The 144,179-nt window shown below is 46.1% G+C and overlaps 3 protein-coding genes across 4 annotated transcripts in view; 1 reads left to right on the forward strand and 2 right to left on the reverse strand.

Annotated features, from left to right (window-relative positions):
• Positions 1-42,460: 42,460 nt before the first annotated feature.
• LOC119388339 (transmembrane ascorbate-dependent reductase CYB561) lies at positions 42,461-76,289 on the reverse strand. 2 transcript variants are annotated; one of them, XM_037656046.2, is made up of 5 exons: positions 76,171-76,289; positions 74,494-74,717; positions 65,497-65,705; positions 58,172-58,326; positions 42,461-48,751 (listed from the first exon to the last, which is right to left on the reverse strand). In XM_037656046.2, the coding sequence occupies exons 2-5, from the start codon at positions 74,711-74,713 to the stop codon at positions 48,577-48,579; spliced, it is 759 nt and encodes a 252-aa protein (XP_037511974.1). In that variant the 5' UTR covers positions 74,714-74,717; positions 76,171-76,289; the 3' UTR covers positions 42,461-48,576. The 2 variants fall into 2 exon arrangements, with proteins under 2 accessions (XP_037511974.1, XP_037511972.1); XM_037656044.2 differs by lacking the exon at positions 76,171-76,289 and adding an exon at positions 75,769-76,135.
• Positions 76,290-77,759: 1,470 nt separating this feature from the next.
• Positions 77,760-97,999, forward strand: LOC119388338 (beta-glucuronidase). The gene is made up of 9 exons (XM_037656042.2): positions 77,760-77,991; positions 90,705-90,959; positions 91,527-91,642; positions 92,016-92,161; positions 93,196-93,386; positions 95,286-95,426; positions 95,880-96,052; positions 96,906-97,134; positions 97,524-97,999. The coding sequence occupies exons 1-9, from the start codon at positions 77,791-77,793 to the stop codon at positions 97,992-97,994; spliced, it is 1,923 nt and encodes a 640-aa protein (XP_037511970.1). The 5' UTR covers positions 77,760-77,790; the 3' UTR covers positions 97,995-97,999.
• Positions 98,000-119,460: 21,461 nt separating this feature from the next.
• The window catches only part of LOC119386321 (polypeptide N-acetylgalactosaminyltransferase 1), a 110,982-nt gene continuing 86,263 nt past the window's right edge, over positions 119,461-144,179 (reverse strand). Inside the window, exons 3-8 of the mRNA XM_049414309.1 lie at positions 137,558-137,738; positions 127,277-127,604; positions 125,742-125,927; positions 124,225-124,359; positions 121,733-121,863; positions 119,461-119,749 (exon numbers count right to left, since the gene is read on the reverse strand). Of these exons, the coding sequence (XP_049270266.1) occupies positions 119,461-119,749; positions 121,733-121,863; positions 124,225-124,359; positions 125,742-125,927; positions 127,277-127,604; positions 137,558-137,738 (1,250 nt within the window). The remainder of the gene's footprint in view (positions 119,750-121,732; positions 121,864-124,224; positions 124,360-125,741; positions 125,928-127,276; positions 127,605-137,557; positions 137,739-144,179) is intronic.

A 144,179-nucleotide genomic window follows, 5' to 3' on the forward strand; every position in this document is an offset into this window, starting at 1 on the left:
CAATATTGGGAAGGAACGAGGAACGAGCTTTCGTTCCTGTTTTAGAGGAACGTGTACAACACTGGCTCTAACCCACTCTGGGGGATTGGCCAAGAATTTATCTTGTGCTTTATCCTTGTCTTCATCTTCTTCTTCTTCGAAAGGCAGATGGAGTCGTGTTAGGACAAGACATAATCAGAAACTATGTCGACGCAGGCGAGACATCTGATGAGTAAATCGGGGGAAATGTGATCTCGTATTGCAAATATTCTTACCAGATAGATCACATCACAATATACATGCTCTATGCGAAACTATACAGCCACACTGTAAGGATGTTCACAATTACGTTGACCGACAAATAATTAAACCTGGTTTGAACGAACAACCACAATGATGCCACTACAATAATAAAAAAAAAACCTTGGCTCAGTGGTCCCACAACATGGCACTCGTCAATTGCACTGCGAACATCAAGACAATAAGACATTGTAATCGGCAAATCCATGCTCCTTCCTCGAAGACAACGTCCGACAGCGTATGACGCCAAAACACGTTGTCTTTATCACCGTAAGCGTAACAACGCAGTCTTAACAATACGGTTGTACACATACGGCAGTGCACAGTAACTTGTTGTCTCCTCGAGCTTTGGTGTGTTCCTTTAATTGCTCGCCTCGCAACAACGTGCAGCTCGAATCACTGTAGAGGGCGCCCAAGCTCGGAAGACCCCGAAAACAGATCGACTCCCTCACACCGCTTCATCGGCGCGCTGGGGAGAAAGCAGGTCTGGGACACGACTGCAGCCAAATTTCCCGTCCTTGCGTGTATGCTACGGTCATAGGAAGGCGGGGACTTTATCCCATCTTCGACACCGATGTCCACAGGGCTACTTCCGATGGACCCTCTGAGCAACACCCCAGGGAGCCGTCACATTCAAGCGGCGAGACGGCGCCCGTGAAGTGCGTTCATCTCCCGTTCAGTTCTCAATCTCTGACCGAAAAGAGAGGACGCTGTGCTGCACTGGATGGGAAGGGCGGCCGCGAGTCTTTTTTTTTTTTTTTTTTTTTGAGCAGACTTTGACGTTCAGCCTATACACCGAGAGCTGGAGGAACGATCGACAACGGGCCTTGGGAGCGGAATGCTAGAAATAAACAATGACGTCGCGCGAGAAGTCGTAAAAAATATAATAAAGGGAGGGGACGGGGTAGAGAAGAGAGGTGTTCCGAGAGGGCAGGAGGAATCACTTGCTTTCAGACGGGAGCGTCGTTACCGGGTCCCCCAATTTGTCGCCAAGACGCGATGGAACGAGAACCAATCAAGCTTAACTGCTTTGTTCGAGCGGTGGCGCAGTTCACTGAAGAACAGCCGAGTAAAATAACATAAAAAGTGAACACGCGCACTATTTTTTCACACCAAGCGCAAAACACGTTAGAGAGCAGATACAACGAAAAACTGTTTAAAAAAGAGGAGGATCGCATCTCGTCTGCGCCCATACCGTTTTTTTTTTTTTTTTTTGCTAGAATGGGTATTGCGACAATCGTCGTCTCTAAACTAGGACAAACTCGTTTGTACAAGTAGGGAAGCGACAGCTAAGCGTGTAACACAGACTCTACACTGGCGTGATACATGTATACATGCCTAATGAAAACCTCGTAACAACGCGTGGACGAAGTGTCCTTGGCAAAATGTCCCGTTATGAAAAGAGCAGCGGCGTCTCGCTCTTTTGTGCATGCGAGTTATGCGACCTTGGAAGTCTTTGGAGACTGAGCGAGCGAGAAAGGAGACGGCGAGTCGCTTTTTTTTTCCTTAGACGAACTAATACTATCTCGAGTTTCGTAACTCCGGTCTTGGTCCTAACAAAAACTTTCATTCTCTTCTTAACGGAACAAAAAAAAAGCAAAGTTTTAGATGTATTAATACCCGAAGAGCGGGGGTAGCGAAAGTAAAATTTCTATAACTTCTAGACAATACGAAGGAGGAAGAAGAGGAGAGTGCAGTAAAAATGTTGCAAAGGTCAGCCGCAGAATGAAAAGGGGGGAGACTTGTCGTTTACGAACCGCTTCATGGTTGGCTGACTTTTCTCCGTATACGCTAGACTCCCCATTCCCCGCTGCGACCGCGGGCCACAGACGGCAGCGCCCCCCTCGGTCGTTTCGCGAAACAATCTGTCAGCCGACGTTGCAGTTCGGTATTAATCAAGGTTTGCCAGACGAAAGAATGGGTTGGGCAGTCTTCCAGGCCAGGAAGATGGAGGCAAAGGCTATAGGGGAAAAAAAAAGGGGGGGGGGAATCCCACGCAGGCACATCCAGGGAGGAGCGTGTTCTTGAAGGCCGCGGCTCAAGGAGGACTCGCAGAGGTCACGTATATCGCTTCAGCGGAGCGGGATAAATAAAGGATCCGACGCTGAAACACAGGCGGGCCCATCATTAACGTGAGGCCAACCGATCGGCAGCCGCCCGTCGACGTACAGAATAAACCAACGACGCACCAGCAGTAATGTGTCTTTCATTTATTTTCTGCGCCAACGAAATTCTCTCTCTCAGAGTGAACGTGCCGTGCGAGAAAAGTGGAATTCGTCAAGGCACGTCGTCGAGTTGCCCGGTGACCTCGATGTAACTAGACGACCTAACTGGTAATACTATTTTTCATGAGTGATCTTTGGGTCGTATGGGCAGGTCAGTGTTTCCAGAGGGAGAGTAAGGTGAAGACAGGGGGATTAGCCAGAGAATAGCTTCAGTTGGCTACCCTGTGTTTAGGAAGGGGAAAATGACATGAAGGAGTCCATAACGTCATGCAAAGTCATTATGACTGACAGGCAACGTGATCAGTCAGCTGGTCACGTTGCCTGAGAGCTTTAGCATTCCAGCTGGAATGCTAAAGCTCTCTAATATCCGTTTCTTCTTGTTGGTATTCGCATGCCTCGAGGCGCACTGCTCAGTATCGAAGCAGGCCTGGCTGCCTATGTTTTCCGAGTATACCCCTCAAGGCTGAGTGTCTCAGCAAATGAAAGGTGGCGAAGCGAGCGCTGGAAATTTTTTCGAAGAATTGGAATATTCCCGCTTCCAGTAAAAGTAGGAAGATTCTTTCTTCCCATTGAAATGCGTTATAGTATTGTGCCTCTTCAGATAGCCGCAGATTAGCCTCCATCACGAATGAATGCCACCGCTGGGCGATCAATGCGTCTCACACGCTCGCCACCTATAGTCTGTATCCTTTCAAAACATTTTCCACGTTTCATTACTTTCGTTGTTCCTCGTGCTATTTGATTTACATTCTTCTCTGAATGCGCCGAAAAACACGGCGGCGATATCAGTCGTCGCAATCGTAAGATCAAACACTAGGTTTGCTGTAACATAATAGAACTCACAGAAATAAGAAATTACGAAGGTAGAAAGAAAGAAACATTTTCTGAAATTAGCCTCGTGTATCTTCTTTCTCCTTCCTTCTTTTCCCCGACTGCTATTGGGCGCACTAGCGTTTAGGTAAAAGAACTCCTATACGCTGGGATAAATATATTGTGCCCGCACGCTTGTATCAGTCAACTGCCAAGGGGCATGGAGCGCACACGACAGCGCTTCGCGGTTTTAGAGCAATTCGTCGATTTGTTAAAGCAAACGATGTTTCCCCGTAATGAAGTACCCTCGTCGACAAGCCCTCACGCCCTGTACTCGTTCGCTGGCGCATACTATAGCAAGCATTGGCGTTAAGAAGAAGCAAACAGTAAAGGAAAGAGGCTCAGAGGGAGGAGATCGCCGGGGTATACGTGTATAACTCCCGAAACGGCTCGCTCGCTCCCGTGCAGCCCTCGGTATTCGCGTCGTACTCCATCTCGTCGTCGATTCGACCGGTCGTTAAAGAGAAGGAGAGAGAGAGATAGCGAGAGAGAAATTGTCGTGCCGACAAGATTGAAACGACGGCAGCAGCTACACGGGACTTTGGGGCAGAGTGTATAAACGATACAAACTTTCTCACGGCCACTATCGCTCTCCATCGGCGCGCCCCCATAGTCGCATTAAAAGGGACGCGGGATCGTGAAGGTTCTTTTGCTCCTGCTTCGCCGGCGAGCTTCACAACCGCCGGTCGTGGTCGATGGTGATGAGAGAGCTCGCGCGCGAGCTCGGAGTAATCGCCATTGTAATCGTCCCCGCGACCGCCCCCGTTCATTCATCGGCAGCAAAGAAATCGCCAGTACGTCGAGCAAGCGAGCGCGTCTTTAACGAGTTCGAGGCCTGTCCTTTTTTTCCTTTTCTTCCTGCGCTTGTACGGAGCGCTGATGCTCCGCAGGTTAAGTGCGAGCCTTGGAGCGCTCCTCAGTCTAGTCGTATAGATCGCCACGGACCTCTCACGACAGCAGAGAACCTCATAGGGTTAGTGCCGCGTCGATTATTTCATTGGGCCATTTGCATGCGCACCAGTTTGTGTGAGTCCGTATTAAGGGGAAGCGGGCGGAAGAGTATTATCGGCGTTATGAAGGGGGGTATACCCTGGACGTTTTATGCACGCTTACACGAGGTCGTCGGTGAGAGAAATGTTCGTGGATGAGACGGCCAAGTGCTGACCGCCATTCTGACGCGTATAATCGTGTCTGTATTGCGCTGCCATCAATTAACGTTATGCTCATCCAATCTTCTAGTTTGGGATTGTTCGACTTTGCTTGTCCGGCCCGTTCGTGCACGTACGTTCGATGACGCACGCTTTTCGCAGAGTAGGTCCCGGCACTCCATTGTCCCCGTGCGCAGCATGTGGAGGTTATACGACCCAGAAGCAAAGGACAACCATAAATAGCGCTCGCTATCGAATGCTACTGTCAAGCACGAGAAAGATAAGAAGTGCTGCAGCATGGAGACAGACGCTATAGTCGGGACTGACGTGAAGAATGGCAAGCAGTGTATTCGTGTATTTGAACATTCTTCAAACAGCGCAACGACGACAAAGACGAAGAGAAAAGAACCACAAACCACAGCGCTCACTCGCAACTGAATGTTTATTACAAACATGTGTCAGGGAAATAAATGGAGGAAAGAATACAAATTTAAGATTTAAAGCAAACTGTATTAAAACAAAGGTTACATGTCGTTCTTCTGGCTGCCCCGCGGTCCGTCCCAGTTCGTGCCTCGAAGCTCACTGCCTTGCCAGGAGGCTCCGGCCTGGCTCCTCCGTCGAGATGGGCCTTTTGTCCCCACGGGGACCACACCCCCTGCAGCCAGCGCGTACACAGAATTCGCGGAATACGCTCGTAAAAAGCCGTGAGTTCGAACGTCTCAAGTTTCGGTGGCGCGTCGCACAGGAAACAAACACTGCCCCACGCAGGGCACAAAAACGAAAGGAGGTACACACACACGGAGCGGCGGTGCTCCGACACTGACACACACGGAGCGGCAGTGCTCCGACACTGACACGATCTCCGTTTTAGTTGGAGCTGTCCTCAGCTCCACGCCCCAACTGAATGCCGATGCCGGTGTCCGCAAGTTCAGCGGCGTCGTCACCTCGTTCATGGTACACACGCAGCTGTTCGATGTTGACGGCCCTGTCGGCGTCGCTTCCCGACGTCGCAGCTCGCCGAATGAGGGCGATGTTCTTTCCTCGGAAACCGACGATCACATACGGTCCCTCGAAGCGGGGGTCCAAAGTCCAACGGCGAGCCCCGATGGCGCACAGCACCTTGTCGCCAACGTTGAACTTGGGAACTTTTCGCCTCGCATCGTAGCGGAGAGTCGAGTATTGCTGGCTCGCCTTCAACTTTTCTCTGGCTTCCTTGCGCGCTACTGCTAGTCCACGCAATCGTTCGGACTCTTCGATATCGTTTTGGATCGCTCCAATGTTGAGTTCACCCGGCAGCTTGGGTTGGTAGCCGTGCATTAGCCAGAATGCGCTGTATCCGGTTTGCTCAGACTTTGCGACGTTGATGGCGAAGACGGCGTCAGCAAGCATGCGCTCCCATCTTTGTGCCTGGCTGAGAAGCTTTCTCAGAACTTGCTTCAATGTGGCGACCATGCGCTCCACGAGGCCATTTGCCTGAGGCCAATACGGAGGCGTTTTCAAGTGTTCGATTCCAAGTCTTCTGTGAAGAGAAGCCGTCTTTTTGTTCAGGAAGCCTCTCGCCTGATCCGTAATGATCACTTCAGGAACGCCAAATCGTGGTATCCATCGGTTCAAGAGGTAGTCGATATAGTGCGTCGATGCCGTACTTGGTACGATGACAGCATCCATATATCGTGTGGCATGGTCAATGCAGACCAACACGTAGCCTTCGTCCTCCGTTTCGTTGAGTGGGCCGATGTGATCCAATGATATGACGGTGTTGGGCTCGCTCGGCACATCTCGTGGACTCAAACAGCCTTCGCTCCGTTTCGTCCGAGCGTTGATTGCTTGACAACTATGACACGACTGCACGTATGATTTAATATCCCCAGACAACGATGGCCACCAATACCTTCGTGCGATGAGTTCCTTCGTTTTGGTTGCGCAAAGGTGTCCATTGCTGTCGTGGAATATTTTCATGACAGTGCTTCGTAGCGCTCCCGGGACGACAATTTTCTTAACTGTGCGGCCTTTCTCAGTCGTCTGTCTGGTGAGAACGCCGTCGTCTGTCGAGTAGACGCTGTCGTCTTTCGCTCCTTCGTTCATCATCTTCGCACATTCTGTGTCCATGGCTTGAAACTGCTTCAGCGTCTCGTGATTCCGAACAATCAATGTCTGCAGAAGCACATGCCTCTCCGCATCCTCTCTTTTGAGGACGTCTCCTGACGTTCTTTTCTCTTCCAGTCGTGAAAGAGCGTCTGCTGCTCCGTTGAGCCGACCGGGACGATGCAGTACGTCGAACGTGTACTCAGCGAGGTCGAGCGTCCAGCGAGCAAATCGGCGGTTGGTCGCTCCCTTCTGCACGAGATATGTTAGGCTGAAGTTGTCTGTGAATACGGTGAATCGCGGTCCTCCTCGTAGGTACAGAGCAAATTTTTCCGTTACTGCCCAGTGCAGTGCCATGCATTCGAGGACGTTGGAGTGAAGCTTGGAGTCATGCTCGTTGAGCGATCGGCTTGCATATTCAATCACTTTCTCCTTGCCGTCTTGTGTTTGCGTAAGCACGGCTCCTAGTCCTGTTTGACAAGCGTCGACGTAGACTTGTGTCGGGCATTCGGGACGAAATGTCGCCAAAACAGGGGGATACTTGAGCGTACTTTTGAGATTATCAGCGATAGCTTGGTGTTCCGATGTCCACTCAAACTTCGTCTTTTTAGACACTTGGTCTCTCAATGGACGTGTTATTTTGGAGAAGTTCGGGACGAACTTGCGATAGTGATTCACAAATTGCAAGAACGAGTACAACTTTTTCGGGTTGGCGTGTGGCTCGAACTTATCGATGGCTGCAATGCGTGAGCCGTCTGGGGTGCGACCTTCATTTGTGATCACGTATCCGAGGAAAGCCACCTTGTCACGGATGAACTGGCACTTTCGAATGTCCATCTTTAAGCCGTTAAGCTTGACTCTGTGTAAAGCTTCTTCCAAGATCTTCAGGGATTCAGAAACTGTAGATGCTCCTTGGCCAACATCGTCCATGTACGTAGCGGTTCGTGGCAAGCCATCGAATGTGTGGCGCATCACTTTCTGCATTGTTTGTGGCGCTTTGCAGAAACCGAAGGCCATTCTCAGATATTCGTATTTGCCGTCCGGTGTGACAAATGCAGTTTTATGAATGTCGTCTTCCTTCACTCGAATCGTTAGGAAAGCGGCCTTAACGTCCATGACGGTGAAGTACTTCGATTCGTCTCTTGTGATGTCTGATATCACGTCTTCGATAATTGGCATCGGGTAAGATGGGTTCACCGTTTTTGCGTTGAGTTTTCTGTAGTCGTGCACCATTCGTCTAGGCGTTGTCGGGTGGTTCGGCTGGTCAACCACAATCGTTGGTGCGGCGTACTCACTGTCACTCGGTCGGACGATGCCCTTCACGAGGTAGTCATCAACTTGACGTTTGATGAACTCGCGGTCTGCGGGAGAGCATCTGTAAGGTCTTGATGTGACAGGTATGCTATCTCGGAGCTCAATCGAATGCTCAACGTGCGGGCACAGTCCTAGCGCGTCAGACTTCGTTGCGAATATTGAGCAGTTCTTGAGCAATATCGTGCGTAGCATGTTTTGTTCTTCCGGGCTCGCGTCTGATGTCATTGAAGAAACTGATTTTTCGATTTCTTGGCACAGCATTGCATCAGGTTCGGGTTCTGTAGGTTCAATTCGCACAAACTCGGTTGTGTCGTTTTGTTGCTGACGGCAGAACGATGCAATAAGAATATCTGCGGTCTTCCCATTGACATTTGTGCTTGACGTCTGATCACGTACGGTGAGATTTGGGAATTGAGTAGTGTCCTCTTTGGTTATGTTCACCAAGGTTACATCGTTTGTCGGATGGAATATGACTTGAACGTTTACTTTTCGTCGCCAGTCTGATCCAAGAATGACGTCAATAGGTTTCGGTAGCGGACATACCACAACATTGGACAGTGTGGTCCGTGTTGTTCCGATAATTATGTCAATTTCGGCGGACATTTGCGGATTTATCGTTTTGTCCAAAATTTCGATGTGGTTGCCTGATGTCCATGCAGTAAGTGCAGCTTTCGGAGGAAGAGCTTGCGGAGAGATTAGCGAGACGTTGGCGCCTGTGTCAATGCAGACCTTGACAGGGGAGCTTGCGTTAAGGAGGCCGTTGACAACAGGTAACGTTCCACCACTAGACTCCAGAAAACAGTTCACCTGTTTGACGGAAGTCTCGATCGTGTTGTCACTCCTCGGCTGCGCTCGGCGCTTCTCCTCTGCTCGTTGCGTTGCTCTAGTCTTTGGCTTCGGGCACTCACGCGATATGTGTCCCGTCTCGTTACAGTTAAAGCATCGAGACACAGATGGCCTTTTGAATGGGAAAGACGTGGCAGCACCTGACATTTTGCGTTCAGGTTTCCCTTCTTGGAAGTCTGTGTGCTCTGACCGCGTCTCGTCCGTCGTTGCCATTGATCGTCGGCAGTCAAGCATAGTAGCTCTGTCAATGAGCTCCAGAACGGAGTTGCAACACTGCGCTGCTAGCGGATTGGCCCATTTGTCGTCCTTGATGCCTGCCAATATGAGGGAGATGCGTTCTTCGGTCCCCATGTAATAGGGTGCTTTTTCCAGGATCGCGTTTTTCGAGTAAATGTACTCAGTAATTGATTCTTGTCGTTGCAGCGTGCGTTTGGCTTGAAAGTCCAGAAATTCTTGCATGGTCATTTTTCGTTTGAATCGTTTAGAAATTTCTTGCTTCCACAGTTCCCAATTTGTAATTAGCTTTCCGTAGCTTGTATGCCAGTCGCGTGCAGGACCTCGTAAGCGGGTGATAGCGTTCACTAGTGTCAGCGACGGTGACCAGTGAGCGAGTGAAGCGATTCTTTCGGTCTCCATTATCCAAGTCTGTACGTCAGATTGAACTGAACCGTCGTAAAGTGGTATCGCTGCTGACGTGTCATTGGTCGAATGTACTTGAATAGGTTCTCGGGTTTGGACAATGCATTCTGTCAATTTCGCTTGAGATTCGGCCATCATTGACAGTAATCGAGAGATGTCGCTGGATTCTAATTGTCGTGAATTACCAGCTTCACTGCGTGCATATTCGGATGAGTTGAATCGGCACTCACTCGTTTCGGCGTCTTCGTGACGGTTGTCGTGGCGTTGGCTGACTCGCTGCTCTCGTCGTTCGTTGGGCGTAGACAGAAGTTGAAGTTGGCTCTTGAGGACTTCGATTTCGGCATGCAGCTTTGCGTTGGCAGCAGACAGACTCCGGATGCTTGCCAGCTCTACGTCGCTGGTAGCTCGTTGCGTCGTTGGAGGCTCCTGCGTGCCGCTGATTCGTTGACGTTCATTGTCCTCGATGAGCCTCGTGATAAGCTCGTCTTTCCTGCCCGTGTGAGGAATGCGGCGAAGCTTGAGTTCATCGGCAAGCTCTGTCTTCTTGAGTGCGCTGAGGGCTCGTCTGTCTTCGGACAAAAGCAAGTCCTCCGTCGTGGTCGTTGAGTAAGCTCGGGCTGGGTTTTCGGTGGCTTTTGCCATGGTGATAGCAGCAGCAAATGACGTAGTTGCAGAATGCCGTGAATTTAACTGGTTTTAGAATGTCGACTGCGCCATGTCAGGGAAATAAATGGAGGAAAGAATACAAATTTAAGATTTAAAGCAAACTGTATTAAAACAAAGGTTACATGTCGTTCTTCTGGCTGCCCCGCGGTCCGTCCCAGTTCGTGCCTCGAAGCTCACTGCCTTGCCAGGAGGCTCCGGCCTGGCTCCTCCGTCGAGATGGGCCTTTTGTCCCCACGGGGACCACACCCCCTGCAGCCAGCGCGTACACAGAATTCGCGGAATACGCTCGTAAAAAGCCGTGAGTTCGAACGTCTCAAGTTTCGGTGGCGCGTCGCACAGGAAACAAACACTGCCCCACGCAGGGCACAAAAACGAAAGGAGGTACACACACACGGAGCGGCGGTGCTCCGACACTGACACACACGGAGCGGCAGTGCTCCGACACTGACACATGTGAAAGAAGAAAAGGAAAGAAAAAGACTACACACCCCTCACACCCATGTGACCTCATCTGAGCAAACAAAAACCGCAAAAGAAACAGCAAGCCAGCATTACATCTTGAAACGGAAAAAAACGGAAAACGACCACGTGTACTCTCCAAGACAAGGAATATTAAGATATATACTGTACTATCTAGGAAAATAAACTCGCTATCATGTAGAGCAATAGAAGGCACGCTAATGTATTGCTCACCCCTTTTCCTGATATTGTAAGCCTCAATTATTTCTCTTGTGATCTGGTCGCGATGTGTTGATAGCACCTCAGCTTCATGAAACATGGGTGCGCAATGACACAGCGCAACATGTTGGGAAACATGTGAGTGTGGATTCCCTTGTAACGAGCGCTTGTGTTCCAATAGCCTGATGTTGATGCATCTACTCGTTTGGCCTATGTATACTCGACCACATGAAAACGGCAAGAGGTACGTAAGAGGTAGGCAAGAGGTACGCAACGCCTTTTTTACACTGCACAAAGGGAGTCACGTTTTCACTGCACTGAGGGAGCCACGTTTCAGGGTGTGTAGTCTTTTTCTTTCCTTTTCTTCTTTCATATGTTTGTAATAAACATTCAGTTGCGAGTGAGCGCTGTGGTTTGTGGTTCTTTTCTCTTCGTCTTCGTCGTCGTTGCGCTGTTTGAAGAATGTTCAAGTACGGTCACCAACTAGCCCAGCTTTTAATCCTTCTACAGTATTCGTGTATTTTTAAAACATAATGCAAAACCCAGTCCTGCCTGCGCATCAGATCAAAATCAATAAATAGAGAATATTTTGTTTTAAATTGCACATGAATATCAGGCATGAGTGATGAGTTACATCAAAAAGAAAATAACGCTGCAGGAAAGAAAAGAAACATGGTCAAACAAACAGCGTATGAAAAACTGAATATTATTTCCTAGCACAATTTTCGACTTAAGAATGAAGAGATGCGCGCGGCTGTGGGGCGCACCTTTTATTATAAGGTATAACTCGATTGGGGCTTTGAATATTGACTCAATCTACCAATATTTACACATAATTTCAAAGTCTGCAAGCAGATTAGCGCGTATGACTCGTCACTATTAGCTTGACTATTGTCTATGTACAGATAAAATCTTGAATGTACACTAATGGGCGCGATTCCCACCATTGGAGACGCGGACGCTGCGATCGTTGTGACGTGCAGGGTTGAATGACGTGCTTCACGCTGTTTCGGCGAAGGGAAGCGGACGGCTAAAAGCGTTGCTTTTAACCGCGATTTCTGGGGTTTTCCCCTTTAAAACAGCGTTGTTTTGCTCTCACCTAATGTGTGCGGACAGCTAGAGACTACACAATCTGGGAAAGTACAGTCAAAGTTATCGGAGGCATGGTACTTTATACTGCTCCGTGCCACAGTGCAAGCCTAGCGTGAGGTTTCACGTTCACCATTACCCTGCTTTGCAAGAGCGTGAAACCACTGTTCCATAACATTCCTTTATTGTTACTTGCAGCTCATGGGGTGCCTTGCTTATAGAGAATGTCTGTAGAATGAGCCCATCCAGAATGACTTCTTTGTGTTGCAGTACAGGCGACAAGGTGGCCAGCTTCAAACTCTGATTCACCTTCTATAATTTTGGGGGGTTTTACGTCCCAAAACCACAAAATGATTATGAAGGACGCCTTAGTGAAGGGCTCCGGAAATTTGGACCACCTCCATAGGGTTATTTAAACGTGCACATAAATTTAAGTACATAGACCTCAAGCATTGATTCACCTTCTAACAGCAGCCGCGAAGTGTCATACTGCTTACCAATGAAGTTGTAAATGTTAGACACTGGTATTTTCAATGAAACAAAAACTTGCCAACACAGCTATCTGACCTAGTTGGAATCGGTTCATGCTTATGAATCGCGAAAAAAAAAAGCAGAGATGCACACAGAACAAGCGCTTGTCCTGTGTGTATCTCTGCTTCGTCCCTGTGTTTTTCGCGCTTCATAAACGTAAGATTGCCATCTAGACCACAGTGAGCCACCCCTTGCAGCGTTCTGGTGCATTCAAATGCGCAAAGTAATACGGCCGGCTGGCACACGGTGCATTTACTATCGTAATCAAGCCCTATCGGGACAGTATTTTTCGATCGAGATTGGTCCCTTTGTGCAAACTGCAGTACGGAGTAAATTGTCGAAACTTTTCATCCCGATGTGGCTCGATGGCGATCGAAATTGCATCGCGTGACAACCAAAATTCGCGCATTAAGGAGCAACAGATAAATATTAAAATCGTGCCACAGACCTGTGCTCATGTAAAATGTTATAGCTACAACTCTGCGCGTGAGCTACTTGGGCGTATGCCTCCAATAATTTGAGAAAGGTTGCGGCTGCACCCAGCTTTAAGCATCTTGGGTTGCTTCCCAGAGAGCGGATAAACCGCTTTCATCGTGCTTTATAAGGCTATACGTACTAAAGAGGAATGCAACTTTGATCATGTCATTTCTTTCTCGTGTCAACCACAACCAGTCTTTAGATGCGAACGTACAATGAATGAAGTTACACGGTGGTCACGTTGCACGCATCTCTTGCAGCAAAAATGTTGTATTTTTTTTCTCAAGCACACGCTAAATCCCATCAGATGCTTAGTTTAAATTCGACATAAAATGTTTCTTTACCTTTTACAAGCTCGCCCCCGTGGCTTTCATACTGGTGGCCGCAGCAGACGACGCCGGCCGTCAAAGGTGTTGTCTAAGTCAGTTTGAGGAACGTATTATTTTTTCGGAGCATTTATTTCGCATTTCGTACCGTCAGCGACGAAGACACAGCATTATTTTACTGATTTCGTCCAAAGCGAAGTCCAACAATAATAATAAAAAAAGACGATACGAAAGCGGCTGCGGGCTGAGCGGAAGAGGGCTGGCGAAGTAATCCAACCTTGCACGTCACACGGCGGCCGCCGCATAGCGGCGAAATGGTATGTCTTCGCGCCCAAAAGAGAAAAACGATTTTTCTCGTATTAGTAAATGACTCTTTCACGATACCAAAAACACTACACTTGCTGTGAGGAGAGGCTTGGTAAGCGAGAAAACGCACAAAAAGAAAATGCGGGTGGTGGCGCCACCTTGGAAGCTCCTGCGCCATGACATCATAGATTTTTACTGCGTCTACTGGATCCTACGTAGTTCCTAATCAGTACAAATCAAGTAAATTGTATTCTGAACAAGCCAGAGACTTAACTTACCAAGTTTCAGGAAATTTCGTCGAGTCAATGTGGCCGAAATACGAAAAATAAACACACTTTGCAATCCGTGACGTCGCCATCGGAGATTCCGGCGGGAAATTTAAAAGTGCAACTTTTGGTACAGATTTTCTCATCCATTACTAAACATATGGTGGTGAGATTAACGATACTACAGTTTCCAGCGAATAATTTATCAGTCTAAACTCATTTATTGTTTCACTTTCGTGTCCTTTCCCTGAAGCACAGCGACGGTGCGGTGAGCATGTCATAACACGTTTGTGCGAGATAAATACAGAATATGCCGTAAAAACAAATATTTTAGTAATTTTAGATTATGTGATATCTCTGTTACATCGTCTAAACACGATGACATAGAAGAATTAGCTCTGCATTACAACTTACCACATTATTAGCATGATTCTTCTATAGGCGCCTGCCTGTGACCTTTCGAAACCGACTGACATTTCGCACTGCGAATTCCGCGAATCACGTCGCTCGTGTACAGATCGGTCGTGATGTCGTTACGCCTCTACACGTACGCAGCACAAAGCGACTCGCGGCGAGGAAAATTTACTCGTCAGAAAAGTGCTGCCGCGTCCGCAGAGTGGTAACACGCCAGGAAGAATAGGAGAAAGAAAGCAGGAAAAAAGAAAAAGAAAGAAAGAAGAGACCGAGAGACACCGAGTGCTAAGCGAGGTTGAAAAGGTGAATAGGGGACTCGTGCGCGACACGTATATACGATGTACAGGTCGGTCCCGTTTCCAAAAGCAGCTCGAAATAGACGTTCCAAAGCGAGCGCGGGAAGCGCTAGACCCTTTCGCCCCCTCTTGTTCTCGCACGCGTGAGCAGCTGTGCGAAACAAAGGAACAATACCCGGTGGAACGCGCGGGCTCAGCACGGGAGGCGTCGGCAACGGTACGTCCCGTTCCCGCAGCCTCCGCTCAAAACCACTCTTTCCCGTCCGTTTCCCACGGGTGTATGTGCGCGTCTTTCGCTCCCGGATTCCCGATTACGAGGGCTCTAATTTAATTAGAGACGACTCTCTGGGTCGCAGCGGCTGAGGCACCCCTGCGCACCCCGGGCCGCTCGTGTATATACCACGATGCAGGCAGAAACGAGATTAAAACCAGCGCCGGCGCAACAAGCGGACCACGGACTGTCTGACTGACGCGTATCATGCACTGCGCTGCTGAAAGCTCGAAGCATGAAAAGGTGTGTGCAGGTTTAATGTCAAATGAACAATGGTGCCACGTGCGCCTCCGGCTCGCAATATAAGCCAGCTAAAGGTTACGCCCACCCTAGGTTTAAAGCACGTTTCTCCCGCTTCCTCACCACCCAAATGTTCTTTGTCGTCGGCACCGTATACAAATTATGCGTCTTTCTATGCTATCTATCTATATTACACAGTCAAGATGTCATAAACACTAGCATTGGGATATCAGTTGTTACAAGTGCAAGTTTTTCGAAAGCTCTCCAAACCAGAGAAAACTGATTTTGGTTGTTATTCTTTGTTAGGTTCTTTGTTTGCGCACCTATCTGACAGATGGACCTCCCTCATGTTCATCGGCTTCTGCTGCACAAGTGTACCGGAATGGCTTATTGGAAGTAACTGTATTGTATATATATACTCGACTTGTGGGGCGTGAATTTTGCGCTCCCCGGAAAACGGAAAGAAAGGTTACAATGGCTACATGGTTTAGCAAATATGAGTGCTTGGTTGGTACTCGAAGTCTACTCAGATGGCGCAGTTTCTAGAAAAACCACTGTTTCGGGCGCCTAACGGCATCACCAGACGTCCGTGCTCGCTGAAGTAATCGTGTTCCTATAGTTGGTTGAAAAAATCCGTAAACAGGAGGTGGGTGCTCGAGCCGACGTTTCGACAAGTGGACTTGTCTTCTTCAAGGCTGGAACTCGCAAGCTTCCATCTTTCCCTTCCTGCTGTTCTTCGGATATACTTGGCTGAGGAATTTTCTGCTCCAAACGATACACCGATACGCAGCCGTCGTGCTACGTCGTTTCACGTTAAAGGAGTCATCAACCGCCCCTTTTGCTTGCAGTCGTACGCGCGAAGGAGAGTTTACAAGCTCAGCGCGAAATTACCGCTTTTTCAAGCGCGCTCTCTTCACACAGAGACGCGTCCTCAGGGCGGCGGCGTCAAGCAATGGGGTCCCGGAATAAAGACTCCATCTTGTCTGTAGGAACCACTCAAGAGGTCCCACACCTCTCTTTGTTAATAAATGCTTTTCACCACCACCACCACCCTCATTCTCTTCACTCTCTGCTGTTTGACGTCGAACAACAGTGAGCAAGCTATTGGCCAATAGCTGACATAAATCAATAGCGGCGTTTGGATCAGATGCGCTTCTTGCTACGGGGTGCCGCCACTTGCCGGCGCCGCGCTCCATAGTGTGCTAACATTACACAGTGAGCCACACCCACGCACACGAATCACAGCGGGAGGACGCGATCGCGGTTCATCAAGCACACTTAAGGTCACGACGTGCGCTGACGTAACTTATTTCCCTCGTGCCATTCCTCCCTGTCTAGCTTCCAGTGCGCTCGTCGGGACGGGAGAAGAGAAAGCGCTAAAATCCCTGTAACTCCGCTTGTTCTTGACGGATTCGAGAAATTTTTGCGGCAATCGATTCGTGAGACAATGAACTCCGATACTGAGGTCATTCGATGATTACTTGAAATAATGGTTCAGGATCACTTCAAGAATATTGTGGGCAGAGCCAGGAGGTACGGGAAGCCAACGAAAATGCGGTTCTGTGTACCAGCCACGCGAAGCATAAGAATTATAAGAATTCCCACTACGAGCAGTAAAGAGCAAGGTAAGGGACGTAACGAAAAGTAAGTCATATATGTAACTAATAAGTGGAATGCATCGTTATTACTCTTCAAACCACTATACGTACATATGGTCTTGGCATCTGCATCATGCCTCAACATTCCAGCAGTGGCATTGGCAGCCCTACTAGCTATATATAGCAACGCTCGATGGTGAAGGAGCATGTTCGTTCTCCGATGTAAGAGAATATTGACGAATGGTTCACAGTATAGTTACAGTCTGTTTCCCGACGACAGATAGCATGTTTCCCCACACGGACACCCATCTAGTCACATGCGTTTTTTTTTTTTTCAATGTGAACTTTGTTTTGCTTTGTTTTGTTTGCTTGTTTGCTCGTTGCTTGCTTGTTTGTTTGTTTGTTTGTTTGTTTGTTTGTTTGTTTGTTTGTTTGTTTGTTTGTTTGTTTGTTTGTTTGTTTGTTTGTTTGTTTGTTTGTTTGTTTGTTCTTAAACTCGTCACCGCATACAATAGTATAGTTAGTGGAAAGGCATATTGCCTCTAGCAGTGTGCTAACTTTGTTGCTTGATTTACACGGCCTGTTGTGGCAATGGCTCTATAGCAACGGCCTCAATCGGACAACGAACATCACGTAAAAGGCAAGTAAGAAATAAAAAAAATAAAAATTGAACTTCGCCATCGTTACCGTACCAGAACTTCCGAGCGGAACACCTTCTTGAGAACCTCGGCACGCCAAGAACCGATTCCACGACGCCGGCGTCTTGCAATTACAAACTCGGCAAAGAGTCAGCGTCAAAGCAAAGTGGCGGCCAAGAAAGAAACGAAACCAGGACACTGCGAAGGCTGCTCGTTGGTCGACCTCATGCCTAGAGAAGCGTTTCGCCACGCCGGTCGTATGTATTGACTGCACGTTGCGATAAATAAATAAGTGTCGATCAACTTTTTTTTTCTTTCTTCTTTTCTTTACGAGTTATCAATGCAATCAACGAGCAGGTGGTTTCTTCCTCTCATACACTTATTCATGTTTACTCCGATTACACCTATACAAGCGTGTATTGAAAGTCCACGCTTTTGAAATATTCCTCACAGTATGGATCGAGCTCAAGAGACTCGCCTCGAAAGTTCGTTGCGTGTACAGCCCACTACGCTGATGACATAAGAGAAAAGATGGGGTACGAAACTTGTAGCATACATATGACAATGCACGGCTGTGCATTAACAAGACATCTTGTCTACCCTCACCCTGCTCATCGCCTATAGTAAAGCTCAACAACGCAGAACAAAGAAGAGGGTTAGGCAGAGACGAGGCGGTGTCGTAGAAAAAAAAACGCCGAACGTTCGCTACATACTGTAGTCACTGACGAGTGCTGCGCTCTCAAGAGGTATACAAGAACGTTTGATGTTCATCCATCATAAAGCGACCACACGGCAGTGGCGACTGGGCTGCGGCAACGAAGTGCTCGCTCTTAAATATCCTCGAGGGCAAGCAGCCGCGTTGCTGGCAGGAAAGTACGTTTACCGTCGCACTGTCACATAGTCGGATGGCTCTCATGTGGGCACGCTGCAGCGCCTCGGCGTCTTTTCTCGCTCGCCCCTTGCTCGAAGGGGCGTGCGAGAAGCTTCAGGGCCACAGGCTTCAAGGCCACAGGCCACCGAAGAAACTTGGGAGGCAATTTTGACGGCACAGAGCATGGAATACCAGCGAAGTCTGGTGAGCTATAGGCATGGGTCGCGGCATTCGCCAATGGCTTTCTGTACTGAGAAAGCCGACCACCTCGGGAGAAGAAAGAAAACTTTGCCTCTATTTCTTAAAATAAACGTTTATTCTTCCTCTTCTCACCGATAAACTCTGCTGGAAATTGTTCAGCATGAAGGTTCCTCTGCCGTCAGCGATCAAGCGCATTCGCGAACGCGAACGCTATCCACTTCAAACTCTTCCTGTCCACCTCTCACTGCAAGCAACTAATCCGTAAACTGAAGCAAGACTTAGTAAGTTACTCAATAATCTATCAAAAATAATCTTTATGCGTATACCAGTCAAAACTTAGTGGAATTAAAGTTAAAATGTAAACAGACTCACTTCGTGTTTGCAAGCTAACGGAGCGCTCGCCTGGGATTTTACCTGTCGCATTACGCAAACCTTAACGATCTTGCACGACCTTGGTTGGTGTTGCGCAATACGTAAGTTACGAAAGCTGCAAGTTTCTGTAATGAACTTGCTAGCTTCGATGTATCCCGTTTCTTAATCCGCTTTTCGTGCGCGCGAAATGTTTATGTGTGGCCCAATGCTCCGGGGGAGGGAGATTAACTTATAACGACTAATATCATACTCACGGCTCTTACTCTCGCTGTCCGCCGTACTCGATCACGTTTCCTTCCCCGACGCTGTGCGTGCAGGTCGCAGCCGTCAACTTTGACTGAGTGCTTCCAACGCCAGAACAATGTAGAGGCAGTTGGCACTGTAGAGAATTGTATAGATGTGCCTGGCTGATGAACTACGTTGAACTTGACTTTCGGGACATCTGTAGTATGCAATGTCATGGTAAAATAACTGCAACAAAAACTTTCGAAGCTTTCACGGTATACCCTGTGGGGTTCGTGGTCGTCCACCCCAAAGAACGCCGTCGGAGACTGCTGGGCAACTAGAACAACATTTATTAGTTAAACCAAATTTCAGCGGTTAGGCAAAACAACAGCAAAACTTCCGGCCCCTAACCTTGGCCCCGGCGGGGCGCACGGCGCGTGCACAAGCGTTCTCCGCGACAGTCCGTCGGCCACTCCCCCATGGCTGTCCACGGTCGCTCTTATATGTTCCTCCTGACGCGTGGAGCATGCGCTCTGCTGTTGGATCATGGCTCCTGTCGTAGTCATTGGGGGCGAGGGGGTTTATCGGCGGTGATTCCCACAACCCCACCTGCAATCCCCGCTTCGCGCTTCAGATTTCTCGTCATTTAATGCACATGACACTCGTAAATAACTGCATTTTTGCGCGAAACAGATTACCACAAAATAAACGTTCGTTTGTTTCGGGCTCGACTATCTCTGTTATGTACTGTTTTCCTAATAAAGAGGAAGTAACTGAATCACTCATGATAGCATCCTTTCATAAATATTCATTTTTTATGCAAACACGCAAAGTGAAGGCATTGGGATAATTTTGTTGACGTCTGCGTCGCGCACAAAAAAAATTGTACTAATAATTAACTTCCATGTACCATATCCCGGCAAAATTTCCTTCTTCGGCCAGAGGGGGGGGGGGATATCGATCATTAACCAAGTTAATGATCGATATTCTTTACATACATATACCAAAAATATGGTATAATCCGCCGCTGTGAATCATGCAGTAATAAATACATGTGTAAGTTAGTGCCTCATGTCGTTCTCCTGACAATCTCGTTAGCCACGCATGGTTTAAACCTTGGTTTCAGCCCAATGTGTCGCCATCGGCACATCCTTAATTACGGGTATGCGACATGCTTGTTGCTCATCATCGTACATTTCACGCACAATTTCAACGTTTCCGTGAACCATGTTTGAAACTTGAAATTTGTTATCATCATTGTAATGCACGCTTCCTTTGAGCCACTGACGCCATTTCCACGAGAGTGTCAACAAATCATTGCGTGCGAGCCCGCCGACATCTCGCGGAGCAGAATTTTCATGCAATGAACACAACTTAATAATCGTTCAGTACAGTACTGCGCCATGTACCCGTATCATTAGTCTCAGTCTGAGTGCTGCACAACACCTTTCAGCAATTCTTCAGACGTTCTTTACCGAAACAATCGAACATTTGTTGTTGTTGGACATCGAACATCTTTTTTATTTTGTAAGCTGCAGTGATTCTACTTTATTTTGAAATATGCTCCAATAAACTCTTTAAAGAAATTTTATGTAAATCCCTATTCTATCCCATTTCCGGTGTCATCTAGTGATAGCGACGTTCTCTTTGACACGTCTATATTCATTGTAATGCATAATCAGTGGAAGGCCTCCATGTTGCTACGAAATTTCCAAGTCAATAATTTCCTCCGCAACTTATTTCATTCAAATGGTCAACCAACTGAAAGATAAATATGAAGAAATGAAAATTCAGCTACACTGGTATTTTGACTTGGTAAGGTGTTTACCCGTACCACTATTTTAGGGATTATTCTGAAAATACCGTTGACTAACTTTCACCCTTCAAGATCGCGTGTGAAACCTATAGTGCTTTGTGTATGTGACTGCGTCGCCATGCAAGTACAAGAGACTGATTAGCTCTGTGTGTGTACTCCCATTTTCTACAAGTGTCATTTCTTTTTCAAATAAATACCACGAAAGAAAAGAAAAAGAGAGAGATAGCTCAGTGGTTAGTGTACCTGCCTCCCAACGGCGCATTGCCTAACTGGCACGAGTTCAAATCCTAGCGGAGCTCTTTTGAAAATGTGTGTTTGTTTCCTCATGCAGTGACGAAGCTGGATGAGACGATGTACCCTGACGGTGGCAAAAATCGTTGCTGTACGGCATCGATAGCGGGCGTCGTCAGCCTCGTGGAACGGACAAACACAAAGCAAACCGAATATGTAAAATAAGAGAAATAAGATAATGAGTTTAGGTGAATCATGACAGCATTTGTTCAAGATTATAGATACAGTCAACAGAGCGATAAGGAACACACACACGTAAACTGATTGCCCGCAAATCGGTGCCATGGTAAAGGCGCTACGATGTTACGCGAAACCTGAAAAGATCGTTACATGCGTGCACTCAACAGGGCTCGCACTAACTGAGAGTGTTTCACCGACGCCAGCAACATCCATCCATCCGCATCCTGTTTCTCGGCTTTTTCATTTATAGCAGATTCTTTCATTTGTGACAGGGGCGGGATCAAGCGAAACTCTTGCGAGGTCGTGGACCACATTCCGTAGCACCAGACTTCGCATTCACTGCGTGAAGTTCTTTTCCATTGACAGAGGCCGAACAGGCAACTTCGCTACTGCTGCTGTCACGCACACTGGAAGTGGACACTCGTGAAGAGAATGGCCCTCTTTAGTCGAGGCCGACAACGGAGAAACGCGAAGCGAACAAGTTCCAGTGGTCATCTAACGCTCAAAACTTCTTCATCGCGGTACGCACACTCCGTATCTGCGGCCAACAATCCTCCTCGTCCCTCGCTGTCTTGCAAAGAGGGGGCCGGCCACGCACGAACGCCGTTTCAATCCTTTCGCGTTGCCTTCGAGACTCGGCGCCCCGGCGGCGAGCAAGAAGTCTTTTTCGCTAATTAAGAAGGTGGCTGCGAAAGTCTCGGCCCCCATGGCGGGCCACCACTCCGCTTAAGTGTCTTGTCCTCGGGGGGAAAGAAAGTTGAGAAGCTAGTGCCTCCTTCCTGGGGCGCCTGTTAGTGGTCAATGCTCGAAAAGGGCATAGAGTGCCAGCTCTTCCCCGCCCTCTAAACCCGTTCGTTCGGGGTTCAAACTTCCCGAATTCCCCAAGTGCTTGGCCGAGTCTGATTGACCGCACGCTCGATCAGTGAGTCTGAACTATGCCCCGAGTGAAACCAAGGCGCCTATTTCGCTCTTACCCCTCCTGATCACTGTCTAGGTCAGAAAGCACGCATGTACGCACCTGGCGATGGAAGCGGTACGACAGGATAATGTGCTACCCATAGTGTGGTGATAAAGGCTTCATTACTGTCCTCGAATCCTCGAATGAAGCGCTGGTTTTCTTCGAGGGGCCTAAACGTGCGATCACGGTATTGAAGGTCACACTAAACCTTATAAAAGCGCTATCGTTTTCACTGAAGTGTCCGCCAGGGACGGCACCTCAGATAATTGTAAGAGCGCAAAATTAGCGCACTCGCAACCACACACGCACGCACATACAGACGCACTAGATACGTGAACCACACACGTCTACTTACAAGCCTGTCACCGCTCGGGTACATAATCTAAAGAAGTCGTAAAATTAGTTAAAAGGGTTACTTAATTTTCAGTCACTCATTTTACGTGATTCTAGCGGCCTCTCAGTGAAAATAAACAATACTAATGATAACATTATCACAAGCAATTATTTTATCACAGTTAGACTTATTTGCAGTACGCCATTGCGATGAGCAGTGCTAGGAAAGAGAAATATTCTCCAACGGTATTATTTTTCAGATGTATTGTAAACGTCGCTCACAAGTTTCCAAACTTCCTTCGTTTCCTGTTCTACGCCTAACTGAGCTAGACTCGTTCGCTTAGAGCCCACAGGAACGGGCAAATGTTGCACATGTTTATTTACGAACAGCTCGTTTCCGCGCCCATGCTCGTCCAGCTGCGTGTAGGAACAATTGAATGAAAGCTTTCCGATCACACGGGTGGTTCTGTTTAGGTTAACGCGTTGTCCGTATTAGCTTTTGCTCCGAGCGAAATCGCAAAGAAGAAAGCCTAATCAGTTCACCTTTTCATACATTGCAACTTTCATGAAGGCTTGGTTGGCGCAGTTGTTCAGTGTAGCACTAATGAGACAAACAACGCCGCTCGCCCCGTCCTGATTCATCAGCGAAACGCTCGCGTATAAGTACACTACTTCTGCAAGAAGTGCAGCGTAGTGCAAATGAAAGAGAAAAACGCGATCAAACACGTACGGCTCCTCACACGCGACCGAAGCTTCTCATCAAGCTCACGCCAGCGAATCATCATCGTCTGCAGCGGGGCAAAAAAAGCGAGGCCGTTTCATTGTCTATAACGAGGTAAACAAGCGAACTTCCTCCCTCGTCGGCCGTTATGACGTCCGCTTATTGTCGGCATGCTCACCGGGCGCCTCACAAGGGCTGCAGACCGACGCGCGAGCGATCGTGAGGCGCTATATGAGCGGAATCATCCTCGTCGGACTGGGCAACAAGGAACGCAAACAGCCCGGCTCCGCCGGCGTTTCAGCTGTCGTCCCTCCTCACTTCGGCGTTCTTCGTGTTCCTAGTCTTACTTTTGTTCCAGTTCCGTCCAAGAACAAAAAAAAAAAGAAAGGAAGAAGAGCAAACTGATCGGAAAGACTGCCTAGGATGCTAACAGGAAGCAGCAGCCGGCAGGATGGAAGCAGGTGCGGCGACGGCGAGCGGAATCACGCCGCGCACAGGCCGGGCGCGGAACGGCCGTCCAATTAGCAAAAGCCGCTCTTGTTTGCCGACCGGCTCATTGGGTCCCGGTGCGCCCCCGAGCCACCACGCATGGCGGCGTCGGAGGCGAGGGAAGGCACGCCGTGGCGCTTCCCCAAGTGCGCGTCGTCCTCTCGCAAGGGTTGTGAAGTGCCGCTCTTGCCGCCGTAGGGAAAGAAAATCCCCTCGCGGCCGTTCCCTTGTTTCCTGGACACGATTGTTGCTTTAATTGTTGCATGCAGTGCGCTGAAGCCGCGACCCGCTTGACGTCGCCAAGTGGGGACGACATAGACGTGCAACACTACCGCAACAACTCGTCCAGTACTCTTCATTTTATTTCTGAAAAGCGATGGAAATGTTCGACGATTTCCACATTTTCGGCTAAATCAACCCTCCACGTTGCCCAATCTCTCGAAAGAAATTATAGTCGTTGCTCTATGCTGCTGATTTTTGCTGGTCAAGCGCACATTCGGGAAACATGAAAAGCGTTACACAGACGTAGTGGAGTGAAGGTATCAATCGGCACCGTCATAAACGAAAGTAAGAAGCAACGAAGAACCGTCCTCCAACATCTGCCGCGAGTTTTAGTCAGTTAGCTTGGTGTGCTCGCATTCTACTTAACTGGATCGAGCGCCTGCTTCCTCACCAGGCAATTCATTTCGATCTGGAAACGAATGGAACGGAATGGAATGGAACTTCGAAGTTTGTGTACTTTGAGAGGTTTCTTTTGTACGTATATCTGTCTTCTGTAGATGTCATCATGTCTTGGGCTAAAATTTAGCCATCCCTATATATATCCCGTTGTTGGGTTTGTCTCTTCGATTAACTAAAAATAAAGAAAGCAGTTTGCAGTCGTCAGAGAGCAAGTTAGAGCACACCACCTAAATAAATGAAAAAAAAAAGTTAACAGTGTGAACCACAGCCAAGACCAAATTGCCTTGTACCGTTTTAACTTCTCCTGAATTTTCCCGTCAAAGAAACGGCTCATGACCGAGCGCGAGAGCTCACCCGCCGCGACGATCAATCAGCCACCGAAGAGCTGGGCCCAGACATACAGTTTAACGACCCCTTACTTACATAACCTTCCACGAAATCACCTCTCACTACCGCAACAACAGAGGCCAATACCCATTACCACACACAAGCTCGAACGTGCGCAAGCGGTAGCCTTTCGCATGCTACAAACGAGATCGTACCTATCACGGGGCCGACTGAGCCATTACAACACAGACATCACTCCCCAATGCCCAGATTGCAGAGAACTCTATTGTTCACTCTCGCACATCCTATGGCAATGTCCCGCGTTACCTCAGGGACCTCTCGCCAGTGAGTCCGACTGGGAAGAGGCACTCAGGAGCTCCGCGAGCTCCACCAACCACTCAAGGCAGTACAGAGGGCCCAAGAACTGGCGGAACGCCATCACGTTCCCGCCCCGACTCGGGCGTCGCCTACGGTAGCGGCTGCTAGGGTGTCCCCCCTGGATCCCCAGGCGGCTTAAACTCCTCAGGACCGATGAATAAAGTTCTTGACTGACTGACTGTTTATTCGTTATTCTTGCAATAACTTTTACAGTTACCTCAACCCGTAGTGTGATGGACCTTGTAATACCAACACATAGCATGCAGTAAAAGGTGCGGAATAACAGTTTCCTTAAACGATACCTGTCGCGCGGCCACTTCCTCGAGCGGCTGTTTTATTTTTATCTAGCTGTAACAAAATCTTCGTAAATTATCCTTATCACGTGGGCTCAAGCAACTCAAAATAGATCAGGTGCGAGATTCGCTTTGAAAAAAGAAAGAAATAAGAGCCACAAGTACAGTGGCTCGATTCTTTGGTCGGTGCTTTGTTCTTGCTGGAGCATTATTCTTTGTATCGCACATTGCAGCAAAGGTGTCATATCTTATCAAAACTCGGACAGTGAACATGCCGGGCATAACCACCAAGGACACCTACACTAAAACTAATCGTTCTTTGCTAACAGTCTATGCGGAAAATACCACAGTGATGGCTATAGAGATCAAGAAGCATAATAATAATATTCGCGGTTTTACGCGCCAGAACTACGATATCATTATGATGCACGCCGTAGTGGAGGGCTCCGGAAATTTCGACCATCTCCGGGTGTTCTTTAACGTGTACTGACAACGCACAGTACACGGGCCTCTAGCATTTCGCCTCCATCGAAATGCGACCGCCGCGGCCGGGATCGAACCCGCGACTTTCGGGTCAGCAGCCGAGCACCGTAAACACTGTACCACCGTGGCGGACATCAAGAAGCAAGAGGCCGCTACAAGTAAACGCTCTTCGAAGCTTTTCCGCATCGTGTCAAACGTGGCGTGAAAAGTAACGACCCTGTAACTGCGTTTCTCATGCACGCAACTAGCCGAACAATCTTCCGGGGAAAAAAAGGAACGAGAATAGGAAGAGTGGCTCCCAGATAAGGAAGGCGGTCAGTCGGCTTTCTCGCGTCCGGACGTCGGCTCAGCCGAAGGCCCAAACTTCGGCGTTGTTATTCCTTTCGCGCCCTTCATTACGCGCGGATGTACGCAGTGTATTGGCATCGAGTCGACATACCGCGGCGCCTCCTCCGGGAATCGTCGACACTGCGTCGAAAAGTAGGGTACCGGTACAGTACCGGTATAACGATAGGTATAGGTAGACGTTCATAATGATTTTTAAGGCGCAAAGCAGGACAAACACAAGAAAGGACACGGGACGGAGCGCCTACGTGAAATCCATTCGTTGATGGAACACTGGGACGACACACACACAGCAGGGCCCACTGGACTAGAAATATGGTTTAGGAGAACTTTCTCCGTTCCGTGTCCTTTCTTGTGTTTGTCCTGCTTTGCGCCTTAAAAATCATTATGAACGTTCACCAACTTGCCCAACAAAAAGTTCTCCTAAAGGTATAGGTAGAAAGGCATGCTGGGGCCGCGTGCATTCTTTTTCACCACACGTAGACGTTGTTTCTGAGGTATTACAGTGAAGCCGTATGTGGTAGGTGGGAAAATGTGGCGGTCTGTGAGCGCGCAGAAACTATAAGGAAGAAGCAACAAGCAAAGCTAGCATGCGCTACCTCGAAGGCTCTCCGCGCTTGCGCTAGTTTTTCTTCAGATTTTGTCACTGTTATAGCGTAGCAGAAGGATTAAAACGCTGGCCAGCGTCTGCTAGTGATCGGCACTTCGTGACGTCACTGTTGCTGGGGCATATAAGCTCGAACGGATTCACGCGGCAATAAACGCTCTGGTGTTCTGGACCTGTGTGCTGCGTCCAAGTTACTACATTGGCTGACGAGGATGGGATGCGTCTGCTCGGGCCTGCCGAGCGTCGACTAGCCACCGGGAGCCGGCACGTATGGGATGCGTTCCTGCGACGTGAAAGCTGTTGGAGATCATGTCTGGACATTGCACCGGCCGTCTACCCAACGCAGCAGGCGTCTGCAGGTGACGCGTAAGGCGTTTTCGCAAGTGGCAAATGGTGCGGGCCTGACAACGCAGCAACGGACGCTGAAACGTGCCTTTTGACTCTCATTTAGCTACAGCCATGTCGAGGTTGGGCAAGATAGAGGAGTTTGACGCCAAGGTTCAGACGTTCGATTCGTACTTGGAGCGTTTCGAGCACTTTGTCAGTGCGAATGACATAGCTCAAGAGAAGAAACTCTCAGTATTTTTGACAGTGATCGGGGCGGAAGCGTATGAAGTACTTAAGAATTTGGTTGTACCATCACTTCCTGGGGAGAAGACTTTTGATGAAGTCAAGGTTCTATTGAAAAACCATTACAGCCCCCCGATATCAATTATAGCTGAGAGGTGCAGGTTTAACCGCAGGGTTCAGCTTGAGCACGAAAGTGTAGAAGACTTTATCATTGAGATAAAGCATTTGGCTCGGAAATGTGATTTTGGGTCCTTTCTTAAAGACGCTATGCGTGACAGGCTTGTGGCAGGAATCCGCAGCGAAGACATTCAAAGGGCTCTATTCACAGAAGAAAACCTGGGCTTTGAAAGTGCTTGCAAAAGCTTAAGCTTCGCCTTTAAGAGCTGAACGCGATAGCGATATTCTGTTCCTACTGCGCAGTTCGAACACTACGAGGGTTTAACAGAATGCGCCAACTAAGGCGTGCGCCTTATGAATGGGTAGCATGCTTTAAACCAGAAGCAATTATGCGCGAGAAACTTCTTCGAAGTTGCGATGCACCCACTACGTGGTCTTAAGGGAATACGCGCACTAATGTGTGCGCCTTTTGTAATGGGTGGCTGTCTTTAAACCACGAAGTCGTTATGATATTGGCATGGTGTGACGCCCTATGGCAATGTACACTTGTACCACGCAATACTACTGCGATATTACATCTCGTACTGTGACACCTGTATACAGGACGCGTATTTTTGGGAAGCATGAAAGTTACTTTCAGTGCAGCTCCAAGCAGAGGCGTGGCTGTGTGGTACAACACCTGCTTGCCACGCAGACGGCCTGGGTTCGATTCTCATTCTGACCCAACATTTTTATTATTTATTTTATTTGCAGCTTTTTCGATTTTTCGGTCACGGACATGATGATGATTTTTCGCTCACAACCAACGGCCCCGACGCCGACAGCGCAATTTCTGCGATACGAGCTCTTTAACGCTATCGCGTTAAAATTGCTCTTGCGCGAGAGCTAGCAGCCAAGCAAACAGCAATACTGCAAGCAGGAGGGACAAACTCGGCTGTAAATGCCCTCAAATATGAAGTGAACCCGGCTACTCAAAAGAAAAGATCAATGCAGCAGAATGAGAACAAAAAGACCAAGTGTTGTTGTTGTGGTAAGGCGCATGACTTCAACAACTGCTGGTACAAGAACTATAGATGCAACCGGTGCTCTCAAGTAGGTCATCTGCAGAAAATGTGCCCAAGAAAGGCTCTACACAAAAGAACGCATATCGTGTCGGAATCATCCAGTGAAGATGAGCACACGATGTACGCGTGCCACGATTCATCTGGCAAGAAGAAGGGCTACATAGTTACCATGACCATAGAAGGAAACAGCGTTCCTATGCAAGTCGACACTGGTGCCGCGGTGTCTGTAGTCCCTGAACAGGTGTATCGGTCGACTTTTCCGCACGTTAAATGTGAACCTACCACGGTTGTGCTGAAAACTTATACTGGTGAAAAGATTAATGTTTTGGGGGAGTGTCATGTAAAGGTGCAGTATGATGACCAGCAAGCTGTTTTACCGGCTGTTATTGTGCGTGAAGCTGAGCGAAAGTTACCAGCTCTTCTAGGTAGGACATGGCTCGAGAAATTTCAGCTTGATTGGCAGTCGTTGTTCTCTTTGAGTATAGATGATAGAGTTGCTTCGCTACGAGAGAAGTACGCGGGGGTCTTTTCACCAACATTAGGCGCTATCAAAAACTATGAAGCGCAGATTGTCCTAAAACAAGGAGCTTCTCCTGTGTTTTGTAGAGCCCGGCCTGTGCCTTTTGCACTGCGTGAAGCAGTTGAAAAGCAGCTGGATGAACTGGAGAAAGACGGCGTGGTTACACGAGTGAGTCACAGTGACTGGGCTACTCCTTTGGTGGTAGTTCCAAAGAAAGAAGGTGATAAGCTACGGCTTTGTGGTGATTTTGAAGTCACTGTTAACCCTGTTCTTAAGATGGACCATTATCCATTGCCGCAACCAGAGGAGTTGTTCACGTCAGTTTGTGAGGGAAAGGTATTTTGCGTGCTTGACTTGTCGTCAGCTTACCAACAAGTCGTGTTAAGCGAGGATTCAAGGCGAATCCTCACAGTTAACACTCACAAGGGGCTTTATCAATTTAATCGGCTTCCGTATGGTATTGCCAGTGCTCCAGCGCTGTTTCAGGCACTCATAGATAAAGTGCTTATGGGAATAAAAACGTTGGCTGCTACATCGACGATGTTATCATTGCAGGCAAAGACGTGAATGAGTGCTATAAAACATTAGACATAGTCTTGAAACGCCTAAGCAAGCACAATATTACTCTCAAGACGGAGAAATGCAAATTCTTTCAAAGCTCAGTGCGCTATCTGGGCCACCAGCTCAGCTCAGAAGGCATTTATCCTACTGAGGGGAAGGTTAAGGCCATAAAAGATGCTCCCCCGCCAAAAAACGTGACAGAACTCAAAGCATATTTAGGCTTGCTGAACTTTTACGGGAAGTTTATGAAAAACTTAGCAATGGTGGCAGAACCGTTGCACAAGTTGCTAAGAAAAGAGCAAAAGTGGATCTGGTCTAAAGAGTGTGATAACGCTTTTGAAGCCACTAAACTACTGCTTATCAATAGTCGAGCGCTTACATACTTTGACGTTCGGAAACCACTGGCGCTACAGTGTGATGCTTCCGCGTACGGTGTTGGAGCCGTTATTTTTCATGTAATGCCAGACGGGCAAGAACGGCCAATTGCTTTTGCCTCACGAACTCTGACACCAGCGGAGCGAAATTATGCTCAGTGTGAAAGGGAAGCGCTCGCGCTGATTTTTGGGCTTAAGAAATTTCACAAGTTTCTTTTTGGTCGCCAGTTTGTACTCTACACCGGCCATCAGCCACTTCTTGGTATTCTTGGCCAAGACAAACCGACCCCCTCCCTAGCTGCGGCTAGACTACAAAGGTGGTCGTTAACAGGGTTGCCACTGACTTTCGAGTAAATGTCGCCAAACGACGAGCAGAAAGTCACCAAAAGTCGCCATTTTTTTACGAATTTCGCCAAAAAAGTCGCCATTCTAGATATGTGCGGCATATCCTAGTAATAGGAATTTTCACTGATGTATAGCCCCGCAGAATACAGTGCCATTCAAAGCCCTTAAAGTATCCTGACATTTCTCGATGCCAGGCGCATCGCCCCTTCACCATGGGAATACTTGGTGCACCTGCTTCTCCGACTAGCCGCAAGATGTGCGCGGAGGCGCAAGTATGAAAGGATAAAACGCTCATGATATCCTTCCATCCCTGTCCGCTCGTTTCAAAGGTAAAAGTGTGGTAAACCTTAGGCGAAAGCCGCGAAGGCGTTGTTTGTAGACAGCTTTACATCCCCTCATATGAAAAAAAGGATTAACAGGTTTATTGCAAGTAGTAAGATAGAATTCTTACAGGTATCGTTCATTAGTGAGTCTTATGCCTTTCAGTGTGAACTAATATGATACCGGACGCCACTGTAACTTTCATATATAATCACTTATATCTACCCGCGTCAATCCAGTGCGTTATAATTGAACAGGTAGACATTGTAAAATGTTATATAGCAATTGTTTTCATTACACACGCCCACCGAGAACAGTAGAAAATGCCTGAATAAATAATTTTTTATTGCACGAACACCCGCGTATCCGCCCATCTTCGATATACGAGCTCGACTAGGAGATACTGCAGCGGTGAATAGGTCGCCAAGCTATTCAGAATAGCTGTAGCTTTGGCGGAACAAATGGCCGGAACACACGACCAACCCGTCATCTAGCCCCTTCAAAAGCGAAGCTTTAGCGAAGCTCTGAAGCATCTAGATGAATCTAGATGAATCTAGATGAATTGAGGAGATACACACGAGTTACAGGACGGACATACAGAACGGCGCGCAATGTGCACCTCAAAACCCACAAAAATACAGAGAATAGTGCCGCTCATTCGTTGGGAAGGCACTGAGCTCAGGATGCATAACTCAGTGGAGACCTAAGCTGAAAATCGCCAAAAATTCGCCATGTCGCCATTCATGATTTTAGGTCGCCACGGGCCTCTCAAATTCGCCAATTTGGCGAAAAGTAGCCACCATTGGCAACCCTGGTCGTTAATACTGGCAGCTCATCAGTACACCTTAAAGTATCGGAAGGGCAGCGAAACCGAAGTAGCTGATGCGCTGTCAAGACTTCCTTTGAGCTGCGACTCAAAAGGAGATGAAGCCGAGTGTTTATCTGTTTTTGAGTGTACGCCACTTACGGCGCAGGATGTGGCTAGAGCGACAGCCAGAGATGCTATACTGTGCACTGTTCGAGGGTACACCCTCTCGGGATGGCCTGCGGACGTACCAGAACATCTGCAACCGTATTACATACGGCGTTTTGAGCTCTCGATTGAGCAAGAATGTGTGACCTGGGGGTCACGAGTAATTGTACCGGAGCAGTTGAGAATGTCGGTACTAGCCTTATTGCATGAGGATCATCCTGGCACCAGCAGAATGAAAATGCTGGCACGCAGTTTCGTCTGGTGGCCGGGACTAGACAAGTGTATTGAAGAGTATGTCCGACAGTGCAGGGTGTGCCAGCGTGCACGCACAGCGGTTGAATTGGCTCCCCTACAGCCCTGGCCATATCCTGCGAAGTGTTGGCAAAGACTTCATGTAGACTTTGCATCAAAGGGCCAACACAACTTTCTGGTTTTGGTCGATGCCTATTCTAAGTGGATTGAAGTTTGGGTGATGTCTTCAATGACGGTATCGCAAACAATACGCAGGCTGCGCAGTGTTTTTTTCGGCGTACGGCTTCCCGGAAGAAATTGTTAGTGATAATGGGCCACAGTTTACTTCACAAGAGTTTGCCGACTTTATGGCAAAGAATAATATAAAACACACAAGGACACCGCCCTACCACGCAAGTTCTAATGGGGCTGCCGAACGCCTAGTACAAACGACTAAACAAGTGTTACTGAAACAGGTGCTTGCTCAATCTGAAACCAGGGAAAAAGAATCGCTGCAGGAGGGAATAGATAGTTTTCTTATGTCATACCGCAATACACCGCATACGCTTACAGGTAAGACGCCAGCCGAGCTCTTCCTGAAGCGGCAGCCTAGAGTGAAGTTAACCTTCCTGAAACCGGACTTTGTGAGTGATATGGTGAGCAAACAAGTCCGCGTTAAAGTAAGATCGGACACCAAAAGAGGTGGTGAACGTGTGTTTGTAGTGGGAGAGAGAGTGTGGGTGAAGTGTGTGCGCGGCGAGATTTCTTCCTGGGAAGAGGGCATAGTGACGCAAGTGGTTAGCCCCGTGACCTATCTTGTGCGTGTGGCTGAACAAGTGCGATTCGTTCACGTTGACCATTTGCGCCCATCATTCGCTGGCCCAGAAGCAGGTATGCGGTTGCCTGCTCCTGCTACTGATCCACCGCCAATTGACCCTTTGATCGAGACACCCTTTATGCCTACAACACCACCACCGCCAGAGATGGCGACAAAGCCGTTTGTTGAGCCACAGATGCCTCGACCAGTTGGTTCACCACCATCACTGTCTTCGAGCACCGCTGCAACAACTTCGAGGGTTCCCAGCCCGACTCTCCAGCCCCTTTTGCCACATCACTCGCCGCCAAGTGGTCCTCATCTGGATACCACAGCTGCAGATGCATCTCCCGTGCCTTTGAGGCGAAGTGCTCGGGAGCGTCGTCAGCCGAACTGGTTTAAGCATTCTGACTATGAGTGATGTGTATTTTCTTATTTCTTTTGGATTAAGTGGGGAGGATTGTTATAGCGTAGCAGAAGGATTAAAACGCTGGCCAGCGTCTGCTAGTGATCGGCACTTCGTGACGTCACTGTTGCTGGGGCATATAAGCTCGAACGGATTCACGCGGCAATAAACGCTCTGGTGTTCTGGACCTGTGTGCTGCGTCCAAGTTACTACAGTCACCATATATAGCTAGGGATGATACCCGTTGCAGCATGAATCGCTACCCATAAAGTTATCTAGGTGTTCTTCATATCCTTTAAGCTAAGATCACCAAACGCAAAGTTTGAAGCAGGCCTCGCTTAACTGTTGCAATAGAGAAATCGAAAGCTACAACAGAAGACACCTCGATGCATCCCATTTCGTGATAAACGCCAGGGCCGTACGTTTCGGCTTCGCTGGTTAAGCATCTGCACGGAGTGCTTGGGCAGTGATTTTTGGCGAAGAGAGAGTGAATGGTGCTACTCCGGGCCAGCCTATGCAATAAAGCTTACATCCGATTTTTTTTTTTTTTTTTGCCTGTAAAAGATGCACCGCCACATATACATCCACATTGCGGTGAAGTCACTAAATACCCTAACAAGAGTAATCGGGGAATGCCAAAAAACAATGAGAAGAACCAAACATCCATTTCACTAAATAATTTATGATCTGAAAAGACGTTCTAGTTCTCGATCCTCGAAATAAGTTCATACAACAACACTGAAGTTCGTGTTTTCTTTTTTTTTTTACATGTACTGACCAGGTCACAGTGCACAAAAAGGCCGCGTGCTCAATTTTGTGCCTGTAAAGGGTGCACAACCACACGTACGTCCATCGTGGTGAAGTCACTGTCTTACCAGACTGACCGGGAATAGATGAAAAACAAGCAGATCATATCAATTTGACTAAACAGTTTCTTCAAATACAACGATATCACAGATTCTAGCATTATTTATTATTTGTATACACTGACTTTACCTCCTTATTTTCAAAAAAAAAAAATACTGTCTGTGTTCAAAAACTCACAGGGTCCCTTATGCATTAGTGGAAACAGGCAGACAGACATCGATGCTGGGATGGATGAATAAACGTTATTTCGGTCCCTCGGAACGCGCCCTAGCACGTCGCGGGCCGCTCCCACGTCGGAACAGAAAGACCAAGTATCTCTGCTGCGTCGCGGGTCCGTTGGACTGCCCATAGTTGTGCTTCGAGTCCGGAGCTTGTAATAGCATCTTCCCATTTTGACGGCATGATGACTTCGCCGCCGTGTAACGCGGGGCACCGCCAGAGCATATGGTCGAGATTGTCGATATCTGTGCATAATGAACATGCATTAGTTGGCTGTATTTCAGGATAGATTTTGTGCAATAGCGCGGGGTTAGGGTACGCCCCGACCTGAAGTAGCCTGAGTGTCAGAGCCTGTGGTCCGCTTAATTTTCTGTGTGGTGGAGGGTACTGCCTCCGCCCCAGGTAAAAATGCTTGGTGATTTCGTTATACGAGGTGGGAGGGTCCCGATTCTCCAAAACCTCAGCGCGCCCTCCGGTGGCTACGCGGTCTACTAGTCCTCGCACAGCTATGTGGGCCGACTCATTGAGATTGGGCGGGGCTCCCTCGATCTGTCCCATGTGAGCTGGGAACCAGACGAGTGTGTGTGGCTCGATGTTCTTGTCCCGCAGAATCCGCAAAGCCGGTTCCGAGATGGTGCCCTTGGCAAATGCTCTAATCGCTGATCTTGAGTCGTTGTAAATCGTGGACCTCTTGTTGTCCAGCAAGGCCAACGCAATCGCAGCTTGCTCCACTATTTCGGCTGCCGTCGTCCGGACCGTCGTCGAGTTTGTGATTATCCCCTCGTGGTTGATGCTCACTGCCACGTACGCCTTCCCCTCGGGATACCGGGCCGCGTCGACGAAGCAACAGTCCCCGGCCTGATCGTGAGCCCTTTCTAAGGGAGCCTTTGCCCTGGCTCGTCTCCTACCCTCGTTATGCTCGGGGTGCACGTTTCGCGGGATGGGGACAACGGTGATTCGTCCTCGCTGTTCACGAGGAATGCTGCAGAAGCGAGACTCGATTTCCGTCGTGGAGTCTCCAACTCCCGCAGAATGTTCCGACCGGAACGCGTGGTGGACAGCCTGGCGAATTGCGCCCTCTCCTGAGCCTCCGCAATTTCTTCCAGCGTGTTGTGCATTCCGAGACGAAACAGCCTTTCCGAGCTTGTGTACATAGGGAGCCCGAGAGCTCTCTTGATGGCCTTCCTGATTAACGTGTTAAGCTTGTCACGCTCCGCTCTCTACCAGTTGTGCATGGTTGCAACGTAGGTAAAGTGGCACATCACAAAGGAGTGCACCAACCTTACGAGATTGTCTTCCGCAAGTCCCTGTTGCCGGTTGGCAACCCTCCTTACAAGTCTGACGGCAAACTGTCCATTTTTCTGGCGAGTCACGTTACCGTCAGGTTATTGGAGCCGTTCGATTCTATAGTCATACCCAGAACCCAGAGGGAGTCCACCCTGGGGATGAAGCAGCCTTCACCTGTCCTAAGAGTGATGCTGACGTCCTCTACTGGCTTCCAACCTTTCGGTTTGGGGCCCCTGCGCTTGGGCCTGTACAGTAGGAGTTTTGATTTCCGCGACGAGCACCGAAGACCAGTCGGTTTTGGGTAGTTTTCCGTGACTTCAATAGCTTCCTGTAGCACCGCCTCTATTCGTCCATCGCTGCCTCCAGTACACCATATGGTAATGTCGTCGGCATAGATCGTGTGGTTAATTCCGTCGACTTCGGACAGTCTTTTAGACAGACCGATCATGGCGAGATTAAAGAGGGTCGGGGATAAGACTGACCCTTGTGGCGTCCCTCTGAAGCCAAGCCTGACAGGGTCCGAAGCGAGGTCGCCCATTTTGAGAATAGCCTCTCTGTCTGTCAGGAATGATTTCGTGTAGTCGTGGAAGCGCTTGCCAAGCCCGAGACACGAGATCTGACTCAGCACGAAGTGGTGGAGAACGTTGTCAAATGCCCTCTCCAAGTCCAGTCCCAGTATTGCTCTTACGTCCCTTGTGTTGCGATCGATGACTTGTTCTTTGATGAGCTTCATGCCGTCTTGCGTCGAGAGGCCCGGCCTGAAGCCTATCATATTATGGGGGTAAATGTCGCGGTCCTCCAGTGATCGGGAAACCCTGTTCAGGATGGCATGTTTGGCCACCTTACCCACGCACGACGTGAGCGAGATGGGACGGAGGTTGTCGAGGCTGGGAGGTTTGCCCGGTTTGGGGATGAGGATAGTGGTGGCCGTCTTCCACATCTCCGGGACTCTACCACTCCTCCACGCCTGGTTGATGGCATCCGTCAGTCATCCGTCAGTGGCATCCGTCTCCACCGACCTGTCATCCAAGTTTCTCAAGGCCTTGCTCGTGATCTTATCTGGACCCGGGGCCGACCTGCCGTTTAGGTCGTGCATGGCCTGTCGGATCTCCTCGATTCCAAATTCCGCGTCCAGTTCCGGGTTAGCGCCCCCCGCATAGTCGAGGGCGGGAGGTGGCGGGCCGGAGGCGATTGGTAGGTACTTCCCAACCAGTTCTGCCAGTACATGATTGTCCGAGGATCCTTGCCTAGCTGCGTGAAGTATGCGAGTCAGTGTACATCTCTGGTTCGATTTGGTGTTGTTCTCGTTCAGCAGGTGCTTTAGGAGGTTCCAAGGGCCTCCCCTCCGCATCTGTCCGTCTACCGAATTGCAAACCTCGTCCCATTGTTGCTTAGAAAGGACGTTACAGTGTTCCTCAATGCCTCTGTTGACCTCGGATATCTTCTTGCGAAGCCTGCGATTGAGGCGCTGCCCCTTCTACCGGGCCAGGACGGACTGTTTGGCCTCGAGAAGATGAGCTAGTCTGCTGTCCATCTTTTCTACGGGGAGGTCCGTGGTGATTTCCTTAGTGGCAGCCTGGATTTCCTCGCCGATCTGCGCCATCCAGCGTTCAAGGTCGAGCTGCTGGACGAAGTACCACATCTGGTGGGAAACGCAGGGTCCGTTACTAGCATCAGGTCTTGGTTCATCGTTTCCCGCCAGAGGTCCTCCCCCTTGCGAGTGTCGTACGAGTAACCCCAATTGTGGTGAGGAGCATTAAAGTCACCCGCTATAATAAGGGGGGATCCTCTGCAGAGCTGCACGGCCTTGGATAGGAGAGCCTTGAAGCGCTGTCTCAAGTCCTTAGGACTACTGTATACGTTCAGAAGAAAGATGCTCTCTCTGTTAGTGGGTCCTGGGATGATTTTTATCATGGCATGCTCGATTTTGCTCGAAGCCATGTTAAGGTCGTGGACGACGTGGGTCAGCTTGTTGCTTATTAGCGCGCCAACACATCTTCCTTCTTTGTTCACGACAGAGCGGTAACAGGGAAGCGTGACGTTATCGGTTAGTGTTTCTTGTAAGATTATGACGTCCGGTTCCTCCGAATGTGAGCGAATAAATTGCTGCAGAGGGGCCCTCTTGTGAAGGAACCGCCTGCAGTTCCATTGCCACATTGTGAATGCACTAGTTTGTGCGGCCATCGTGTTGCTGTTGCGACTGCGTCGTTGAATTATTCGTCGCCGGAAGTGGCAGTGCTCTGGGACCCATGACCCATGACCCATGGTTTTGCAAGATGGGACCCATCTTGCAAAACCTCTGATTGTATCCTTCCTCCGTGGCTAGCATGCTAGCCTGGATGCGCGAGACCGTCTCGCTTAGCTGTTTTATGCTCTCGCTGAGTGAAGACAGCATTTCGCGAATCTCCTACCTAGCTCTACCCGAGGCCTTATCCTGCTTTTTGGCAGGCCTCTCGCATTCCTCGACTACGGCCATCTCCGTTGACTGAGTCGAATGCCTGACGATCTCAACCGGCTGTTGGCCTCCTCCACCCCTAATCTCAGATATCTCAGCCATAAGTCTTGCTATCGTGTCTCTCATCTCTTTATTTTCGCGTTCGAGTTGCGCTAGCCTCTCATTATCCCTATCACACTCTGGCGGTGAACCCCGCGTTACCTTTTCCGCTGCACCTTGACGGACTCGGTCGGCCCATGATGGCTGGCCCCCGTGTTGGCGATCCCTGGAGCGCGACCTCCTCGTCTCGAACCGTACCTCTCCTTCTCGGCGCCGGGAACCGGAGCGCCCCCTAGACCGGGATCTGGATCCGGCTGTGTTGCAGGAGCTCCCTCTGGAACGAGAGCGTCCCCTGGACCAGGATCTGTATCCGGCTCTGGTGCGGGAACGTCCCCTAGAGTGGGAGCGTCCCTTAGAGCGAGAGCGCCCTTTAGAGCGCCCCTTGCATTCTTGTGTGAGTGGGCGCCAGGCCATGTCATCACCGTCCTTGCTTCCAGAAGCTTCTGCCGCCTTCTCCCATCTTCTTCTTCTCACGACGTAGGGAATCTGGTACCGTTGCCTACAGATCTTGTCTGCCGTTATGTGCGGACCTCCGCACAACTTGTATTTTGGCATGCATTGATGGTGATCGTCCGTGTTAGAAGATCCCCAACCCCTGCACACCACGTCGTTGGGGCTCGGGCAAACGTCAGCTCAATGACCAAGCTTGCCACACGCATAGCAATTGTCCACCTGCTTGCGATACAGAAAGCACCGCACTAACACTGGGCCGTAACGCACAAAGTTCGGCACTTTGAAACCGTCGAAAAGCACAATGACCGTCCCTGTATTGTTGATTCTCTTCGCCCCTAACGCCAAGGGGTTCCTTGCGTTTACGATGTCTCTTTCCAGGTCCACCGGGCCGTCGCTCAGCGTAATGCCTCTGATTACCCCTTTGCACGTAGAATGCGGGGCAGCCTCATAGGCGCTGACTTCGTGGATTTTACTCGCCACCTCGATCGTCTTGATCCTAGTACGCCTCGATGCGTTCTGCCTGTCTGGTGTGATAACCACCACAATATTCTGCTGCAAATTCGGACAGATGACGTCGCTGTTAGCCTTGGCTTCGTCGATCCCCGACACCTTCCTTATTGCTCTACCCATGGCCGTGCACCCCGACCCTGGAAACATCGAGCCCACCCCTGGGACGAAGTATGACCTTCGCATTTTCCTTAGGAAGCGGGGGCATCCGAGCTACCTTGATCACTTTCCTCTTAACTTCGTCTCCATTCTGCCGTTCTCCAGCAGACCCTTCGGCCTTAGGCGCAAAACTTTCCATCTTGGTCTCAAAACTCCTGGCGACGGTGGCCTTGTAGGACGAGCATCTAGCAACGGCCGCTTGCCAGCCCAAATCTTCTGAAAACATCTCTGGGGGTAAATCCTCCCCTTCCACGATCACTTCCATTACGCTCAGATAATTCTGGAACCACTTCCTCTAGCAAGAGATAGCCACGTAGAACGCCGTCACGCCGGTGTTCGCCCTAGCCCCGTTAGGCCTAGCCCCACCACGGCGGCGTGGTCCGGACTGAAATCCGAAAACCCGAAAAGTCCACCCACCGGCCAAAAGTTGGTGTCGGCATTGGCGTTCGCAGGGTTCACCATCAGGGGGGGAGGGGCTAAGGCTCATCTCAGCCCCCCTCCCCTTGTAAGTCAATGTACGAGGCAGATTTTGCGCCCCCCCCCCCTCTTAGGTGACTAGGGGGTTCATGTACGGGGCAGATTTTGCGCCCCCCTCTTAGGTTATTAGGGGGGGCGGGCGCCCCCCTGCCCCCCTTTTGCGCACGCCTATGTGTGTCGGCGTAGTCCTGTCGTCTTATGCGTTCGCTGGTAACAGAATCCACTCGAAAAAACTCCGAAAACAGGCCGAAAACATTTCAAAAATCGAGAGCTGCAGTTTGCACGACCATCCTACTTCAGCTCTTCTTCTTCCTCCACAAAGTCCGCAAATTATAGTATATTTCATCAGAAGCCATTTAAACAGACACTAATAATGATGATGATCTCCTCGTCTTGATGGCGCTCACCCACAAAGGGGGATGGGCCATGAACCGGGCGGCAGGATGCTTAAGGTACACAGGAGGTGGGTGGTTCGAAACCTACCGCCGGACACCCACCGGTTAAAAGGGAAGGCGTCCCCCCAACCCGGCGCCCGGTTGTGTACGGGGTGCGTGAACGCCTGGGGAGAAAATCCGGCTGAGCCCCCAGTTTGGACAGACACTAACAGGAACAGGCGCAGCCATCTCGTGCTTGGTGTCGTCGTCGTCTTCTGTTCGGATTTTTGTGGCACGTACTAGCGCGCTACAGAACCCCCCCTTCTAGCGAGGAAGTCGTGAGCATGCTCCAAGTGGCCATCAGCACACTGATGAGCCGCGAAATACACGCGGCGAGTATCGCAGTTGATCGTAAGAGCAGAAGTTGATGAAGCGTCGGCATCCAGTACGCTGGTTTGAGACGGTCAACTGAAACCGTGTTTTCCCGGCTGTTGATGAGCAGGAGGAAGTATTTAGGTGTGCGGTTGAGGACTTCAAGACTTCAAGACTTTATTGAGGTTGTTTACGATACAGTACGATACAGGACCTTAAACTGGCCATCATATGGGGGCTGTAATGGAGCCCGCGCGGCGTCGTGTCGCAGAAAAACGTGCTTGCAGTTTTGTAGGTCAAGACTGACGTACAAGGGCGGGATGTTCGTCGTTGTCGGGGAGGAACTACGGTATGCATAGCAGACAGACGTCGATGCTGAGAGTCCACAAATTATATAATTCATCAGAGGCCATTCAGACAGGCCCGAACAGGAACAGGCGCAGCCATCTCGTGCTTGGCGTGTCGTCGTCGTCTTCTTCTGTGCGGATTCTTGTGGCACGTACTAGCGCGCTACACATTCACCTCAGACGACTCGAAAACAAAAGCCATCTTCTTTTTCTTCTCGGTTGGTGTACTGATCCTGCCTCGCCACCATCCGAAAGTTTTCAGCACCTGACGTGGTTTTGCACTCCCTCCTGGATCGGAGGCACCCCACCTGGTTTTGCTCTGCCTCCGTGATCGGCCCACCTTTGACCAATCTACAATGTCATGTGATGACGTCATCACATGACGTTACGTCACAGTGACGCCACATCATAGTGACGCCACGAATGTTGATTTGTGACGTCATACGGTGACGTTATCACGATTTTTTTGCATCGCTCGTGTTGTCCACGACGCCGCAGGACACCGACGCCGACGGCGAATTTTCGCGTTTGATGAGGCACCTAAGGCTTTCGCCTCATAACCTTTGTAAAGCCACTTAGAAAAAACCGCTGCAACACCCAATTCAAACGATCAGTGGAAAATTACCACTAGATCAGATAGCTGGTTTCAAGCCCCATGCGAGCCGTATTCAGCTGAGGAAGTTGTCATACTTGTAACAAATAAGCGAACCATACGTACGTGACATGCCGTAAGCAGGGTTTCCGCAAGCCTCATAGTCCGACAGCAGAACGACCAGGCATAGAGCTCTCCATTATTGAAACGTATGCCTGATACGCTGTGGGGACAGAAAATTGGCGCGTGTTCCCGTAGTCCGTTTCTCGCCAGCTTGAAGCGGGAGCCCATATTCTTGAACACGAGTCCCGCCACGTGACTAGTGTATCATACGCTAGTGTCAAGCCGAGCAGCCTACCTGCGTTAGACCAATCCACGATGACCCAACCTCTGACCAATCCACGATGTCAATGGATGACGTCATCGAGTTACGTCACAAATTTTGATCTACGACGTTTTGATGACGTCACATGATAACGTCATCGCTTGATCGGAGGAGCAGGTTTTTCTGTTCGTGTACGAATGCCGCAAAATCAAGAATGTGCACCATTTACAGCTCCGCTGTCAAAGAATGCCACGCGAGGTCGAATAGGAAGGCGGGAACATATATGCACATGTGGCTGCGGCGTAGATGGGGAGTGTGTGTTACCTGCACACAGCGAACTGGTGATGCACCGTAAAGCGTCCATGCTATCAAGAGTGATTTGAGATGCAGATGTCCCGAAGATTTGTGTAAGGGGAGGCCAAACGTAAAAGGGGTTGCAGGTAAATCATGCACAATAAAATAGAATAAAGGTTTCTTACGTGACCAACATTTGCCGAAGTACATGTGGCAAAACAATCGCTGCCGTGGTTTCAATAGCGCCATAGCTACCCTAAGTGCTACAGTTTACAGAGCTCTATATATGTTAGCTTCTAGTGTAGAGTTGCGAGTTTACAAGTTCTGTGCTCCAAGCACTCTAAACACTCCCTAGGGTGCCCTGTGTTAAAAACATGCTTCCGTTGGTAAAATTTCACTTTGTTCTTTTCCCTGGTCTTAAATACAATAAACTTCATTCAGGCTGGTACAGTGAGTGTCTAATTAGAACATTTCTGTACTTCTCATGTGTGTGAGCAGACAAATCAAGCTTGGGCCCAAGTTAAAGGACTTTCCCACTACAATAAGACTAATACACACAAACAATGCTTTGCCCATTTGTTTTTATTTTACATTACATAGACATCAATTTCACAAAAAGACACACCTGGAAAGACAATGGTGCTGTAGATCCAGCCTTGCGTCAACAGTTTACTCACCAAAAGCAGCAAAAGAAGCAACGCTAGTCACGAGAGTGACGCCTGGTTAATATGCCATGCAATCTTACAACAGTAACAGACTACAATGTGTATTAAGACAATAAGCAGTGGGTACATGCTAGCGCACACAAAAACAACCACACAGCAACAGACTGCAACACACTTTCAATTCACGTCAGCAAGCCAAAGTTGCAATATAACATAAATTCAAATACAAACTAGAAAATGCACTAGACATGTCTTTCCAATAATATGACATACTGATATGTTTTGGCTATGTAGCTACAGATTTTAAACACAGGGATTTACCTTAGGTACGTAATGCAAAATTTAGCATACCAATTGGCATAAGTTGTTGAGTCTATCCACGGGTTCATACATCTAATTTCTTTTAGCTCATACATATGAAGGTCCAAGCAAAAGCATGCTTTCACATTAATGTTTTGGCGAAGACACCGACAGCATTTATCTGCAGGATTATTATGGTAAAGTCGATAACAAATGTCATGAATTGGGACGGATAAAAAAGGTATAAGAGGAATGTTGTACATAAGAGAAATTAGGTGGTAGGAGACACTCAACTACACTGTATATGCGAGACTTTAAATAACTGGGTACCTTTCTCTTGCATGAACAATGAGCACTTCTAAATCCCTCGCATACTTTTTTAAATTCAGAAGCAGAGATCTCCCCATTTTCTTGTCATTACTCAGCCTGTCCTCTATGCATTTTTAGTCCAAAATGGCAAGTGGCTTCAACATGTACAATGGATGTCTACCAATGCATCCACATATAAAGCAGACAGAAAATTAACACCAGCACAATCACTTATTCATAAAGCCTCAAGAGCTTCACCTTCTGCGCAACATGACGTGGATTTTTCTTTCCAAGCATTACCATGCATGGAACAGGTTTAACAATATATCTACACCACCTACCTCTATGTATATATATAAGTGCGTGTATACAAACAAAAGTGATGAAAGCTCTAATGGGCTCCCCCTATTCAGTTTCACCATGCCTTATCAAACATTGGAAAAAGTTCCACTTAATTCAACTTGGTCGGCTTTCTGATGAAAGCTACACGAAAATTCTTTATAAAAGCTAAGCTAATTAGCATTAAAGAGGCTCAGACAGGCTTAAACTCCACCTGATAATCTTAACAAGTCCATTGTGATATACAAGAATGATCGTAAGTAGATGTTTTGAACAGTGCAGGTGAGAAGAAAACAAAAAAGACCCAGCATTCTGTCTTTATTTTCTTGTTACTTACTTGCAATATTCAATACATTTACTTACAATGGCACATCAATAAGCTCAAACTGTCATGATAGTGAACAAGAGTCATGCTTTCTGTCAATGAGCTTCAGCACTACTTTCACCTTCACTTTGCATACCATCCAGCGCAATGCTTCTTTTTCAGTGACAGGCATTTGTTGATGTCACATTTCCCATAGGAACATCTTGTTAGAATCGGTGGTTCTTGGTTACGACCTGTCATGTCAATGTGTGAAAGAAACAATCAGTACTTTCTACTGCTTCGATCGGCTAGGTCAAGGAGCCAGCATCCACAGCAACATTAAAGGGCCTACATAGAGCATTTGCACATTCATCTAACATTGGTGACAAGTGTCTCCAAGTTGGCCACTCAAGCAGGATGTGGCTTCAATCTAGGAAAATATTACTTCCATGTATCTTATGTGCCGCACATTTCTTCCCGTTTGCACAGCGATTCCCTGCTGCAGCGCCCCTAAATGTTGTTGCCATCAACTTCTCATTGGACCAGACTCAACTGCTTTAATGCTTTAACGCTATAAGAATGATTAACACAGAATACAGCTCCCAAAAAACCAAAGCAACAGACCACATAAGAACACAAGGTAGGCACTGGTAACAAAGAAGGTGCACTCTAAATATGTTTTACTAGACTGTGTTACAAACATATTTCACTCTTGCTTCAAGATAAGCACTCTGCAATGCTGTATAACATCTATGAACGAGACATGAACCTGCACAAACTCAAAGCACTTTGCAGGCACATCAGTATTCAGAAACTGATCTCACAATCAGTAGTTGATCCTCAGAAAAAAAATAAGCCAAATTTACATTCATGGGCAGTGTAAGAATTACTCCCACAACCACATTCTAGGTTTGCTATAACCATACACAATGCTAACGATATGTATGGATAATGTGCAGTATAACAAATAAAATCTAAAATAATATGAAAATGGTTTTATCCCTGAAAATATAAACATAAGGCAATACCAGTACAAAAAGGTCACATTATGAGAATCAAGACAAAACAAAGGACTGAAATAACATAATGGCATGGCGAAGTGGAAACCTCACCGGTCCTTAAAAGCAGCTTGTATGCAATACAGCCTAGTCCAAGCACAGTGTATGAAAATTCAAAGTTCGCTGAATAATAAGGAAGGGCACGAAGAAAAAAAGATTAATGGAAAAATCTTTGGGCAGTCTACAAATAAAAAGAAGACAAATACAGTCACAAGTGCTACTGTTGAAGTTGATAATCGCATCTATTCAATAAACACAAGCTCATCTAATGTATGTACAAATTCATCATTAAGAGTCGCCTTCCAGTCAAATAGATGACAGTGTTTATATATATATATTTTTCCCACTATCATATTGTCATTACAACAGTGGCTACATACCCTTCTCATAGTAGTACAACACCATATAGAAATATTTATAAAAAAAGACTCTGAATACAGCAGTAGCAGTAACAGATACACGACATTCATTACTACAAGACTAGGCTCCGCATACACGACAAGGTATACACTTTAACTATGGTGGCACATCACAGCATGTTAGTACATACATTAGGCTTCATCTGCAAGACAGATAACACTGACACATAGGCAAACATATATCACCCAGACCTGCAACATGTTTGCAGCACATTAATACAACATTTCCATGGCATCCCTCATGCATCAACAACAAGATCACATTGGGCCTAATGAAGAAATGAAACGGCATTTTCTTTTCACCAAGCAAAGAACAAACAACTTCATTAAGAAAATCCTGACATGCATTAGGTGAGGCCATAAATGTATCATTCAAGCTTGGCAAAGCACAAGACAAGTACCACGAAAGACTATTGTGAGAGCACAGCCCTCTAAAAATTGCAACACAAAAGGCATGTTTTTTTCTTTTGTATACAAATAGTTAAAAGATAAAATACACAAATACACATCTAATGTGCTATATGACAAATTTATGAGGACAGAAAATAAGAGAACATAAGTTTGCTAATAACACTATTATGGGATTATTCTGATTAGCAAAAATGACATGTAATATACAAACGGGATAGGAATGTAAAATTTGGGCTGACTAAATCAGCAAAGCAATTTCACGCGATCGCTACTCTGACTAAACTGTTTCCAAGACGTACTCTCTTAAAAAAGAGACTCTTCTTGCTTCACATACCCACATTAAAATTTAAAACACACATAATTAACTAAATCTTCAGGCATAAAATAATTATGATTCGAAACATCATTTTACTAGACAAGATGGCATCTGCATGAGATACATCAACAAGCGAGCCAATATTTACCTCACCAAAAAAAGAAATGACAAGTATGAATATAGACAGATTGACAGTAAAAAAATGTACCACATGAACACAATGGTGATTCCAATCAAGTAGCCAATGTCTCAAAACCACGAAACCGATGCGACAGACCACGAAAATACGATGACCGACAGCTACACCCAAATATGCAAAAATAATTTTGAAGAGCTACAATTAATAAAATATGGTTTTACAGCACAGAAAAAGGTACAGAAAACTCAACATAATGAGGACAGACATAGTGAAGAATTTGACAAAAATGAAGTAAAAAATACTGTCTCACCTCTATTACTGAATTAAAAAAGTACATTTATAACATACATCATATATAACCAAGCTATTTTCGTGGCAGATGCAAAATCGTTTTAACAAGTGCATCTCAAACATAAAAGATGTGCGATAAGTGCCTGAAACAGGTTAAGATAAAACCAAATACCACTTCAAACTGATAAGACTGATTTCCCTTGTAATATATAAACAAAGAAGTTAACATATGTTAAGTCCCAGAGAATAAATACCGAACCCTATCTACAGCACAGTGTATGTTACAGTGACTTACTTCTATAAAAATTTTTAAGGAGATATAAACAAAGGAAGATAAACACCCAATTAACATATGATTTTGACCTAAGAAAAAAAAAGGAGAGAAGAGTGAAATGAGCAATGCGTTTTTGACACATTGCCAGGTATGCACAACGTAAAAAGAACATCCCATTTGGGGGCAACCATTGTGGAGCTATTTAGAAGGGGGTACTTGCGCCAGCTGAGGAAAAGTAAGATTGCAAGCAATCTTTATCACCTATTTTACTTATTTCTAATCGATCCTTTGTTTTATAAAAAGCCAGTTCACCAGAAAAAAGAAAAGGTCCAAGAAACACTTAACAATAATGAAATCCTCAATGCATGATAGCACTGGGAACAATCCTTTTCTGTGACATTCACAAGCATAAGCATAATGCGCACATGCCTACCGCAATACTATTGTCAGCAAAATGAAACTTAATGACTAATGTACAACATAACAAAGAAAGGGCGACAAATTATCCATAGTTCCACAGCTGGCAACGGCCTTTTTGAATCAGGAAAAAAGCAGGAGAGATTCTCAAGATTCTCAAGAAGTAATGCTTCAGAAGCTACAACGTACGTTGAATGACAAGCTCCCTAAAGCGTTCTCCAATCGTCCCAAATCAAAGAGAAACTAGCAAAACCAACTTGAAAACATCACAGTGGTTAAAGTCAAACTGTAAACCAACAACCAACACCAAGAACCAGTGTTATGTTGTGCTATGCGGATGAAGTACTTATTAACACAGTGTTTATCTTAAAAAAACAATGCGCAGGTTTTCACAAGTGAAACAACTTTCTAAGTCAGACAAGCTGCCCGACTTTGAACAAACGCAAGCTGCCTCGTGACAGAAAAAACATAATATGAAGACTCTCTCAGAACTGCTAGGATGTCTTCCACACTTTTAAAAATTACTGTGGCAGTTTTTTTTTTTTCATTTACTACACGAAGATATGTCAATTCTAACTGACCTGCGCTCAGTTCTTAGATTCGCAAGTGAAATAAGCACAATGTAAAAATAGTTGAAATATGGCTTAAAAAAAAAAGAAAGGAAACTCACAAAACCCCCATATTTTAGTACGATGTAGGTCTCTTCAATATTTTTATTTTCATATATCCGTTCTATATGCAGTTTTATCATTCAGCATTATGAAAGCAACTTATTACTTTCTTTCAGCTAATTTTTTAAAGAGATTATAGTCTTGTAGAAAAACTTAAAAGCAAAAATATTTTTGTGGCAACAAGGGGTAAGCGTCAAAGGCCCTTACAGCTAAATAATGTTTTCATTAACCCTTTCCCCTGCAGTTTGGACAGCCAGTTGAAATTGTTCATTTCTGTCCGTTTTATTCCTAAACATGAAGAGAGCCACAGCACAGGAAAAACCGTTAAAGTCTGTGGCAAAATGCACGTATAAGCGCAATGTTTTCAAAAGAACAAACGAAAACAAGGAATCTTTCACAACAGAGTTGGCTTTTGACAGAACCCCTATCACAATCTTGAATTCAAAGACTCCTCAGGAGACAATCGAGGGCAGAGTCTTTCTAAAATATATCACCTGATTCAGCAAAACCAAAAACATTATATCCTTGTTTTTTCGATATATAGCACAGAGATCAGCAATCAATAAACAAAAAATTATAAAGAGTGAAAGCAATAAAGGAGAATGAACGAAAGCCAGTAAAGGCCAGTGAGCGAGCCAATTAGAGCCCAAGACATTTTGCTACTGTTCAGAGATCATTACTGTCAGTTTGAAAGATACATGTACACGAAATCAGATCAAAAGGGCAGTTTTCAAAGCCATAGCTGGGTCATAGTTTTAGTTCTGTTATCAGTCAGTGGGTGTGTGCGCTTGCAAAGGCAGGGTGGCTTCCTCTGGCAAAGGCGTTCGACGGTATGAAGTTCGGGTGGTCAGGTACACCACCATGGCTGCAAAGCACACCATGCACAATGCTATCATGTGGCCCAGCACAGCCTCTCCGGGCAGCGTTTGGTAGTCTGCTTTCCTGCACACATGAAAGAGTAGCACCACTGTAGAGGGTGCATTTGCAGAAACAGACATGGTAATGGACTGCTTCCTGCTCAAGAATAATTTCCAAGCAAGACTTAGCACTAACGTGCTCATGCATTCACAATCAACAATTAATGACAGGTTCATTGATGCTTTGTAAATATTTCTTAATCATCAGTGGTGCAATGATACATGAAAGAAGAGCAAATTGTCGGACTGTCAAAATGCTATCGGAGCACTAAAACAAGCTTTGTACAGGTGCAGTCATCTGGAACATTTAGTGACAGTAGTATATGTGATTTGCTGATAAGACAAAACGTTTCATCTGTAGCGGCTATGCTTAAACTACCAATCTACAGAGATTACTGACAGTCATAGGGGTAAGAGGTATGTTCATTGACCAAGCTTGAGGAGTTGCTTTTGCAGATACAATAGGTTCTGAAGACTAAATCTTTGAACAACACTACCCCCTGTAGAAGCATATGCGGGGACACGTCACATTGCAACAGACTGAGCAATTAGCTGCTTGCTGACTTGGTGTTTTACAACAAGGTGATAAGAATGCCCAGTACGGCTACGGTGTTTACAATGTGCGCATGCTGAAGATAGGCGTTCCCTGAGATCACCTGCGTTACAATGACCATTGAAAATCAAAACTGAATGCCTATATTTGAGTTAGCATAATACACTTGGTGCTGCTTGCACTGCAACACCTTTTGAAATAATCATTGAATGATGACATAGTTGGGGTTTTTCGCCTCATGCATCTCTTGTAACAAACATTTTAAATGCGGAGCATTTCTTAGTCGCACCTGCGGCGTCAGCGGCGCCGTCCGCACCCCCAATGCGCATGCTCGGCTCATCTCGTGCTGGCAGCAAGCCTCTCCTCTCACTCCCTCCCTCCTCTCCCTCGAACGCGGGCGGTATGTAAATAAACGGCGGAGCGCGCGTTCAGAATTCAGTCAAGGGTGTCTTTACTTGGCTTTCGCTTGACTTCATGCTTTGCTTGACTCGAGTAGATGTGATGGAAGCAACAGTACCTTCAATCAGCGTCCCACGGCCACCACTCATTGAAGGCAACATTACCCCACCCTCACCGTTGTCGGCGTCAACAACAGCAAGCAATGCAGAAGACAAGGCTGCGAAGAGACGAGCATACGACGTTGAACGCAAGCGTTTGAAGCGAGCTGCGGACCCGGAACTTCGTGCCAATTACGCAACATTCACGCGATACCCCCACCACTCTGCGACGCATTTACTCGAGTTCCCCCCGTGGGAAGATGCGGGCTACTTTTTTTCATATATGTCCAATGCAAGCAGAGTTATAGAGATTTGTCACAGGCTAAGAGCGCCTTTTCTCTTCTTTCGCCCCAAGGATTGTGGAAGCTACATCAGCGCACATCTGGCTTAGACAGTTTCAGGTTGCCAGCTCACGGCAGCATCTCGTGGCAGCCTCAGTAACTATGCAGTAAAAGAAGCTCAACTGTGGTGCAGAAGTCTGGCAGAGCTCTATGAGAACCTTGGGAGCACCAGCTTTGTCCTGTTTAAGCATGATTGATAGATAGTGGCTAAGTACTTATAACGCACTTCGAAGAGGTTTCAATTGGCTAAGCAAGAAGTGATATCTGCCAAGGTAACTTGCCAGTTGCATTGGAGAGAGCAAGCATGCACTGGCAAATATGCTGGTAGTTTTGGAAACGATGATGAGTACTAGTGAGTACTGTCATAGTGGGTCCAGTGCCAGTGTGACACAAGTGACTGAATCGAGCGCAAAGTCTTTGAAATAGCCTGGGTATACAGTTGAACCCACATATATGGAACAATCATATAGCAAATTATTGTGTATATTGAACAGTTGTAAAATCCCATTGAAATATTTTCAATACATAAAATATTTTATACCGTCAAACCCAGCTATATCGAACTCGGGTAAGTTGAATTATCCTTTATATTGAACTATTTTTGCACACAGCAGTGCTTTAACATCAATGCATAGAAAAATCTACAGCTACATCGAACAAAAATAGCCGGAACACTTCATATATTGAGCATCGGGCACTGCAAAGCACTCCAAAAGTTGATTTTCCTAGCAATAGTACTGAAAGTTGGGCTAGTTGGTAACGTAGCATCTTTAGGTACAGCGTGAAAATGATGAAGAGGGAGTAAAGCAGAAGGGACGTGGACAAGTGCTGACTCGCAACTGAAAACTTTTATTTCAAGAACACATGAAGGTAAAAGCAAGAAAAAATGTATCAACATTGCACAGAGCTAAAAATGGTTGGGAAAGAAGCACTGCATATCACCTAACGGCGCACGTGTTGAGCAGATACGCAAACTCCTTGCCCATAAGAGACAATGCTTGAATTACGCATGCGTCAGCAAATCGGTGAACTCTTTCGTTACCACGCCTATTCAAATCAATCACCACTGATCGATGCTTTGAATCGTCGATTTTGGCATGTTGAATTTGTTTCTCGTGCACCTAGCACCTCCTACGAGTAAGTCCAGCCACTGCACTTTCAGAATCAGTTTGAATTTGCCCGTTTTGACAAGTTAGTGATTTTCGACAGACCTTTGCGCGAACCAATGTGCGTATGTTGTTGGGAAAATGCACTTGGCTGATGAACTTGAGAGAAATGCATGCCACTTGTGGTTATGCTTCAGTAACATCAAAGTTCTGTAAACAAAATAACTTTTGCAAGTCAAATACCAAATTATAGTGTCAGCTTCACAATCTCACAGTGTTGAGCGGTAATAATTACCTGAAATTTATGCCAGCTATTCACTGGAGAGCTGTTGTTGGGAGGTGAGGAAGATTTATTTTACCAAAAATTGTTTCAGAAGGTCCACCGCACGTATAAAGTGTGGAGGTGGCCTTTTCAGCCAGTTTCCAGCAGCTTTGGTTTCACTTCTATTGTTATATCCAACACAGCACCGCATCCCGTGTCGGTGGTAGCTCCCATGGTGTCGTTGTCATGCGCGCATTGGTGCGCGCCTGCGCCACGAGAAACGCGCGCTGCCAGAAACTATCTTGCAACCGCACCTGAATTTAGTGATGACGAGCTTTGAGTCCGAACATGACAGCACCTTAGCTTCAAGCTCAGATGGCAACGATGTTTCGCGTCAGCCTCGGACATCCGCAGCCGTTCAAAGGGTTGGTTTCGTTTATGGCCTCAAGTGTTCTCCTCCGCCGCGCGTGCGTAGCTGTTGACCTTTGTGCACATTATTAGAGCTACTCTGGTTATGTGTGAGGTCCACATGTCTCTGGGGCGCAATGTGCTGGTGTCGGCTCCAAAGCTTCTCCTCACGCCAAGAAGGCCGCTGGAGCACATCTCGGCCCTGCACTCCAGAGCGGTGCGAGACGTTTCAGGACTGCGCAATTTCGTTCTTTTTTTTTCAATACTATCTGCAAAAATACAAATAAATATGCTTGGATGCATATTTTGGAACACCAACCGATGCAGAGATGGATCGCTCATGGAAAGAGGCAACGCCAGACGAACTGGTGAAGTTGATTGCCCATTTGATTTACATTGGTGTTGTTCACATTGTGGCCATCTATCTATATTGGAACACCAGCAGGCTATTCTCTTAAAAAAACAAAAATTTTACATGCATGAAAAGTGCACGAGTGCACCTGCATCTCATGAAAACCAGGAAATGCTTCCCCGCATTGCGAGAGCAATGAAGCAGTACCTCGGTTCAGATTTTATTGTCTATGTTAATGGAAACCATTGTGTAGAACATTTATTATTTTTTATACTATTCCTGGGTCATTTATCTTTAAAATGCACATTCTGAATTTTCTTTGTTTTGAGTGTTCTTGCATACATAGTGTTTTCTATTGCTCTGTTTATCAGCTGGCAACAAAAAGTTACACACTTTCAACTTTTTATACATTCCACAATATTTTTGTTGCTTTACAACTTATATTTTTTTGGAAAGACCATTCCATTATGCATAATTTGGTATGCTGCAGTGCGTGCTGGAGTACTTTTCAAACTGGCAAAAGCTTTCTTCCCCGAGACATATGAAAAATTACCATTTTCTCGCGGTAGCGAAAGAGGTAATGTGCAGTTACTCTATCACCTCTCTAGTTGTCTGGTAACTAGAGTTAGCGCTCATCCGTATCCCTTCTGTTTTACTCCGTCTTCATCGTTTTCGCGCTGTATGTAAACATGTTGCCTTTCCTTCACAAGAAGTTGGCTTTTCCTCATAGAAGGAGACTTTCCCGCTTGCATTTAGGAGAGTGAGCAGTGTGATTAATTACAGAGTTGCCACACAGAGCGAGTAGAAACTACTGCTTGTCATCGCATGCCTTCTTCCATGATCCCTCGTCGTCGTGCCCATTGGCCCGTCATGCGAGGTTGCTGTTCGCTTCTCCGTTCACTTTGTTAATTCAATGGCCGTAAAACGGAAGAACCTGGCTGTTCATCGCAAGACTGGTGATAATCAACAAAGTCGAACGTAGAGAAAAGAAGTCTGACGTTGCCGCATCATATAGCGCCCCAAAAAGCATGCTCAGTATGAGTGAAGAAAACAGCCGACATAAGGGCCAAGGCAGACTAGAGGCTTGTGGTGCCGGTGAGTACGCACAGCTGAGTATCAAGATTTTGAGGTGCTGTTTATATCGATACCGCATTTTCCTGCGTACAACCCACCCCTGCATATAATCTGCACACCCAACTACAAACCACCGAGAAAAAATATATATATATATAACCCGCGTATTGCCGTGAAGCCGTGTTTCTTGCATCGCCGTGAAGAAGTGCCGGGAAGCAAACTTGCGCACCGAAATTCGCACCGAAAATAAGGCAAATTCTTTAAAAGCTTTATATCGAATTACACGATATATCGAACTAATTCGAGTTTTTTTTTTTGTGAGTTCGATATATGCAGGTTCGACTGAATATCAAGTTATCTATATGTATATAGAACTTTTTGTGATTTCCTTCAGATTCGACATGTCCGGGTTCTAGGGTAGTATGCAAGTGCCGTCCACTGCCGCCTCTTATGAACGCAGGAAAAAACAAAAAAATAGGCAGATGACCACTTATCTAGACTGGAAGTTCTAAGATAGTTACTCTGTCAGTGTTTCTGAAGAGAGGAACATATATATTTATTATTTATTGAACTCGAAACAAATATAACTATTACCAAGAATGTTATCATGATCATGAAATCAGCCAACGGCCTTGCCCTTGCCTCGATTTATGTATTCAGTCCCATCGATAATGTAGTTAGCCAAAAGATGGCACGGCATGCTTGCCACTTGATCAAGTTCTTCTACTGCACTCCTTTCGTTCAGCTTACGTTCTCCCATGAATAGTTCCAACTTTCTTTATTACTGAGACAAAAGTCAAGACATTTCTTCAATGCACGTCATAGAAAACTGCAGATAATGCAACTAAACAGATAGCTCACTCAGAGGCATTGCGTGGTGCATTCACTATAAAGTAGAGCTGTGCGAATAGCAAAATTTTGGGTGCGAAGCGAATTCGAATATTGAAGTGTGAGTGCGAATCGAATCGAATATTTTCGAATATTTCTCGAATATTTCTAGAATATTTTTCGAATACTTCGAAGCGAAATTGCAGAAAAAAAAGTTGAAAAGCATATTCTTATGAGATAGCAACATGAAAGTGTTTCTTTTCGCTAGGTTGAAGCGCAATATTGAGGCCGAATTGTATTTATGTACATGATTATGTGCAACCAAAGTGTTGCCGACAACACTTTACACGTGATAGGCAAAGATGCCACTTCCTCAGCCTCGCCTTCTCTTTCAACTTCCGTGGAAGCCCAACTGACGTGGCGGACAAGGGTGTGCTCTCTTCAAGTCCGGAGTTCCAAATCTGCCTCGTAGACGTAGATATACAAGAACATCTCAAATTTTGGATGCTAAAAAGCTTCGGCTTCCGATTTTTCAGACTTCCTGCCCAAATTTCAGGTCCAAAACAGCATTAATTGAGCTCCCACCTCTGGCACATCTTTCATCTCCATGTTGGAACCAGCGTTTTCTTGAGTTAATACATTTGCGATCATAGCGGAGCTTGAAAGGCAGCTTTGCCGCATTACGGGGGTGTGATGAGCTGAAGCATATTGAAAATCTAGGGACCACTTCCAATCGGACGTTGACTGTGTCTTGGCAAAGTTCGACCGTAACGGAGCTTGAAAGGCAGCTTTGCCGCAATACCGGGGTGTGATAAGGTGAGGCATATTAAAAATCTGAAGGGGCCACTTCCAATCGGACGTTGACTGTATTTGTTTTTGGGAAGTTCGAATAGTAAAATTCCAGTGCGAATCGAATCGAATAGCAAACAGTATTCGAAAAATATTCGAAATTTCGAATATTCGCACACACCTACTATAAAGTGGTGGACCCAATTCCAAAATGGCCACAGCCAATGCCACTCCCACATTCATGATGCACGTCATTTGGGCTAGTGAGAGCTCTCAAAAAAGGCATCAACAAGTATTTTTTTCAATTTTGCTATAACTTTTCTAGTGAAGCTCCAAGCAATTGCTCCTACCAGTGCAAGTGGCCCGCTTCAATTTTTCATGTGTTTGAAATTAGTGCCAGTTACCGAGCAAGCACCCCTTCCTTTTTTTTCTTCATAAATGTGTGCTGTATCTTCATCAGGCCACTTCCACAATATAACTTCTGTTTATAGTCGGCAACTATTGCCATGTCTGTGACACTGCACCACATCATACTGGGTCAGAATGAAACTTGCTGCTCGCTGCAACTGTTGCAGGCAAAACAGTAGTGAGCCTCCTCAATTATCCATGCCTGACAGCCCAGGACTGCATGAAGCACTGTGTGTAGGTACCAACTTAAGCAGTCCAGGGCTGTCACGGATAGTAACCAAACAGGCACGGTGTTCACTATCATCACGATCAACAGTGACCACATTGTTCTGAATGCCTGCAGCCACTGCACACCAATCAAAAAAAAAATTGCTGTTTTCCCTGCCCCTGTGAACAAAAGCATGGTTATGACACAGTCATGGTCAGCAACCAGACAATTCACACAGTGTCAAATACAGTGTCAAAACAAGTGACCGGCACGCTTGTTTATTTCTAACGGTGGCCGCATTTCCCCAGCTGAAACTGCTGTATGTGTGGCTTACATTACCAGTGGATTGCATGCGCAACACAAACAGTGGTGTACTATTGTGAGCAATATGAAAGGGAACACACAAGCCCGTGGCAAATAGCCTCAAACCCGAAGCATGGCAATTCGCTGCGGCCGCTCTAGGAAATAAAATGGAAAGGACACCGCGGTCACTTTAAGTGTCAGCATGCCCACTTCACTGTTGCTGATAAAGCACGGCAGCTGATTGCGTGTCACGGGCCGCTCATGGGTATAAGGCAGGTATGCCAGGCAGAGCACAGCGATGTGCTGGCTACAGCTCCGCGCAAAATACTGCTTTTCCATTCACTTGTGTGTGTGCACGGAACACATAAAATCACGATACAGCAAAATACGATTTAAAAAATATGGCGCTGATGTTCCCTGCGCATGAGCGCTTCAACAGGCGCCGCAATATCAACCTGCTATTTGTGCCGTATGTTTAGAGCGTCGTTTAAAAGATACACGTGCTGGAAGTGACAACAGTTCACGGAAAAGCATCACCCTTTCCACTTCATTTTTGACAGCACCAGGCGAGTAACGATGGAATTGGGGTTTTAGGCTACCGACCACGTGCTCGCGTGTTCCCTTTCATATTGCTCATGACAGTACATTCTAGATCTTATACGAGCACCAGTGATTACAGTGAAATGTTTGACGATGCACGTATAAAGAGCAGACGCATCTGACCTACAGATAATATTTTGCCAACTGATGAATGAGCTCACTGCTATCGTTGTGCTGCAAGTGCTCGGCACAAGGTTCCCGACAAAGGGTTCGATCTTGGCCGGTTTGGCCGTTGCATTCCTCAGCATCACAACTACGTGAAAGACAATTACTGTTTTCTCCAAATGTTGTGGACAAAACCACGTTTGCTACAGATGTGATTTACTATAAATTGCGCACATAGTTTTGAAGGCAGGTGACCATCATGGTGTGATATGTAACAGTAAGCCCAAGAATAACAGCTACAAAGGTAAGAATAAGCCCGAACCGTACTGCCATTTCTGTCGTTCGATCCCGTACAGTTTCCACTGGTGACTACAGCCACATTTGCTCTTTTCATTCAACACTTGGGACACCACTCTTGGCACGCTTAAAGGGGCCTTGCGATACTTTTTGAACATGGTCGGAAAATGCTGCCAATCGGTAGCTGAGGCTCTTGAGAACATGTGAGCCAAACATGATAGTGCAGCATGCGGCCTGGAATTTACAACCAATTCTCAAAGTCAGCTAGAAATCACTAGCTCTTCTCTCGACAAATGATGCTATAAACCCAAATGACTGCGCCATAAACCCAAAGTCTACAGTCATTAGATGACGTGAGCACTGTGAGCTTACATACTTACCAGGGGCGCCGCGGGATGCCACGACATGCCCGCGCGCTCGCTTGCGATCACGCTGAAAGTAAGACCCGCCTTAGAAGGAAAAAAAGAAAAGAAATACTCAAAGTCATGACGCACGCTGACGAACAAACTTGCCCCCTTGTCATTCCCTGCTGCGTAGCTTTAAGCGCACTCGCTGGTACGAAAGGAGAGAGAAAGCGCTTAAAGTGTCCGACAAATCCCTGTAACTCCGCTCGTGCTCGACGGGTTAAAAATATTTTTACAGCATCCGATTTGTTAGGCAATCAACTCACTTAATCAAGCCATTCGATGATTACTTGAAAAAGTGTTGCAGGGCCCCTTTAAAGGTTCACTTGAACCAACTACAGCATGGCCAAATAGGTCAAAATTAACAAGAGTTTCATACCATTAATGCATCCTGGGAGCAGAGGATTAGTGATTCATCCAGTTTTCCTAATTAATGATGGTCGAATTTACAAGGTTTTACAGTAAAGATATGTTAAATAAGGTTGCTTAGTCAAAGAAAAGCTGTGTTATTCTTGTTTTAGTCATGATTGTTCGGCTACTGCCTTCATTATGACCCACAGCTAGCCACGAGCACCTCTAAACTATCATGCCTTGTCCTTGACTCAAGAGAGGGTGCTTGCTAGTGATTCTACAGCATACCTTTGTCTTCGGAAATCTACAGTGCTGTCCTGTGAAATGACACAATTACTTCCACAAGTGATTACCTGGCTAGTCTAAAAATGCACATGTTCAGAGTTAGAGGTCACACTTCTATTTGATAAGGACAAGTAATCACTTATGACGTGTTTGTCTGTCCTTTTTTTATCCCAATCTTCCTGTGTCTTTGATGAAGTAAGAATACATCCGTATCTACAGCAGTGATAAATATATGACCCAAAAACATTAAAAACAATCTGCCAGAAAGACTCACAGTGCAAAGATGAGCTTCTCCAGGATCCCCATTAAAGCAGTGGCCACAGCAAGCACAAAAATGGCCAGGCCAAAATAGACGTGCAGTGGCAGGTACTGAGCTCGCAACCATTGGCGCACTCCAGGAAACAGGAAAGCCACGAATCCACACAGCAGCTGCAATTGCACAAAATGGTGCCGCTTTTAAGTGTACTCTGTTGACATGATGAGAGTGATAAGCCCCAAGCCGTCATGTCTAGCTGCACCAAAGAGCTTTGATTTGCTTATTTTGTTACACATTAAAAGCGAATGTTTGTCACAATAGTACATACACTCTAACCTCAATATAACGAACATGGATATAACGATTTATTGGTTATAAGGAAGTAAATGAAGAATAGTCTTGTCATAGATACAGTATTAAAAATAAATGTTTATAACGAATTTTCGGATATAACGAACTTATTTTCGTGGCAGGTGTGACTTTGTTATAACGAGGTTTGAGTGTACCTGTTTTGCTGGCCAAACTGAACTGCCAGTATTTAAGCCGAGTGTCGATCAGTAATACAGACTTGCATTTACGAATTTCACAGCAATCCCAGGGGGTTAAAATGCTCTCTACTGCTGCAATGGTTGGTCTGTCCATAAAAAGTTCTGAAACTATGGACTCCATGATATTTACTGTAACCATATGTCAAACAACGCAAGCATGACTACCTCTCAAGCCCAGGTTTATGCTCGTGCCACCATAAAGAATTTTCCATCCATCTACTACATGCACTCATTAGCTAGCCAAGAAAAATACTAACTAGATTTTATAAGGTGGGAGATGCATTCTCATACCCAAGATGCATAAGAACTTGATGCCATGAGTGGTTTCCATCTGCCTCTTCAAGATTAAATGTCTCAAAGCATTAGGTTTAACATCCCAAATCAACACAAATGCTATGAGAGTTGCCACAAAATAGAATTCCTGATTAAGATTGGCCACTTCAAGCTGTTCAAACAAAGTGTGTCCTTAGGATATTGTAGTGGTCATGATTTGCAGACACTGACAAATCACAATCAGATGGAATGGTCACGATCGCCAACAGCATTGCCTGAAACTGGTTTACAGCTGCAGTCTCTGTTGAGAGTAAGGAGGAATGTTGAGGGTCCCCAATGGGAAACAACAAGGAAAATATACATTGGTTGTGTATTCAAGACTGGCACCAAGAAGTCATTTTTTTCTCCTTCTTCATGTCCTCAGATCCCACAGCGGGACCCTAACATACTCGAGCATAGCAACAACTACACTGATGACATGGATATTCAACCCAACACACAAGCAATCTTCGCAGTCAATGTGATGTCAATTTGATGTTGGCATCGATGTAATGTTCAGCATTACTACCAAACAAGCAAGATATCATTACATGGTCAGCAGCCTTCCTATCTACTGGTCTCTCCACCTCTACCCAAGCCGAAGCGATTGAAACAGCTACTGCATGGTATTGAACTCTGATACTGAACCCTCAGTAAGTTGCTGCGCCACATGCAACAGCTGCTCAGAACCTATGTCATCAAAATTCTGTGTCGTGAACTATTTCTCCAATGAATCCTGACAACCATGCAGGTGGTCCTCACCTCAGCTTCCAACAAACAACTCTCTATTTCTGACATAGTCATGACAGCAGCTCTACTGTCCATCACGACGGTGTTTGCAGATACGGGACTTCACTCAACCACCAAGGAGCTCCAGAACATACGCGAACAAATATCAAGCCTTGTCCACACTGTAAGAGCTATACAAGAATGTAGCATTCACGTGCAGAACCACCAAGACGGCACACAACACCAATGATCTGTACAGAAAATCTTCTGGGGCCACAGCAAGCACAGCAACGAAGCCTAAAAATGTCTTCCACACGCAGATGACAGACCAGCACCAAGGGCGACCACTGTTCTGGACTCATAAGAGCATCACCTATAGGCACTCTTCCTCCCCGACCATCATAGTGGCCTGCGATTCTTCATAGACACCAGCAGGGAAATGAGTGCGGTACCTGAATCATCGACTAAGCGCCATTTGCCCAGTGCACCTTGAGTTCAGGTGGTAAACAATACCACCACTGGCACCTACTGATACCACTCACTTCCACTGGATATAGAGATAAACAAGATGTTCCGGTGAATTTTTATTGTGGCTGATGTGACATACTCTGTGCAGGCTTCCTTTGGCACTTTGGTCTTCACGTTGATATGGGCAACAAACGAAAAATGACACAGTTCCAGTGAAACACGGTACGGCTGCATGGAGCCGATCGTCTCCTTGCTAGTTGCGTGCAGCACGTTGCTAAGACACTGCAACGCAAACAATAAAGGGCAACTCTGACGTTTCTTTACCTATGTCAAATTGTCACCATTTCCAAATACAGTGGAATTTTGTCTATACGTGCTTGACGGGAACCGGGAAATAAAATGTGTTATTCAAAAATCGTCTTAACCAGAGAGGTTAAAAAAAGGCAGAAAATATACCTACTCTGTCAGCACCACACTTTTATTGAGCAGCTTCTTCCTCGATTATGATTATATTTCGCTGGAAGCGCAGTGCATTGCCTGATGCCTCATCATCATCACTGAGAGCAGCGGCCGTGCCTGGCAGCAATCTTTTCGCCGCAAAACCAACGTTGCTGTGACCTCAGTGGCTGTGCAATGTGCAGATCGTGGCTTGCTGGAACATGGTTTGAGCTAGTGTACCGGATAATAAACGTAGGATTCCTAGATATATCGGTCAAGACTCATTTCAGCGGTCATATTATCCAATTCTGGGTAAAAATGTGATCGTATTAAACGCGTGAAAATGCATTATTTAAAAGGGTCATTGCCTGGGAATAAAAAGGCAAATTAATTAGGGCAAAAAATGTATTATGCAGAATCGTATGAATGAGATTCCATGGTAGTATTGATGGCGCTGTAAACGAGAGGGTGATTTGTTCAGAAACTGATCAGTAACTGAAAAATTGCCAGGCCCGCCCAGGACACACAGTACTGTCACAGAGGAAGCTGGAGGAGCGGCCCTTCTAGAGCCCGTTTTAAACTCTCTTGGGGCGACCACTGCAAGTGCAGTCGCAAGGTAGCCACTATGCCATAAATGATCATTCTGAAGTAGGGAAGAACCAGCTATGCCATAATTCATCATTTTTAAAATGTAGCGAAGTGCCCACCACGTGTCTGTAAGGCATTATGCACACCCATGTAGCTGCATACTTTGTTGATGCTGTGGCTGACAATGATAAAGAATTATAACTGATTACTTTGTAGTTGGTGGGAAGCTTTAAACCACCTACTTGTTATGCAGTTCACCATGTGCGGTGCCTGGTGCTGTTTTGCTCTACTGCCACGCAATACGTATTACATCTGTCAACGTGATTCCTCTCCCGACATGACACCTGTATAGGGTGTTTTTGAAAGAAGTTTCATGCACCAGTGTGGCACTGTGGTAGAATACTTGACTGCCATGCAGAGTGCCTAGGTTTGAGTCCCATTCAAGTCCTGATTTTTTTTTTCCTCATCGTGCGCGATAGCTGTGACGGACACCGGCGGCAGCAGACAACTATGCCAACAAAGTTCGCTGTTGCTGTGAGCTAATAACAGCTTAAGTTGTAAAATGGTGAGTCAATTTCCAAACCAAAAGTTGCAGAGTATTCATAAGCATATCCTTATGAGATGAGAATACGAAAGCATTTCTTTTGGCTAGGTTGTTGTTAGAGAAGGGTGCTGCAGAGTGGTGTTGCCAAGTTGTGACATAAGGAATCAGGCAAGGTGAGAGACCGAAATGTGTTATAGAATGGAACATGGGTCAGACTTTCTGGGAATTCATGTGTATCATGAGTAGAGACCGGATTTTAGGCAAATGCCTATTTTGTTCCTTGCGCTCCTATCACATCCGCCATTTTGATATAGTATGAGCATGAATTAGAGGTTAAGAAGAGCTTTTACAGTGTTTTTATAGTGCCTATAAATGCCTATTTTTGGCGTTCGTGCCTAAATGCTTACAAATGCCTATAAATGCCTATTTTCAAATTTGGCGCTTATATGAACGCTATTTCGCCTGAAGCTTCGCTCCCAGGTGCTGTTTAAGACCATTAGTATTCATGTTACCGCGCGTAAGATTGACTGTTGGGAACTATGGTGCTCAACCTAGTCCTCTAGTTCAACCAACTCTAGCCATATAGTTCAACCAACCAACAACCGCTAGCAGCAGTGAAGCGGGACACGCCGGCGAGCATTCACCGCCGCGCTGACATGGCCCGAGCGGTTGGCGAATGCAAAACCGCGGAGAGCCGTCAGCGGAAAGGAGAGTGAAGAGCAAAAAAAGAAAGAAAAATGTGATGTGCATGCAGCTTTTGTTTTGTTTGTAATTTACTTTTTAAGGTGTTCACTGCAGTAGCGTAGCCAGAAATCTTTATCGGGGGGGAGGAGGGACAACCATACTTTATATATGTTCGTGCATGCGTTTGTATGTGTGCGTGTATATACACACACGCAAAACTGAAAAGTTTCGGGGGAGGGGGGGTTGAACACCCCCCCCCCCCACCTGTGGTTCACTGCCAGGGAAGAAATTGGCTCTACGCAATTCGACCCGGCCAATAGGAGGAATCCCTCCCTTCTGGTCCTTTAGCAATCTGGCTGTCTGTTCCTGCTCTGCACTTCTCAGTCATGCCGGAAAGACACTCAGGAGTGCGTTGATTCGACAGTGGACACTTGACCCACTCTGCAGAACACGAGAGTGCTAACCGTGCGGGACAAAGCACGCTATGTTCAAACGTTAGCGCCTTGGTACCATCTTAAGCATTTTTGCTTTCCTGTCGTAGATAGAGGTCACGCACATCTTCGTTTGAAATTATTTGCACTTATGTGAAAATTTATTGTGCCTACATTTACGATTTTGGAAGCCTGAAAAATTGTTTTGCCTGCCTATTTTTGGCCCCTAAAACGAGCTTTTTTAGTGCCTAAAAATCCGGCCTCTAATAATGAGATTCAACAGTGCATCTCACATACACACAACAGCGTACCACCCCATGAGAAATGGTATGGCAGGGCACTTCTTTCTCAGTCAGCTCATGGTGGCTCTGACAGCAACTGGAGAGCAAATCTGGGTGGAGGCACTCCTGTTCGTCCTTTCAGGCAAACAATCTGCTTAAAAGCAGACACTGGATACAGCATTGCTGAATTGCCCTATGGCACAACACTCAAGGTGCCAGAAGAAGCAGCGGTCTGCACATGGCTTAGATGAGGGATCCATGGCTTGTGGTGATTACACACTTTGGCTACTTGATATGATGACCAACCTACTGGTCACAACCCCATGAAGCCCAGGGGTACAGGCCGCACACGTCGACCTAACACTCACGTTGTGCTCACACAAGTGACACTGTTCAGAAGCCTCTTTAACCACCATATCATAGGCCATTTAAGGTCATCCGCTGTGGAGACAAGCATGTCGCCCTCAACAGATCTAGTCATGTCACTTGACCGTGTGAAGCCAACTAGCAATATGAATCATTCCGACACAACCTGTCCTTCGACCGAGGCCCCACTTTCCTCAGTGCCTCTAACTTCGCTGACAGCCGAAGTTCTAGAGAAGCCCACACGACGTAAGCACAGTGGACCACACTCGAGTGCTCCAACTCGTCTCAATCTGCAACATTGCACTTGCAGAAGTGTGTAAGGCATCGTACAGCAACTCTCAAGGAGGAAAGTACCATAGTGGCCACATATGACCACAATGCCAAAGCGTGTGTAAGATGGGGTTGATCTCACGGTAGATAACGAAGAAATTTCTCAAATTGCATCTACTGTTCATTTCTGTGGTGCCCCTGTGCTACAGCCCAGCAAAAGCTGAGCTTGGGGCTGCATTTACAGAAGAGTGAACTTACATGCGTCTCTAAGCGAGCTGGTATTGTTAGACATTTGAAATAAGGTTTGCTAACCAATTTTCTTTTCTTCAGCTTTAAAGACTGTTAAATAGATGTGTTTTATTTCCTTTTGCAGAGCTGGAAGTTGCTTCTTAACGTCCTAGTAGCAACCATTACAAAACACAGTGCTCCCGTGCCACAACACTCTACATGAGGCCCAAGGACATTTCTGAGGACCTCCAGAACCTCCTGTAAGATGTTTCTCATGCTGTAAAGTCTTTTACATGCATCATGCATAATACAAAATGAGGAGAATTTAAGTGCTCGTTTTCTTTGTTAGACACATCATTAAGGACAACTAACAGACAATTAGGGCAAGGAAAGTATAGGGGCCATTATTTGTAGTAATTATGATATAAATGTGAAGGAATTAAAGTGGATGAAAAGACAACTTGCTGCCAGCAGGAACCAAACCTGCAACATTTGAACAACGCATCTGATGCTCTACCAACTGAGCTATGGAGGCAGTCGTCCTCCCACTATTGTCGGGTTTATCTGTGCAATTAAACCTGGGAGTGTTAGTCAGCGCCACTTGTATCCATGAGCTCTCATATAAGCCACCTCTATTCCCTCCGTATGACTTAAGCATGCTTGTTAGCTTTAAACTTGATGCTAGCACAGTGTGACACTCTAGAAGACAGACCCCGGTGTGCTGAACACCACATCGTACATATCCTTATTCACTGCTTGCTTTTGTACTAGGAGCAAAAGGAAGCAAGATGTTTATGCATATAACAGACAATCGATAAGGGCTGATAATCCTAGAGAAGTTTGATTGAAGTAAGAGATGACTGTATGTTTCAGTGAGCGTGCAACACTTTTGAATATTCGACTTTCTGCAACCTTTCAAAGACTGCCAGCATAACTGCAAATCCTGCTATATAAAAAAAAACTAAATACATTTTTTCTGTGCATTTAGCATGCAGCAAGCTATGCACAGAAAAGCTTCTAAAGAAACAAGTTACTAGTTACAAGACACAAAAATAAATTGACTGAAAATGCTAATATCTTAGTCTGTTCTTCAAATGACACACTTGACAGTTTTTGTTCTCAAAGTGAGCTTGCACAGACAAATGACTATTTTATTTTTATTAACAAAGTTATTTACCACAAGTATAGTAATCATAAAGTCATAGAAAAAGTTGTTAACTTTTTATAAAATCTCTCAAACTCAGAACATCTAACTGCGTAAGACACATTTGCCCCTTGTCACATTTCGGATTTTTTTGGCACTGAAAGAATAGGTTTGTTTTCAATGTGCAGAAGGAGTTCGCAGTTCCATATAAAAATTTCATTGAAATAAAAGAAATAGCCAGGAACTCTTTCTCATTGTCTTTATCTGAACACACTGAGTTCTAGAACAAAGCAAGAAGGATTCATCCATCACCTGTGCGGAAAAGAGGATCACAGTGAGCAGCCCCATCCAGCTGTGCAGCGAGTAGAGGTTGGGAATGGGTGGACTGGCCAGGTTGTGTGAGTCAAACACAGTCTTGAGGGCCACCACAGAAGACAGGAAGGCCAGGCCATGCAGGGCACCATGCAGTAGCTTGAGGCGTGACTTGCGCTCACTCCTAAGTGCACGATACACCAGGATACCTGCACCCATGTCAAAAACAGAAATTCATCACTTTCCTGAGACATATATTCTCCTCAGACTCAACAATATCCTAGTGACACAACACTTTCTAAGGTAAGTTCTTGCTATCAACCAATCTGTTACAATCCTAAAGTAGTAATTGCATCGTCAGACTGCACAGACACGAGTTCACATTAGCACTTCTAGCTCTATGCTCGAGCACATTTCTCCAGCTCGTCAAGGTAAAAAGCATATTTCCTCATCCCAAACACGTAGATTCGGCTTTAACACCCCGTCACAGCTGCCCACTTTTCGTTCTCAAATTTCCACATGTTCTGTTGGTAATTGAAATGTATAACATCCGATCACTTGGTTCTGACAACCTCATACTATTCATTGCTCTTCAAATGGAAGTGCCTTGAGTGACTAGCCAGTGGGACGTTGGCTGGCCAATCAAGAGCTTCCATGACATCATCACCCGTGTACTGCAGTGAGGCATAATCATTTCTTGGCTGAACACTGACTGGTGGCTCTCATCATACACTAACAAAGCTTTATCCATTCAATCGCCATAGTTTTGCACACTAATCGCTCCTGCATGTTGACTATAAATATGGACAAATACAACTGCCACTTGCCTAGGTCATGCGGACAGTTGGAAAGGAACAAAACCTTTAAATTCCATGCTAAAGGAAGCACACATATATCAAGCAGTGGTGTAATCCAGAAAAATCACAAGGAGGGACAAACATCAGACCATGGCAGCCATTTTGTTTTATAGATAAGGGTTGTATTTTTATTTACATAAGAATTAAACCATGCTTTTAGATAAAATTTTAAAAATGAGCATGGGGTCCCAGTTCGAGCAATTGCATATTTCTATTCAGACTTCTCTGAACCGGTCGAGCGGCTTTTCCGATTTTTACACTCTGACACAGCTGAGGGGTATTGAGCACAGGTACACACTAAAAAATTGGTGAAGCTCGCACTAACCGCACAAGGCTTGAAACAGTGAAACAGAACGATTATGAAGACTAATCTGGTTGCTTCTAGGTTGTTCCTAGGCCTTAGCTAGGTGATGCAGGTTGTTTCTAGGTTGCTTCTAGGTCATTGCTAGGCTTTAGCTAGGTGATGCTAGGTTGTTTCTATGTCTATTCTCAGTGCAGAGAGGTTCGTGTTAAACCACAGACAGTCACAAACACGACACAGATGCCCAAACTGCAGAGACAGAACCTTGCGCTGAAACCAAGCGTTCACATCTCTCATAGATCTACAGGCACGTCGTTGGCGTAGGCGTTCCATCGCATCGGGGTCTTCTCGCAGCCACTAGGTGATGCAGGTTGCTTCTAGGTCGTTGCTGGGCTTTAGCTAGGTGTTTTCTATGTTGATTCTCAGTGCAGTGTGGTTCGAGTTAAACCACACACAGTCACAGACACGTAACGGATGCCCAAAGTGCAGATACAGAGCCTAGTGCTGAAACCAGGCGTTCACACCTCTCATATATCTACAGGCACGTCATCGTTGGCATAGGCCTTCTATCGCTTCGGGGTCTTCTCGCAGCCGCCATTGCCTTCCCCGTTCCCTAGTATGCTCTTGTCGTACGTACTCGGGGTCCTCGGCTCACCGCCATCGCTTCGCAGCAATTTGTTGGGCTAACTGTTGCCTTCTTCATTTTTAGTAGACCAATTGTGAGTAGTGCGATTTACCCAGTTTGTGTGACACACCCATTTACGATGATGATAGTTTTTGGTTCGCCAGACAAGGAACGATTTGCTAAACAGCCTCGCTGTTAAAATGATCAGCCTTTAAAAAAAGTTGAATGCACTATACTTAACTGTCAAGCAATTCAAACATATGATGTTCTAAAGCTAAATCTCAAGGCGGAAACACTCCCCCCAGCCTGAACACAAGGGGGGTCAGGACCCACCAGACCCCCCATGATTTACGCCAATGATATCAAGGTATCACGGTGTTTTATCTGTACAAGACGCAATGTTCCAGCAGTGATGTTCAAGCCACTCAATCCCCCAAAACACACCTTTTGGGCATAAAATAAATGTCATGACACAGGCTGCAGGCAGCAGCTTTACGCACTCACAGACAAATTGTAATATATCGATTACAGGCCTGTCATAACAGCGGTGTTCACTATTTATGTAACGACTCCATGTGGTCAGCTGCACAAGGTGCAGTGTTGTGACTCTTATCTTCAAAATCACATCTCACATGTAAAGAGGTCGTGGCACTACTGTAGGCAGTATTTCTATGCACTCACATGTAGACTGTGGTACAGTGCAGACCACTTATAACGTAACCGCATATAGTGCAGGACCGGTTATAGTGCGGTCTTTTTCGACTCCCGTTTACCCTCCCATAGAACCGCATGTATACGCATACCGCTTATTGTGCAGTCCCCCAAGATGAAATACCGTTTATAATGCGGTGGCGGGAAAATATTTCTGAGAAACGCGGTAACGAGTGCGGTTCTCAAAGGAGGTACGCCGCTGGGGAGGGAGCGACGAGGTCGTTGCGAAGGGCGACGGCACGCACAGTGAACGAACGAGGGGCGGAGGAAGGAAAAAGACCGCGGCAGCGCTGTGCGGGCTCGCCAAGTGGGGAAGGGTGGTGGTTGCCTAGGCGACGGAGTAGCCTTTGCACCGGCGGCGGCAAGGCTCCGCGGCCGCTTGCCGGCAGCGCGGTCCGCGTGGAACGTACGATCGCGTCCTCATCAAGTGCGCTTTAAAGTAAGTTTCCTGTCGGGAAAAGCGTCGTCGTTATCACACCTACTAAAGATATCGCGTTTGCTACCTCGTCCGCAAATTGAAAAGTTTTGCGGCTTCATGACGCGAGCTTTCGCCTTTTCTGCCAGTGCGCGGACTTAAACGAGCTTGGCGGGCTTTTGTCGCCGTTGATCTCCCGGCCGCGAACACAAACTTCGTATCACGCGCGCTGTTCTTGGGTTAGTGTTTGAGTGCGATCTTTTCGACGTCCGATCTTCATGTTGTCTTAGACAAACTTCCCGCGACAACATGCTGAACCGCAGGCTAGGCCTAATCAGCGTTGGTTGCTTTTCGGTAGCGGTCGCGGGCGATAAAAGTTGCGGTTTGGTGCGGAATCAACGAAACTTTTTGCGATGGCTGCACTTGAAGGGAAGGGAATCATATCGTTAATGCAAACGAGGGCATGGTTGGCACATGCAACTCTCGAATGGTGGTTCCGGATTCGATTGCAATGTCTTGGACATCGCGTGCGCGCCCGTGAAATCGAACGATCGGTACCGCTCAGCACGTGAAATTTCGGTCGCGATTCTGGTTTCTGTGTAATGCGCATACCTTGAGGTGGCCTGAAACGTAGTCGGCGAATTTCCGCGATGGCACTTTGTTTTGTTTGCTTTTTTCCCCCGTGTTCATAGTGCGGGTCTTGGCGGTTAATTTTTGAACATTCGGAGATTTAAGTGGTTGTAAGCGCCCCATATCGCATATGTCGATTATCGGACACGCGAGGCTACATGCTCAACACGTTTTGCGCAAGTGCAGCCTTTGAAGAAGTTTGTTTTAGTTATAATGCGGTACCGCTTATAGTGCGGATATTCGCGACTCCGGCGACTTACGTTATAAGCGGTCTATACTGTATAGAGTGCGAGTCTGTTAACAGCGATGTTTATTAGCTGAAGCAGACGAGTCTAGTGTGCTGCCGCCTTATCACATCAGCTGCAATCATCGCTCACTCATGGTTTCATTGGCGACATATTTGGGCCACAGCGATCTTCGTTGTGCTGCTTGTGTTGTGCTAAATCGGTTGCATTGGGGTTATATTTTAAAGGGGGAATAGAAATTGCTGTTTCCCACTGCCTTCCACTTCCGGACATTGTAACAGAATGTGGAGAAGCATAAATGGCTCGCCACATCCATCACAGCTGGCTGGATCCCCGCCGGACAAAAGGTGTGCATGTGTATGTCCCATACGGAGCCGACAGAGTGTTGCATCAATACGGTGTGTTTTTGATGTGGGTGGCCAGTCACCGAGGTAAGGCTTCACTACGTGCAATTTATTGTGTACTTGTCGGTCCCATATACGCTGCCAGTACTCCCTCGTCTTCTTTCTCAGGAAGGACTTCAAGTACATTACGGGGACAGCTACATATGATTTGGGAGCACCTGCATAAACAGATGTGGCAAACTGGTCAGCGAGTATGTTTCCCTCTATATCACGGTGCCCTTGCACCCAGCATATTACTACGTACTGTTTGGATGTATAAATGGTGCACAGGAGTGAGTATAGCGAGACAATGACAACATTTTTGTACTTTCTGATAGTTTTTAAAGTTTCTACGAGGCTTAACAAATCCATGTATATGATTGCATTTCTTATTCTTAATTCTTTGATGTGTTTTCCTGCCACCAGTATGGCATAGCTTCTGCTGTGAAAATGCTTGAGTTTGGGTGGAGAACACCTGCATCCCAAAAAGATGGGCTGACCACTGTGTAAGAGACACCAGCATGAGACTTCAATGCATCTCTGTGAAAAATTCGGGACAAGCATATTTGTGCTGCAGCTCACGGAAATATATCGAAATGTGTAGAGGTTGGGCATGCTTTGTAATATCTATCGAAGATCTTAACTAAAAGCCTATCACAGAACTCCGGCGTAAATGTATACACATTGCTTAAGTTTAGCAAACATCCCCAACTTTTCTAACCTCGAACAATGATAATGATCGCTGAGTAGTCACAGTGAAGCTACTTATAATCTCCAACCTGTAGCAATAATCTTTTTCAAACAATGCCCTGTTTATCATAGCAGCCCTTGCCACTTTCATAGCGCCTGCCTCTAGTGCTGCTGCTCACACTAAACCTTGATATTCAACCAGTCTGGTTGACTATGTTTCAAGGCAATGGCTCAGTTCTTTTTATGTTTCAGTGTTTGCTTCCCCTGGGACTGTTCGTATTCACTGCTGACATTTTTTAGCCAGAAATGATACACCATGAGGTCTGGAGAAATCCCAACGGCACTACGTGCTCTTGATGAGACAAGTGTAGGGTACTGAAAAAGGTGCACAGAAGGATTAAAAATTTTAAAGGACCCCTGACACCTAAATTGAAACCTCGAGATATTTGAGTTATTTGACTTTCCTGTATACGTGAGCACTTCTAACCAATAATTAGTGGCGAACATTGCCTTTAAGATATTTTAATTTGGTTTTAAAGTAAGCGTGAGTGCTCATCTGAGTTGGCAGCACCTCGCAACATCACCACTGGTATGACATAGATCGAGGCCCCATGTGACGTTCCACGAGTAAAGCAAGTATTGTGGACATCACAGAAGATTCGGGGAGCACACATATACCATGACTGGCACCCGGCGAGGGCAATTGTTCCTCACCCCTCTTGCTCTGTTGTCGGCCTGCTCTCGGGGTAAATTTCCTGGGGGGACATGCACTTAACAGGTTTAACTCATACCGAGGTACCTACATTGTTTCAATCTCTACTGCGAGTGGGGGCCCGATTTGAAAACTGCACTTTCAACGCCACCACATCATGAGTGCACGTGATCTTGGGTGTTCCCCCACATGGGGCACTAGTTTTGTATGATTTTTAGGCGGGCGTTTCGAAAGTGACACCAAATGGTCACAATTAACGATGCTAGCATTAATTATACAATACGTTAGAGCATTTACGATTCAATTTCGGGATTACCAGACACAAAGCTACAAATTACAGTAAAAAAGTCACACACAAAGATTTCGCTGTCAGGGGTCCTTTAAGAATGATATTCACAGTCTGTCACTTTGTTTAGCTTGCCCAGAATCGTACTAGTGCACACAGAATTCCGACTTGCCACGAAAGCGCACTGCAGTAATAACCTTTTAACAAACAGTTCAACCAGCAGCACGCTAAGTTCACACTGCAGTGAACTATAGCATTGCACATAACTGCTGGTGTAAAACTGCGGTAGCAGCATAGTAGTTACTGTACAGTTCTTTTCTTGATTTTCCTTCATGAAAAAGAGTCGTACAACATAGAAACTTTTCAAGAAATTGTACTTGCACAAAGAACCACAAGTTATTGCTACCAGCTCTGCCAGTACTGTCCATGGCTTCAGTAGCCCGGTAATGCATAAACAATATGAAGTTTACATTGTAAAAAACAGTGGCACCCTTTGGGGCGTACTTTCATCACATAACAATAATCGTTATATCACTTGCATTTCTCATCTTGAAAACTTTGTGCTTAACTGCTACTTTCCTATTTGGAATTACATAGACCTTTTTCAAGCAATCCCAGAGCGGCCCGCGGGCGCATGGAGCACTATGGGAAAAGTGTGTACGCCGAGCGAGCTGGCTGTTTGCTCGCCTGCTGCTCATTGGCGCCGTGATATCGGTGGGACCACAAACGAAAAGAACACGTTGCCGCTTCTTGACTATTCTTACGGCGTAAATACTGCACACGTTCGGATGCATCTGCATGTATCTCTGCACAAGAAATGCAAAAAGATTAATGCAGTGCAGTGTCGGTATTACCAAGCGGATATGCATCAGATGTAGCAGTTAAGCAGCATGCGTATTATCGCGTGACGATATCATCAAGATATATTAAATATGAGCTAGAACAACGAATTCATTCTAAAAGACAGGGCGTGCAAACACGGACACAAGGAAGAAGTCGAGAGGTCGAGACACCACAGACGCCGACTAACAACTGCAAAGGCGCACAACGGCTAAAAGAAAAAAGAAACGAGCACTTATCTGCGCTTGCCCGTGCAATAGGCGAACCTATCAATCCGGAACGTGTGGGGGTCTACATGACAGATAACTGTTAAGGCATTTGATCCCTTTTTCTCCACCAAATAAACTCACGCATGCGCTATCACTGCTGTCAATATGCCATGCCCCAATCACTGAATGTGTTTCTTCATTCCTGTGCCGGTACAAACCTGCGCATTCATCGAACTTCGACATGCACTTACATTCTCGGCAACGTAAAGAAAGATAAGGAGGTGAGCCCCCGGTTAGCGATCTCTTGTGTTCCAATAATCTCTAACACAGCGGCCCATCTGTCCTATGTGGAAGCGGCCGCAGCTAAAAGGAACCTTATATGTACACCACACCTGTACGGCAATCAGTTTAATTTGTTGGTGTGTTTTACGACACAAATGTCGGTCCGCATCTTGTCTATTACTTGCTCATTCTTTCTCTGCACAGCGGCACAAATCTTACCTAGCCTGTGAGATACGCAATGAAAGTAAGGAACACTTATTCGACATGTTTCTTCCTATCGAATTTCTACAACCATACTCGGACTTAACAAACCCGACTTCTTTAAACGTTCAGCAACAGTGGCCACTGCAACGCGACGATAACCTACATTTAAAAGACGTAGATGTAGGTTAAGGATGTAGATTTTGGCCATCTAACCGAATTCACGTTTATTCAATGATTACTTGTAATGTACTGATATCAGCGAGACGCATCGTATTGCCAGAGACAGTTTTTCGCTTGAGCATTTACGAACACTCTTGTGCTTGCCGACTGCACTTAGTCGCTATGGCCTTAAAAAGGCAATTTCGTATTGGTACCGAGCCCAACTATACATATCCACAGTGTCGTTACATGTGAGGCAACACGCGAAAACACAACCGGCGTTTGCAAAATATAGCATTTGCCGTATATAAGTGTCAACGAATGGTGATAAAAGCGTATCTTTTGTTGCCTGCGGTACGAGCGACGCGCACGCTGTCTAATCAGTGTATCTTACTTTGCTAAGTACATACTGTCTCGCGCAATTTTTAAATATTAGAGCCTGACCACCAACTTGATCTGGGGGCCTCCGGCTCCCCAGATTCGAGTTCCTCAGGTCTCCAATAAAGTTCTTGTCATGTCATGTCATGACCTTGTGCTTGTCAACATTATCGGTGAGCGTTGATTTCAAATCTATCCACGATTTACGAATTGTAATGACCGTTTGTAGAATTCATATAGGAAACTGAGTTGTACCTTTTGTTTAATTTGTGCCGAAGGCATGCTGGCGCTAAAATAATAATAATAATAATAATAATAATAACAACAATGACGCTTTGGAACTGCTCAGGTGGTCCGACAGTGGCCCGCGGGAACACTAGACAGATGGAAATCGTGGAGAGGCCGTCGTATAGTTAAACACAGAAGTAATTCACGACAGATTTACGCAGTAATATGTTACACCTTGTCGCATTCACTTGATCTGACTAGTGCTGGCACAGCGTAAGCGGAAAGCTAAAAGCGCGAGGCCAGCGCGCTGGGTGCGGCGACTGCTGCGTACACACTTTTCCCATGAGCGCTTGCGCGCCCGTTGGTGGCGCTCGTGTGCTTGAAAAAGGTCTATTACAGTCGTCGAATCCATATATATCAAACCCATATATAACGAATCATTGCGTATATCGAACAGTTGTAAAATCCCCTCGAATACATTTTTGATATATCAAACGTTTTATACATCTAATTACCTACATACAGAAATTTTCTGTGATTCCCTTCAAATTCTATATATCCAAGTTCGACTGTATATGTCACCGTTTGTGGCACAAAAGTGCTGGACGCACAGCGCTAAAGCAAGGGAAGGCATGCAAGATGGATAATGATTATTTTTGTGCGACAGAAAGACGTCTGAAATGGTGCAGCTGTTTTTTTAGAGTGTACGAACAAGCTAGGGGTCTCTGTTATTGCAATAATATGAAATTCCTCAAGCCAGACAAAAACTAGAGCCTGCCACAAAGTGACGATAGTCAGGACAAATGTTCCCATGCTACCCTGCAATGCAGCAAAGCACTCACCATTCCCATAAAGAAAAACCATGCCCAAAACCATAAAGACCGGGTGGTAGTTGAACTCTGTTTTGGGATTGCTGGGGCCAGAGAATCCACCGAAGTAGTGGCTCGTCCAAACCACCACCATGAGGACGCAGCCCAGACCAAACAGCTGGGCCACTCCATAGCCGAGGGTAAACCCTCGTAGGTCCTGGTTGACATTCAGATCATGATCATATGGCTCCATCTTCCTGCAAACACAATGCGATTGAATAACACAAAAAGCAGATTTCCTTATGAAACATCAACACACACAGCTAGTGCAAGGCAAAGCATGTGCAATAAGTAGACAAAATTAATGGACTTCAGCCCCCTAGCTTGGTCACATATAATAAATTACAAGTGCATAGCTGTAACTCATTGCCCTATACAAATACCTGCAGGTGCTATAAGCTTTAGTCAAATCGAAACCTTTTGATATACATGAAGAAGTCTGAACTACTCTCTGCTGCGCATACTTCTGTACATACAGTTGCAATTTACAACCCAAACAGTGAATTGATCTGCTATTATCTGCTGTTCACAAGCCAGTGCTAGCAAAACTGATAGGTCACACGCGTTGACAGGAATACGTTACTCAAGAATACATATGGTGTGATTAAGATAACACTACTCAGCTGAATTATATGCGACTACTACGATGCTGAAGGCCTCGGTGTGTGCGAGACTGGATGGCATATGCTCCTGGCAAATATAGACTGTTTTTATCAAATGCCACGACAGTGCAAGCTGCTAATGCCAGGCTTACAGCTGCAAAAGCCGGCGATATGCAAGGTCAGACTTTGGAAAAGAGAGAGAGAATATTACAGCTGTAAATGGTACTGAGCTACGTTTTGATTTTGCTTTGACGCTTGAATCGGGCTCATAACTCGCTTCAAATGTTGTATTTATGCACAATATGTGTACAGCTAGCACATATATGTTTTAGATATTCTTTCCGTGAAATACAGATACGCTGACGCGCGCTCATATATTATAATGCCGCGTAGTGGCTCAAGTCGTTTCACGAGGAACGTATAATTTTTTTTTATATTGTCTTATAATGGCACAAATTGCATTCCGTAACCCTGCATCGGTCCACAGGAGCGTTAATAGTAACATCGCCTCACCTAAAATAGCGCTAGTTACTCGTGCAAGTGCAATAAACGAAGGCACTAAATTACGTTATAACAAAACGTGCCGCGTCCATTCAGCATATCACAGCGATATGTCAAACGATTAGCAATCAAAACAAGAGCCCACATTGTTGCGTCTTGAAGCAGTACATATTCACAGTCACCAGCACCGCAAGAGTTTGTAATCACTCTCCTATTTGACATCGGCGGAGATGTCAGCTGTCACGGGGTTTCGCCTGTCCACACTGCCGCACTGCAAGCCGAAACCTTTGACATTCAGCAATACTGTGGTACGACGGCCGCACAACGTTCAGCTTAACGCAAGCCAGCGTTCCAAGATCGATATGAAAGGTTGCGTGAGGTTTGTACGAGAGACCGGTGGGAAGGAACAGGTGGGACGGCCAGCGTGAAGCGTCGCGGGAGCGACCATATGCTTCGAAACCTGTAGCGCGCTAGAACGAGAGAGGGCGAAAATGATGTTGCTCGCGCTCGCACAGACTGCTCGCGATTGTTTGGTTTGACATCATACCGGACGTAGGCTGCTGCTCCCAGCGGCGACGATAGGACAAACAAGTGTGCTCGAAAGAGATAGCTTAGATCTCGGTATAAAAACTAAACTGCACACAGTGCTCTGTTGAGCGTCTTCTCCATCTTCTCCACTGCGACGGGCGGGATCACAGTTGGCCTTTTTGTTTTGGCTTTGCACCAGTGAATCTTAGCCGCCAAACTTGGCCGGAGAAAAGATCGGTTGCTTTAACTAGCGTCAGATGGCGCCACGAGGCTAGACGGCGTTGTTTGCGCGCGCTTGCAGGTCCATTTCAAAAACGGTGTATTTGTTTGCGATTCAAGCAGCCTCTCGTGCATTTCCACGCGCTTTTGCAAAGTACTGTTATCAGGCTAAAGAACAGAATACTACTGAATCTATCATGAAAAATACTGCTGCAATACTACAAATCGTTTATTCGCGGTCCACACTACTGTTCAGGGCAGGGGCGGCGCCAGGATTTTTTTACTGGGGGGGGGGGGGCACCCAAGACAAGTGGGTTCCTTCAGGGGGGGCAGAGAGGCTGGGAACATATGCATTGTATTTTGACTATGCTTGCTCTTGGGGGGGCAAAGGGGGGGCAGGCGGAAATTTTGGGAGGGCTGCAGCCCCCCCAACCCCCCACTGGCGCCGCCCCTGGTTCAGGGCCCTAACACAAAGCTTGGTATCGGCGAACTTTCCTTGCTTCTTACCGCCCGTAGCACTCGTGTGTGTTGATCACGAGCGGATCCAGAAGGGGGGTCCGCATATCCTGACCCTCCTCCCTTAATTTTTGAGGGAGGAGGGTAATCAGGTAGGCCCAAGAATAGAATAACAGAGAGCTGAGCTAGTTGGTAAGTATTCATTCTAAAAAGACAGGGCGTGCAAACACGGACACAAGAAAGAAGTCAGGACACCACAAACGCCGACTAACAACTGAAGAGACGCACAACGGCTGAAAAGAAAGAAGGCACGAAAACTTATCTGCGCATGCCCATGCGCAGATAAGTTTTCTTCGTCCGTGTTTTTTTCGCGCAGCCCCGCTATAAATGCAAAAATTGTTATTGTGAATGGCACGTTATTATGAATGACAAAATGGGAAAAAAATATACTTAAAAAGAAGTACGCGCTTGTGTTTGTGGGTTTGTTGCCGACAAACTATTGTAACAACAACGAAAACACGTGCTCTGCTCGAGAAGTCTGTACACAAGAAAACATATAGGCTTTTGCGCTGACCCTGGAGCCGCTTGAAACGATATTTGTACACGCGCGGTGCTCCAACTTTAATTGGAAACCAGAAACTCCTTGCTACAGCCTGTCACCAGAGACGCAAACGTATACGAGAGGAGCGAGATCTTGTTCAAATAGATGCCGCCAAAGAAATACTCGGAAGGAGGAGGAACAGCTGACCCAGCAATTTTCCAATGAGCCTTCCCGGAGCAACGATATGGGCTATCTGAACATCTGAAGCGAAAGACAGGAAAAAAAAAAAGAAAATAAACTTCCACGCGCTTGCGATAAGCTAAGGCTTTCGAGACTGGATACGGGCTCTCGAGTTTCAACTGATGCTTCAGTTGCTCGCAAAGAGTCGGTTCGCCTGCGCTGTCAGCGGATGAGAGGATAGCTATGTTTCCGGACAACATCCAACGTGTTTTGGCGCTGCTCGCGGCCCTGGCTGCATGCAGCGCTGTTTCGGCGCTGTATCCACGCGAGTCGGAGACAAGGGAGGTGAAGCTCCTCGACGGGGTGTGGAACTTCCGAGCATCCAGCGATTGTGATCCCGAGGAGGGCTTCGTCAAGAAATGGTTCCAGCAGCCACTTTCACTGGTTCGTATAGGCGCGTGGCTCCGCCCATTTCATCGCTGCCTTTTGCTTTCTTCGCTTTTTTGTTTAATGCGCGAGTTCACACGCTCCTCAGTAACAGCAGCCATCTAAAACACACACATGGGTACAATGGAGAGCACCTTTAACACTGCGCTAAGTGGCTGTGAACATAGGTATCAGGATCGATATTCCAGCAACATCACGGTTGTTTTCCATTTCATTTATTTAATTGCCATGATATTTAATTGAAAGGCCGTTCAGTCGTTAAAGAAGTGCGTAAAATCGACAAAAATCAAATTCCTCATACAGTGACAACAGCTAGTAAGAGGTTATAAACAACAAATTTGCGATAGCGTGATACAAGAACATGCAGAACTAACCTATCCTGATATCTGCTTAATTTAAGTAAATGTGATTATATATAGTGCGGTCAAAGTACGTGGTGGCATGCATTCTGAATGGAGACGACGGAGGCGGGCAGTATAACTGCATTTTTTGCTGGATTTCGGAACAGATATTTAGAGTACGTGTTAATTTAACAAGAAGAGGCACGAGTTTTTGTCTAGTCAACGCATCTTTATAAACTGTTCAAGGTTCTCGAATGCACATAAAAGCGGCAAACACATCCCGTTATTGTGTCAATTGATTTACTTTGCCGAGTTTAAAAATCAGTATAGTTGTTGAGTCAAAGCATCGAAGCTTTTTGTGAAGTCGACATAAGTCAACAAAATGTGAGTCATTCAGGTTAATCATTTAATAAACACTCGAAGCAGAGCTTCGCAAGGGTGATTCGGGCTTCTTAAGTTATAAGTGTAAAATCATCCTGGAATCTAGACATCTCACACCGGAAAGAAAACAGCATATCCACGGAGTGAATGATGATGAGTGGGCGAAGCTGCGGAGGTTCATCGGTAAACCGTGAATCTTCCGTGAATTCTGCCCAGTACATCATCACCGACGTGAGATCGGGCGCGTTTATACTAAAGGTTCGATGAGTTATGACGACTTGCAGCTCACTTTAATTTTACATGTACGCTGTGAATTTTTATTGTTTAGAAATCCATTGCTTTAGAAAACATCTGGCGTCTTTCGTTAAGCAGCTGGCGTCTTTTTGTTTTGCTTTAGAAACATCTGGCGTTCTTTCGTTTTGCTTTTACAAAACATCTGGCGTCTTTCGTTGGTTTATTTCATCAATCAATGGTGTTTTGAACAAAATTTTTATTGTTTAATCACGCACAGGAGAAATCTCACCAGGCACTACCTTGGAGGTAAACAATGGCTGCTAATGGGAATGAGAGACAGAAGAAGTCGGCTTTTAGCTAACACTTACACTTCTACTTCTACTAACGTTTCCTATTGGAACATGCCAATGGCTGCTAATGGGGAATGAGAGACAGAAGAATTCGGCTTTTAGTTAACGCGCACGCTGCGAATTTTTTATTGTTCAACAACGCACAGGAAAAATCTCCCACCGGCACCACCTTGGAGGTCAAGATCTGGTATTAGCGTTACGACTGGTTACGCACTACGACTACGACTACTACGACTACGAGGGACGAACGGGTGCCGCCTTAAGGAGCTTCCCCCTAAAAAAAGTCTCATCTGATGAATTAACCCCGCTTGCACGGGAACAAATTGAAAACAATGTATACAGTAAATGAGCGCCTTTTCTGGACAGTTTGCTCGGTCGATTTGATGAAGCACAGTGGCCTCCGTGGATGCAACATCGCAGCTGTCCTCTGGCACATCTAGGCGTCCATGGACAGGCTTGTGTTAATGGGCATCCGGTGAATGTATACGTATTTATAGAGGCACATCTAGTAGATGATGTTTCCACGCGTGGAGGCGTTGTACGGCTCACAAGTTCAATTGATGACCAGATGGAGCGTTGGTAGTGCAAAGATTCGTTCGCTTGTATGACGAGTTGATATGGCCAGGTCACTTGGAGTATAGGCTGCAATGGAACTGCGTAACGCGGTCATTGATTTATATTTTTCAATTTGTTGTTCTACCCATATGAATGCCAAATCGCCTGAATGACATATTGAAAGATCCTAAGTACAACAGAAAAAAGTTTAATCTCTGGACATCTATAGGTTAGAATTTCCACTGCGGAGAATGTGGTTGCGCACGTTGGTGCATCTAGTGTCGCTATTGCCTCTTTTAAGCTAAGGTTTGGTGCCTCTTCATGGGGACGTATATGATAAATGAAAGTACATTATGTAGGCTTGCTTTTCTTATTTGTTCATTTGCTGGTGTGTACGTTTGGTCGATTGCTTGCAAACAAGCATGTGTACTGCGCGATCACAAAAAAAAAAAAAGAAAACTTTCAAATGCGATCTTCGCCTCGCGATCGCTCCTTACTATGATTGTCCATTGTGTGCTCTGATGCCGTTCCACGAGGCAGTCAACTAAGCCAACAATACATTTTACCATCAGTAACTATAATTTGCGCGAGTTACATGAATAACTACACTTTGCATCTGCAAGAAAACACCACAAGTTTCCGGACAGAATATGATTTGCATGCAATATATCCGAAATCATGACATACTTTGTCGCGCATTGGATAGATTGTCTGGCTTCCATATAAGTTCCTGTGTTCGAGCCAACCTCTATGCGCTTCTCCGTCAACCTATTGACGACCGAAATAAATGTTTCCTTCGATTAGGCGCACTACGTGCTTACAAATGCAGTGCTTCTGCCTAAAAAAAGTGTGTGTGTGTGTGTGTGTGTGTGTGTGTGTGTGTGTGTGTGTGTGTGTGTGTGTGTGTGTGTGTGTGTGTGTGTGTGTGTGTGTGTGTGTGTGTGTGTGTGTGTGTGTGTGTGTGTGGTGGTACCAAAAAGGTTTTCTTTGGTGGCAACCTGATTTACATATATCACATATACGCTGCAAGCAAAGCAGCGCGTTGTTGTCGGTCACTTGATAGGGCAAGTGTCGACATACATCTATTGGACCGTGACTGTCTTTTTCTTTTTGCAAAATCTGGCGAAAAAAAAAGTTGGATAAATATCCTGCATGCAATGCACCTTCTCCATTATAGTCGCAAATGCAATCATCTGTTGCACATTAAAAGATATACAGCTCGGATGACTCCGAGAGTTCACGGAACTGCGCTTGAAGTGGCGCCCCTCGTACACGACGCACAAAAGAAAAACTTCAATTTTTTTTTCTGGCAGCTGCATTCGAACCGCTGATGGCAGTCGGTGCTAAACCGGTAGTATGCCAGCTGCATGCTTCTTTTCTTTTTGACTTTCTTTTTCGATCTTTCTTTTTTGTTAGTCGCCGCCGTAATAAGAAACAGATAATACAGTCGTATAAAAGCATGCGGTAAATTAAATTACATGTGACGCGGAAATAATACAGAAGAGGACATGGACGAAAAGATAAGTTGTTGCGTGTAGGAAGCAAATTCACATGGTCCGCACTACAGGCGCGCGGCATTTCATGACGTAAAAGGGGGAATGAAATGCAGTTTATACATCAGGAAGAAAATATCATTTTCCGAGCGCAAACTGGGTACAAGGTCTCTACTGATGAAAATTAAGACTTCATATAGCTATCATGTCAAACTATAATAAGGACTGAATATACACTACATCACCAATTAATATTGAAAAAGGTCGTAAGGCCTGTGCAAAGGCTACCGCATTTGCTCGCACGATATGAGCCCAGGCTATTGTTGACTAGCATTGGTTACTGCTGTACTTATCCGTACTTATACAACAAATTAACACTCGGAGCGTCGGCATCGACCACCCCAATAAAAGCTTCGAGTACTCTGACAGTTCTCCTTAGGAAGATTTGTCGCAATATTTTTTTGTCTCTGTCGGTTTGCTTTGCAAACACGCATATAATAGAGTAAGACAGCTCGCAAGAGAATTCGCGCACAGGCATGCTTGCGACGCGTGGAAATTACCGGAATATTATGTCCTGTATGTATGTGCAGGCAGGAACTCATTGCAGCTTCCGGATCGAGGTCACGCGGCCTTAACTCATCAAGCACTGAGGTCGGGCTTGTTGGTGCTGATCCACAGCTTCTGAAAACGCAAAAAAAAATATAGAACAAGATACCACGAAAAGGGAATACAGAGCTTGTTCTGTGTTCTTCTTTCGTGGTATCGTGTTGTTTTTGCGCTTTCAAAAGCTTGACTTATCGACAGCTGGCTGTAAACGAACAGATAAAACAAAGTTCACGATTCACCTTGATGGGGTGGACATACAGGGACCTTCTTGAAAGACGGAGGTCTACAACAGGCACGTAGCCAGGATTTTTTTCGGGGGGGGGGGGGGGGGGGGGGGGGGGGCAAGGCCTAATTATTTGAAAGAAAGTCTTTTCATGGCAAAAAGAAAAAAAATTGCCCGGGAACATAAAAGGCTGGACGAATTTCGGGGGGGGGGGGGGGCGACCCCCCCCCCCCTTGCCTACGTGCCTGGTCTACAACCTCGGTGGATATATGCAGCTCTGTCGAGAGGCTTTTTCGCGACTGGCGATTAGCGGGAACGCCTTCGTTAACCGTTCGAGACTTGGTATCGCTATACGAAATGAATTCTTCCTCGGAGAGCCGCTCAAGCGCCGACAGTCCGCTATCGTCAGCTGATATGGACTAATATAGGCGAACAAAGAGTTCAAAATTGGGGGACGCCTAAGCTTCGCCTTTAAGAGTTGAACGCGACAGCGATATCCTGCCCCTAGTGCGCACTTCGAACACTACGAGTGTTTAACAGAATGCGCGCAATAAGGTGTGTGCCTTATGTAATGGGTAGCATGCTTTAAACCAGGAGCAATTATGCGCGAGAACCTTTTTAGAAGCTGCGATGTACCCACTACGGGGTCTTAAGCGAATAGGCGCAGTAATGTGTGTGCCTTTTGCAATGGGTGGCTGTCTTTAAACCACCAAGTCGTTATGATATTAACGTGGTGTGACGCCCGATGTCAATGTACGCTTGTACCACGCAATATCACTGCCATATTACATCTCGTACTGTGACACCTGTATACAGGACACGTATTTTTGGGAAGCATCAAAGTTACTTTCAATGCAGCTCTAAGCAGAGGCGTGGCTGTGTGGTAGAACAGCTGCTTGCCACGCAGACGGCCTGGGTTCGATTTTCACTCGGACACAACATTTTTATTATTTATTTTATTTGCAGCTTTTTCGATTTTTCGGTCACGGACAAGATGATGATTTTTCGCTCACAACCAACGGTGCCGACGCCGACGGCGGAATTTCTGCGATACGAGCTCTTTAACGCTATCGCGTTAAAATACAAGCGGTTGAGCGTTGCTGAAAAAATTGGCCGCGTATCTGCGTGCTTCGCTGCAAATGTCGTGTAAAGACGATAGAAGAGGCGCTGTGTGAGATATGGACGCCATCTGGCAATACGTCAGGAAACATGAGTGCTGTGTGGCGTGCTGGTAGTCCCGGCGCAGCAGCAGGCGAAGACCGGCGGTGACCAACGCGACCGGCGGGGACGCCAGCCAGCCCGAAAACGCGGTTTGGCGCGAAGCGCTGAAGCAGAGAAACGTCCGCACTCAACAAGTACTCTCCACACACTCTTTTATTTACACGTCGCCTGGGTAAAACAGGAACGCCAGAGCGGCGCCCACAACCGGCAGCCTGAAGGCCGCCCACAACGCTGCTTTTTCATTTTTTAAATATTTTTTTCACCTTCTTGGCCTTCTCAAAACTAAAGTTTTTCAACACCAACCCATGGCATTCGTACAGTGCAATACAGAACCGAAACCGAAACACAACAATGAGCTCGTGCGAAGGGCACGGAGGAAGGCAAATTTCAGCGCAGTCGCATTTTCAGCTTTGTTGAAACAGCGCTCACTAGACGACGAAGGCAAAGATGAACGCATACCAACTCGCTCAAGCTTCCATTCTTATGCATTTTCAGCGCAGCTTAAGAAACTAGGGTCCTTAAAATTACGTAGGTATGCATTTTCTATTAAAGGAACACGCCACCTAATACTTACCTAGTGATGTTGCACCTCAGATAGGCATGATATTTATTTTTGATCGACAACGTTCACAAGTATGAAGAGCCATACCAGTTCAAGACGGCTGGCCCTTGGGCAAGTGGTTCAACTTTGGCCGAGTGGCTGAATCGAGGGACGTGCCGACAAACAGAAAGACAGACAGACAGACCAAAATTTCTGCGTTTAAGTTCCCCAAGAAAGACTATCGTCTTTAATAAGTGGCCTGCTGACATCTACAGGACAATATTCTCGCGTCCGGCAAATGAGTGTCACTGACGACAGGACATATAATTTCCCCAACTTGTGATTGTCAGAAGCCTGTGAACGCCACATGTTTTCCTTTTTTTTTCTTATTCTATCAAGACGCTCGCCATCGTGCAAAAACTGCGTGTCCTCCCAAGCATAGGCGTGTGCACAGGGGGGCAGGGGGGGGGGGTGCCCCCCCCCCCCGATCACCTAAGGGGGGTGCAAAATCTGATCCATACATTGACCCCCCTAGTCACCTAAGGGGAGGGGGGGCGCAAAATCTGCCTCGTACATTGAATTAGTAGGGCGGGCGTGCTACGATGAACCTTCGGCCCCCTGATGGGGAACCCTGCGCACGCCTATGCTCCCAATTACACAAGCAGAAACAGAAGCGTGCATACTGTTATGCAGCTCTGTGGCGTTCATAGTACCTTGTGCGGTTTTCATTTTCTTCTTCTTCTTCTTCGTCTTCTTTGTTAGATACAACCCAATATAACGAACAGACTATGAAGCCAAGGAAGGCAGAGGGGACATTATTTGTAGTCTTTAACTGTATTGTAGTGATTATGATATAAATGTAAAGATTTTTATTATTATTATTTTTGCATTCTTTGCAAAACTTGTTTTCTCTATAACACGACCAATATGGAGGGGAAGGGGGGTGCGTTGAAACTTGCCCTGAGAACCGTGCGCACGCCTGTGTATTGAGCCAAGGCATTTCACAAGAATCGCGTGTCGGGGAACTCAGTATGGATGCACGGAACCTGACACCATATCTTATATATATATATATATATATATATATATATATATATATATATATATATATATATATATATATATATATATATATATATGAATAAAAAGAAGACACACGTCGAAAAACAGAAAGGTTTTTTTACGTTTCGGCCGTAGGACCAGCCTTCGTCAGAAATCCCACGGCCGAAAGTTTCGTCCCACGGCCGAAACGTAAAAAATATATATATATATATATATATATATATATATATATATATATATATATATATATATATATATATATATATATATATATATATATATATATATACATACATACACAGAGAGTCCTATAATGATTCCCGCAGCACTTCTGTTGTCAGCTCGTCTTATCTGTGTTTTAGAATAGCGTCGAAGAGTGGATCGCACCCCTAATCGTTGCCAGATGTAAATAACAAAGCCCTTATGCGAAATATATATTGCAAGTGTGACATTCATGTAGACCTCTGTCTTTTGCACTATATGTACAACGTGTCACGTGGTGGTAATATGAAGGCAGGCGCAGCAGGCGAGACATGCGGAAGTCGGGACCAATTGTTTTTCAGGCCCCCGGACTTGCGTCCTCGAGGGCAAAGAAAGATAAATTATTTTCGCGTTTATATACATTCATAAGTTATACCTTTAGCAATGAAGCACGTCCATGATGGTTTTAAGACGAGCAGCCCACTTGTCTGCATGAACGAACACTATAATCTACGTGCTAGCCTTGACGTGTGGATCTCTTGCGTCATTGCTTCGTCATTGTCACGGTGCACCAGATAGCTGAAAGGTGTTGCCTATCATTTACAAGTTGAACGGACGTCCAGTTGTCAAGAGCATTGTACGCGTGAATATATCAAAGTAATGAGGAAAAAAAATACTTGTTATACCAAGAGGACTCCACTTAACATTTTACATTGTTTAAAAGTGAGAAAATGTTCAGTATTTAGTGTAATATTCGCAGGTCATTTTTCCCAATTAATAGTATTGGACTCGATTCGGAAAATTCACTCCTCGTACGCTCATATACTTTCATTCATCATTTCTCTCTCTTAATGTTACCTGCGAAAATACTATGTACAATCTGAGCACTACTGCAGATAATTCTAAAGCACAGTTGTATTCGATGTGCATCGAAAGCATTCCGTCTCACATTACAGGTACTCGCTGGGATAGCTTAGCGACCTTGGCAACGCTCTGCTAAGCACAAGGGCGCGGGTTAGATTCCCGGCCACGGCTCCCTCATTTCGATGGGGCGAAATGAAAAAGAAGGCCCATGTACTTATATTTAGGTGCACGTTAAAGAACCCCAGGTGGCCAACTTCGTTAGGATTGAACCCCCTACAACGTGCGTCATATAATCATAACTTCATATGGGCACGTAAAACATAATAATTTAATTCAGTCATTCCAGGTATAGATCGACGGTTGCAGCCCCAGTTCCCGCACATGCTAATATAAGCTTTTGCGACTACACAATGAACCACGGTTGCAATCAAGTATGGTGCACGAACGAGCTGTATGCTACGCCGAAAGTGCATTTTCCGCTGGACAGGAAACGTTCGAGCATTGATAACACTATACTATATGCGATAGCAATGACCCGTAAGAGGTTGCTCGTGTGCAAATAACGTAGCGCAAGCTCCACGGTCTCATGCAAGATAGAGCGGCGGATCTACTTCACGATGTCGCAAATAAATTGAGTCACAATTGGCTCGTATTGCTACAATTGTGCGCGCAATTTCCTGCGGTATTTTTCTTCGTTCCTTTCATACGTGAGATTACGCTGCGTCTCTTGCGACTTTCCGCTTTCCTGATCTGACACGCTGAAGTAGCCTGACAGACATCATTCGCGACACATGAAGGCGAGACCTCATAGAAGAATAAAGAAAGTCCTGCTGGTCGATGTTTTAAGCGTCGCTAGTGAAATATTTTCGTACAACATGGAAAAAAAAAGAAGTAACAGTTGGCACGAACAGGACAGATGCCCTGTCATTTCTTTTAACACGAAAGTGTTTTATGCCGGGGTCCACCGGAGACTTTCATGACGTATTTCCGTCACGAAAATATGTCAGCAAAACAAACGCGATCAAATGGCAAAGAAAAAAAAAACAATAACAAAAAGTTCTGTTGACAGAAGTCGAACCCACGACCTCGCGGTCCGCGGCGACGGCTAGCGAGCATTTAACCCCCTGCGCTACCATCAAACTTTTTTTCTTCTTTATTGCCTACGTATACATACGTAAAACAGTGACAAACAAATATATACCGAACAAATAACAAAAAAAAGAAAATAAAAACTACACAAGTATCACAGTTTGCAGGCTTCTTAAAAATTGCTTCATCTGTAGAAGGCTGCTTCTGGACGCCGATCGACGCAGGATGCCGCTACCATCAAGCACATGAAGGAGGTTAAACGAATGCGCCTTTTATCTGTCACACATTCTTCTCACAGTGCTTTTGATTGGCGGGATGGTGTTGCCGTCTGGAAGCGGTAGAGTGAAATAATGCGTGGCCTCCGCGCGCCGTTGTTACGGTCCGTTCCATTCAGTGCGTTTTCATTAGGAGAAGCGTAATTTTGTCAATGCTTTAACACACCTTGAGCGGCAGCTTCAGTTCAAGCCTCATGTCACCGCCCCGTTATAAAGGGGACGCTCATAGCACCCATCCATCCATCCATCCATCCATCCATCCATCGCTCATAGCATCCATCAATATATTAAAAAAAAAAAAAACTCTCCGACGCTCGCCTGGACGGACGGACGGAAAAAAACTTTATTAAGAAAAAAAAAACACCTGCAAGGTTGCCGGCCCGGGCTCAGGCCACCCGGGCATTATGTGCGGTGAGGCATAGCCTTTCCACCGCTGCCCGGGCCCGCTGGATTGCCCAGAGTTGTTCTTGTAGATCTGAGCTATACTCGCCGACATCTTTTCTTGGCACTGAGTCGAGTCGAAAAAACTTTATTGCAAGGGAATTCAGGACCTCCCAGGCCCCCTGGGTCCCCGCGCGACCCCACCACACTCAAACGTTCATGTCTAATAAGTCCATGACGCTGGCAGCCCGGCGGGCGGCGATCTTCTGCCTTGCCGGGCCCGTGGAGCGTAGCGAGGTCTCCCAGTCCTCCCAGGTTTTGAGTACTGAAGGGAAAGCTACGGGGGCGGAGCGTCTGCACATGTACTGCTACGCGAAGTAGTCCGGTTTGGCGCGCGTCTCGTAACGCCGTGGAGTGTGATGGCTAGCGTTGCACTTCGACGCAAACGCTGCTTAGCGTCTAAGGTACGGGTAAAAAGCGCGATTTTTTTACGCACGCAAAAACGTAAAGTGACAACGCGTAAAGTAAAAGAAATGCAGATATGTCGCTTGTGTGCGCTGCGTTCCGTCACAAAAAGCTACATGTAGAAAATGAAGGAGCATTTTATATATCTCACGCAGAAAATACGGACGCAATTGTGGGACTACATTCATTAGCGGTAGGATACGTGCATTGTGGCTCTGTAGCACGGTGTAAGAAAAATAATTTAGGTGTGGACACTCTCCGCCCGCCGCGAAGGAGAGCGCGTCCAGATAATGTTCGCCTTTAATACATGCGCCGGCCGCAGTTTCGTGGGGGGCGCTGCGACATAGGGGCTTAAGAAACCTATTGCGACGAGGCAAACGCGCGTTTTTCTTCATTTTTTTTTTCACCTCATTGCATTTTTTCACGGCGAGTTTTCATACGGCCACGGTGTAAACGGCGCACCCGACGCACATAGCGTCCCTAACAGCGTTGCGTACGTAAAAGCGCGGCGTCTTGCTTGAGCGCGTGAGCAGTCTTTCTGCTCGCTGACTTATCACGTGCGCAACGCCGTTACGGACGCTACGCACGCAGCTCGTCTTCTATAGACGGTTTCAAGATTGCGATAGCAGGAGCACGTGGTGTACCCCAAGAAACTTCCGGTCACCTCATTTATTATTCTGCAACACCGAAGCGTAAAGCGTTTTTTTTAAAGATTTGTCAGAGTAAGGGAATACTCTTTTTCCAGTTTCACATAAAAGAAAGGCGCTTATAGTTAAAGACTAGCTCTTTTAGTGTTGTGTGTAGCTTAGAAGAATAATTAATTCAAATATTTTGCTAGACACAGGGAGAAAAGTGTTGAAACTCTACGGGCTACTCGCCAAGGCTTTTGTTCCCCGCCAATCCTGCTAGCCTATGCCAGCGCAGGAAACCGGAAGCGGTCCTGGGCCTGTGTTAGTAAACAATGAAACCCTCTATAGTACATGCGCCGGCCGCGGTTGCATGGGAGGCGCTGCGACATGGGGGCCGAGAGGAGGAAAGAGGCGAACATTATGTGGACGCGCCGTCGGGCGGAGTGTCCACACCTAAATTGTTTTTCTTACACCGTGCTCTGTAGCCTTCGCTTCAATGCCAAGAAAAGTTGTCCGCGAGTATAGTCAGAGCGCTTAGCCATCGCTCCTCGAGAAGGTCCGGCCCTATGCTGTCGTCTTTGTATATTGTCCTGAACCGTGTGCATTTCCATATAAGATATGTGCCACATCTGCGTGTTCGTGATTGCATAGCATACAGCTCGCTTCTGGGTATTGTCTGGAATTTACTCTGTTTAAGTGTACTGGATTTGGGAAAGTTCTAGTTTGCAATCTTCTCCAATCTGTTTCTTGAGATCTGTCTAGTTGTTTGTGTGATGGTGGGTATTCTTCTCGTGGCTGCTTATAGTGTGCCAGTATGTCATGGTACGTGACGAGTCTTTTTTTTTTTTTTGTCTCTGTAGTCTTTAATCGCTACTTCGGCTGTCGCACCGCGTTCCCCGCTCGCCCTGTAAAAAAATCACGCCGATGCTATAATAGAGGGAAGATAGGACGCGCTTCGCGTTTGTCTTCGCGCGTTTCACGACGCTTTGAAGGAGTGCATATCGAGTACCAGTGTTTAATATGTGCTTGTTCATGCCACTTTTGTGCGGGATTCACCATATGCAGCGTCCAGCCATATGTCAACAACCTCAGCGACCGCAAGGGTAAAATCATGATCGTGGGCGTAAGTCGTCGGGACGGAAATGTGCCACAACGCGTCAACGTGGGTGCGTCCACATCAACCGGTGTTATATCTGCCAAACAATAGTTGACATTGCACAAGCTCTCACATATCAATACACTATAAACGTTCAACTACTTATATGAAGACACGTTTCATTTTAGTGTTATACCGATTCCTATGACAGAGGGATCAGCCATTCTTTTCTTGGGGCGGGGTGGGAGGGGAGGAGTCTTGTACGTAAGATACAGATGGCACAAAGCAATGCCATGTGTTTCTAAACTGACCAGTAAGAAAACGCAGTGAACACAACCAATCAGAGGGCGAAAATACACGCTGTGAAAAATGGCGTGTCTTGGTTTATATGTCAGTCATTGCAGTGGTCTTTAAACATATATACGCAGTGGCGCATTATTGTGTCACCTCATTTTTTCTGTCTTGGTTGTGTGTGTATTCTTGCAGTCGCAAATATATATGGATACTAACCTTCTCAACACAAACTAGTCGCGTTGCTCTAAGGCTATCGCTTCTCGTATATTATCTGAAGCCTTGCGTCGCGTATGCTCTGTCACGGAATATTGAAGACACATCGTGGACCGCACCACTCACTATGGACAGCACCAGCGCAAGGCATAAAGAATAAGTATAGATAAGAAATGTTATTCCTCTCTCGTTTCAGACGGGGCCGGTGATCCCGATGCCCGTTCCGTCCAGCTTCAACGACATAACGCAGAGCAAGGCACTGCGCGACTTCGTCGGATGGGTATGGTACGACGTGGAGTTCTTCGCACCGGCTCGCTGGGAGCGGAAGAGTGGTCCCGGAGGCCTTCGCGTATTTCTTCGTTTCGGCGGTGTCCACTACGAGGCCAGGGTCTACCTGAACGGGGAGCCTGTAGTGTCGCATGTGGGCGGCCATCTGCCTTTTTCAGCAGAAGTGAGTCCTTATACTTGATTAAGAACAATAGGCCACTTCTCTTTGCTGATGCAACTGTTTCCTCGCGGCTCTCTAAAACGGAGTCAGACTTTTAATGCACAGTTGCTCCCACTACGGTACAGTTGCCAGCAATCGTTTTATTCGGAGTACTTATCGTCTTCCTTGTCAGTTTTAAGCCACAATGAACTCGTTTTGCCTCCGTAGAGTGACACCACAGTGCTTGTACCTGTCCAATGGTGACGTACGCTACGGCTGATCTGCATTTGCTCGAGGGCGAACGGTTTGCGCCATTGGTCGGTATTCGTGAATGCCGGTCACGTGGTGCTACGCTCAAGCACATAGCGGTGCATCTATTGTGAGGCTCATCACCCTTTCCTCATAGAGGCGCGTAGATGTAGACTGCAATGAGGGACCTAATTAGGTAACGGTTCCTTGCGTGTGGTTCGTCCATTACCATTATGCTAATTAAGGGCTGCGAGCCACGAGAAGCAGGAGTACGAGAAGGAGTACTGCGTCCGCTAAACGTCTCTCATTGCTGTTATTTATTACCATGACAACATTCCTCAGGTGACGGAAGTCCTCCGCTACGGACGTAAGAACCTGCTGACCGTTGCGGTGAACAACACGCTTACCGCGGCAACTATTCCCCAGGGTACACTGTTCCGGCCGAATGACACTATGAGGTAAGTGTTATCTATGCTCCTTGCTTTGGATGTCGCTTGAGCGTGTACATTACTCAGACATGTTGGTTACTGATATCAGGTCTTAATGTCAGGGGAGGAGGCCCCCGAGAAAGAAGAGGGGCATGCGCTGATCCAGTTCTGATTTCCTGAATCCGGATTTCGTAATTATAGCTAAGATGCAACATTTATATGCTCTAGCTAACGGGATATCGTGTTCACGCAAACGTGCACGAGAGTAAATCAAACATGTTAAGCAAGAAAGCAGATGTGAAGAGATCCAGAATCCTTCTTACGTGCTGACCGCTTTGTGAATTTGGTGCGCGGATCAGTGAACTTCGCGCTCGGTTTTACTGCCACGCCAATCCACTACTAGGTATCCCAAGGGCTACTACCGGCTGGACGTGCCCTTTGACTTCTTCAACTACGCGGGCATCCACAGGAGTGTCACTCTGCACACAACTCCGAGCGACTTCATAGACGACGTCCTCTTCGTGACCAAGAAGGCCACGGATGAACTCGGTGAGTTAACAGGTTGCGCAATTCTTCTAGACCTTGCAAAGTATCACGCGAGATCCTGTGTGATGAAACGAATTTCTTGTCCTCGGGATTCTGTCCCTTGCTTACGGTGATAAACGGTAATTAAATGTTTATGTTTGACATAGATTTTGCAGCAGACAGACTGTGGCGCATGGCGGGTATACGCACGCTGCCGTGATATGGGAGAAGTGGACAGCGTATTTTATACGTGGCGCTGACGAAAGCCGAGAAAAGTGGAGGAAAAGAAACAGCAGGGGCGTAGCTAGAGGTTTATTTCGGGGAGGGGGGTGTTCCGATCCCCACATTCTTTTTGTAAATTCGTGCGTGTGTTTTTTGTGTGCGTGCAATCATATACACGCAAAATTTTAAAATTATGGGGGGGGGGAGGGGTGGAGTATAAATCTTTCCTAAAATTCATACTTTTATCAGCTTACAGATCAGCCTCTCTCCTACCTCGGGAAAATGGGAAAGGTATACACATCCATACATGCAACTGACGTGACCTCCAATGTTTTGCAGCACTCAAGGTAGTTCACTGTACTCAAAGAAAGCAGGGGGCAATAGCTTTCAGGTGAACGGTCTTTACCATGCTCTCCTCTTCGAAAGAACAAAGTTTGAAATAGAATGAAAAAGGGGACGCTGATACGAGCGCGTGCGCGTACAGCCCCTGTGTGTGCATGCGCAACAATTTTTAAAACAGTCGGCCATACTATTACTGCCAGCCTTAGCCTAATTTGTAAAGACTAATAGATTTAGTGTTACTCTTGCGACAACAGTAACTACCACCACTACTACTACTACTACTGTTACTATAATAATAATAATAATAATAATAATAATAATAATAATAATAATAATAATAATAATAATAATAATAATAATAATAATAATAATAATAATAATAATAACATAATAATAATAAATTCAAAGCATTACCGCATATGGGCACGGCACAACGGCATCGTATAATAACGTTGCACAAAGGCTGACCTTACGTACATACCACTCAACTCCAGCGGCGGTGGACTTCAAGATTGATGTGAAGACCGAGAACGGGACGTCCCACTGCCGCGTGGTCCTGTTGGACGATCGAGGCCTCGCGGCCACTTCGTCCGCGGGCTGTGCGGGTCAGCTGTCCCTCAGAGATGCCAAGCTGTGGTGGCCTGTGGGCATGCACAGCCAGCCAGGATACCTCTACACAGCTAGGGTAAGATGACAACGTACAAACGCCGCGCACTAAGCATATGGAGCGCGCTGGTTTGCCATGATGGGCAGGTAATGCGAAAGTTACGTTGCTTTCAACGTAACTTTCGGTGACCAAAGTAGACCTAGCTTCCTCCGCTCTGGGTGGACCCAAGAAAAAGGGCTGCGAAGACTGAGGAAGCAGCGGAGCTGGTGGCGTTCCCCTCCTCATTTCCCGCCTCCTCACCCTTACTTTCCTTTCCCACCCCTGCTATACTTATACTATTCAAGGATATATACTATGTCTCACCTCTCCCCTCCTCCTTTCTCTCCTCCTGACCCTCATATTACTCCTCCTCACCCTTTTCATTCATTCATTCATTCATTCATTCATTCATTCATTCATTCATTCATTCATTCATTCATTCATTCATTCATTCATTCATTCATTCATTCATTTTATTTGCAATAATAAAAAAATGTTGCGGAAGAACAGGGAAATACGCAGCTGATCAATTAGCTTGGAGGTGTCCTGTTCACCCTACACGCACGTCAGCATAAACGGTGGTTACAAAAAGAAAAAGAAAATACACATATACACCTACAAGAAAGAAGCGTGCTTGCACAGACCACTTAAAGGACTCTTTCACAAACCTTTCTTCTCACAAACATCAAAAGCGAAATAAGCACACGACGACGTTTTGGGGTCAAGTTTATGGCAAGTTTATGGCAAAGATGTTGTGACAAGCGCTCTCCGTAGTTTGAATGAAACTTGTGTGATGTTAAAAAGCTGTTCTTTACTAATTGTATTAAGCGGTAATGTTAGCGTGTACCTCAGCATGTGTTAAACACAGTTTGTGCGACATTTCTCGATTTGTCATTCTTATGGTTTGCGTGTATTGTACTTTATTAAAGTGGCCTGTCATCCTGCTGGAGTTTGAAGAGCGCTATTTATTTTTTCATTAAACCAGATTTATACTGGCGACATATGTTATAGTTGAAGATGGAATTTACTGGGATAGTTCTGTGTCTCATAAAGAGGTCACCGGTGTGTGAAGAGTATGGAGCGAACCAAACATTCTTGTAACACTGCGAGCCTGTTGATGTTTTCGTTTGTGGCGGTACCCCAAACTATAGCCATCCATAATTAATTATTGGTAAGAACAGAGCAATGTGGAGAAGCATATTGACGCTTGTAAGGCATTCAAAGGAGACGCGGCACATCACACCCTGGCTTCCTTTTCACGTCCCTTTTTGCTGTCCTATATATACTTTACGTGGCCACATATGTTATGCTTCCACTTCGCTTTGTAAAGCTCCGCCGAGTTTTGAGCGATTGCCAGCCACGGCTGGTACTCAGCCTTAAACAGCTTCCCTGTTAAAACATACTTCTAGGCGCAACGCAACGCGTTGTAGATGAAAAGCTGAGAAGTCAGGCTGTTTCATTATTCAATAGCACCCAATCTGGACTATCAGTGACGATTTTTACATCTTTTTATTGTAATAAACAGTTCGTCTCGCACAATTTCACTCATCAGTGTCGTCACCCTTGCCCATTTCTTCATCATCATCATCACCGTGAGACACCATCTTCATTTCCATTATAACTCTCACAAACTCAACACAACTACAGCTAGATCATAACTATGTATACCCAATGGAACAATAACCCAGATAGCAGATACGAAGCGTCAACGGTGCTAACTGGGCCGTTGCCACCAGTCAGCCTCACCCGAAAGCCGGACCTGAAGTAGATATTTCTGGGAGTCTCTTCCGAAGACAGGAAAAAGTCCCTTTCGAGGGAACCCCTCGAAAGGGACAAATAGATTACTGCGGTCGTCTCCACCAGCTCTACGTTTGATGTTCGTCACTGCTATTGCGATTTTGTCCGCACTAATTACATCGTTTCACTTCTTCCGCGCAGGTGGAAGCCACGGTGGGCGACTCGACCGATGTCTACTACCAGAAAGTAGGCATCCGCACCGTGCGGGTCACCAGTGACAGCTTGCTTATCAATGAACGTCCCTTCTACCTGATGGGCTTCGGCAAGCACGAGGACTCGAATGTGAGCAGCCTGGACGGTGCATCGTGTCCGTTCAGGAAATGGACATTATGCGTAATAAAAGAGCGGCGATATTGGATGTCTTTCGTATCGAAATCGTAGCCACTGAATAAAAATTAATGGCCATGCAAAGCTGAACGACAGAGAAAGAGAGAAGGGGGGATGGGGGCTCAGAAGTCAGCAGCGTTGTTTTTGCGTGGGTCTGAGACATGCATCTTCGTATGAAATCATATACAAGAACCAACGTGGTTTTGAGTATGCCTGAAGAACCTAAGCCCTAATCCGTTCATCTTTATAAGACGGCAGTCCTACAGTAACGTATTAGTGTGCTTGAACAAATTGGTTCCTTTTAGCCGATATTTCACTCCCATTCCTAAGTTCATCACTTGCTTCAAAGCCCTCAAAAACGTCGATGATAGCAGACGACGTACCGTTACTTTCGGTCGATTACTGCAGATCCGTGGCAAGGGTCTAGACATGGCACTGATTGTGAAGGACTTCAACTTGATCCACTGGCTGGGTGCCAACTCGTTTCGCACATCTCACTACCCGTACGCCGAGGAGATCATGGACCAGGCGGACGCCCAGGGCATTGCCGTCATCGATGAGGCGCCCGCTGTCGCCCTTTCGTACGTGAGCGTCACCTTCTTTCTCTGCTCTTCGACAGGCAGGCTTGTGATTACAAATCACGAGACCCTCGCACAGTCTGAGCTTTATTTCTTTTTTTGTACTATTTTTTCACTCCCTTTGAAGATGCACGTTCACTCTCTTTTAGAGGTCATTATACTCTCTTCGGAGAGTCGCAGGAGGCACGACTCTCGAAGAGAGGGTTAACGTGTATCTTTAATGGCAGTTATATTGTTACGGGTTCCATACCCGTGACAATGTAAACTCCAAGAGCAGCGGAAGAGCAAAAGAGGGAGAGAGAAATGACATAAAGAAAGCAAGTTCCACCGCAGCTACCCCTGCATTACCGGCCCATAGCCACTTCTTTCTGCCACCCCCCCCCCCCCACTCTTTTTTTCGTCATCGCACGTCCATTGTCGTGCGACAACAATAAATGGATCGAGTACAACGCACGGGTACACGCTTCTCGAATCGCGCTCTTCCGACGCCAAGGCAGCTCGTTGTTGACGCCAGTTCGTTGGATAAAGGCCGAGACAGATGGTACGATTTTCTATGCGATTCGACGTCCGACACGGCGGAGGGGAAACCGGAATGGTGACCTTTCATAGCATCGTACAGCCACCATTCCCTCTCCGTCACCGTCGCGTCGGCTGTCGGATCGCATGGAAAATCGGACCGTCTGTCCCCCGCTTAATACCTCTCTTGCCTGGCTACGAGCCATACAAAACGCAACTCACAAAATCAATCAATCAATCAATCAATCAATCAATCAATCAATCAATCAATCAATCAATCAATCAATCAATCAATCAATCAATCAATCAATCAATGACTCGCTTACTCATTCTGGTGCAGCTCGTTTGACGACACCATGCTGGAACAGCACAAAGAGCGAATGAGGGAGATAGTGCAACGCGACAAGAATCGGCCCTCTGTCATCCTCTGGTCGCTGGCCAACGAGGCGAGCACCAACAAGCATCCGGCAGGTCGCTACTTCGCCTGTCTAGCGGACTACGTCCGCAAGCTGGATGTCACGCGGCCCATCACTGCTGCCCTCAACAAGAAGTATGACCAGGACCTCGCGGTAAGGAGGTCCTGGATCTGTGCAATGTCCGTCGGCACAGTTCAACCTGTTGTTACGCGAAGTTTATCTTCCTGTAGCCGATGCTTTCCACCAATAGCTGAAATCTCCTCATATCTCTTCTGTGGGAGCGTCTGTGTTGGCCATGGATTTAGAAAGGTAAAGTGACATACAAATTTTCCCATGCAGCCTTTAAAATAACAATAATGGAAAAATGTTCGACTTGCAAATGACCTTCTGTGCATGCAGAACGCACAAATATTGAGCTAGCTGGATTACCAAATTACCATTTTGCAACACTAGGAAAAAGGGAATATGTCCTTTCGTGTTCAAGAACAAGGGCTTTTGCTTCGACACCGAAGGAGAAACCAATCCCTTTCTACCCTCTGCAGGGCGACCACTTAGACGTCATTATGCACAACAATTACCCAGCCTGGTACAGCGACGTCGGCTCGACCGAGGTCATCGTTCCGCAGATCGTGGACGAGTACAAACACATGTGGGAGCGATACCGCAAGCCCATTATGATAAGCGAGTACGGAGCCGACTCCATCCCCGGCATCCACGCCGACCCTGTCTTCGTCTTCACCGAGGACTTCCAGACAGAAGCCTTGGGCTGCTTCCATCGGGCATTCGACCAGCTGCGCGAGAGCGGCTTCTTTTTCGGCGAGCACGTGTGGAACTTTGCCGACTTCATGACCACGCAGAAGGGCAATCGGGTTTACGGGAACCGCAAGGGAATACTAACGCGAGAACGTCAGCCCAAGGCTGCGGCGAAAGTGATCCGCTGCCGCTATTACAAACTGGCTAACAGGACGCTGCCAGATCACGATGCCTACTGTATACCGGACGAACGACCGTAAATTAAATGGCTATACTGACATTGAAACGCCCAGTGCACACGGGGAAAGGTTTGTGTAAGTTTACAATGTTTATGTTTGTGCAGCACAAACGCTCATAGTGTGTGCGGCTGGGAAATTCTTTCTCTCTCCTCATGCTTGCACACCTTCTTACGCCTTCCCACTGTTTTTGTGCCGGTTAGCCAAGCGGGCTCAGCCTGATGATACTAATCTATATATATATATATATATATATATATATATATATATATATATATATATATATATATATATATATTTAAAGCTGTGTGTCTGTCACCTATCCAGGGGCGTTTCTGGGGGGGGGGGGGGGGGGGGAGAGATGGGTTTCAGTATGTTCGAGCATGCGTTTCACAGCGAAAGTCGTTATGAGATCCCAACAGCCGATTTTGGGGGCGCAGTTGTCCGCCGCCGAGCTGTAATCGCCGATGTCCGTAATGGCGTGTTCACACTGAGGGCGCGTTCACACTGAGACATTCGGCGGCGAGAGCGCGCGGAATCCGCTTCGGCGATAGCGAGATCCGCCGGAAAATCCCTTTCCGCGCCAATCGGTCCTGGACCGATTTTTGCGGCAGCTGCCGCCGGATTCCCTCACCGCGAACCAATCGAAACACGAGTCGAACATTCGAAAAATGGCGGCGCGCTTGTAATATCGCAGTCGTCGAAGCCCGCAGGAACACCGATGTCTTTCGTAATCATCCTGTAGCTCTCGACAACTGCCAAGTGTTGTCGCGATTAGCATCTTTGCAATACATCATCGCGATCTCGCAAAACGGGTAGCATTATCTCGGCTCGACCAAGCTTATCGCGTCTTGCAAATCAGGACGAACCACCCACAACTGCTTGCGTCGTTTCTTGTTCGGCGAATGCATGTTTCTCCTCGTCAGACATCGCCAGAAAGTTTCTTTCCAGCAAGCCCAGCAGTTCGACGACCCTGCTCCTGTTTATGCGCTTCGCCATAACGCAGCGCGTACACAACGCCGAGCGCGTCGACGCCAGCGTTCCTTCGCGCGAAGGGACGATGACAACTAGACGCCCTAGTTTCGGCGGCGCGGTTGCTAAGTGGTGTGATCAATGTGGAATTTCGGCGGCGCGCGAATTCCGGTCGCTGTGGCGGGCGGATTCCCCAGTGTGAATGAGCCCTGAGACATTCGGCGGTAGCGAGATCCGCCGGAAAAGCGCTTTCCGCGCCGATCGGTCGAGGACCGATTTTTGCGGCCGCTGCCGCCGGATTCCCTCACCGCGAACCAATCGGAACGCGAGTCGAACATTCGAAAAATTGTGGCACGCTTGTGATATCACAGTCGTCGGAGCCCGTAGCGACAGCGAAGTCTTCCGTAATCATCCTGCAGTTCTCGACAACTGCCAAGTGTTGTCGCGATTAGTATCTTCGGAATACACCATCGCGATCTCGCAGAGCGGGTAGCATTACCTCGGCTCCACGAAGCTTCTCGCGTCTCGCAAATCAGGGCGAACCAACCACAACTGCTTGCGTCGTTTCTTGTTCGGCGAGTGCATGTTTCCCCTCATCAGACATCGCCAGAAAATTGCTCTCCAGCAGGCCCAGCAGTTCGACGACCCTGCTCCTGTTTATGCGCTTCGCCATAACGAAACGCGGACACAACGCAGAGCGCGTCCATGCCAGCGTTCCTTCGAGCAAAGGAACGATGACTACTAGGCGCCCAAATTTCGGCGGTGTGGTTGGTAAGGAGTGTGAACAATGCGGAATTTCGGCGGCACGAGAATTCCGGCCGCTGTGGCCGGCGGATTCCCCAGCGTGAATGAGCCGTAACAGCTATCACACGCAATGAGAAAGAAAAAAAATTAGGGCAGCTTCCCACTAGTGGTGCTAAGCCTGAAGGAAGTGCGGAGCTGGGCAGCCTAGTTTTGTTTATTTCTCTTCAGTTTTCTCTTTCTTTCTTCCTCTCTTTCTCCTTTCTCTTGCTCTCTTCTCTCTCTCTACATAGTATATATATATATATATATATATATATATATATATATATATATATATATATATATATATATATATATATATATATATATATATATATGTGTGTGTGTGTGTGTGTGTGTGTGTGTGTGTAAAGAAAAGAGGATGGTTTATAAGGGCTAGTTTTTCTTTGTTATACACAACATTAATGAGAACTAACAGACAATAATGCCAAGGAAAGTGTTGGAGATGTTATTTGTAATAAATGGGATATAAATGTGAAGGAAGTAAAGTGGACGAAAAGATAACTTGCCGCCGGCAGGGACCAAACCTGCGACCTTCGAATAACGCGTCCGATGCTCTACGACTGAGCTACGGCGGCGGTCATCTTCCCGACCACTTTTTTGGGTATATGTGTGCATTTAAACCTAGGAGTGTTAGTCACCGCTGATCGCAGCCATGGCGGCGAGTATGAAACACTCTTTTTCTGTCTTTTTTTTTTGGCGTCACGTAGCGCGTGAAATTTTTACGAGCTGGCAGCTGACCAATTATCCCTCGCATACTAGCTGAAGGCACCAAGCCTGCCAGAACGACACTCGCTATGAATGAAGGAAAGAAGATGTTTTTTAAGGGCTCGTTTTTCTTTGTTATACACAACATTAATGAGAACTAACAGACAGTAATGCCAAGGAAAGTATAGGAGATGTTATTTGTAATAAATGGGATATAAATGTGAACAAAGAAAAGTGGACGAAAAGGTCCCTGTCGGCGGCAAGTTATCTTTTCGTCCACTTTACTTTCTTCACATTTATATCCCATGTATATATATATGAGTGAGAAGAAGGACTCACGTACGAAATGTAAAGTGGACGAAAAGGTCCCTGTCGGCGGCAAGTTATCTTTTCGTCAACTTTACTTTCTTCACATTTATATCCCATATATATATATATATATATATATATATATATATATATATATATATATATATATATATATATATATATATATATATATATATATATATATATATATATATATATATATATATATATATATATATATATATATATATGGGATATAAATGTGAAGAATGTAAAGTTGACGAAAAGATAACTTGCCGCCGACAGGAGGCTGGCCCACCAGCCGAAACTTTAATAAAACTACATTTCGTACGTGAGTCCTTCTTCTCACTCATCTATCGTACCGGACCCATCGATCTTCATACCCAAAGTACTATATATATATATATATATATATATATATATTATATATATATATATATATATATATATATATATATATATATATATATATAATCTCTTCTTTCCCTCCCTCTCCCACCCTCTTGTTATACTATACTATACATGGCTATGTCATGCTCTGCAAGCGTGCCGGGATAGCCGAGTGGTTACGATCACTCGCCTTGGGATCGCAGGTAGATGTGTTCGAATTCCGTCTCGCCATGAAACATTTTTCGCCAATAACTTTTTCCGTTTCTCTTTCTTTCTCTCTCTCTGTACTCGTTCTCTCGCCCCTCTGAGTTTTTGCATCCCACGGCGGACAACTTGGCGCGTGTGTTCTGGGAGCGAAGTAGAACATGAAGGAGAGGAAGAAGAGAGCGCATGCCAGTTCATGATTATCTTCATTTCTGCTCACCCGTGCCGGACCAACGGCGAGCTTAAACAGCTGGGCTGTTTAAAAAAAAAAAAAGAAAGAAATTCGGTAGATCCCACGTCTTGTGGGAATCGGTTTCATGCGAAGTAGTCAGCGAGTAGTTCTATGCTGCATTTTTTGCCTTTGAGCCAAGCGTTACGAGGTGGATCGACGTGTTCTTGTAAGTGTAGTAGAAAGGAAAAAACAAGCGGAAAGACATGGAGGTTAGCCAGTTCTTAGACCGGCTGGCTACCCTGTGTGAAGGGGTAAGGGGGATAAAAAATGATAGAAGAGACATGTTACAAAAAAAAGGAGAGCAAGAAAAGGAAAAAAAAAGAGAGGGAAAAAAAAGAAAGCGAGAATATGACAGTGCTTAGTGTAGTAGTTGTGTGCACATCGTGGGCTTACCAGGCCCGTTGACAACACTGGCGTTTAAAGGGTAATTTATGGTTCGACGTTGCGTCAGCACTCACGTTATAGCACATTCCTCAGTAATATCGAAACGAAGTGCACTTTATGGTGCAATCATGCGAACATCTTACGTAACATTCGATAATGTAATTCCTACGGGGTCGAGCAATGCTTCAATATACCTTGCTGAATCATAAAAATAGAAAGGTAATGTTTATTAGACTGCTATAAAAGCGCAGAAAACACTGGAAGCACAGACGTTAATTTGATATGATGCCTTTATCGTAGGAGTGCACATGTAGTGTTTATTGCTTTCTTGTAAAATTAGATAGCCAACACCACAACCACAATTGACTTTGCACCGACATTACGCCTGCGTAGGCTGTTTTTCCAAACCAGTTTATAGACCTAACGCGGCTCTGTGGTAGAATACCAGATTGCCACGCAGAATGCTTGGGTTCGATTCCTGCTGAGATCCTAACTTTTATTCTTTCCGTACGTCGGGGTCAACGCTGCCGATGTTGGGTTTTTCTTAAAGCTCTCGCATTCAAATTACCAATGTCTGTTCTCGCCGTTCCTGGGTAGCTACGTAAACTGTCAATCACCTGTGGCGCATACCCGTACACCGCGTCTCGTGGTAAACGGGTATGTGCCACACGTGTCTGGAGGAAAGGGTTTGACGACGTACGCTACAGGATTTTCATGTTATTCATGTCATGACCCGACAGCATAGGTCGGCAAAAAATGTGGAGCTCACTCACACTCACTCATGGAATATATTTTGCCCTTAGGGCTCACTCGGACTCAGGCTTACCAAAGTTTTCCTCAACCAGACTCACTTGGACGGACTCAGACTCACTAAAATTTTTCCGGACCGGACTCACTCAGACTCAAACTCACTTAAATATTACTCACTCGGACTCACTCAGACTCAGGTTCACGGCTTGATCCGAGTCTGAGTGAGTCTGAGTCGATTCATGAGTCCACTAGCGTATAATTAGCTTTTTTTCGATCAGGATGTCAATGCACTTAAACGCCAATATCTTGCATAATAGGTGCTCTACGCTACGCATTTGGATCTCATACATTCGCATGCGAGTTATAAGTAATTGCAGTCCAGTAAGGACATTTTTGTTGAAAGATATGACCCACACCAGGGGCGTAGCCAGGGGGGGGGGGGGTTAATACCCCCCCCCCCGAAATTTTTCAGTTTTGCTTGCGTATATATACACTCGCACATACAAACGCACGCACGAACATACATAAAATATGGTTGAACCCCCCTCCCCTCCCGAAAAAAATTTCTGGCTACGCCCCTGACCCACACGAGTTATTTTTATCAAGAACATCCTCTGAAAAATTTTGCGGGGGGGGGGGGCAATGAAGGCACGCTTCAGATAATAAATATTGAGATGGCGTATGAACGCTAGTGCGTTGAAGTATCTTTGAGTAGAAGTATCAACGTGAGCCGTCATAAGGTTAATAGTAATGCTGAAGTTGAGTAGTTGTCACCATAGGTCGGCAAAAAAATTTGGAGCTCACTCAGACTCACTCAATAAATATATTTTGTGCTTAGGGCTCACTCGGACTCAGACTCACCAAAATTTTCCTCAACCGGACTCACTCGGACCCAGATTCGCTAAAATTTGTCTCAAACGAACTCACTTGGACTCAAATTCATCAAAATATTACTCACCCGGTCTCACTCAGACTCAGACTCACGGCTCGATGTGAGTCTGAGTGAGTCGACACATGAGTGAGTTCGCCGACCTATGCCCGACAGTCATATTCGTCAAATCATCTTACCCTCCCATGCCAATTTTGGTCTACACTAAGTTAAGAAGGCGATCATGAGAGCACCCAGACGTAGGCGGCTAGATAGATAGATACGTAGATAGAAACGCTCAAAGTGCCATAGGTTCGCTAAGAAATGCTTCGCATGTAAGATTCAAGCGGGATTTGAACCCAGGCGTTCTGCGTAGCAGTCGAGTATTCTACCACAAAGATAGATAGATAGATAGATAGATAGATAGATAGATAGATAGATAGATAGATAGATAGATAGATAGATAGATAGATAGATAGATAGATAGATAGATAGATAGATAGATAGATAGATAGATAGATAGATAGATAGATAGATAGATAGATAGATAGATAGATAGATAGATAGATAGATAGATAGATAGATAGATAGATAGATAGATAGATAGATAGATAGATAGATAGATAGATAGATTTGCGAGGTTGCACCACCACCAAAGTAACGCCATGTTCGTCACGGTGCGCCACGTATGTATATACGATTGCTAGTTTGGCCATTCTCTCTTCCGGTCTCTCCTCCAAGTCTACAACAAACGTGGCGATGGGCAAATGCCTGGTAATTTACGGGAAAAAATGTAATTTTTTCCGTAAACGCAACTTACCATTGGCCAGCAACGTCGACACCGTTGGTGGCTGTAATAGCGCGAGATGATTCTCCACATTCACGGCGTGAAAGTACGTTTTACTAAATTAGTGTTCGTACAGTACACATGTTAGGCTACATGTCCTAACGTTGCGCAAATGCCCAGCATACAAAAAAAGAAACGTTTACACGCAAAGACTCCGCGTTGCAAACGTGCTTGAGTAGGAAGCTGATCAGTCTATATTCGTAAATACTTTGAAGACAATAAAAATCAGTAAACACTTATACATACGCAACTGAACTTTCTTCAATAACTGTGCTAATTAACAGTACATCGTAATTTCATAGTTCTGCCGAAGTCTCGACAAACTGTCGCAGCACTTTGTGGTATCACGGCACAACGTCCCGCCGCCACGGAAGCAAGTCGTCCAGCCTAACGACAGAACCGCCTGCCTAAAAGAAACAGGATGAGAGGGAGGGGGGGAGGGGGAGTGGGCAACAGTTGAGCGCTACGTGTATTTGTCCGAGGGACCGCCGACTCTTAAGCGACGAGACCGTCAGTCGGCGGGAGGTCCGAAGGGCCATACCATGGATGCCTTCGTGCGCGTCGTGGTCCTGATGTGGATGGTCACGCTGCCAGTGTCCTGACGCTGCACCTCGTCTTCCTGAAACTCGCTATCACGTAGGCCATGGCCAACGCCGCTCAAGGAACAGCTCACGCCCCAGTCTATTGGAAGCTCGGCGCTCGGGTGAGGAAGCAGTGGGCGGACCACAGAGGTTCCGGTGGTCACGGGGCTTTCACTTCTACTCTCTACAACCGTCGCCTTCCGCGATGCGGCCGCCTCCCGCTCTTTCTTCTTGATCGTCGCCAACCTCCTCCTTCGGTGACTCTTCGATCTTTTGTGGTGCTTGTGACGCTTCTTTCGCCGCTTACTTGGCGCACACAAAGCCGCCTGGTCTAGTAAACCCTCATCTTCCGGTTTCGCAACCTCTCTGACGTCAGGCACAAGAGCGCTAACAAAAGGAACGACGCTGCCTTCGTTTACGGAAGCCGTCGCAAGTGTCTCGGCAGCAGAGGCATTGGCTACGCACTCGGCCTTGCTGTGCATGTCCGTGCTCCCAAATGTCAATGCACCGGCATCGTTTGGACGTTCAACGATCTCGAGCTGCTTTTCTTCATTTTGGCCAGACGATGGTGAACCCGAGCCAATAGAAAACTCTTCTGTTGTCTCCTGTGGTGACTGCCTGTCTGCTGCTGAGATTTTGAGTGGAAAACATGATGTACTCGTGCTCGGCGCAGATGAAGTCGACAGAAAATTAACATGCCGATTTTCCAGGTGCCCGCTCGGTTCCGTTCGCGGCTTCAGATCATCATACGACGACACTGATGTTACAGAAGCGGCGGCTTTCGAGATTCTTTTCGGTGACATTCTGCCAAACCTCTGCTTAGGACACCTTTTAATGAGACGTTCTGCTAATATCTCCCGAATGTGTTCGTTTTCGCTCTTGTCTGGTTCCTCAGTCATCCACTTCAGATCGTCGTAGAGGCCATGGTCCGCACTCGTTGCAGGCAAGTCTTTCTCGGACAGTTGCGACAGCGCATGGTTTACTGCGTGCTCGTTGCATGCTCCAAATCTGGCAGGCTCAGTTTGTGACGCTTGTCTGTCCCTGGGATCCGCAGTCTCCACGTCGAACAATTCCAGCTTACCGGGAGATTGCAAGGCATAGTTGTCCTCTTGCGAAGGGTCCCACGCAGCCACCTTTTTGCCTATCTTTACATCTTCCGCTGACATTGCGTCGAGGGACGACCTTCGATTTCGACCATCAAACAGTGTAGACCAGAGGACGTGGTCTCGGGCACCCTCACCTTCGTCCGAATGTTCGTCTCCCTTGACATCTGTAGGCGAGTGCGGCGAAATTTCATTTGCTAGCCGCACCAGGTCCATCCCTACCGCGAGGCTGTCAGTTGACGGTTCATATGCGGTGATGTCTTGTACAGTGCAGGCCGTTGTCTTTTGGTTAGCATCGCTGCATGGTCTTTCGGAGGAACCATCCGGCGTCAGATGGGTTCGCGCTTCCGGAATCACCGTGCGATCTTTATATTTTCGCGGTTGCGGTTCTTCGCAAGGCGATTCATACGTTTCCCATTTGAGGACGTCTGACTCAATAGCTTCGGTTTCACTTTGCGAAGCGCCTTCAGCGTTTTTTCGGGAAAACAACCTTCTCTTGCCGTCTTTCTTGCTGAAATTCAATATATTGCGGACACCGAAGAAGGGGAAGAAGCCAACGCTGCCGGGAGCCGACGTCTCAGACGACTCTTCGGAGGTTTCCAGTAATGGTCTCGGCCACACCATGCACGCTTCGTGTTCCGCGGATACCGAGCAACTGGGTTGGCTCGTCGGAGCTACCGCAGCTAGTGGTTCGTTCCGTGTTGAAGGAGCCTGGGAGCTGCCGAGCGAATCGCTGCTACCATGACTTGACGGTCGGAAGCCACAGCTTGTCGATGCTTCGTCGCGCACGGACGTTCGGGCGACCGGCTTCTCGATTGCCGAAGCTGCTGCCGCGTTTTCGGCACCACTGTCACGGGAGCTTACGCTATCTTCACAGGGACTTATTTGGCTCACATCGCTGGCCGCTGTTGTCTGTGCGCGAAGTGGCCCCTTTAGCTGCTTACGACTCATCCAAGCACGCATGTCAACTCGGAAAGCCGGCTCGTCAGCCCCCGATGTAGCTGGTTCGCGTGAACTCTCTGCTAGGCCGCGGTTCGCCTTGGGTGCGGCCGAACCTTCTATGGGAGAACGGCACTCCGGCAAGCGAAAGTGCAACTCTTGCGCATACGCGCGAGTATTACAGAAGCCCCCTGTGTCCAGGTATGCGAAAAGGCGATGTGCAGAACAGGAAAGGATTCCCAGCAAGCCCCACGGCTTCCAGAGCTGCAGCAAGACGCCGTACCTTCGGCAGGGCAGCGACAGCGTCCAAGCACCGCCGTCAGCCATGACCACATTTCTTCTTCTTCTGTCCCATTCCGAAAAGCGCGTGCTTCTTCCCAACCTTAAGTGGCACGCGAAGGTGGAGAGGTAAAGAAAAAAAATTACCGAAGATTACGATACCCCTTAACGCGAAATTCGTGCGCATTTGTATAGGTGTTTTGATTCTGCGAAATATGAGGCAAAGAGATGGAGAGGCATCCATGTGTGTCCCGGCGGCGGTGATGACCCTGCTGCTTCGGCGTCTCTGATCTCTCTGTGCTCGGGCAGCTTGCTAGCAGGGCGTTAGCGAGAATTTTTTTCGTGGTGTGTGTGTGGAGGGGGGGGGGTTCAAACCATACTTTATTTATGTTCGTGCGTGCGTTTTGTAGGTGTACGTTCAGGCCCGTAGCCGGGGGGGGGGGGGGGGGCGCCACCCCGCCCCGAAATTTTTACGATACATGGTGTTTTACCGAAAATAAATAATGAAAATAGGCGTTTTTCTCAAATAGTCAAGACTTTCAGCAAGTGGGCCCCCCGAAAAATTCTGCCCTACGGGCCTGGTGTACGTATATATCCAGTTGCCAAATTCTGCCGAGCTAATGAACAAATAATCATCCCAAAATAAGCCCGACAAAGCGGACGCGACTTTTGCGAAGAAGCCACAAAGAAGCGGAAGTTTTAATTTTCTCATTCTTCAAAATATTCTTAATTAAATAAGAAGTCGCTCAAGTACGAAGACAAGTAAAAAAAATAACTCTACTTCTTGGTACAGCGGACATATGTTCAACTATGCTCAGGGTAGTCTCCACTCTTTTCAATGCACGTTCGCCAGTGCATGAATAATGATTGTTGAACATTCCAGCGTACACTCAGCTACACAGTCATCGGCAAACGATCTATTAGTGAACGTGAGGAGCAGTACAATAGCTAGATACTTGAAGGAAAACACAAATAAGCCCCCCCCCCCCCCCCCCCCCCCCCCCCCCCCCCCCCCCACACACACACACACAAAAGAACGCCACCAGTGACTGGAAAATTCTACAGGTGACTCGGTGAAAAAAGATGCTCAAATCCGATCATTATAAGCGGAACTGGCAACTCTGGACTATATATACACATGCAAAATTAAAAAAAATTGGGGGAGGGGGGGGACATTGAACCCTCCAACCCCCTTCCCCCGCTGGCTGCGACAATGCTTGTTAGGCAGACGAATCAGTTCCACCAGTTTTCTCACTTTATATGGAGAAAGAACTGGCTGAGACTAGTTAAAACTCGACCCAACGAAACCCGATTTTACGAAGTTCCCGATCTAACAAAGAAATTGCCATTCCCCGGCAGGTGCCCATAGGTTTCAATGTGGTTATCAACCCGAATTGACGAAACTAACTTGGCTCCAAACCCGATTTAACGAAGTTTTTCTCGAAATAAATGTGTAAAAATTGGATGACTTCCTTCTAATTTTGACACAGGCGGGTCCAGCGTGCGCTCTAATGCTGTCGAGCTAAAATGTGTAGCCGCCCTTGTCACGACTCACGACCCTTTTATATTCACGAGGTTGCACAATGCGCCCATGCACGAAACAACGGAGTCGGCCGCGCCCATACGTACCTGCAGTGCTAGGGGCGGCGGCGTTTTATTGTCCCTGTAAATGATCCTACAGGAACACTATACGGTGGTGGCTTTCCTTAGTTCATGATTTATGCGAAAGACAGCACTGATCGTCTCATCGCAACTTTCGTGCTTCTCGGCCTGCTTGCACAATCGCTCCTATCGATCGTTCTCATAGGCGTGCGCACGAGGGGGACAAAGGGAGGGGGGGGGGGGGGGTTGCGGCGAAACTTGGCCCCGTAATGGAGAACCCTGCGCACGCCGATATGTCGGCAGCAGCGTGTATTCACATGTCGGCAGCGGCAGCAGCCTGCGTCGCCCGGACATGGGTGTATCCATGTCCGGGCCGCCATCGCAAACTTCTAACACTCGCAGGCGCGGGTTAGCGAAAATTACAATGCCGCGGTACCTTATATATGGGCGCCACTACGTTAAAATTCTGGATTTCGAGGGACCTAAAAGTCCCTTTCTCGATTTTACGAACTTCCCCATTTAACGAAATAATTCGAGCGTCATCACTTCGTTAAATCGATCAAGCGAACGCTGCGAGCAGCGTGGCTGGCACGGACGACGTGTTGTGTGGCACACTGCATTCATGCGTACGAACTTGCATCGCATTTTGCTCATTTCACTGCTATATGCATTGATTTGCATTGATATGTTTCCAATTATGGCGTCGGAAGACGGCCTTACCTCACACCTTGTACTGGAGGAAGAAAACAACCAATGTCACTGCTCTTCTCTTCCGATTTGGCCCTCATTCTTCAGTTCTTTTCGCTATGTCTGTCATTCTTCGTTGCGCATTGCGTTCACTCGCTTAGTTACGCCGATGGCATAACCAAAAGAGCCGCGTGGTCTTGGTGGTTGGAACAATGATTATTGCTTTAACCTCACGAAATCACTGCCGACCTAATCGCACCTCAGCCAGCAGACGACAAGATAACACCGAAAAACCGCCTGACTTGCAAAAATGTTCCGTGCCAAATACAACTTCGCTGCCGAGCTGCGTGTAGGCCGGGTAAAATATTCCGAACAGGCATCTCTACGACAGCCACAAAGACTGTATTTAGAGATCGTTGAACAGGGATTACCGCTGGAGCTTACGTTTCAGCAAGAGGACTTGCCATTGTCAAGGCAGCAACATGTCACTCGCAGTACGGTTCCATCGTGCGGCCTTCTGTTTAAAATGTTCACGCGTTGCATTCGTTCACTTACAATGCCCAAATCAGGCTAGTGCTGAGTGGGCATTGCTTTCTTGCCTACGTGCCTAAATTTGAGGTCTTTGTTTCCATGACGCATGGAACATTTGCATATAGGTATATAGCTGTGTAGACCTGCACTACTAAGGTTAACTCAGTGGCGTAGCCCTGGGGGTGGTTTGGAGGTTCAACCCCTCCCTCCAACTTTTGCATTTTCACAGAAATACAAACACATGCACGAACATACATAAACATGGGCCGACCCCCCCCCCCCCCCCACCCCGATACAAAAGAATTCCGGCTACCACTACGCCCTTGAGTGCCTTGAATATGCATTGCTGTTTTAGACACATTTAGGCACATTTGCCAAATGCTATTTGTAGATGTGTTAGCTGGAACAGCAGTGCATGTCACATTGACATTGCGGGCATTTTTAGGCTCTTTATTAGCTGTGCATCATCATCACCACACAGTGGCGTAGCCAACGGGTGGCACACCGAGCACGTGCTCCCCATCCCCCCCCCCCCTGCCCCCGAAATTTTTTTCTGCCATGGGATACAGAGCACAAAATGACACTCTATACCTGCCCATATGCCAAATGACTGCCTGGTCCCCACTTCAGATCAAGGTGCCCCCCCCCCCATCCCCCCCGAAACAAATTTCTGCCTACGCCCCTGTTATCACATGGAGTTCTTTGCTCATGGGCACCCATCTCGAGTTTTATCTATGCCTTGAGCATGATTGGTTTGCTATGTCTTCATGGCAAACCAATCATGCTCAAAGTAATAGAAGTCCCATTAAAGGCATGGCATGGCAAAACATGTTCAGCAAGTATTTCGTTATGCTGGTATTTTTGCTATACTGGCACAATGTTTCCAGCAAGAAGCTTTTTTTCTTTATTACAGGACTTAAGCAGTTGCAGCATGCCCTCTAAACAGAAGAACCGAAAAGGTGATTAAGATAAGCTTGCTAATTATTATTACGAATGCCACACAACCAATCTTCTTTATTCATGTTTGGTCATTGAGGTACGAGTTATAAAAATAGTATCTCTTAAAATAAGCTTTAACTGCTGTTTTTGCTAGTTCCAGTGACCTGAAAACACAAGAGCCTTTTAGAAGCTGTATAGAAGGTACAGATACTGGTATATCTCTTGCCAAATGTGTCATAAAGCAAAAATATGCAGAGACTATTTTAAGCGGTTGTAGGCGCACTGTGGCATTAATTCACAGGTTGCAGCCATGTAAAACCAGCTATGCTTTTAAGAAGTTACAATGACATCTTAATCGAACAATCCCTGATCAAATTGTTTTTGTGCATTACGAGGTGTTTGAAACAAACAAAAACTTGGGGCAGGCACAGAGACATGGCACAAGAGGCATGTCAAAAAAAAAAAAAAAAAACAGTTGATAGAAGAAAACATTGGATAATAGAAAGACACAGCTCAAGGCACATGTAACAATGAAAAAGACAAAAAAGATTTAATTCTCAACTCCTTTCAAAATAGATGTCTATGTACATGTTCTCTGTATGTATACACGTGACAGCGACAATTATAGTAAAGATATCCCTAAGATTCAAGTTGCACATAGGACGTTTTGTACACAAGTTGCATGTGCAGCAATGAGGCAGTGGAACGTCGACTTTGTATGGGAGCCTCGCTGTAGGAACAAACGCAGAGGCAGGCGTGCCATGGTTATCATAAACAGGAAAAGTTTAACAAAGATGGAACGGCTAATTGCAAGGCCCCCTCCCCTTCCCCCTTCCATCAGTCCAGGCTTAAGATCACATAAGTGTTCAAATGCAAGCCTACACAGAGTGTACAGAGGTCTACAGCCAAGCTCAGGCATGTGCTAAACTTAGCATCACGTCCACAATAACCGACATGTCATGAGGATTCACACACTATAAGTGCCCGATTAAAGGGACCCTGAAGTGGTTTCAACAATATTTTACAGACACATCAAGCTGGTAGTGTACATCCTCCTGATCATTAGCAGACTAATATAGCACTCTGCTTAAAGTGCATAATTTATTCTAAGGTTTTAAACATGCGCAGTATTAAGCATTGAAGCAGCGCTGCCACACAGAGTTTTCAGGTATCCCTATTTCGAAATGTGGTGCCATTTTGCAACATCACTCGTGCAGCTGATCTGATTAGCTTCTTAACATTTGAAATGTAGGAGGACACGTGAAGTGCCAGGTTTGTTGTGGCACATGGTAATACAGAGGTCAACCAGACAAACTTGCAGTGTGGCCCCTGTGATCTGCATGACGGTGAAGGATCGCAGATGCTGGAGCTTAGCCCCTACCGCTAAGCGATGAGCTTCACAAAAAGCATGGCTTAGGAGGAGGCTAACTTATAAGTGGCTATAGTTCCCTTAATAGAAGGTGCTCTGCTTAACTTACAGTGCGAATGGTTTACTCTTGTTGTAGCCTACCTACTTACGTGTACTTTCAAAAAACCGTTTCAGGGACCCCTTAAAAACGTGGCACCATTACAAGGAACAAACCTAATTTACAGTCTGTGTTCTTTTGACGTGGTGTCCAACTTGTGATATCAGCATCAGTTTATGGATGCCTGAGCCTGTGAGAAGTAACAACCATTCTGTAGATTGCCTATGCTGCACCAAAATACGTCGAATCATTTCATCAAGAACACGCTATTATCAGAGCCCTTGATAACTCTGCTGTTACTAATGTTGTACAAACAAAACCTTGGCACGAAAAGAAGTATCTGAATTAGCTCACTTGAACTGCAATGCTTGGGCATATGTAAGAGAAAAAGGTAATGCAGCATCATGTACTGCCAACACTAAGTTGACAATGCCTTCCTTTACGTACAACATGCAAAGCGTTTCACTGAAAGGACGTTCAATAGGCTTGTAATTTCGAGGCTTGTTCCCATAATATGTTGCTAAGCCATTCTCAGCAAAATATTACACTGACACACAATATGAAAACAGAAATCTCCGTGAAGTACATTAAACCGTCTGGGTACACACAGAAAACGTCCTAGCAACCTAATCCACTGACTCTTCTTAACAACACAGTTAAAGAGAAGATAATTGCAGTAGGATAATATTGATCTAAGGACGTGCATTCTGCAGACACAAATTTCTGATGTAAAATACTCAAATCAAACTAACTATGGGCCATACACTACCATTGTCAGTAACTATAACTGTGCACACCTGTTAAATAGACTTCTTGAAAATCCTAGTTTAATGTTATGATGCTGCTCACTTTCAGCCCATTACTTGCTCCCACTGCAGGAGTCTTTACCAGAAACTGCACCTGGCAGTTCAGATGATTGTGATTCTTGTTCTCCCTAACAAGGTAAGTTGGCAGCCTCAAAGGTATGCTTTTCATTAAACTTTTTGGAATATCCCTCCACAAGCAAAAGCAGTAGCACAAGCACAAAGTGGGCCTGTGAGCATGAATTACACAGTTGAGTACAAATCCAAGCTTAATAGTACTGTAGTAGCCTTGCAAAAGTAGCACTGACACCTCACTGCAACACTGTGATGCACTGCAACGCCACCAAACAAAAAAAAAAAATGCTCTTGCTAAAGCATTATGCAGAAGCCAACAGTACGAACAGCTCAACATATCACACCAAATCCTGAGTGCACATGGAAGATACATATGCTAATCTCTGATAATTCAAAATACTTTGTTTGCATTCTTTCTGACATAATGTCCAAATGTAAAATACCTTCGTTACTGGAAAAACTCGTGTAGCTACTTAGAAGCTTTTACATAATGGTATAACTTGGTAAAAAAAAAAAGAAGCTTCAGAAGACGGAAAGGGCAATTGTAGTGAGAGCAACTATTATTAGCCACACGAGATAGAGTAATAGAAAAACGAAATAACAAGTGCGTCAGTTCAAGTGCCAGCAATGACCATGCTGTCACAAAAGTGCAGCTCAAGCACGATGCTTCTGCCTCATGCACCTTCACAGGTCAGGCTCATGAATGCTAATATGCCAGCATGCCTACTATTAGAATATAGTACACAGATTTCCTGTCATAACAACAGAGAAAGTGGTTACCAGGGGGCGACATGACAATGACACCAGTTCGATGCTCTACATCCTATGCACGTTTCAGGCAGTTGGCATGACACTTTCATGAAAGCCAGCGACTTTCAGTCTAGGTGCTTTCTTTAATGCTCCTATATACATAGCTGTGGACGACATTCCTACCATTTGATGAACGACAGTAATGACAGACTAAATACTTAACTGCAATTGCTGTGCACTGCCCATAACTGATACAACAGATGGTGTGCCTCTTACCAATGCTGAAGAATTATTCTAACAGAGCAATGAAGACTTGCATGAATGCCTCACTGGACTTGATTTGATAGCTGCGGCTTTTGAATAGTTGCAGTGCAACTAAATAAGCATGGCCGGCGTATGTCGACTTAAACGTATCAACACAGAATGCCTCTAGAAGTTAGGCCAACACTGTCACATATCACTTTCTTAGCACACTGGAGTATATACTACAAGAAAGTGAACATCTTTTCTTGGAGGTCTGATAAAAGTTATTCTAACTGCACACACAATGGCCTGAACTATTTACTGAGCAGACTGTTCCTGCTCACGGATCTGTAACACAATAATCCAACGATGCCGCATGGAATATAAAAATAGAATTAGCCACAAGGATGGAGCAAAAGAGAAAAAGAAAGAGAGGAAAGAGATGCAAATGCTACATTGACAACCAAAAAGGGGTAAATACATGCAAAGTAAAGCTGTGGTTCAGCATTTTCAGTTTGAAAAAACAAACCAGTACAAATGTTCATTCCAGAGTTTGGTTTTAACATGAAATGGTTAGCACAAGCAAATTTACCTGTAGTGAGAACCAATGCAGTGACTGGCATACAGGTGTGAGCCTGCGTTGTACCCAGAAGCAAGAATTCTGACAAGGTCAATGGCATGTGTAAGGTCTGCTGCCCAAGAAATGTTTACCCTCCATTATGTTCCCCGCTATTTTAACAGCAACAAGGAGTGAGACATTGGCAGTACGGGATACTGCAACAAACAAACTGACCATGTTCACTTATGGTAACATTGGGTATCATGTGTTGTAGCCCTGTACCTGCACAACGTCGCAAAAGTTTCACTGAATTTCTTGTCAAGCATCGAGTGCATTCCCTGGATATCTGCATAGACATGCAACTGTACTAGGGTTACACCACAATAAAATTAGAGAAACATATCTTCTCACGCGTGCACATACATACATACATACATACATACATACATACATACATACATACATACATACATACATACAGGCAAGCTAGATGGAAAAAAGAGCCACCGAATGTTACATAGAAAAGCAGATTCACTAGAAAAAAGAGAATTCAGGTGAAAGGAAAAACACGAATCAAGTGCACCCAATTTTTCAAAAAAAAAAAGAAGCAAATATGCTGAACCTAATGCATAAGCAATGTATGGCTACTCACAGGTAGTTTTATGACTATAGTAAAAAGTTTGACATATTTCATGTCAGTCAAAAATTGTTATATTATGGGTCCCTCCTAAGTATATAATTTCAGTCATTTTATCTGCCAACGTAGTTATCATTAGCTGAAAAAACGATAGCATTGTAGACTGTTAAACGTTGCTCACTTTGGCATCCTAAATCAAATTTTCTAGTGGACTACACAGGCACTACACAGGAGTAGTTAATAAATAGTTCCTTTTGAAGCTGGCAGGCAATATACTTCACTGCACTGTAATCTTGAGTTCAGTAGTTACAACTTGATAATTGTATTTTATCCCCTGCAATAAATCCTCGGCCAATTTATCCTCGGCCACGTGCAATAAAACGAAATAGCCGCTACAAAAACCATCTATAGTTCTATGATGTACCACTGCCGCAGGAACTATTTTTTTAATTTAAGAGACGAATTATCTATGTGTTTATGTTCATTACACGTGTGCATGTGTATACAGAAACAAAAAACATGGATGTGGATGCACACTCCAAGATCTGTGACTGAATATCAAGACTACAACTTGAAGTGTCGATAATAGAGGTGTGCGAATATTCAAAAATTTCGAATAACAAATCGAATAGCGTTCTATTCAATTCAGTGCTCAAATCGAATAGCGCATATTTTAAATACTGCATATTTTTCGAATACACAGGAACAACGAAAAATGCTCGAAGGAATGAGACGCCGGAGCAGCGAGGGGCAACTTTTCTTGTTTTCGTCTTAGAATTACCCAGATGTATGCAGCCCATGTACTTACGGGACTATTGACGCTAGATTGAACACAGGATGAAGGCGTTTTTGCTTATAACTCCGGTGTCGCTGAGGCGACAGTGTCAGCAATCCACCATCTGATGCTAACTCATGAGAACCGTTTAGTAGTTGTATATCAGTTTCCAATGAAAGCTGTTTTAAACGTACCATCTTGAATACAGTAGTCACTTCTACAATTCAGCCTGAAGTTACAAAATATTTTGAAGGCTCTCGTGGCTGCTGTATATGAGTTTGCTCAGTTGAAATATGTGTGGTATTTTTTGTTGGTTAATAGTAATCGTAACGTTCCTTTATTAAAGCTTGTGAATATTTTTCATATGAAATGTGTTGGGATTCTTGGGCTGTTTCGAAAATGTTACTTTACCAGTGTAAGACTGTTTTAAAATGGTTGCCTTACTAAACGAAAACTATTAGAATAGTACTCGGTTTGTATTGTATTCGATTCGGTGTCATCACTACTCAATTCGTGTTCGATTTGATTCTAAAATTCACTATTCGCACACTCCTAGTCAATAATGTTAAAAAATTAAAAGATTTCTAAAGACATAAAATGGGATCGTCAAGAATGTAAAGGAATGAGAGTATATTCTTAAAAAGAGTAAATTGATTTAATGCTTATAGGTAATACGTACTGATTTCGTTACGCACAGGTTGGAAAGGTTTACGTAACTATTATTCTATAAATATGTTTTGTAATAAGAGCATCTGGCATGCTTTTCAATGAATAATAGATTCATAAATAAGAGAAAGAAGTCATTAACAAGAATAACTTGCTGCAAAGCACAAGTGTACCACATTTGTACAATACTAAATGCCCCAGTCTTTCCTTTGTTTATTCAAACCTTACCGGTAGTTCACTAAAGTGCAATTCACTAAGCTAGCACAACCTTGGTGAACTGTGTGCTTTTTCTACCTTTTCATTCCGATGTCTGCAATCTGATGTTCTGCTCGACCGTTTAAACTAGCTATTACCCTGACATAAGGCAACAAGACATCAATCTGAAGCCCTAAAGTACGATAGTGACTGAACACTAAGTATAGGCTTACATAGACACTACTAGTATTCAACTCTGACAACCAAGGAGTGCTTTCAAGAGTTTCTTTTTTCCTATAGTGAGGCACTTTGTTCCGCAGCAAAAAATACATGAATTAGTTACGTAATGCCTGTGCTCTGCATGTCAGAATGTCGGATAACCATGCAGAAAGGTGCGTATTTCATTTCGGGACACTGCCCATCTATACATGTTCGAAACCTCTTTGGGCTTTCTCCTTATGTACATCTCTGCAAAGACATCAAACTTTTCTAAAGAGTATTATCTCAAAGCTCTTTCATACGGGGAAGACACAAGCTTTCACACATGTGATTGGCTGTAACGTTGGTACGGATGCCCAATCCCAAACCAGCAGCATCTAGTATTTACAGCACCATGGTGCAAGATGGAATTAAGAGTGAATAAGCAGTGACTGCATCATTCAAGCAAACATTTCAGTACTTGTGAATCACACTAATGCACACAGGCACAGTCTGCAATAAGCCAGAGTAGATCTGGGAGTGATGACTTTCACCCAGCCATCGCACGGGCAAGAGATATGAATGGAAAACATTAATACCAATTGGCAACAAAGTCTATATGCTTGTTGCCTGGTTCTGATTCCTAATCTATGCATGTCATTTGTTTTGCACAAAAAAAGTAGGTAGCTACCAACAACCCCTCGTTTACATTTCTCAAGGGTTCATTCCAATCCAGGCGCAGGTGGGTCCCGCCAGTCTTCAAAACTAAATAACTTGTTTCTACTCCCCAAAAAGTAGCATGTGAGAGTGAGTACTCTGCAGGCAATCTCTACATGCGAACAACACAACTCTGTGATCCGTGATCCCCAAAATTATTCACAGTGTAAAGCAAGTGAATAATTCATGGTGCCATATAAAGCAAGACGACGGCAAACCACACGCACACGCATGAATGCGCAAAGAATCTTTCGCGGAAGACCAAGACTTCATGCTGATCCACAGTACATGCTCAACACTCAACAATGATAACAGTTCCCTCCACTTATTTAATAAGCACAGGCTGAAAAACTTTCACAAGGAGGCAACGCATGGCCAAGGAAGTCCACAGTAACAAGCTTTCTAGGCACTGATTCAGAATCCAATTGCTTGAATATACACGCAGTGCATAGAAGCGGCTCGAAGCTGTAGACTAACATTCAACGTCACCAACGAAAGTGCCGCCCCAGCTGACGCAGCCAGTGCTGTACGACATCAAGAGTGAGAGTTAACCCCTACTAAGAATGAGAGTCAAGTGCTCACATATCAGCGTTTTCATCTGAAGCAGGCACTAATGTGCCTTGATGATTAAAGCACAATCTTGACCAATCTCAGTTGCTTGCCACATCAAAGCAGTAGCAAAGTTAGTTGCTGCACATGCCCTTAGGACATAAACAGCTCCATCACAGTAATTAAACTCCTTTCCCTCAATGAGTAACACACATGGAACACAATATAATTATCTTCCTAGAAAGCAAAAGGATGCACGCTTCCAAAGTCCTCCAAAAAGTAAATGTTCGATAAAAATAAAGGCCCTGTTACACAGGAAAGCAAAAAAGAAAAGAACTGTCGCTAAGGACAACAACACCAGTTTTCAATTGCCCAAACTAAGTTACTTGCATGGCCAACAAGTGTTTGTAAGGGCTCAATGGCACCTTTTCAACACCCATCCTTCCTCCCCCCCCAAGAGAGACACACAAAAAGAATATGCTAATACGAACCAACCAACAAGTCCTAGCTCATAACAAGTGTCTCAGTCAAGTGTACCTATTTGAACACTGTTTCAAATTAAGTGTCAATGTCACAGAAATCTTCGGCCTCCCAAAGAAAAAGAAGAGTTGGGAAGGAATGGACACCATCGGCGAGTGGACAGAGATGCACACGAGTCTATAGACTGCACGTGCACGCACACTTGAGGAATGTGAACACGCGAGCATTTAGTTCGTGTTGTGCAGTACGTCAACTTGTGGGCGGGCGTAGTGCAGGAACCACCACACTTGGTTGTGGCCACCGGTGCATGGCTTGGCTAGCACAGCGTCCAGGTCTGTCGGAGCTGCCTCGATACACAAACCCGTTTGCCGGTGCTTCAGTGGGCCACCACGCGTGTGGTCCCAACGCTGCCGCTCCTCAGACTCTGCGCCCTCGCCGCAAGGGGCCATCATGACTTTGCGGGCAGCCTTGTCGGATTTGTCTGGCTCGCTGGACAACTCTGCCACAGCTGTCTTCCTGCGAATATGTTTCGCGCAATCTCGTGTCGCCATGTGTATGACACCAACATGCACATATACGATTGCAGAAATAACGCCTATAATTCCTTCAATCTCTCATCATTTCATGCACACTTTCACTTGTTTAAAGGGGTCATGAAGCGCCCCTTGGGCTTGTTGAAAAAACACAACCTGCGGAAAGCTGACACGGCTATGAACTGCTCTGCAAAATATTACAGTCGTGCGCGCCGCGTGAAGGCCACAAGCGAGCGCGAAGTTGCCGTTTCCTCAGGCGCCCTCTTTTCAAACAGAGGCCGGTTCTCATTCTCGTCGGTGGCGGGGCGCCTGCACATTGACATCGCGGAGGCATAGCATGCTTATTGGCCGATAGCCAGATGAGATGCGCTTCTTGCCACGGGGTGCCGCCACTTGCCCGCGCCGCACTCCTGCCAGTCTGTTGCCGCCACTTGCCCGCCGCACTTTACACGGTGGCCGCACTGTAACGTGCATGCGACGGTGGCCGCATCACAGCGGGATCAGTTCTAAAAGAATAAATTAACGCACACAAATAGAGCAATTCTAACAGACGTGAAAGCGACATATAGTGTAAGACTTTGGCAAAACCAATTCAGGGAAGTAGTTCACTATGTTAATCTATTCTGAAAACCAGACAGGTAGACTCGCAAGGCTTCAATTGAATACATACCTTGGTTAGAGAATTAATTTGGCCATATACGTTGTTAATGAGGTGATGTTCTAATCATAAGCCTTTTGGTAGCTCCATTATTGATAAGCATAAACTTACTGTCTATGATGATCTATGCAGTACCCTCTATCTGGGACAAAGGGATGCACATTTACATGAAAATGATCCTTTGAACCACTGGGTAATGAAGTTTAAGTGACATTTTTCAAGTCAGACTGCACAAGGACAGTTGAGTTATAAGACATTAACTGATCATCAACAGCTTCACTCTGTGTGCTGCTCGCATGACAGAGACATAGTGATAGAGAAAGAAGCACCATAAATGCTGTAGGTGAAGTCAAGTCGCCAGAAGCTAAGTTGAAAGAAAAACAAAAGTGGGAGAAGGTGGACCAACAGGTGGGAAAATGAAACGAATTACAGGACAAGGTGTGATGAAGGCAGCGGTAAACATGTGAGGGAAGCCATCACTGTGCGTGGCATGTGCCCTCCGAGTTTGCCTGATGAACGTTTACCTACCATACAATGCACCTCCGATTCTCAATATTAGACACCATATGTCTAGGAAATCATGAGTTGTAAATTAAAGAAAACAATTCAAGAACTTTCAAGGGCCCTGAAAATGTGCCTTTCGATTTAAGGGGTTTTTCAAGAGTTTTAAGGAACTGTATGCATCCTGGCGTGCACTTTTCTTGTATGACATGGCGACCAAGACCGATGTGGACGTACACCTAAGGCCATAACTGAAAGGCCATAATTGAAATGAACACTGGCAATGGGAGCATGTTAATATACATAACAAAGCTTTTGCCGCTTCTATTGAAACTGTGTACAAGTTCAAATGTGCTTGTGCATAACAAAAAACGCTTTTCAAAAGTATACAATAAATACTAGTAGTAGTAATAGCATGACACGTCTCTTTCAGACTGGAAAAATGGGTTACTGTGCCTCACATCTCTTCCATGCAATATAGCCAAGTGGGCCAAACATCACTTTTCACACCACACATACAGCATCCATTAAATTGCGCTGAAGTGACAGGAGAGAAAGCGAGGATGCAATGAAAGCATGTGCACCACATTGTGGCTAGCAGAAGCTTTAAGACAACCAAATAACATATGAGTAGTTGTTAAAGTGTTCAGCTTCTTTATAAGCCTCAGCTATCTCATTCTTACACCTACCCTAACAGTGAAGAGCTGCTATACAACATCCACCCTAGTCGCATCATTCAAGCACCACGACGTTTGGCTATAATGAGATGCTAATGAGTCGTCTACGCGTAACAAACCTAATGACGACCAGGAGATGGCACCCACCTGGTTACCACCACTGTTTGTATCCTTATGGCAAGGATAGATGCCGAGTGGTTCCGTGTTGTCATAGTTGTGGCTCATGGAATCAAGACACATGCCAGTGTTTGGATTTCTTGCCTGAAAACAAAGCACACAGTACAAATTTAACTCACAGTTTAATAAAGATAATGCTGCATTGCCATTACGGTAAAGAATACACCAACCTCAAGTGTAAGTTAAAGAGTGTGCTCCTTATTTGACCAACACTTGCCCAGCAGGACAAAACACGGAATACAATGACACTTGCAAGCACAGTCATCACTTAAAACTATGAACTATTGGTGAAGGGTGTCGGCTCTTTATGCAAGCGTCATCGTATAAACCAGCACAATTGCTGGTACCTGTGTACATGGCCCTTTACTAGGGGCACGCGAATAGTGAAATTTAGAACCAAGTTGAATGCGAATCGAATAGCAATGACACGAAATCGAATACAAATCGAATACTATTCAAATAGTTTTCAAATAGTAAGGCAACCATTTTCAAAGCAGCCCTAGAATGCCAATGTAACCATTTTTGAAACAGCCCGAGAATTCCACAACATTTTATTGGAAACAAATATTCACCAGCTTTAACACAGGAACATTACGATTACTTTTAACCGACAAAAACATAACACAATTATGTAAACTGAGGCAAGCTCGTATAGAGCAGCAACTAGAGCCTTAGAAATATTTTGTAACTGCAGGTTGAAATACAGCAATGCCACTACAGTATTCAAGGTGACACTTTGTCAACAGCGTTTTACATAAAACTTGTACATAAATATTCAACAATAGTCAAAAGTCAACATCATCATGAATGTCATGAAGGCTGTTGATTCATGACTCTGTCGCTTTGGCACCCTGGAGTTTTAAGCGAAGACGCCTTCATCCTGTGATCAACATAGTGTCCGTAAAACCTTGGGCTGCATGAATCTTGGTAATTCGATGATTAAGACAGGAAACGTTGCCCCTCTCCATTCCAACGTTTTGTTCCTTTGAGTTTCTTTCATCAGCGCTTATGACTCGAAATACATGAGAAAAATATTCGGTATTTCTAATATGTACTATCCAATTCGAGTACCAAATCGAATAGAACACTATTCAATTCATTATTCAAAATTTTCGAATATTCGCACACCCCTACTATTTACATCGCAGATGCAATCTGATCAGAACTGGAGATAACATACGAGCTTCCCATAGATGAACAAACAGTTGTGCGAGCAATAACTTCGTAATATTTGTTAGCGGCTGAAAAATTCTCACTGGATAAAACACGAACAAGTATGTGTCAATATATCTCCCATTCAGCAAACAGTTCATTCATGGGTACTTAAATGACCACCCAGACAGAGCCCGAAAGACTCTAGCCGCAGCACGTCAGGTGCACTTCCCCTTCAATGATGGTGCACACAATTGTGTTACCTCAACTGGCTTGAAAGGCCAATGTGCGCACTTGGACATGCTTCCTGGGTGGGCAACTAGAGCTCATTTAACTTCATTGAGCTGAGTATCATTGCAGAGGATCGTTACGCTGAAGACACTATACCATGTTCGACGAGCCGTTTGACATGCCGCATTCCGGGAGGCACTCCAAAATTATAATTTTTGTTTGCACAGAATACACATGACCAATAACCAATTGCCCATCTATTTTGAGCATGACAGTCGATTATTTTTATACGAAAATAGAGCATGACAGACTCAGGAGTAAATAGATCCTTAATTACACTATAATAAAGATTAATCACTGAAAATGCAGAAATCAACATAATACCACTTTCCCTTCCTAGCATTAGAATATCAAGTGCCTTAGAATAAAGCTGCATAAATTTGATGCATTCACAGAAAATAGTACATCATAATATGTGCCTGAAGCAGCTTATGCAGAGGAAAGTGGCTCCATATAACCCCATGAGGACCTTAGATTACATGCTGTTGCCAGATTACAAATTATAATGGTAACCATAAAATGGTGGTCAACTTAAGCAGAACAAATCTTAATTGCTCTTAACTGGCACAGCAGCATTGCTATTCTGAAAAACCTCATTACTGACGCACTGTCCTCTAAGCCATACAATGTCACAAGTTACAATTTCTGTAACTACATTTCCTCTTTATTACATAAGCACATTAGGCCTTACTGGGCACTAAGATATGACGTTAGGTGCACTTGCAGTAGTGAATATTTAATATAGCTTCAGCCCTTTAATTACACTATAAATAAAAACTGAATGCTAGGTAAGGCTACACTAGCCTTTTACAGTTATGATGTCAAGTTTTCCTGTTAATATAAATGAATGAAGTAGAAGAGTTGAAAAGTTGCTAGGAAATCACAGGTCTAGTTGTAGTACGTGCTTTTATTGTGGCATGTAAGAAATAGGACACAGACAAGCTAGCCTCACTGAATGAGTCCATGCATTATGAAAAGCTTGTGCAAACAATGAACACTCACATTTCCAAAGGCAAACACTTTCTCGCTGGGAACAAACTTGTTGGGGTATACATTGTCCAGGTACCACTTGAAAGATTTGCACTGCAGCTTGTTACGCAGTGCCTTGCGCTCCGAGATGTCCCCAAATGATATTTTCTGCAGCAAGACAAACTAAGTTATATGACTCATGCAGCAAGAAGACCAAGAAAGCAAAATAAGCACAATGTAATTTAGTTTGAGTGAAAAATCTTACACACATCAACAAGCAGCAAATGTGTAAGCATATAATTATATAAAAGAGTAAGTTTTCAATTCACTTTATGTAATTTATGTCTCCTGTCAACAAAGTCTAAACATAGAAAGTTAAAGGAGATTCTAAAAACTTTAATTATTGGCCCGACAAAAACGTCTCCTCCAAACACAGTTCAGCGGTTTGAAAAAAGAGCACTGGTAACAACAGCCACAATAAGAACAAAAGATTACACCGCTTTCACCCAGTGTAAAATTTTCTGCGATGTTTTGTGATTTTGTGTGCGTGTCTGTGATTACGTTATTTGTAGAGATGGACGGGAAGGACATGTGGCAGACCCTGCCACACCGCCCCTACTACAGTGACTTTAGGCCCTATTCACACTTGAGCCGCCGTTCCTCGTTTCACCTTGCGGCTACTGCTTCGTCCGCGACCGAGGCAATTATGCCATCTATGGGTGTATCTGGGAACTGGAGCGTGACATGCAACGCGGACACTCATCTGTCGTCAGGGCAAAGCCCAGGAACAGCTCCGCTGTTAAAGCAAAAACATGTTTACAGTGTTTACACTGGAGAAGGAGTTGAGAATTATCTGCCTTGCCACACATGAAACCAAAGTATTACATGAAACATGTAATGAGATTATGCCAGGTTAGGCCATTACAGAGAATGCAAAACGGTAAACATTAACAAATATATGTACAATAACAGAGAAAGCACAGACATCAACTATACACACTACAACTATCAGTCTACTGTAACAAACGTCATTTCGAATTACTTAAGTAAATTCCAGAACCATTTCTGAAGCATTAACAACTTAGCCAAACATTCATTGTAGTTTGCCTGCAGCCAATAAGCACTTCACTTTTCTATCAGACTGATTGCAAACTTTTCAGAGCAACATACTGTATACAATCATGAGCAACTAAATGTCTACATTATTATTGGATATCATTTCACTATATATTTTCGTTGCAATTAAAACATGTGCTAATTCATAAGAATGTATCCGGATGGAAAGAATTGCAAAGCTTATCTACAACAAATGCCATTTCTAAGTGCCACCAGAACATTCAGAGATCCTGAGGGTTTCATCAACCTTTAACAATACAGAGCTGAAATATATACAAGAACTTCAAAAGGTGCCTAATATATACACATGTATAGAAAACAGAAACTCAAGGAGCGGCTTTTATTAAGAAGCCACTTACTATTCCCCTATAGAATCGGCAATGGTAATACTTTAATTGTATTAAATCAAAAGCATCATTTGTTCTTTGACGTACCCTGAGCTCTGGACGGTTTTGGTAGAAGTAGTACTTGTAGTTGTCCATCCACACTTCAGCAAGCCGGGCTGTGTTGATGCCATGCGTGTCCTTGTTGCTTGGGAATTTGTACGGGTGGTAGTCGCGGAAAATGTGGCCCACGTGAGAGCACGGAGCTATCACCAAAGAGCCACCGCACATCCAGATCTGTGAACGAGGGTCACGCTCAATACATTTGTGTGCAGCAATATTAACCATTCTTTCATGAAAGCAGTCGGTTCACTGGGAACTTTGAAGCTGATGAAATTGCTTGATCTTATTCAGAAGTAGCACTTGCTGTTGGGCTAGACGGTACATACTGTGTATTGACCATAATACTACAATCACTAAGTGCAAAATAATGAAAACAAGGGAGGGAAGAGGAGCAATGTGAGAGCTAACTTTCGGCTGATTTATTGCAAACATGGCACACAGGCTACCTAGCAACTGTTTTGCTGCACAAAGTGCCAAACAACATACCTTCACGCATCACATCACCATCAATACAATTTCAAAAACCGGTTTTCGCAGGGAAGAGGGAAATAGATGTGCAGAGGGAAATATCAGGAAACTGGGGGAATTATGTATCAGCGACACATACATATTTCCTTCTTCCCTTCGGAGAATCGCTTTTAGAAATTGTATCGATGGTGATATGATGTGTGAAGGTATGTTGTTTGGCACTTTGCGCAGGAAAAAGGTTGCTATATAGCTTGTGTACCATGTTCGCAATCAATCAGTCGAAAGTTAGCACTCACATTGCTCCTCTCCCCTCCTTTCTTTCGTCGTTTCGCGCTAAGTGACCACAGTTTTATGGTCACTACATACTGATTAATCTGTGGGGTAAAATGTCCCAAAGCAACACAGAAGCTATGAAAGGTACCATGGTGTAGGATTCCAAGCAACTAAACCTAAGTACAAGCTTAGGATCTTAAAAGCAGAGTTCTAAGGAACCTAATGGCAGCCCAGGACAGCATTCTTGGGTTTTGCAAGCATTGAGATCAATGTGTACTCGGTGTAAGCACAAGCATTCCATGTAAACCCCTCACTCAGGCATTTCCCGTTTTTACACCCCATAAAAGCAAGTGTTTATTTAAGAAAGATACTGAGACTTGCAGATAATGCTTCTGCAATTTCAAACAGGCTAGTCTTACCAATGGCAAAGACTTAACCCACTTAGGAGAATGTAGGAAATCAGTAAGACATTACAATGAGATGCTTGTAGGATCATAAGATGTCAAAGGCATTCAGTGCACCTGGTTAATTGTTAAGAGAATACAAGAATTGTATTAAGTGACCTTGAGTGAGAATGTTTAAGAGAAGATGGAGGCTTGAAGAGATGAATATTCCTGAACACGACAAAAGCAAGCAACATGCTCTCTGAAGAGTCACAAAATGATGACAAGGGCTCCAGTGCTCACTGAATCCAAAAGAATACCCTACAATGTCGTTCACCTCTCAACGTCCCAGTAAACTAAGTAATGAAAATATATTGTCATCCATCTCTTTCAACTCACACGGAATGACATCTCCAGGTTCTCGCCTCCCCAGCCTTCCATCTCGCTATCATAAGAGCCGCTATCCCAGAAGTACTTGCGATCAATTGCAAACAGGCCACCAGCCATTGTGGGCGAACGCATCGGGTCCGCTTTGCTCTTGCGCGCCTTCCTCCAGGCCTCGGGCGTGTTTATCCAGATGAACTCGCCCTTCCAGTTGAAGCCACCAATTTGGTAGAAATCCGAGCTTGTGCCCATGTACTGAAGGGTCTTGTCATCAATCAGATCAATGATCGGGCACACTACCGTGGTGCGATCTTTCTTTATCAGCTCCACCATGGGCTCCAGCCTGCATTTGGAAGGAATAAGAAATGTCATGCTTTCTAACTGTGACATGCTTGTGTTTATGATAACCAAGTTAATTACTAATGTGTACTTCAGACAGTGCCTCCAAATAATTTTATATTTAATTTGCGGGTGCAAAAACCTTAGGTGGCAATGCAAACACTCTTCTCAATGTTTTACACAATCTGCTTGACAGGAATGGGACAAGAGAACGAAGCATTTTTTTCCAACCCAAAACATCGAGCATGCTCACCAAAACTGGAAGCACAAAAAGAAAGGACCATAAATGGCAACTCATACCTTAAATGAAGTTACCTTCCACGTCAAACACTTAAAAAGTCGCCATCACAAGGTCATCCACTATGACCTACTATGCAGAGACAACGTAGCCTTTTCCATGAGGCAAGTTTATCGCAGTGTGTGCACTTATCACATTCAACTGTTGTGAATGTACAAAGAGCATTTTTCCCTCTCATTTTTTTTTCCCCATATGCTCTTATTAAATGTTCAATGCTCGCATACGAATGTGTCCAAGACACAGTCACAAGAGCAGCAGTGGGCCCATAACAAGATGTCAACTTTAAGAACACTGGCGCAGTAATAGACTGCAGCGATCTTGCTTCCGACGAAGCCCAAGTATGGCATGAGACATCCAGTACATGACCCGTACTGATATAAATCAAATGCTGTGTATAGTGACCTTCCCAAGGATACGCCAAGTGTTCCTGAATGCCGACACAAAACTTTATAAGGCCTTCCAGCCTACATTTCATAGAACAAACTACATGTATGTCCATAGTGCCACACTGGCATAACAACTTCACAAGATGCCTGTGTCACAGCTTTAATTTTCCTGCCAACGGCCATGCAAACTTTTCATTCTATGTTTGGCATAAAAACTTGCACTGGACCAGTCAGAATGTCAATGTAGTAGTAGGTCAAGCTTAATTAATACTAAGCCCCTCTGGAACATAGGTTTTTGCACAAATGCCAGTGTCACAGCTCACCGTCTTACTTTCCTGTCAACGGCCATGCAAACTTTTCATTCTATGCTTGGCATAAAACTCGCACTGGACCAGTCAGAATGTCAATGTAGTAGTAAATCAAGCTTAAATAATAACTATCCTCTTCTGGAACTAGATTTTTGCTTCAAAACTGCATTTGAGAAAATGACAGCTTATTAGCTCAATGGTAACATGGCCACATCTTTTCTTTTTTTAGGGGCGAAGCTCCTTAGGGCCTAGCCTTGTCGGCGTCCGTAACGCTACACAAAACCGAAACTGAACACCTGCACGACCGAAAACGAAAAAACATCTTGACAACCTCTACGGGCCACGTACGGAAAATGTACGGTACCACGGAAATGCTTTCTGACTTCGCCCACTCGTCAGCATTCACTTCGTGGATATGCGGTGATTTTTTTTCTTAATTGTAACTATAACACCATAGGTGTGCACACAGCTCTCCCCAGGGAGACAAGTTTCAGTGCTGACCCCAGCACTCCATTGGTAGAGCTTGACAATGGATGCAAAAGAGAAAATGAAGTGACGACGTGCGTTGCACAACAGTCCTGCCATTGGTCCCCCGGCTTTCAAGGTGTTAAGGTGGGAGGTAAACAGTTCTTGGAATGCAAAGTCAATGGTCCCTTGGCCGTCATTATCATCAAGAACCTGCGTGGCCATAACCATACGCCTTAAACAATGCTAGGCAGGTCTGTCTGAGTAAAATTATGGGATAGACTTGGCACGCCCCTCCTGTCCCGGCCCCTCTGTGTGCAAGCCTATGCAGAGCACGAAACACAGCAACTGAAGAGAACACACGTGGTAACAACCAGTTGAACATTCTACAGAAAACAATGCCTTTTGAAGGAGTATACTGACATGAAAGTATAAGCGCCCCACTTGCATTTTCCATGTGATTGACTTCGATGTGCTCCTTGCTTGCTTACATAGTTTGTGTTTGCATGTGGTTACAAGATGTAAGCTCACCCAACTAACTTTTAAATTTCTCTATAAGGCAAAGCAGTAATATGTTACACATTCCCAATTTCCTTATATCTGAGAATATTTCAAGGAGGACAAATTAATGCTTTATCACTTTTAACATAGAAAAAGTTTAGGAGAGTTACCAGATAGATTGACGCACTGTTGCATTTAACAGTGTCAACGTCATTATACTTCGTTGTTTTCACTTTGGATCATGACGTTGGTGGCGATACTGATTTGCTCACAAATTATAAAGTGTTATCAAGCAGTTTAGCACTGCAAGCTTAATTACTTCCAGTAAAGACAAAGTATGGCTCAAGCATCGCTGGACATCTGCAATTACCGTACTTATGCAAATGCTGTGAATGTCAGCTAGAAAACTTCACAGGACATTCACAAAACCAACCCCACTTGAAAGTATACCGTGTGTTCTGTCATCCCATAACAGCTTGCAATCAGAATGTCGTTCAACAAGAACTAGCCCAGCTTTTTCCGTCTTGCATACTTCGTTAGGTCAGTTTCGATAATTCACAAATCCATAAATCACTAGCCAAGCTACACGCGCGTGTACAAAACCGGCTCGCGCGTGCGGTACGCCGACGAGTTGAAAGCTACCGAAGTGGCCCGGAAGGGGCTTTTAGAGCAGCGAGAAGGGAAGAAGAAACAAGAATATACGCGACCGCCGCTCTTCAAATTCCGGACGTGCTCGTAATACTGGACGGCCGTGGAGAACGGTATATCGAGAGCGAAAGAAAACAAGAAAGGGGCCATCCGCTGCCGGCGCACCGCGTTGCTCTTGAAAAATCATCGGCGCTCGGGCCTGTTCGTGCTTTCTTTTGCCGTTGTAACAAAAAGAAAATGGCGGCAATGAGGGGCGACCGGATAATCGAGAGAAGCAGATGAGAAGGAGCAAAGAAAGCGAGAAACGTGGATGTGGTCCGCTGCTTTCCTGTCCCACTGCTACCTGCTGCTACCGCCCCCTTTCCACTAGGTGCCCCTCGATCGTCACATCGCGGTTTTCCGGACCGACGCCGCACCAGCCGCACGGCATTCGCCGACGAATCGCCGGCCTCGCCAGCCCGGCCGCCGGGGAATCTCGCTTCCCAATTTGCGCTCAACGAGGGGCAGTTTAAAAGCCGCTCACGCTCCCAGACTCTTTCCTGTCTGAGCTTCGCTTTCGAACATCCTTGCCACGTTCAAGAGTCGTCACCATCGTGTTCCGCCAGCTACGCGGTCGGCGTGATCTCGCGGGGGCACTTGCGCCGTTCTTTCGCCCGTCCATAACTACGAGGATTTTTTGATGAGAAAGCCAGAAAGCGTCTCGCTGTGACGTCAACACGCGATGCTTTCGCATTGTTGCTTATCGCAGAAACGACCCTCGCACAAGCAAGGGCCGTCACGGCCTGAGCGCTGCTCCCAGCAGAGGCACGCACGCTCGTCAAATTACATCGTCACGCCTATTGACACCATTGAAAACAACATCCGTCCCTGTTCCGTACGCTGTGTCTAAACATGGGTCAAGGAGGCTTTTAAAAGAATGCTGGAATGGGAGCTTACGCAACGCCTTACCGGCAGGGCTGGGCACAGATACCCAGAAAAGTATTCCGAAATACAGATATCGAAATACATGTGCTGTAAGCCTAAAATACAGATACTGAGATACATTTGTCTTTGACGTACGGGATATTTCGGAGATACTTTTGCAAACCACGGAAGAAGTCTCCTGGAATACTGTTACTGCAGGAATACAGATAGTGGAATTTTTATTTTTAGTTCGGGGATGCTGATGCTCCACTACGGCTTTATTAAGTGCAGGATAATATTATGATGAATGTTCCAGCGCACTGAAATTTGCTAGGCAAGGATATCGCTCAAATCACTAGCGAGCACGAGTAAATTAAGAAAATGTGTACATTTATTATGTTTTGCTGATAAGTTTGTTGCGTTAACTGCATTTAAGCAATAGCAGCTTCTCAATAGGCTGTCATTTAGACAGCGTCGGCTCACCCTCAACCCAAGATTCGCGAACTCTCGAAATGGCTTTCAGCCTCGAAAGAATTCGGGGTGGGGCACCTGCCACGAAAAACGGCGACTTTCGTCAGCAGAGGATGACAATATTGCTTGCGTGATTCTGCCGTCACCAGCGTCGGGCATTTTACCATGTGGGTCATCCTATGCGCGGGGGAACCCTTCGCCGCCCTCACTGTCGCCGACCGGCAGCGCGCCTTTGCTTGGATTAAGACAAAAGTCTTCCGTCCCCCTTGGTAACACGTCAGCTCATTTCCTACAAAAATGTAACGATATCCTCTGATCTGCAACTGTATCGCAATATAATCGATACATCGTAAAAGTATTTCACTAAGGAGATGCAAATACATCTTGCAAATGTATCTCGATACTCAAATATGTCTAAGATACTATGGCGCGATACTGCCCAGCCCTGCTTACCGGCAAAAGTGAAGCCAGCGCTTGCCCGCTCTCGGAAAGATGCTCTTTTCAGGCGGAGCCAGCTTAGAGGTCAATTTGTTTTGCTCTGTTAATGTCAGCTCTACGTTAATTCTAAAATAAGATATCATTGTTCCCGACGAAAGTAACATATCGAGTCTCGAGATGAGTATTGATGACTGGATCTCCAACAACATTTGCCAAGACAGAGGTTTCCTGAGGAAACCAGTAACAAAAAGACAGCCATTGAGCAGTATACGTCAGGAAAAATTGCCACATCAAATCGTAGGGGCGCGGGAGGAAAACACTCCGTTTTCTTCGCTAAACGCTAACGCTTTATCCTGCCCATACTAAGATGGCGGCAGCCATGTTAGGGTGGGTACGGCTTCACTTTTGAGGCATAGTTGGCCCTCCAGCCTTTTTACACCTCCCTGACATGCTGTGTCTTCAGAACAGACTAACGCCGGATTGCCGACGGCGAAACGGGGCTGCGCGATATCGGTGTTCCGCGCATCACTCGGCCCAGTTTTTTCCTGTCCTAGCTAAGGTTTATTCCCATCACGACGCTACTCATGCGCCCTTTGCGCGACTGCACTTGTGCGACCTAAAATGCGTGTAGTTTTTTCTTTCTTTTAACTGTCGGTCGAGCGAGAATGAAGCGAAAGGTCACAGAGCGACACACTCTCTGGCACTTTACACCCGTAGCATGTGCAACCATCTAGCGGTGAAACGCGTCCTGGAGCGCAGCGCAAGAAAAAGATATATCTCCACGCAAAATTTCCTTTGGGAATTGCTTAAGTAGTGCGTAAGCGGTAAAGTTTCATAGTAGGAAACACCATGGTTGCGGGCTTCCGTGGAAGGTTGTTGTCGGGCAGCATCGGCACGGCGTCTGTTAACTTCTTTCTTCAGCGTCTCGAACGGCCCCGCGGAACGAGCATCCCGCGACCACGGAAACGTGCGTTTGGCATTGAATTTTCGCAAGGTCCGAATTTTCCCGATCTGTAAAATCTTCCGTGTCAGCCTTATATGTTGTCCTGGAGAAGAGTTTCAACTCCACCACGACGAAATATTTAAGGGAGCGTTCACATTTTGCATTTGTTTCGTGACACCGGTACAACTCATTTATGTGGATATATTCGCATTCTGCAAGCGCAAGCGTTCAGCCCAGTCGGTGAACTCACGTTCGGAGCTTGGGGCCATATAGGTTCGACACACAGGGAAATAAATTTTGTTTTAGACCGTTATATTTTAACAACGACCCGTACTTGACGGAGAGACGGACGGACAGTTCGCCCTCGTTGAGTCCCGCATAGAAATGCTTACGAATTTAACACACGTATACGCCACTGTATAGTTCAGATCGGAGAAGACATAAGCACGGCCGGAGGACAGGAGCGTATAGGGGGGAAAGGGCGCTTGAGTCCAACTGGAGCACTGCACGTGCCGATTTTTCCGGCCCGCCCGAGCCCGGCCCGGTGTTCTTAAATATGGCCCGTACCCGGCCCGGGCCCGAAAGGTTTGGGCCCAGGTCGGCCCGGCCCGTTTCAGCTAGTTATGCCTTCAGAATAAAGGAGGCACTGTCCAAGCTTTGGTTATTGTGAAGATACCCGCCGCACACAAGATATTTATTTCTAGAGATTGTTTTAGGAACTTCTTTCAGTGCCACGACTTTCACTGGTTAATTACGCCCGTAACACTCTTAAGCAATAATTGCAGGGCAATAGAAAATTTAATTTGAGTCGTAGCTGGCTGTTTCATGTACGCACGCAGTGCTAACCGCGTAATCTTATTTTTGCATTTCAAAGAACGACTACAAAATATAGTTCCTCCATAAAGTGAAAAAAAAAAAAACATGGCAGACATTTTTAGTTTGAGTCTACATCATTTGCATGCGAGCTAGGGCTGTTGAGTGAAAGTAGCAAGTCTCCTGCAAACTTCATCTATTGCACAATGCAAAGAAAAAAAAAAAGAATGTGCTTGAGCTGCTTCTGGCAGGAATACACCAGGCTGGGCAGCGTTACATAAATTAAAGCTGTCGTGTTGACTCCTCGACAGGCAACTGTACCCAACGTACTCTACGTTTTCGTGTTCAAAACAAGAAGGTTCTTTGTCCCACCCTTCTTCCCTGAGTCACCGCCACCGCAGTACCATAGATCTGTCAAAGCGAGGCACACTCGTTAGCGAGCGAGCACCGTCCTCGCTGTTCCCTGCAGATGGCTGTCTCGTCGTCTTCGTGTGATCGCCTTCGATCTTTGAAAATGTAACGCCTTAAAGCAATACCGGACTAAGGGCTTCCAAAACCACTGTCTATTAGAGCGCCGGAGTGAACCAGCCTGCGGCCTCTTTAGCGCTCCCCGTCGAACGCGACGTGTCGGGTGTCCGCAGCGTGATCCCCCGCAGGGACCGGTATGTTTCCTTAGATACAAACGCGCACCTTGTCACACGGGTAAGATCTAGGCCGTTTACCGTTGCTTTCCTTGCACGGTACCCAAGAACGTCTTTCACTCACTATAATTATGGAAACTTATATTAGAGGTTTCTTGAAATTACGTGTAGCATACCGATGGAGCAAAATTGCAGGGGTCTTGTACTGTGCAATTTCTGTGCACGCCAATACACTCCCTGCAGGTGATTTAAGTTACCCGGAGCCTGGGTCTCATATAGCCTGGGTCGCTTCGGGAAGTTAAACCCCACAAAACTACAAAAACAAAGCCAAACAACGTACACACGCAATTATACAGATACGTGTGAGACCCGGGCCTAATACGGGCCTGAGCCCCCGAGCCCGAAGATCCCGGGTCCGATCCAACAATCCCTTACCCGGCCGACCCGGCCCGCGGGCCGACCCGGGCCGGGCCCGGGCCCGTGCAGTGCTCTAGTCCAAACTTTATCAAACGCCTTCTTCCTCGATGCCATGCACGCACAGAACAGGACGCCTAAAGGCCGAACCATATACAGCGTTTTTGCCGGCGTTTTCTGACGTTGCGTCCCCTCGGCGTCGTCACATCAACGCCGTCAGAGAGGGCGGCAAACCATAGAAGAGCGTTAACTCAGCGTCGCACAATGTGACCAGAGGGAATGAACCTGACACCTCGTAAAGCAGTGTACAGTTTCCGTCAATGGACCAACAAGATATACTCCTGATTATAGCTTTTATGTCTCATTTGCAGCTCTGTGGTGCAAAAAAACGAGTCACAATGCCACCGAAAAGTCTTTTTTTTTTATTTGACTTGTAGCGCCAGCTATTGGCATTAAGAAGAACCACGAACTTGTAATATATGGCCTCTGAGCTTGAAGCTGCCGTACATCTTTGAGGCCACGTATTCGGCCAATACACTCATTCCTGCTAAGCCTACCGATGAACTTGAGTACGGCTCTCGAAAGAGTTCAAAGATATCATGAGCACTTTGCTGTCGAAGCTTCTAGGGAACAAGCTAAGTCAAATACAAGCATCAGTTGAGAACTTAAGGGCCACACAGTGCACGGCGACGACTTATTAGATCCGAGGCGGGCGGCAGCCATTTTGGCAGCAGCGACGACGCCGTTACGTAGCGGAAGTCGCTGCCAGCCGCACGCTGATTGGTTCTGCGTCCATCGAACTGCTTCCGGCGTCGACGCTGCCGCCCGTGATGTCTGGACCGTCCAGAGGTGGACGTTTCGGCCACCGTCACCGGTAGCGTCGACGTCGAGGGACGCCAGCGTACGAAACGCTGGGAAAACGCCGGCAAAAACGCTCTATATGGTTCGGCCTTAAAGGAGTACTGACATGAATTTTAAAATTTTTCGGGTTGTTGTTCTAAATGAAAGCACGGGTATCGAGAACCCTAAAAGAGTGTCGTGGTGCCTGGGGATGCATTGCATATATTTTTAATACCGCTTCTTCCAACCAGCAGTTTCGGTTTCGGTTTCGAGAGGGCGGCTTCATAGTGACGTGTCAAGTCGGCCCGTGACGTCACGGACAGACTGCAACCCACGAAATATGCACCTGCTGTCCTTTGCTGTCAGTCGAACGTGGTTCATGATGAGTGAACTGTCGTCCAGTGCCTCCGACAGCGATTTCTGTGATTTAGGCTGCATGCAGAACCCAGATTTCGCAAACCAAGTGAGCTGACTTGAAACGTCATAGGGCTCTCCATGCGGTGAAGCTGCCTTGCAGATGCTGGGAGATGAAAACTTTAAAATAAAACTTAAATATTTATACGTGTTTCCCGGATGCGGTGTGGGGAGAGCGTTAACACTACATGCCAAGGAAACCAAAAACGTCCGTTTTGCTGCACTTCAATATCGTGTCAGTACTCCTTTAACGCGCCACTTACCTTTACAACATCCCAGTCATGCAGCGTTTCCCACGGTATACGTGGTCGCCACTGTAATTTCATGGTTCACTCTCTTCAGCCGATTGGGAAGCAATACGAATTAGCCAGTCAGAAGCGCGAAGAAACCGAGGCTGAGCTAACAAAACAAATTTTTTTCGCGTCTTACTGTTTTCGGCTACAGGGCGGAATGGCGTAACGAACAAAGAACATGCATATACAAAGCTTGGCCGCTTTATCCCTCTGCTTGATTCGCATACAACAGCGCGGCCACCGTAACGGCCGGCGCAGCGGGAATTTAATAAGCTACGCGCATATTATACCTCCCAGCACGTCAGGTTTTACACTGCGGTCAATGTGTAACGGTCGAGCTACCACGGGGGCCGACCGAATCGGTTCACAGGCTGCCGCCGAGCGCCAAGACTCGAGGAGCGATTTGATTTTGCCTGTTCGATATCGCCGCGGATTCGGAAAGTACAGCTTCTCTCGGATTAACAACTCTCGACGTTATGTTGTGTCGTCGAACTCGGTGGCAGCAGCGGTCCGAGACCAGCTTACCACTGAGCCGTCACTGCTTCGGTAAGCGTATTAAAACAAGTTGTGGTGAAATCTAGAAGGCTTTGTTTGTATTTCGCTGTCGTACAAAATAACGCGAATAGGCTTTGCTCGAAGCCACCCGGGACATGGAGCTCAGACTTAAATATAAGGTTATGGGGTTCGACCACGCAGTTGAGATTCTTTGTCGTGGACCGGGTGATATTCTCAGAGTTGAGAACACGGTCTGACAAAAACGAACAAAAAAAAAAAAACTTAAACGCGCACGTTAGCAAGCGAAGACACACGACAGGATCTCGACAACTATAGAATTCGAACCAAAACTGGCTCTTTGCATTTGAGTAGATCACTCAACGGTCTATATATAGAGGACAATTACGAAATGCCTCACCCCCCTCCCCATAGCAAAACGACCAAACGACACGTCCGTTTGGTCACAACCGGCAGTCGACAGCGCACGCCATAATCTCCAGCGTACACAAGCCGAACGTAACTCAACGCTTCCCCTCACGTTTGTTGATTGCGTATCAACAGTAAAGGTGACAAATAGAAAAACAATACCAATGATGGACCTAAAAGCACCGATAGTATTGCATTAGAATTGGATACGTAGTTTCGTCACAAATGCGCTAAGACGCAGGCTTCAAAAAGATGCTCACCAATGGTCGGTGGCCTCGCAGTGCGAGTCAAGGAAGACGAGCACGTCGCCCGACGCGGCCCGGGCGCCTGTCAGCCGGGCGCGGATCAGGCCCTCGCGTTTGGGTAGCGTGATGAGCTTCACGAAGCCCGGACGGAAGTGGCGCCGAATGAACCGCTCCAGGCGGCCATTAGCCATCTCGTCTGCGGGAGAAGAAAAAAAGCCCAGGATCAGCATTGCGGACAAACGCTTGGAGTTTGACCTCTTATTCGCCATCTGCGTCCACGTTCTTAGACATGACTTCTTAAGCAAATTACGCAACAGAAAACTGATCAGTGCCACTGAAAACATGCGCCCTCGATCATCGCCTTCACGTCCTTTACCCTTACTTAGGGCTCCATGTTTTCGGATAAATCCGAAAAAATCGGATAAACAATCGCCGGTAACATTTTTGACAATTCGGATTTAACCGATAAACTCTGATTTTAACGGCCAATATAATGACCATTTCAAGTTCTTTGTCGAAAGGGCATGCTCTAAGCAGTCACCAATACATCGGCCTACATTTGATCTACATACGGTAAATCTCACACGAACTGCCGGCGAGGAAAACGAAAGTATACGTAACATGACCTGTTTTCATGGAAGCATTGTGCACTGTCATCAAAATTTTTGTCATCAAACATCAAAATTTTCTCGTAAAACTCAAACGTGCATACCAAACATCATTATACATGATACCGCAATACGGCGAATATAACATCGCCGGAATAACATGACAGGATGCGATTTTAGAGGTTGCTATCTTAACGGAAACGCAGCACGTGAAGCACTGCATGCGCCATACTGTGTAATTCGCCATCTTGTCCACAAAAATTGGGGGACGCCTAAGCTTCGCCTTTAAGATTTGAACGCGATAGCGATATTCTGTTCCTAGTGCGCAGTTCGAACACTACGAGTGTTTAACAGAATGCGCGCACTAAGGTGTGTGCCTTATGTAATGGGTAGCATGCTTTAAACCAGGAGCAATTATGCACGAGAAACTTTTTCGAAGTTGCGATGCACCCACTACGTAGTCTTAAGGGAATACGCGCAGTAATGTCTGTGCCTTTTGTAATGGGTGGCTGTCTTAAACCACGAAGTCGTTACGATAGTGACATGGTGTGACGCCCGATGGCAATGTACGCTTGTACCACGCAAGATTACTGCGATATTACATCTCGTACTGTGACACCTGTATACAGGACGCGTATTTTTGGGAAGCATGAAAGTTACTTTCAATGCAGCTCCAAGCAGAGGCGTGGCTGTGTGGTAGAACACCTGCTTGCCACGCAGACGGCCTGGGTTCAATTCTCACTCGGACCCAACATTTTTATTATTTATTTTATTTGCAGCTCTTTCTATTTTTCGCTCAAGATGATGATTTTTCGCTCACAAAGCTCTTTAACGCTATCGCGTTAACATCCATAAAACAACGTGTACGACAAGTACGTTTGCACCGTGCCGTCGTCGGTCGCCATTGAAGCGAAAACATTATTTCGCTTCAATTCTGTTTCCTTTCCCGGACAGTTATCGGCATGAATAACGAAACGCTTCAGACGAAAGTTAAGCGAAAAATGGCTGGCAAATCAGAATGCCGGAGACACGTATGCCAGGCGACAGCGAACTGCGAGTGAGAAAGCCAAAAGCAGACGCTCGCACTGTATATTTGGTTTTCGTTCGTTCATTCTTCCCGAGCGCACAACAATACGGACTCATCTGCCAATGTCGCGGCTGAATACTCCTTCCCATTGTCAGCAGAATCCATCAGGCACGGCTCGCTACGGCAGCCGGGCCTCGTGTTGTCGATGCGTCACGGACGAGCGTGTCGGGTGCATACGATCCGTCTCCTCATCAACTGGCCACCTGTCGCGTCACACAATCGGCCCCGGATGCGTCGCACCGGAAGTGCTCTATGGTACGCCGCCGCTCACTGGCTTTGCTACATATACTCTGTCGGTGTTTCCTTCGCTTCTTCTGTCATGTTCGAATGGTATCACGCACGTGCAAACAGTTTCACGTTCACGGCCGACCTCCGGTATACCGAGTTCAAGTGGAATAACGAGGGAATAGAGAGTAGACGTTTTTAGCTTGTTCGGTATTCCTGTATACGCAAGGGGGTTTACAGAATACCGGGTTACCGGACGATGGTATCCACATGTTCTGACGCTTCATGTTGTGACGGCTCATAGACAAGTTTCGTTTTCGCTAAGTGGTCTTGAGGGAAAAAAATAAATTTGAAAAGGCAGCTCATTCGGTACTAGGCCGCTGACGTGAATTTACGCTAGTAGAGAAGTAGAATGCACTAGGTTTCTGCAGTAACAATTCTATGCTTCCCTGATTCATCTCGGCCCCACCATATGGCACCACTTATCCGGCCTCTCACGTTTACGCCTACGGTATCCGGCATAACGCTGACGCAAGAAGCTTGCCGACGAACTAAGCTCTCATGTTTTAGTTGTCCGCAACTCTTTGGCGTTAGCGTTACAACCGGATACAGTAGGCGTAAACGTGAGAAGCCGGATAGGTGGTGCCATGTGGCGGGGCCGAGATGAACCAGGCAAGCATAGAATTGTTACTGCAGAAACCTAGTACATTCCACTTCTCTGCTTGCGTGAATTCTCAGCAGCGGCCTAGTACTGAATGAGCTGCCTTTTATAGGGACACTAAAGGCAAATAATGTATGTCAGACTGAAAGCTCAATGTATGACAACTTCTAAAACGGCAATATTATCGACAGCAGTGCCCTACTTACCGAGAAATTAGGCTATATGTATCACATGACCAGCGCCACGAGTGGGACATTTTCGAAGTGATCCCGATGACATATGAGAGTCTGCCTACAATAAATCACTAGTAGTCAAACTAGCAGCAATAAAAAAGAACCCTCCGTGCATCAAAAGTCGTAATAAAATGCTGTTTGTTCGTTTCCGTTTGATTCATGGAAAAAAGAACCTCTGCGGCGTTGCCATGGGGAACGGCGCGCGTGGTTCGGTTTTCGCCGAACTGCGCTTCGCCCGGCGCCCTGCTTCGCTCACGCGGTCGCGTCTCAGTGGTAGTTTCGGGATCGCGTACTGCCACATGTGTTTTGCGCGCTCGTGAAAGTCGCTCTAACAGAAATTTCGACAAAATGCCGCATGCAACAACGCCGGCACTAAGAGCCCTCAGCAGCATACCGCGTTCATCGGGGCTCAAGTCGCTGAATTGGAGCCCAGCGTCGCGAGCCAATGTCTCGTTTTCAAGTTCTCCGTCCACATCCATTACGGAGATTGCGGCAAGCTTCGATGGCCGTTGTTGCTGCTGTGGGTCCCGCCATAGAGTTTCCTACAATACTTACTAGAGGGAACTCTGGCGCTAGTGTCTATGGTAGCTGCAACGCATGACGCTTCAGCCAGCATGGGAGTGATGGGTAGTACACAAATTTGTCTAAACTTCGTTCTTTCGGCTCCGTTTGGCTGCGCGTCGCCTGCATCCCGCTTTGTCGCAAAACAAAGTTCAGCAAAAGTCAACAGTTCCACTTCACCACTTTAACTTTTTTAGGCTCACCCAATCAAACCTGGTCACGAAGTTCACAACGGTCTATTCTTTTATCCGAAACGAACGCCAAAACACAGCAATAAACAAAGCCACAAGTACGTTTGAAGCCGCAAGCACGAAGACTAGGCAAATTTGTGTACTACCCATCATTCCCATGGTAGCTGAACGATCGCAGCGCCAGAGTCCCCTCTAGTTAATTTTAGGAAAACTCTATGGGTCCCGCTACTTTCGCTCTGCTGCTACTAGTGTCGGCGGCCGCGCAGTAAAGGCGGGCAACGTTAGGCACGGCAGCAGTGACGTATGAAAGTAGGATTTCAGGCGGATGATTTGAAGTGCGCTAACGCGATGTGGACCACTAAAACGTGATCTTATTTCAAAATAAGCATTTCCTTGGCATAAAAGTAGCACTACGAGGTTTCTGGACCGCTATTTCACAATCAACGTCGACTTAATATTTGCCTTAGTGTCCCTTTAAACTTTCTTTCCCTCAAGGACACTAGGCGAAAACAAACGTCTCTGTAGTTGCACGAGGCGTCCCAAGACGTCGATACTATCGTCCGGCAACGCGGTATTCCGTAAACCCATTTGCGTATACCGGAATACGGGACAAGTTAAAAACCTTTAATGACTCCGTTTACGATCAGCAACGCTCAGCGACTATACTTCGGGTTTATCGAAGGCGAAATAGGCCATATTTTATATAATCCAAGTCACAGCTTCAAGGCATGTTTCAAAGCCACACGATCCTCGTAAAGCGCCGCCGCTGGAAGGGCCAGTAAAATACAAGCCAGTGGCACGCATGTCGAGCTAAACGAACATGAACGGAAACGTTACACCACACAAAACACGTAATTATAAAACTACATGAAATCGTCAAAAGCTGTAGCCCTAAACACGTCCCTTTTCAGTAGCGAGTGAGTGTACGTAGCATTGAAAACGACGAAATTCTTAATAAAAGCGGAATATTAGGCTGAACACATTCTGCGGTCCTATTGAACCAATCAGAGAGGCTGCAGCTGCACAGCGAGCCAAACGGAACCGACAATATCGAGAATTCCACATTCGCCACATATTCACAAAGCATCGCTGCATGCCAATATGCGCGAGAAGGCAGCGAAGATATCTCTCCGGCCGGCGAAAATAATGTGGGTTACGTAAAAGGAAAACGCAACGTACTGTAAAACGAAGTTAGCCGTCATCATCAGAAAGTGACGGACTGCTCACTCACTCTGATTACGCCGAAGGTTTCGATAGAAAAAGTTGCCGGCGGCGATGACCGTTACTGAGTGACAAAAACGGGCGGCGTTAGTAAATTAGATTTGTTGGAAATCCGGCGCGTAAGCGTGTAGGACCGTTATGCATGCCTGTCACGATTCAATTAGCGAAAACCTTCCCTTTTTGTTGACGTTCGCGACTTTCCGGTGGTGCTGGTTCTTTCTTATTCTGATTGTGCGGCGGGGTTTTCACGAAATCAGAACATCGGCGTCGGCAAGATTTTGTCCTGGGCGGGGAGGGGGGTGCACATCGCGGGGAGGGTGGGGGGGGGGGGCGAGGAGGAGAGCGCTGGTGTGGCTTTGTGGGGCGCAAGTGTTGGTGTGGCTTGAAATGGGCCAATTTTGCCCTCCCCTGCCGACGCCCATGAAATCAGGCGACCGAAGCAAATTTCTCCGCTCTTCGGCGAAAAGCGTATTTCCCTTATCAGAAATGACGCTCGCCCTTTAGCAACAACGGCAGCAGCAACAATGAAAGAAAAAGGGGGGGGGGGATGCCACGTTTATGTACGGCACTTCGACATGCGCGTATATAATTCAAGCTGATTTACTAACGTATGGCACGCACACACCCAGAAAAGATTTACAAGAAATGTAAATTAAAAAAAAAAGCGACGAGAAATACTCTATAGATGTCATATTTCAAGCATTGTGACTATGAGCACATATACCACGCGATCGCAGTATCTCTCAATCATTCCGTACTTTTTAAGGAACTATCACACGTTCGCGTCAAACAGGTGGACAGGGGGATTTGTGACGTAGACATAAAAGATTCACGTGCATGCCTCCTACTACGGAATGACGATTGATGGCTATGACAACGCGCTTGCAGTTTGAATTCCGAAAGCACCCCCCCCCCCCAAACACACAAAAACACACACACGAACGCACGCACACAGTTCTTTCTTAAACTATTTGTGTATTCCTAAGCGAAAAGAACCGCCATCACACTATCAAGTGATACCTTTCCTGAACTTCTTCCCTTTCAATAGGAGACATATTGGCTGCTAATTGCAAAGCACGAGGCGTTGAATCGACGCACTTTCGGGGAGCATACATGCAGTCTCTGGTAGTACCTATATTTGCGAGAATACGTCAAAAGTGTATAGCTTCCAAACGTTTCTCAACCAATGCATTCTTTATACTGCCTGCCAATGTATCATTAAAATCTATGTTCGTGAATTTCCCTTGCGATAGGCACGTACAGCCACAAAGTCAGGGTTTCAACGAACATGTAGTAGCTTTTTTTGTCGACATACTCGCTTGTTTACCAGAGAAGATATTCACACATGTCGTGTTCCGGAGCATGCGCCACAGCACAGAATGCTGATCGATGGCCGAGCTTACTGTAAATAGAAGGCGTTGGAACAAATGCGTTAAGGTTAACGTGCCTGGTATGTATTACCGTGCGGATATGTCCTATGTATGCGTGATCAAACTGCATCCAAGATACGCGTGGACAGTGCCAACGTTCACGGCAGCGGCAATCAGAGGCTCTCTGCCGCGTACGAGGTTCGCCTTAGGCAAATGAGGCTTCCATACTTCGACATCTAAACGGAGCTCCCGAAATAGCCTATAGGTACACGGTAACCGCTGCCAACATTAAAGACGCCCAACGGCGATTGGAGAGCGCAAAACCTGCGCGAACAGCGAACTGCATGGGAGCCAACTTCTGTCCAATGAAAGCCACGGTGCATGCTCGAAGCTATAGTACACTATACTCGAAGCAAAATATTCCTAACAAGAAGCCTGCCTAACATTACACACTAAGTACGCGCCAAATACGCATTCGGT

The sequence above is a fragment of the Rhipicephalus sanguineus genome, chromosome 3 (assembly GCF_013339695.2).
Source record: "Rhipicephalus sanguineus isolate Rsan-2018 chromosome 3, BIME_Rsan_1.4, whole genome shotgun sequence".
NCBI classification, from domain to species: domain Eukaryota; kingdom Metazoa; phylum Arthropoda; class Arachnida; order Ixodida; family Ixodidae; genus Rhipicephalus; species Rhipicephalus sanguineus.

Bases quoted from the DNA above. Each gene is read 5' to 3' on its own strand.
- LOC119388339 (XM_037656044.2), bottom strand. From the start codon at position 75,845: ATGTCAAATAGGAGAGTGATTACAAACTCTTGCGGTGCTGGTGACTGT. The intron at 74,718-75,768 runs GTGGGCTCTTGT...TTGTGTTTGCAG, and splicing joins CTGCTTCAAGACGCAACAAT to GAAGATGGAGCCATATGATC. The intron at 58,327-65,496 runs GTGATGGATGAA...GTGCAATTGCAG, and splicing joins TGATCCTCTTTTCCGCACAG to CTGCTGTGTGGATTCGTGGC.
- LOC119388338 (XM_037656042.2), top strand. From the start codon at position 77,791: ATGTTTCCGGACAACATCCAACGTGTTTTGGCGCTGCTCGCGGCCCTG. The intron at 95,427-95,879 runs GTGAGCAGCCTG...CGATTACTGCAG, and splicing joins GCAAGCACGAGGACTCGAAT to ATCCGTGGCAAGGGTCTAGA. The intron at 96,053-96,905 runs GTACGTGAGCGT...ATTCTGGTGCAG, and splicing joins GCGCCCGCTGTCGCCCTTTC to CTCGTTTGACGACACCATGC.